This window comes from Sturnira hondurensis, unplaced genomic scaffold (genome assembly GCF_014824575.4).
Source record: "Sturnira hondurensis isolate 20B ecotype Veracruz unplaced genomic scaffold, ASM1482457v3 Scaffold0017746, whole genome shotgun sequence".
In the NCBI taxonomy this organism is placed as follows: Eukaryota; Metazoa; Chordata; class Mammalia; order Chiroptera; family Phyllostomidae; genus Sturnira; species Sturnira hondurensis.
Genome location: NW_028090377.1, coordinates 137,293 through 278,059, shown reverse-complemented (window position 1 = coordinate 278,059; position 140,767 = coordinate 137,293). Strand labels below are relative to the sequence as shown.

At 54.8% G+C, this 140,767-nt stretch overlaps 2 protein-coding genes across 9 annotated transcripts; both read right to left on the bottom strand.

Annotated features, from left to right (window-relative positions):
• Positions 1-31,365: 31,365 nt before the first annotated feature.
• ARAP1 (ArfGAP with RhoGAP domain, ankyrin repeat and PH domain 1) lies at positions 31,366-100,422 on the bottom strand. Of its 5 annotated transcripts, none has more exons than XM_037068594.1 (35): positions 100,317-100,422; positions 81,209-81,289; positions 75,351-75,902; positions 64,182-64,348; positions 63,525-63,595; positions 62,773-62,903; positions 62,502-62,657; positions 62,049-62,118; positions 61,659-61,779; positions 61,061-61,263; positions 60,540-60,646; positions 59,261-59,460; positions 56,801-56,886; positions 55,092-55,274; positions 53,817-53,991; positions 52,558-52,692; positions 44,982-45,117; positions 44,565-44,667; positions 43,549-43,744; positions 43,246-43,297; positions 42,974-43,137; positions 42,571-42,783; positions 41,952-42,057; positions 41,368-41,515; positions 41,193-41,279; positions 41,038-41,106; positions 40,619-40,736; positions 39,073-39,186; positions 38,544-38,689; positions 37,980-38,012; positions 34,467-34,549; positions 33,704-33,754; positions 33,456-33,519; positions 32,213-32,362; positions 31,366-31,975 (listed from the first exon to the last, which is right to left on the bottom strand). In XM_037068594.1, exons 3-35 carry the CDS (start codon positions 75,857-75,859, stop codon positions 31,958-31,960), a joined length of 4,365 nt encoding a protein of 1,454 aa, XP_036924489.1. In that variant the 5' UTR covers positions 75,860-75,902; positions 81,209-81,289; positions 100,317-100,422; the 3' UTR covers positions 31,366-31,957. The 5 variants fall into 5 exon arrangements, with proteins under 5 accessions (XP_036924489.1, XP_036924491.1, XP_036924490.1 ...); XM_037068596.1 differs by lacking the exon at positions 100,317-100,422 and adding an exon at positions 99,806-100,090; XM_037068595.1 differs by lacking the exon at positions 100,317-100,422 and adding an exon at positions 91,023-91,187.
• A 2,318-nt stretch (positions 100,423-102,740) lies between these two features.
• STARD10 (StAR related lipid transfer domain containing 10) lies at positions 102,741-132,443 on the bottom strand. Of its 4 annotated transcripts, none has more exons than XM_037068611.1 (7): positions 132,420-132,443; positions 128,165-128,475; positions 106,949-107,096; positions 106,217-106,320; positions 105,191-105,308; positions 103,417-103,469; positions 102,741-103,164 (listed from the first exon to the last, which is right to left on the bottom strand). In XM_037068611.1, the coding sequence occupies exons 2-7, from the start codon at positions 128,369-128,371 to the stop codon at positions 102,919-102,921; spliced, it is 876 nt and encodes a 291-aa protein (XP_036924506.1). In that variant the 5' UTR covers positions 128,372-128,475; positions 132,420-132,443; the 3' UTR covers positions 102,741-102,918. The 4 variants fall into 4 exon arrangements, with proteins under 4 accessions (XP_036924506.1, XP_036924503.1, XP_036924502.1 ...); XM_037068608.1 differs by lacking the exon at positions 132,420-132,443 and adding an exon at positions 129,632-129,736; XM_037068607.1 differs by lacking the exon at positions 132,420-132,443 and adding an exon at positions 128,863-129,101.
• Between the last annotated feature and the right edge of the window lie 8,324 nt (positions 132,444-140,767).

Sequence of the window (140,767 nt, the reverse complement as noted above, 5' to 3'; positions counted from 1 at the left end):
CAGGCAAGTGGGTTCAAGGTGCTTGACTTCTCTCAACCCCAACCACCATCTTCAGGAGCCTGGGGTAACGCAAAAAAGTGCAGTGTGAGAAACCTTCTGCAACATTCGCTGAGCCCCACCCCCTCACTGAGCCCCATCCCCCTCACTGAACTCCATCCCCCTCACTGAGCCCCACCCCCTCACTGAGCCCCACCCCCTCACTGAGCCCCATCCCCCTCACTGAACTCCATCCCCCTCACTGAACTCCATCCCCTCACTGAGTCCACTCCTCTCATCCCCCATGACCTTACCCAGCCCATCTCCCCTGCTCACTGGTGCCTCTTCAGTTCTGGTCTGCAGGATCTTGTGGGGTTGCTTTGATTTCAGCCCTAGGCTACTTCTTCCTGAGCCCTGGCTAACAGGCTAGGTGGACAGAGGAGGGCAGGCCTGACCTAGGCCAAGAGCTAATGCCCAGTTTAACTCAGCCCTGCCTGGACAGCTGAAACCCCTCTAGGGTGTGCCCAGCTTCCCCCACTAACCGTTCCTGGGCTGGCTCAGCCCCAGGAAGGGCCCCAGGCTGCAGTCACTGACCCCAGCCCTCCAATCACAGATACATGTGTATATATGCACACACACATTCGTGCACACACACACATCAGGGTTGCTCGGAGCTGAGCCTGTAAGGAGGGCTACTAAGGCACAAAAAAGTCTAAGAGGGAAGGAAGGAAGGAAGAAAGCGGGAGGGAGGGAGGGAGGAAAGAAGGAAGGAAAGAAGGGTCAATCTAAGCAACAGGGACCCAAGGCCCCATGCTCTGAAAACTCCTGTCATCTCAGAACCTGTCATATAGGGAGGCGCCAGCGTGTGGCTTTAAGGTTCCAAGAACTCACAGATCTTTGTGTTCTAAGAAAATTAGAGCCTCTATTATTCTGCCCCATTATTTGAAGAGTCTGTACCTCCTACACTCTGAAAATGAGAGCCTAGTGCTGAGGCTGTAGGCACCGAAGCTCCTAATACTCCATTATTCTAACTGCCTGAGGTGCCAGGGCTCAAGGACTGGAGCGCCAGGGTTTCCGCCCCCCAGAGCCTGGTGGTCTGTGGGCTGGAGTCTCTGTGAACCAGGTAGGAGCAGGCCCCAGAGAGCCGCTGCACACGGGAGGCGCTTCCCAGCCTCCACCCTCTTGCTTATACCCTGTGCATGCCTAGGGTTCCACCACCCTCCTCTCTGCTAATTACATGGTAACTTTAAAGGGGAAGGGAGGGTATTGCCATCAGTTACTACCTTCTGCGTGCCAGACCACAGCTGATTCTCTCACTTAATCCTCATGATACTACTTGCCTGGAGAACAGAGTAGTCCATCCGTCCCATCTCTCTTGCTGGCTGCCTCAGTAGCCCCTGACGATGCCCTCCGACCCACAACCTGCACCACACCCCGCCATGTTGCTAATTTACAGTTGATATCACTGAGTCCCAGGACACGAGGTCATTTGTCTCAAGTCACACGGCTGGAAATAGTAGAACCGCAACCTGAACCTGGCCCCTGGCAAACCCAGGTCTCCCAGTTGCAGGCTAGTTCTCCAAAGAACCTGGGGGCCTCCTTCCCAGCTTCTCCTCCACTTTAGGTCCACACTGAACTAGCTCCTCCCACCCTAGAGGCCCCCCAGCTCCAGAAGGCAGAGACTGTGGTCCCCTCTTCCCCGAGCTAGAGGCAGTTTAGAGCCTCTGCATTTCCCATCCTGATTGATCTAAAGGCGTGTGATCCACAAAGACCCCGTGGTGGGACTGGGGGATGTGGTGTTCAGTTTCTAAGCGCCGGTCGCTATGGAAGCCAGGTGCTGCCAGCCTAAAGCCTAGCAACAAGGCGTGGTGTGGTGCGGGTGCGGGTCGAAGGGCATCGTCAGGGGCTTCTGAGGCAGCCAGCAAGAGAGACGGGATGGATGGGCTTCTCTGTTCTCCAGGTTGGAGGACTGGATCTGCCACCTTGGCTGGGCTTGCGAGGGGGAGGAAGGAGGCAGAGGGAGCAGGGCCAGGCAGGTCCTGAGAGACTGGGATCCAAAGACAAGGGCAGAGAGAGACTTGCAGAGACAGACAGAGGGAGTCCAGAGACGGTGAAAGGCAGGAGGAACACCATCAGAGAGAGGGAGATGTGGGAAGGTAGACGACAAGAGCCGGTCAGAGTCAGAGACCACAGACGACAGACGACTAGCGGGGGGGCGGGGGGGACGACTGACTCCCAGACAGGCAGACTCCCGGGGAGGGAGAGCGTGTGCCTGAGAGCAGGAGGAAGCCACAGGGCAGTGACAGAGATGGATAGACTCATGACAGGAGGAGATAAGCCTGAGGCAGGAGGCAATATAGAAGCAGATAATAAAGGAAGAGAGGACTAGGAATGAAGTAGGCAGGCAGGCAACACAGACTGGAAGGCAGAGCCAATGGTAGCAGGGAGCCCCCCTCCCAGCAGCAGTTATGAGGACAAGGGCTCCAAGGTCATAGGAGTCCTGAGCTGGCTCCAGCGGCCTGCCCACCTGTGGCATGGGCATCACCAACCTTGTACAACCACCCCACCCCCACCCAGCCTCTCCCCCAGAACATAGAATCATCTAGGCAGTGACCCTCAGAAAAGAGACTGGCAGGAGGCCCCAGGTCTCTCCCCCACCCCCTCCCAGCCACAGGGGTTGCCTAAGATCGCACAGTAGGGCAGCCCTGAAGCGGCAGGCCTTGGGAATTCCAGTCTGGAGCTTCCTCCCCACCCTCGCCTGGGTCCGTCTGGCCACTCCCTGGGAATCCACGGAGGCACCCTCAGTACAGAGAGCACACTCGTCTCCCTACCAGAGTGATGGAGTCGAAGACACAACCCCCCTTTACTCCCTTTTCTTCAACAACAGGCCCATACCCAAGGATAGAGCAGACAGCCTGCAGAGGGGATGTGGCCCACACTGGTCCCTCTCGGGGCTGTGTCTAGGGCAGGCAGGCTCTGGGGAACCCACAGCAGTCTGACTCCTCAGGAGCAGGGAATTGGCAGGCACTTGACAGGTGGTATCTCAATCCTCAAAGCAACCTGTTACTGGTGAGAAGACCGAGGCCCCCAGAAGGAAGGTGACTTGCCCTAAGGTTCCTGAAGCAGAAATTGAGCCCCAGTCTCATGAGGGCCAGTGCAAGTTGCAGGGCCTGGTGGAGGCCCTCCTGCCGGGGTGGAGGCAGCCACCCCAGGAAGAGGGCCAATCCCAGCCTGCTCAGGGGCTCTTCCCGGAGGGAGAGTGGGCTTGGGTCCCAATTCCTGCTCTGGCCCCTGTTCCTCTCAACAGCAGACATATCCCGGCCCACCTAGTTCGGAGTGGCAGACAGGGCTTGGCTAGACTCTTTCAGGTGTCAAGTATTAATATCTCTCTTCTCTCTTTCTCTCTCCTCCCATCCTCCAATTAATAACACTGTCGGCTGCACCTGACAGTCGCTTTGGGCGCTCATGTGCCCTCAGAGGCACCTCATCTACCCCCAGAGCCTTGCTCTCTCCAGACTCCTCAGGGAGGAACAAGACAAAGGCTAATTAAGTGCCCACTACGTGCCCCTGGTGGTATGAAGCATTTGACCTTCATTATCTCATTAAACTGTCCATTGAGGGCTCTGAGGGTTCGCCCTGCCTCCTGCAGCTCCTGGTCCCTTGCCTGCCCCCCCACCCCCCCCCACCTCACAGCACTGGTAGATGCAGTGTTGTCTGGGAGCTGGGAGTGCAATTCTCAGCGGCAGTGCTCATGGTGAGGGGCGGGGGGAAAGCAGGGGAAAGTGTAGGGTAGACAGGTGAGAGGTGAGAGGAAGGTGAGAGGAAGAGGGAAGGAAGAGCAGGCTGCTGCACACCAGTCTCAGCCCACATACACACACCTTGCACACTGGGCCTGGGCCACAGCCCAGAAGATTGACCTGCAGCACCAGGCTCCCCGGAGCCTCAGCTCCTAGAAGGCAGCGCTGCAGCAACTATTGACTGGCTGCCTCCCAGCCTTGTCTTCTGGCTGCCTGGAGGCTGCCTCCTCCACGCAGCCCCCCAGCGGATTGGTGTCACTGCCAGGGTGAAAGTCTGGGAGCAGCCTGGGGACAATGAGCAGTGACCCCTCCTCTCTTCCTCAGGAACCTGGTTCAGGTAGATGGGTAGTAGAAAGGCCAACACAGGGGCTCATGTTCGAGCATGCTCATGTGTGTATGTGCACACATGTGTGAATGCATAAATAAGCCAGTGGGACAGATGAGTTGTAAATACAAGATGTGAGCCATATGACCTGGGTTCAAATCCCAGCTCCTTCAGTTCCTGGCTATGGAATATTATACAAATCACTGAACCTCTCTGAGCCTCAGTTTCCTTATCTCTACAGTGGGGCTACCAACAGTCACCAAGCAGCAGGATGAACAAGATTATAAATACAGAGCTCTGGCACGATGCTCGGCACACAGTGTTTTTCCCTACATGAAGGCTGGTATTACTGTTACTGTGAGCATATGTGCCTGTGTGTGCACGTGTAGGTGCCCTTGGAGGAATTTTTGGCACTCCAGCAGGGGGTGTAGGCTGTTCCCTACCCTCAACTCCTCTAGAATAGGGGCTGCAGCCCACTCTCAGCTCAGCCTCAGAAGAGGGGAACCTATGGCACCCTCCCAAAAAACCCACCTGTGCTGGGCGAGTCCGTGTGAGGGAGATGGATGGTTTGGTGGCCACCAGGCAGGACTGGTGATTAGGAGGCTAACAGCCCAGCATCCGGAAAGGAGTGGGAGGGAGGCTGAACTGTGGGGCCATCCATCAAAGCCGTCAGGCCCAGCGATGCTGTTCGGGAGATGGGGGCGAGGCCAGGGGACAGCTGTGAGGTGGGGGAAGTGTAGACAAGCCAGGGGCCAGGCAGCCAGGCTCAGCCCAGCAATGACCCGCTCAGTTACCCTGAGTGAGTCGCTGTAACATTGGGACCTCAGTTTCTTCATCAGAACAATGGGGTCAAATGTCTCTGCACAGAGAAGGTCCAGCCACAGTAGACACAATATCAGGCCCCAGAGACAAGAGGACACCTGGGGAGGCCGTGAGGGGTTCAGAGAGTTGCCTACTCCTACAGGTGCACAACTCAGCCAAAGACCCCCGGGGTGCGGAGTAAGGGAATATGGCACAGTGTCTGCGCTGGCAGCCGGGGGACCCAAGTTTGAATCAATTTATGGGGGATCCCAATTCCTGCTGACCTGAGCCGAGCTCCTGACTCTCCAGGCCCTTCCCTGAATGTCCCCCCACCCTGTCCACCATTATCACACATGCCCAGCCTGTCAGACCGAGGAGGGAAGGGCCAGAAGCACAGCCCCTGCCTGTGCAAACTTCACTCAACCTGCTACCCTTTGGAGGTAGCAGTTGCCTGGGAAAATCCTGGCCAGCAAATCCAGGGCAGCAGGGCCTGCCTGGGGCCTGGTGGGATCCTCACAGGGCCCACAGTCTCAGTCTGTCTCTAATGACCTCTGCGAGCTTGATCAAGTCACTTGCCTCTCTGGGCCTCAGTTTCTCCAGCCCTAAAATCAAACAAGGAATCACAAAAACATTCGGGGGCTCTTCTTTCCCTGTGAGACAAACTGCAGACTCACGGCAGCCTCTCCCTCCCAGTCCTTCCCCAGGCTCCCCACTTACACCCTGCACGCGGGCTGCTCCGGATTCTGTCAGTCCCCCATCCCTCTGTCTGTTTCCCTCCGGACTCAGTGAACCACATGGCTCACTGGTCCATCTCTGGACCTCTGCCCCTCCGCTGGAAAATCTCCTTCCCACCCAACAGAAACAGGAGTACCGCCATTCTGCAAAGCCATTGGCCCCTGACAGAGCTCAGACAGACCCCCTTGCAGAACCCCCAGTGACCCCCAGATGCCTTCTCTGGAGCGTCTGTGTCTCCATCTTGCTGAGAGCCGGGCCTGATTCCCAGGGCCCAGGACGAGGTAGGCAGCTCAGGGGACGGCACTTAGAGAAAACGAAAGGGAGGGAGGAAGAAGGGAGGAATGAAAGGAAAGACATAAGAAAGGAGGGAAGCCGAGAAACAACGGTCCCCAATGTTGGTTCGGTCTAACAACCTGAGTGGACTCAGTTCAGTCCAGGTGGAGCCCTCCATGCTTGGCCCCGCACCCCCTCACCTCACCACCACCTCCCCGCCCCCCCATTCCCCTTTGGGCCCGGCCCTCCTCACACACTCAGTACAAAGGCCCAGAGCCAAGGGGTCTCTGGCCTCTGCCTGCACCCTGACTGGAGGCTAAGAACAAGCCTGGTCGTCATAGCGACGCTGCGATGCTGTCATCACTAATTCATCGTCCTAGCCCTGGGAGGCCAGCGAGGTGTCAGGAGAGCTGGTCAGAGCGGATGAGAGCAGCCACTGGGAGCAGGAGTCTCGGGGCTATGGGCCTGGGGGGTGGCGAGGGACTAAATCCCACCCCCACCCACCTGCGTCCTCCCCTCAGTCTCCCCGATGCCCTGGGAGGAAGCAGCACAGTCCTCTCTTCAATCTGTCCTGCGCACCTACTGTGTGTCCAGCTCAGTCCAACCACAGAGCGGGGGTGGGGGAGTGAATGCCAGGATAGAACGCCTCCTACCCCCATGCTTATGAGCACCTGCCCGTGTCCTGCTGTCCTCAATAGGTCAGGGGGTGCCCCTCTGATGTCACAGGGGCTGAGGAGGGGTGGAGAGAAGGGGGAGGAAGTAAGCCCATATTGTGCCCCTTCCAGGCACGTAGGTACCAGACATTCCTAAAAACTAACACACTCAGTCCTCCCAGAAAACCTACAGGGGTGGCATTACTACTCCATTTTACAGATGCCTGGATGTTCTCTCTGCCTAAATCCTCCCAGCCAATCCCGTCTCCTCCTCCTCCTCCTGGAAGACTCTCAGGATTCGCCACCATGTGAACTCCCAGTGATGGTGTGTGAGGGTCCTGGCCTCCCCAGTCAGGGGGGGACTGTTGGCTGCTCCTTCTCCCACCCAGGCTTGTGAAGAGCACACAGCGTGGGCCCTCCCACCCCAGCTACATTCCTGGTGGGGGAGAAGACCAGCCATGCCTGGGAGCTCAGGCTGAAGCTGTGCTTGGCTCGGAATCTCCGGGGACTTCCCCAGGGGGTTCAGCTTTCCCCTGTGGGAAGTCACCTGCTCCTCAGCCTGGGAGAGAAAGGCCAGACTCCACCTGCGAGGCACCCCTGTCTTCCTCTCACCTACTTCCTTCATTCCTGGAACCTGAAACAAGGAGCCCATTTGGAGCAGAAGAACCAAGATGAAGCTAACACGCATTCACTCAACGAGCGTTTGTTGAAGACTTAACGGTGTGTGGCCTGTAGTGAGCCTTGAGATACAATAGTGAACAAAATGAAGCCAATTCCTGCCCTTTCGGAGGTTTTGGCCCTGTAAAGTCAGAACCGAGGTTTGCTTTACACACATTAACCTATTTGAGTCTCATGGTATGTATGAAGGTGGATACTGTTAACGCCTATTTTACGGCGAAGAACACTGAAGGTTAGAATGAAAGGAACCTGCCCAAGGCCATACACTAGTAGCCAGTCAAGGCAGAATTCAAACCACACATCTCATCTGAGAGAGGGAGGGAGAGAGAGAGAGAGAGAGAGAGAAACATAGGTCGGCTGGCTGCCTCCCATACGCACCAGAACCTGGGATCGAACTCGCAACCTTTTGGTGAATGGGACGACACTCCAACCACCTGAGCAACTCGGCCACGGCTCATTCTTGCTCCATTTCTGGGCAGGGCACAGGGGTCACAGACCTCCTCCTTGCCCTCAGAGAGTTCATGGTCTAGTTCGCCCCTCCCAGTTCTCCAACAAGCCCCATGGGAAAGTGCTCCTTGGGTCTGATCTGATCCCCTGATGCGCCCCAGCTTGGCCCCTCTTGGTTGGGACCTCAGTGGGGCGGAAGACCAGCTTTCCTCTCCTCGCAGAACCTGGGGTGCTCCCGCAAGCTCCCAGGCCTTTCTCCACCCCCACCTTGTACACAGGCCTCCCCCGCCAGGAGGGAGTGAGGTGTGCGTTCTAAAAATACCTTAATCCCTCCCTGCTTGTGCTCTAATTAAGCTGAGTGAGTCACTACTTTAAGTAATTTATTGCTAGTTACATAATTGCTTTAATATTTGGTTCTAGAACTGGGGAACAGAAGTGCCCCCTTTCTTTTCAGGGAATTTCTAACCCATAGAGGGGCATATGGCCCCCAGTGCGGGGAGGCCAGGAGGGGAGTGGAGTCATCTCGGACAGGCCCCAGTCTGGGCCAAAATATGGCCATGTCCCCCAGGGCCACAGGGTGTACCTGCCCCGAGGAGGGGCAGACTTGTGGGAGTACCAATTCTACTCCGGCACCCACTCCGCAGGTGCATGAGGTCCTCCCTCCCAGCTGAATGAGGCCTCAGGCCAAAAGCCCACCTTCAGGAGACCGTGTCCTGAGCATCCCTTCCCCTCCCTGCCTCGTTGCCTCTGCCGGGGCACAGGAACCAGGCCCAGAAAGGGCGAGCCGGCCCTTGGCATCTCCCAGCTGGTCAGAGGCAGCCCCACTCTATGTGCCCTGTTCTCAGCTGAAGGAGAGCCCAGCACCCCTCGTAACCCTGTGAAAAGTCCCGCCCAGAAGGGGACTGACTGCAAAGAGCACAGGGAAGTTGTGGGGGTGGGGGATGAGAAAATACTCCTTTCCTGATTGAAATGGTGGTTATATGACTATATATTTATCAGAACTCATCAAATCATACACTTTCAATTAGTAATTTTATTGTGTATAAATTATACCTCAATAAAATGGATACAAAAAAATAAATTTTCAGGAAGAAATCAGACCCCCACCTTCTGGGCTCCCATAACAACAGCTGGGCAGAAACTGAGGAAGGGAGGTGTGAAGAACCAGCTACGGAGGGCACATAGTAGGTGCCACATGGCAGATGTTTGTTTCACTCAGTTCCGATTAGCGAAAACTCACCAGGTACCTCCTGGGGGTACTCACACATCCTCAATCTCATTAGCTCACCCCCAGCTCTTGCGCAGCTTGGAGAGAGAGCTGAACTGCACACCAGGTGCGTTACCGACTGTCTCATTTAATCCTCATGGCAGCCCTAATAGGGTGGCCTCTACTATCACCCCCCTTTTACAGATGAGGGAATGAAAGTCCCCTAGCTAAGAAGTGGAGGAGCTGAGATTTGAACCAGGAGACATTCCCCAAGGCTTGCGTTCGTAATCACTCACCTCTACTACTAAATGGCGTAGGTTAGCAAGCCAGGCACGGAGGAGGTGCCTCTGACCCCAGGCCTTGAATAATGAGGTTTTGCAAGTAGAGGCAGGGTATGCCCGAGCAGAGAAGGCAGGTGAGTGAGCGTGAGCTCAGAGAGGTGGCGAGAGGCAGGGACAGCTTTGGGAAGGAGGGAACTGGGTCAGGCGGCAAGCCTGGAGGAAACACAAATGGATCCGGGCAGAGTCTGAGAAAATGAGGTGCAGGGCACCCATCTATGCCAGCCTGTGGTTTAAATGCCCGCTCGGCTCTGCTCCTGACTCGCTCCCCCAACTTTGTCTCTTCCCAGTTTCTTGGCCCTGATTGCCTGCTCACAACCACAGTCACCACTTTACCAAACGCAGGCACAAGCCTTCGTCCCCAAACGTGTCAATGACTGGTGCCATGTGGCAGGGGAATGCTCCAGGGTTGAGGGCAATGGAAGGGAAACCAAGACCTGAAGAATGATAGGAATTAGCCAGAAGGGAGGGGGCACTGAGAAAGGTGCCCTCTGGGCAAAGGGGGCAGCCTGTGCTTCAGCCCAGAGGTGAGAGGTGGGGAACCGAGGTGGCTGCGCCTGGCCCCCCGATGGGCAGCCTCTCTGTCGAGTGTGAGTGTGTCTGCGGCAGGCACCCTGCGTGTGCTGAATCACATCTATGTAGCATGTCTGGGTGTGTACGTCTGAGTTGTGTGCATGAGTGTTGCGGTCCATTCTGTTTCTGCCGTTTCTAGGTCAGTTTTCAGATTCATCGTGCCCTGTGTCTGCTTCTCAGTGGGTGTCGATTGTCTGTGTGTGGGCTTCTGTGTCTGTTGAGTTTTTCTCTCTCTAAGTATGTTTGTTTCCCAGTGCCTAGCCAGCACCCTTGGTCCCTTAGCTCAGGTTGGGGGGTGAGGAAGGCCAGAGGAGAAGCCCAGGGCAGGGGTGCCGCAGCTGGGCCCCGGCGGAACACCACAGCACCTAGTGACTGGCGAGCGCTTAGTGGGGCAGAAGGCTGCACCAGAAGCTGATCAACACTGATGCGGAGCCAGCGGCCTGGGGCTGAGCAGAGGCTGGAGGTGGGTCCCCACAGCACACAGCACTCAGAGGAGCTGGCAGGGCCACAGCCTCCAGCCGCTCTTCATGGGAGGGGACCGTCACACCAACTCGCCTCCCACAGGGAGGCCCAAGGCCCAGGCTCTAGAGAGCAAGAAGGATTGAGATCAAACTCCAGGATAAAGATCTTAAAAAGGAGCACTTTTATTAGACTCGGCAGAGGACTGGTCATAAGTGTTATCAAAAGACGAGGCAACAGTGACACTCTGCTCTTGGGGGCCGTGTCTGAGGGGTGACTTCCGGTGCCACGATGGTGCTCTGGAGTGTGGAAGCCACAGGCCTGATGAAGCATCTCGTCCCCCCATGGGGGGTGCTCCTGTAGGGGGTCTACGTTGCCACACATCCCTGCATCGCTGGGACACTGGGGAGCTAGGGTCCCAGCTCAGGTGGGTGGGAGGGTTGGGGACGGAGACTGTGCTCTTTCTCTGACCTATCCAACTCATGTCCCCAGCCACCCCCGACGTGGCCTTCTTGTTGCTGACCTGAGTCTGCACACCAGCCCCTGCTGGCCCCTCTAACTAACCCTTCACTTACAGCTGCCTACTCTCCAAGGTAACCATGGCCCAAAGGGCATCCTTCAGCAGCCCCAGGACTGCCCGGAGGGGAGCAGGGCGGTCGTGGCAGGAGGCGGCTCCAGTGCAACAGCAGACGACCGAGGGCATGTGGGGCGCTCAGGAAGCCCTGGTGGCGCCTGGGCACCCACCAGGACTCAGTGAATGTGTCAAAGTGGGTGCTCAGAGGCAGGGCCTGGCTTCGGGATTCTGCTCCGAGACCCACCCAGCTGTGTGACCTTGGGCAAGTTGGTGCCCTCTCTGGGCTTCAGTTTCACACCAAAATTGGTCCCTCCAGATCTTCCAGATAGCCACCCTTTTCACTGTGCTCTGAGCCCTGGAGGCTGACTTCTAGTGCTTCCTCACATCTCCCACCCCTTGCCCTCCGGCCTCCAGTGGGGTTCAGCCAATGGAAGTTGGGTGTTTGCTCCCTCACCCACCCCACCTCCTCTCACAGCCCCTCTCTGAGCTGGAGAACTCTTCTTGCCCCTCTGGCCTCTCGGACACTAGTCCTAAGTGCCTCGACATACCTTATCCTGCACCACCTCCTTAAGAGCTGCTTCATCAAATTGCCTTCAGTTAACCTTGAGAGTGTCATCCGTTTCCCCCCTACAAGACAGGGCCAGCTCCTCAAAGGACCATTGAAGGGCAGTCTGTAAGCCTTATCTTCTCTGTCTGGCCCCCAAACACCACCTCACATAAAGTTGTAAGATAACCGAATGTTCTGGCCCAGGAAGGGTGCTCTACCAAGCTGCCTGCTTCTCTCCCCGCCAGTTCCAGCCCAGCCCCCAGACCAGGAAGCTTCCACCCCTGCTCCATCCAGAGCCAATGTCCGCACCTCCAGCCATGGGCCTCCCACCCTAGATCCTCCCTCAACTCAGCACAAAGGAAGCTGTCTGTCTGTCTGCCTGTCTGCTCCAGCTGCACCAGTGCTGAACTAGCAGAGCTGCTGTGGAGATGCCCCATCCTACCCATCGTCACCCCTGCCATCTCCACCAGAGGGTCCTCACGTCCAGCTCCTGTCTCCAATCCTGAGCCTCCAGGAAGACACATTTCTCCCCAGTTTTTTCCCAGGAAGGGGAGTCTGCCTGCTTCTAGCTGCCAGTCTAAGGTACGATTATAGGGACAGCTTTGAATGTTAGGACTGTAGAAACCTATAAAGCATGCGATGCAAAGATGAGGAAATTGAGGCTTCAACAGGAGGCCTCTCGCCGCCCCACCCCACCACAGGGCTCCTCTCCAAGGAGCCTCCATGCCCCATGGCACAACAGACTTCACAGGTTCCCAGGAGGAGTCTCGCGGCAGGCAGACGCTCTGGTCAACACTTCAAAGGCAACATCTGAGGCCTGGGAGGAGTGGAAATGTCTTGTACAGGAGGTGGCCTCCTGCCAAAGACTTCGATCTCTACTCTGAGCTCCCCACCTCCTCCAGAGCTTGGAAGGAGAGAGGGAGGTGGGGAAGGCCAGACACACCCCCCTCTGTCCTCCAAGCCCTGCCATCTGGCCCTGGATCCTTCTGTGTGATGTTGAGTTAATCACTACCCCCTCTCTGAGCTTCAATATTTGCATCTGTACAACTAGGGATTCAGCTGGAGGACCCTGAAACTCTTTAGTGGGGTACAGGTGGGACTCTGAAGTGTTCCCAGGAGATCGGAACCATGTAATGGCCTCTCAGTCACGTCTAATATCTCGACCTAATGGCCCCAGGTCCTGGCTGACTCGACCTGAGCCTGAACACAAAGACAACCTGATCCTCCTTGGGTCCTCACTGACAGGGAGGTCCCCAGAGTCCCCCGAGGAAATCCCAGCCCCACACGTGACAACCCTTCAGCCCACACACATCATCTCATCTCTATCTTCAGGCAGATGAGGACCCAGGAGAGAAAGAGTTGATCAGCCAGACCTTGGGCATGGCCTTGCTGTGTCAGCAGGTGTCTGTGCCTTCACTCACATTCCCTCACCCATCCCCACCCCCCACTCAAACATGGCCACCCATATAACAGGGGTCCAAACCCACGCACAGTTTCACTAGAACAGGTGTACATAACGCTCTACCCACAGGTACACATGCACAAACCACATTTGCATGAGCATAACCTCTTACCAATAAATCAGGCATAAAAATGGACACTCACATTTTCACATATATGCATATGCCCACACTTTTATACAAACACTGATCCACAAGCTCTCACCCCCTCAGACCTATATACATACATGTACAACTGGAAGCTCACATTCAGGCACACACACACACACACACACACACTCAGGTACAAATTTCACCCCCAACTCAGTATCAGGCAATTCACAATGTAGTAGAAACCCAAACCCCAATGCCATGTTGTTCTAAATCCATGCCCAAATTTAAGCCTGTCCAAGAACTGTGAGGAGAAAATTTCTTGTTCACTGGCTTAAACCCTCAGTGTGTCTGTCCCTGCTGTGTGGGGTCCCGTCTTCCCTCAGCCTCCCTCCCTCCCTATCCCATTCCAGCAGGGCCCTCCCACTCCTGGCCCAGTGGAAGTGGACAACATGTGCTGTCCTCTCTCCGCCTTCCTCTCTCTGCCTTGTCCTTCTTCCCTCACCCTCTCTCTCTGCCTGTTCAAACATAAGGAAGATCCAGGCTGGAATGGACAGTATGCAACAGCAGCCCCTGCTGGAGACAAGTGGCATGACAGCACAGCTGGATGGTACTGTCTACTCCCTTCCCCAGGCTGGAGTGGAAGAGAATATAGTAGAAAGGGGAGGAAGAAGAGGAAGAAAAAGTTGGGAAGTGTGGAGGAGGAAAAGGAACAAAAGGCTGGGAGAACCAAGGATGGTTTCAAGCCTCAGGCTTTCTTGGGTTTCTCCAATCCATTCAGCCCGGGCTGCAAGATCAATCTTCCAAAGCCCAACTCTAATCAGGTCCTGCCCCTGCTCAGAACCCGTGGGCAGATCCTAGTGCGCCACATCAGGAAGTCCAAACTCTGAGCCTGGAATCAGGCCCCTGAGCTGGCTAGTCCACCTCTTAGCCCCAGCCCTTGCCTTCTGTCCCTGGAGCCAGGTCTTAGCTCAGCTGTTCCTCAGTTGGGATGTCTGGCTGTTTATATCTTGCCTGTCCATAACCATGGCTTATAGTTCCTTTGCCATCTGGAACTATAATCCATGGAAAGAGCAGGAGTTTGAGGAGCAAACAGACCTGTGCTCCAGGCCAGGCTCCATCCATTATTGGCTAAATACCTCTGGGCAAGTAATTTCCCCTCTCAGATCCTCTGTTTCTTCATCCAGAAAGCATCAGTCTCTTGTGTTTGGAAGGAGGATTAAAGGAGGTCATGGGTGTGAAAACAGTGCTCTGAAGCTGTAAACTTGTATGTGAATTTGTGATGAGTAATAATTATGGCTTAACTATTTAACTCGGTACATAGAGACCACCCCCAGTACATAGCAGACAGGAATTCCTGAGGGAAGGGATTGAGGCTGCTTCACCTTTGGGCCCTACACCCTGAAGCACCCACCAGGGCCTGCCCCCAGCCAGCCTCAGCAGCAGGGGGTGGATTTGGATCCCAGGAGGGGCAGTAAGTAGTAAGTGCACTTATTGCAGATTCACATTGGACTACAACTCCCAGAATGACTCACAGACCATCATGGGCGTGGCCACAGGTTTAAACCCTTTCTTACCCAAACTCTGTCCTCCATCGTATTTCCTGGGGACTAGTCTCAGACCAGACAGGGCAGCCTAGGGAGNGGATTGAGGCTGCTTCACCTTTGGGCCCTACACCCCGAAGCACCCACCAGGGCCTGCCCCCAGCCAGCCTCAGCAGCAGGGGGTGGATTTGGATCCGAGGAGGGGCAGTAAGTAGTAAGTGCACTTATTGCAGATTCACATTGGACTACAACTCCCAGAATGACTCACAGACCATCATGGGCGTGGCCACAGGTTTAAACCCTTTCTTACCCAAACTCTGTCCTCCATCGTATTTCCTGGGGACTAGTCTCAGACCAGACAGGGCAGCCTAGGGAGGTGGTCACATGCCTCTGAGTTCCCCAGGGTCCTCCCACAGAGCAGCCCCGTTTCTCACTGTGCCCACCACCACAGCTCCATTTCAGACTCCTTGTCTCCCACACAATGACAGCTTCTGGGCTCCCAGCTCCGGTCTCTCCAGCTCCGGGCCCCACTGAATCTTTCTAAAAGTGTAGGTGCTTGTGGGTGGTTCGTAATGGCAACAGCTAACCTTTATAAGCACCTGCTACATGCCTGGCAGGACGATCTCCACTTCCAGATTCTTCAGTCAGCCTGCCAGGAAAGCATCGTTATTCCCACTCGCTACTCACATGGGGTTCAGAGAAGTTAAGCGAGTTGCCCAGGACCATGTAACCACAAAGTAATTGCCGCTGAAAACCTGTGCCTGGCTGCCACCTTCTCGATCCTATTTTCCAAAGCCTGATCTGAACCCAGGGTAGCCATCCAAAGAGAGCCCACAAGCCCCAGCGTCCACACGTCTCAGCAACTACACTGTTGGGAAGTCCTCCCAGATATTTGATTTAAATTTCTGCTGCCGCACCAGGCTCCAGTTGCCTCCTGTTTTTTAGGGAGGGCAGTGAAAAGGGTGACTTCAGGGACTTCAAAAATTGGACCACGTCACTGGGGACCTGGCCTTTCCCAGGGAGCGGGCAGCTGAACAATAGGAGATAAATGTGTTGAAAACATCCCTGTTACTAAATATATCGACTTCCCAAAAGGATGGGGGTGCTGGCAGGGAGTCCATGGCCCCCCCCTGGAGGCCACAATCTTGTGGTCAGGCAAGCCGGGCACTCAGAGCAGCAGAGGGTGTTCCTGTTGTCCTGGGGGTGGGGCAGGGAGGGTGGGATGCCTGTACGAAGTGGGGGGATATCTCCTCCTCCAGGCCAAACCTGCCAAGCCAAAGCCGGCATATTTGCATATTACTTAGCATTCATTTGCATGCCACTTTCTGGAAGGGACCCACATTCTCCAGCCATTGCTTCTCAATTTTCAGGGTCTCTGTTTTCACTAAACACCCCACTCTCAAGCAAGTGGGGTCCCTCAGAAGAACTGCTGGGGGCACTAGAAGAGATCAAGAAGTTGCAGATCAAAGGCTGTGCCTGCACAGCAATTCCCTCACTCTCCCGCTCTTCCTGGCCCAGTCCCCGCCCCCCCCCCCACACACACTTCCTACTTTGATCACTCGGAACTGCCACCGCTCTCAGGAAGCAAAGCCATGCTTTCCGCGCACCTCAAGGCCTCTGCACGTGCCATTCTTTCTTCCTGGAGCTGGCCCTCAATTCTGCCTGGAGAAGTGATTCTTCGTTCAAAGGTCAGCCCCCAAGCCTCTCCTCTTAAATGCCTCCCCACACGNGGAAGGGACCCACATTCTCCAGCCATTGCTTCTCAATTTTCAGGGTCTCTGTTTTCACTAAACACCCCACTCTCAAGCAAGTGGGGGGCCCTCAGAAGAACTGCTGGGGGCACTAGAAGAGATCAAGAAGTTGCAGATCAAAGGCTGTGCCTGCACAGCAATTCCCTCACTCTCCCGCCTTCCTGGCCCAGTCCCCGCCCCCGCCCCCCCCTGCACTTCCTACTTTGATCACTCGGAACTGCCACCGCTCTCAGGAAGCAAAGCCATGCTTTCCACGCACCTCAAGGCCTCTGCACGTGCCATTCTTTCTTCCTGGAGCTGGCCCTCAATTCTGCCTGGAGAAGTGATTCTTCGTTCAAAGGTCAGCCCCCAAGCCTCTCCTCTTAAATGCCTCCCCACACAGGCAGAGGTAGAAAAGACCACGGTTTCCCTCCACATGGCCACTGGCTCAGTCCACTTCCTCACGGGGCTGCCATGTCTGGTTGAGGAGCAAGCCAGTGAATGGCTACTGCGTGAACCAAGGACCAGATGAATGCCCATCCCCCGCCCCTGCCTCTCTGGGCCCTTCTAGTCCCCCTCAGCCTAGATGACATCACTCACCTGCAGGAGGGCCAGGGAAGGAGAAGGCCTCTGCCTCTAACACCCCCTCCTGTCCTGGGAGACCTCCCCTCCTGAAGCCAGGAGGTCCCGCAGCCCCTCTGTGTAGGTAGGAAGTTCTTCCTGTTGTCTATGCTCACTCCCTTTTCCGGCCATGCCTGCTGCTTTTAATTTTTGCAGAGGGGTCAGAAACTGCCCCATCTCAGTTTTATGATGTGTTCTTGTCTCTCTCTGTCCAAGATACATTCATGGCACTCCTGAACCATATGCCTCAGCCTGCCCCTGCTTAGGAGGAAGGACAGTGACCAGGAGAGAGAAATGACATAGCTGGGCCAGAGAGTAGCCAGGACTTGTAGACAAGCCCAGGGCAGACATAATCACTATAAGGGAAGGGCTGCCCAAGAGGGAAGGGGTGAGCATCCTGTCCCTGGGGGTATGTAAGCTGGACTGGATAGATCTGTGAGCAAGCTGCACAGAGGAGTGGAACAACTTCTAGAAGGTGGCCCAGAAGCTCTTCACGCCCTCTCCCACTCTGAGGTTGCACTGAGCTCTGGTGCCCAGCCCTATGCTCGGTGAGTAGGGAAGCATGAGGAGTTGGCTACTGCTCTTGCGGAGCTTGGCTGGCTGGGTAAGGAGCTCAACACAGGGGGCATCACAGGGAAAAGCTGAATCTAGGCCACATTTTTGATCCTGTAGCATCAGAGAAAGAGACTCCAGGGAGGGTCATGGAGTCAGACAGTGAGAGAACAAAGGTGGGTTTCCTAGGGGAGGCTTCCTGTTCAAAGCCTTTTCCCAGCTCCCTCACCCCTACAAGGAAAAGTCCAAGCCCCTTAGCCTGGCACTTGAGACCCTACAGGATCTGGCCCCTTCAGCCCTCTCTTCTTCCCAACATCCTTCACACTCCCGCCAACCCAGACTCTTCCTGCCCCTTGAACCTGCCACACCTCCTCACACCTGCCCACCTTCACATGCTCTTTCTGCTGCTCGCTGCTGCTTGGGCAATTGCTATCCACCCTTCAAGATCCAGCTCAGATGCCTCTTGCCCCCAGAGTCCCTGGGGCTTCCCTCTGTGAGCACTGCTCACACAGCAGGGCTGTATTTACTCCTGCCTCCCTCATCCGACCGGGCACTCCCCAAGAGTGAGGGCTGGCTGGTGTTCTCCCTGGTCCCTTGTGACCAGTCCAGTTGGCACCAAGCAGGCACCGAGGAGTCTCTGTTGAGTAAGTGACTGACTGGATGAATGGATGCACGCAGCAATGGAAGCGTGCTCAGAGGGTAGACTGTATAGGCAGCAGCAGAACCTGAGGAGGGCAGGCTCGACCTAACAGCAGCATGGCTGAGGGTGAGACTCCCAGTCCATTAAGACTGAAGGGGGGACTGCCAGGAGTCCCATCTCCCCCATTTGGCTAGATCCCAGCCAAGCCATCAGTAGTCCCTGGGGACAGGAGGCTGGAGTGGGAAGCAGGAAGAGTGGCAGGAGCTGCTTGGTGGGCAGGGAGAACTGGGGGTGTGGGGAGCCTAAAGGCACTTAACTCTTCCTGAGCAGACCTGACTCAGGCAACCAAGAGGTCCTGTGCGGGGCCTGCAGGAGGAGACAAGCTTGGGCCTGATGAAGAGCTTCAGCCCCAGCCTTGCAGCCGCAGGAGTGTAACAAAGCCACAGCCTCAGTTTCCCAGTCTGGACAAAGGCAGCTCTGTGATCTCTGCCTCGCTGCACCCTGGCTAGAAACCCCGCAGGGCTCTCTGCACGACCTCACTTGCCTGAGCCTTCCAGGGGCTTTGTCTTCCCAACCTCCTGACCTCTGAGGTCCTGCCACTGCACGCCCTCATCTCAGTCCAAGCCTGTGCTCCTTCCCCATCCTCCTCCCAGGGCCCCCAATCTCTCCCTGCAGGAAGACCCTGGTCTCCTCCACCACTTGGCCCACTCGGACCCAGACCTCGCCAATGCCTGTGCTGGCTTCTCCCTCTTCCAGTTCAACCCTGACTGTGACACTGAGGTAGCTTTCTAAATCCCAATTTTGGTTATGCTGCTCTGCTGCGTATTATCTCCCTGGACTCCCCAGGTCCCTCAGGAAAAAGCTCCAGAGGCCTGGGGTTCAAAACTACAGCTTGTGGTTCCTGCCTACTCTCCAGTCTCCTTTCTGCATGTGCCCAATCCCAACCTGGGGCCTTTGCTCACGCTGTACCCACCCCACCCCCCACCTGTTAGCTGAATCCTGGCCTTCACTGCTTGATTATTCTCAAGCACTTTATGTCTAGGCAGTTTAGAAAGCCCCAGAGGGCAGAACCATTCTTGCCTGTTTCTTTTCTACCACCTCCCACAGGGTGTAGAATGAATTGTTCTGGACTCACTGAGGTGGCCACACATTCAGCAGCCCCCGCCCTGCCAGGGTGGGCCACAGCGTCCCAAGCTGTGTTCTTAACCACCAGGGAAGGAAAATAGCCACCCACACACATTTGGATGAGCAGACACACATGAACACACACACACACAGCAATACTAGTATTCATACACTAACAGATACACCTGCAAACACAAATGCACATGGAATCAAACGCTTCATATCAAGTCACTATATTTTGTAGACACAGCACACATATGAACATGCATCCCAACACGCAAATTCAAACTAACACACACACACACACAAACCTGTACTCAGGTATGTGCAGATAAACTCTCACCATCGCACTGGGATGCTCACACACCCTGAGAGGCTGCTGCATGGCCAACCACCAAGGGTTCCAGAGCTCTACAGGCTCCTGTACACCCCATTCACCCCGTTGCACCCCACACACGTACAGATATACACACACCCTTGGGTAGCCGGGCACAGACCTGCACCTCCACTGACTCGGAGACACACAGATTGCTTGCCTGCTACCTTGCAACCCTCAGATGGTGGAGGGGCACCTTCACGGAACCCCCTCCACTCACCTGCCTGTGCATTCCCCTGCACGTGGGCAAACACGAGGCTGGTGCACAGGGGCCTCATTCTAATGAACACGGTGGCTCTCCCTGGGACCGGTGCTTTGGGGTACAGTTGCTTAAACTGGCAGCTCTGAATCCCAATCCCCGTTCCATGGAGAGCAGACCCTCTCCTGCTCTGGGGCCACTTATTAATTTTTGTTCTCATTCTCTCTCTTTCTCTCTCTCTCTCTCTCACACACACACACACACACACACACACACACACACACAAGCCCTGGGTGGTCCAGACATCGCCCCTCTCCGAGGTCCTGAATCAATCAATATCAGCACCAGCGCTCTTTGGAATGCCCCAACCCCCGCCCACCGACCTCAGACCCCCCGAACCCCGCCCNGTACAGATATACACACACCCTTGGGTAGCCGGGCACAGACCTGCACCTCCACTGACTCGGAGACACACAGATTGCTTGCCTGCTACCTTGCAACCCTCAGATGGTGGAGGGGCACCTTCACGGAACCCCCTCCACTCACCTGCCTGTGCATTCCCCTGCACGTGGGCAAACACGAGGCTGGTGCACAGGGGCCTCATTCTAATGAACACGGTGGCTCTCCCTGGGACGGGTGCTTTGGGGTACAGTTGCTTAAACTGGCAGCTCTGAATCCCAATTCCCGTTCCATGGAGAGCAGACCCTCTCCTGCTCTGGGGCCACTTATTAATTTTTGTTCTCATTCTCTCTCTCTCTCTCTCTCTCTCTCACACAAACACACACACACACACACACAAGCCCTGGGTGGTCCAGACATCGCCCCTCTCCGAGGTCCTGAATCAATATCAGCCCCAGCGCTCTTTGGAATGCCCCAACCCCCGCCCACCGACCTCAGACCCCCCGAACCCCGCCCCTCAAGGAATGATTCAGGTTTATTACCAAACCCTCCTCCAACCACAGCCCCTTCTGTGGGACCCCAGCCACTGACATTGACACCTGGCATCCTCACCCTGTACAGAGCTCCCCGCCTTCTACCGTCCAGCAACCAGGTGACCAGTAACAGGATCGATCCTCCCACGTGGCTCAGCTCCACGCCAAACCCAGTTCCTTGGAGGGACTCTCAGGACCCTGCCTTAACACCTCTCACAGCCACTCCCCCGGACCCCAGCCCCCCAACAGTACTCACGGCTCAGCCGGTCGCGCTGCTGGGTACTGCTGACTCCTGCAGAGGATGGAGTGGCCGCACGCCTGCCCCATCACTCCTCATCGTCTGCCTCCCCAGCCAGACTAAGGTGGCACCTCGCCCTGCCCCTCTTCCCGGGGTCCCAGGCAGGGCCCCCGGCCCAGCAGGCACGGGGGGACCAAGAGCAGCAGCCTGTCCCCTGCTCAGACTGGACTCAACACCCCAACCCAGCCCTGCTGCCCCAGCTGCTCCCGGCTGCTCTCGCTCTCCTGCTGCCGCTGCCTCAGCCGCTAGGCTGGCTCTGGGAGGAGACTGGAGCAGTTCTGATAATGCAGGAGGGGGAGGGGGAGGGAGGAGGAGCAGAGAGGCCCAGGCAGAGAGGGAGAGAGGGAGAGAGGGAGGGGCAGAGAGACTCTGGCTGGAAGGGGAAAAGACTCACACACAGAGGGGGAGACTGAGGGAAACAGAGAGGAAAGGGGAGAGAGTCACATGAAGAGAGGAGCGAGGGATCGGAGTCCCACCGAGATCTAGATGAAACTACAAAGATCAGAGAGGCATAGGGAAACACACACACAGAGGAACAAAGACAGAAATGCAGAGAGGGAGGGACTGATACAGGAAGCAAGAGAGAGGCTAGGATGGGATCTTGGGTGAGGAGCAGGTGGAGGGGACCCAGACGCTCTGCACCGCCCCCCCCTCACAGAAGCCCTCGGGCAGGGGAACACTCCTGCAGCCCCAAGTATGGAAGGGCCAGGCCTCCGGGCAAAACTACTCTGGGCTCCCTTGTTGGGTCTGAATCACATCCCACGTGGATTCCCAGCGCGGAGGTGCATACAAAGAAGGCTCACGTGCTTTTGCTGATGGCCTCTGGACTCAGAGCCTTGTCGGAGGCCACTTCTTGGTGGCTCTGCTTATCTGGGAGCTGATTCTTAAGTATGGACTCCTGCTGGGAGCTGGGGCTACCGAAGCCACAGCACCCCTCCGTGGAATTCTCCATGGTGGCCTCCATCAGCATGGGGGAAGGTCTGCTGCACTCCTGCCCTGCCCCCAGGGAGGACCCTTCCGGAATGAAATGGGGGCAGTTTACACAATGGGACAGGTAGGGAGTTATCTCAGCAGAGCTCCTGTTGGACACAGGAAGAAAAGCTCCACACCTTGAGGCAGGAGACAGGGGGAGTCCTGGATGCACCCCTGACATATTCACTCACACACAAACATCCCTGACTGACCAACCTCATCTGATATGACTCAAACTGGGTGCCTTGGAGAAGCACCCAGGCAAGAGGAGGGGGACTTGCAGTGTGACAGAGGGAAGCATGTGGTCTGTTGTGCCCAGAGAAGGCCCCTGGCCCAGGGAGGGGTTGGTGAGCATTTCCGGAAGAGAGGGAATCAGCTGGGTCTTTAAGGGAGAAGGGGGTGTATTCCAGGCTCGAGAAGCTGCATGTCACCCTCAGCAGGCTCTAGACAGAGAAGCCCATGGACAGAAGGAAAACCTGACCCCTGCTGAAGGGGAGGTGGACAGGATGACCAAGCTTGTACAACAGGCCCGTCCAGGCCGAGTGCCACAGAAAACAGTAGGCTTAGGAAGTGTCAAGAAAGAAAATGTGAGGGAGCTTTTGCTTCCTGCTGTGGCCCCAGAAGGTAGATTTTTTTTTAATCTCTGAAAGCTTTGGGCAAACTGGTTTCTCAGCCTGCCCCCTCTCTAGGACCACGAGGCCCCACGCCTGCTGGCAGACAAGGCGTTCTGTGGTCTCAGAGCCAAAGCTCCGGGCCACCTCCAGTCTTGGCCCTCACAGCTCCCCTCCACGTGCTGAGGAGCCTGGCGGTAAGGAGCTGAGTCAGAGGAGTTTAAAGGAGGGCTCCTCCTGGGCACGGGTGATGGGGAGCAGGTGCATTGAGGCCTCACCTGGCCTTCATTCAGACTCCTCCTGCCCCACCCCCGCTCAGGAAGCCTTGTCCTTGGAAATTTGGGAATGTACTCAAGCAAGTCAGGTGGCAGTGAGGGTCTCCTTCGCATCCCACTGTCACACCAAACTCTACAGCAGCCCCAGAAGTAAGGCGTCCGCAGGAACCAGGTACAAGATTCAGGATTATTGGGTACTCCCAGGTAGAAGGCCAAATCCCAGCTTTGCCATGTGTCTTGGGCAAGTTATTTAACCCGTCTGAACTTTAATTTAGTTTTTGCATCTGAAGGATGGGGTCACCAATTCCAAGCTCAAAATGGTTTGGGGAATGTCTGCAGGGTTCCTAGTAAATGGTGTTTTCCTCTCACCCTTTCCCATCCCGAAGAGGTTGAATTGATTGAGCCCAGGGAGTAAGAGCCCCAAAAGTTGGGTAGGAGCTCCAGTAGGGTAGAGCTGGGAGAGGGAAGGCGCAGAAAGGGGAGAGTGCCGGAGACTAAACCGGCCCGTTCTTCCCTCCTCCACCTCGAAGTGGCCTGCAAGACCAGCCAGCGCAGGAACCGAGGGCCCTGAGCAGACACAGCGAAGCCCCGCCCCGCCAAAGGCCCCGCCCCACTGCGCTCTCCACGGTGCTGACCCAAGTGGGCCCCGTTCACAGGTCCTGCTAGCCCGGCGCTCTGCAGCCTGCCAGCAGACACCGTGCATGTTTGTTGCAGAGCTGGAGTGTGGTGGGAGGCAGCAGGATGCTCCTGGGAGGCGGATGGCTGCCCAGAGCGACAGGTGGATCCAGCCTCCGCCCGGGCTCCACAGGCTCCAGCTATTTCCTCCTGGCCAAAGGCGGCTTCTCAGCGCCCTCCCCCGCTCCGTCCTACGAGGCTGTTCCCCTCCCACCTTCCAGACGGCACCTACTCCGTCTTGCTCACTGCCTCATCCTACCTTCACCCCCTCAATCTGCACAGGAGCACCGGGACCTGTCTCTCCTCCAGGCTCCCACCCCCACGGAGCATGGACGGGACTTTCCACCAACATACCAACAGTCGTGAGTGCCCCTTCGGCCCAGCCCTCTGTGGAGCTCCAGATGTCTGGTACATGCCACCTCCTGGACATCTCCTTGGAAGACATCGACAGGCCCCTCACACTTAAATATTCAACATCCAACACAGCTTTGGTTTCTATCAAATGCATCAGCAAACTTCCAATCGCCAGTCTGGAATTTCCAAGTCACCTTGACTCTTGCCCTCCACCTCTTGTATCGTCTGTCACGAAGGCCTGTCAGTTCTCACTCTGTGCTTCTTACAACAGCCCACCCCCTTCATTCCCTGAGACCGAGTTTCCGTCCCCTCCCCTGGTCGTGCTCCAGACCCCATCCCAGTTCACACCCTCTCTCCCACCTCCACCCTGTGCCTATTGCCACCTTCTTAGGCATGTAGCTGGTCCTGTAACTCCTCCTCAAAACCCTTGCATGGCTTCCCAGCTCTAGGATGAAGCCCAGGCTCTTCAGCCTGGCATTTCAAGTCTCTCATGATCAACCCTGATTGACCCTCCACACGGGGCAGCCTCTGGTCCCCAAGTACACACCAGTGCTTCCTCCTCCTCCACTTGGTACACCCTGTGTCCTCTTCCAGGCTGACTTCCCTCTCCTCCTCTTCTCTGCCCATCCCAAATGCTGGCCCATTCTTCCTGGGCCAGTTCAGCACACACCCCGCCCCTGCCCACAGGGGACAGGCTAGGCAGGAGGGGTCACTGGATTCTGGACTGAGCAGCCTTTGGCAGCTTCTCTCTTCCCTAATTTGCCATCTGTCCCACCATCTCACTCCCCTGCTCAGGTTTCTCTCTTCAACTGGATCACGTTTTCCTCAAGGACAGGCCAAGGCCCCTTTCACCTCAGCCCCAGTTCCTAGCTTTTGGACAGCTTCACCAGGTGCAAGTGAGAAATGTCAACAGAGGAAAGTAGGAGACAGCTGAGTGTGGAGAAGAGATGGTGTACTTCAGAGCTCAACCCAGGACCACACTGGAGCAAGCAGCAGAGGCTGCAGTGGATGTGGGGACACAGGGGAGGTAGAGGGGGCAGCCTCAGTGACCTGTGGGAGTTCGCCCCCACCCCGGGCAGCCTGAGGACGTAAAGTGTGAAACAGCCCTCAGTTCTCCAGGGAAAGCTGATAATTGGCAGAACATGAATTTCACGGAGGGTTGGCCTGAAAAGCCCTGGGTGACTTCCTCTGGCTGGGGGCCAGGATGGGCCCACATCTGGGTCTTGGCAATGAGGTGGGAAGCTCGGGAAGACATTTCAGTGCTTCCCCACCTCCTCCTTGGTTAGGAAGCTGCTACCTGTAGCTCCAGGGACAATGGCTGGAAGAGTACTGTGTCCTTGGCATGGGCCTGGCATCATTCCCTGGGTTCCCACATCCACTGACCAAGTTTAAGCACACCCCATCACACCATGGGTGACAAGCCTTTGCTGACAGACAAAAGGCTCCCACAGCCTCCAGACTAAGGTGGAGCAGCCTCGACACTACAGGAGGGTGGCCCTGGGGACCCAGAACCCAGGGTTGAGTCTGCTTAAGGTTCCAGATCAGCCAGAGCTGCCACATGAGGGAAGGGATGGCCCCAGGTGGGAGTAGTGAGCTCCCTGTTCCTGCTGGGCGAGGGATGAAGCAGTGGAACAGACGGCAAGTTTAGGGAGAGAAGAGGCAGCTGAAGCCCAGCCCCTCAGCCCAGAACCCAGTGACCCTTCCTGTCTGCACTGCCCTGCAGGTGGGGAGGGGAGGCTGAACTAACTGTCCAGGGAGGGTGGGCAGAAAAAAAAAAAGACCAGGAGATGGAGTCATCCAGATACTAGAAAATGCCTTCTGGCTAAGGTCAAGGTTATCTCCAGGGATGTGAACCAGGCAGCATATGTTGCAGCAGACTCCAACCCCTCGTGCTCCAGATGGGAAAACGGAGGTGAGAGAGGCAGAGTAAAGGGCAGGGCTGGGCTTAGGACCAGGGGCTTTTAGCCATTGCCCCACCAGGCCACCTTCTCCTTTTTGTAATCTTCCACCCCTCTCTCCTCTTCCTCCTCACCTCCTCCAACTGGGCAAAGGCCCAGGAGAAAAGGCTGTGGATACAGCTTCTGACTCTGGGGAGGGATCTCTGGGAATGAGATTTCAGAAGGGATAGGTCAGGGCAAAAGAGGCCCCCGTGGCCACACACTCTGGGGAAAGTTTTACTCTCCTTCAAGCCCTGGGCCCTGCTCCCCGGCCTGCACCCCTCCAACCCAGAACACAGGATCCTCCCGGCCAGGAGACCCTGAGCCACCCACTCATCCCTAATTACCTCTTCCCCCTTAAGTCTCCGCACCTGGTTGGAGGGGAGAGAGGAGGTGTGACTCAGTGGGATAAAGGCAGCTGCTATATTTGAATAATTACATAAGCCAGGAAGGAGGCAGCTGACATGTGACTCTATCAGGACCAGGAGGCAAGTTGAGGCTGGCTGGAGGCAGGGCCCCTCGCTCCATCCCCAGGCTGCAGCCCGGGCTCAGACGTGACTCTAAAAGGTCCTGGAGATTACGAGCTGGTGTCTGCGTTGCCTGACTGCAAGGAGGTCTTCCTTAGGACTAACCACACGAGGTGAGGCGCTGTTCCCTCTCCATCTTCTATGAAAAATAACCTCCTGGCTTCTAGTAATCCCAAGGCCAGACCTAGACTAAACCCCAGATCTTCCCTGTGAATTCTCTGCAGAAGAAAAGACAGAACTGAAGAGACAATTTGCCACTAAAATAAAAAAACAGCACCTGCTGGGGAGGTAGGTAAAACCTGTGTTCCCATTCCAGCCACCCCGCTTATTAGTTACCTGACACTGTTCCCTTCACCTACAAAATGGGAACAGACAGAGCAGCTTCCTCACAGGATTGGTTTTAAGGGTGAAACAAGAGGACACATGCAAAGCCTGAGCCTGTAGGTGGTGGGTGCTTCCTAATGGCTTGTCACTATTATTGTTTCTATCATCATTATTGGAATGATGGGAACACCAGGGCAGGATCCCATGTTGGAACAACCTCTTGGACCCATGACTGCTCACCTGGCAGCTAGGCCAGACTTGCTGTGTGGCCCTGGGCAAGCCGCTGCCCTCTCTGGCCCGCAGTCTCTAACGGATCCTGCAGGTGTTTGAGAAAGGTTTCACCCCTTCTCCCCCGTTACTGACTTAAGGCATCAGAAGCTGCAGTGAAAGTAAACTTGGTCAGGGTGGGGGTGTCCTGGGGGTGACAGGAGCTGGAGGCTGGCCCACCTTCGCAGGGCCTCATGGCAGCTCCTCCTAGGAGACTCTGGGGCCCCTCCCAGAAGGAAGGCTGTGCCCACCCGGGCAGGGTTGCCATGGCACTGGTCTCCATGGTGCCAGGCACACAGCCCTCCCCTCACTCGGGAGGAGGTACAGAAAGTGACAGGAGCTGAGGAGGTTCGGGCCCTGAACCCCTTGGCCTGTTCCTCTGTCTCCATCAGCCCCTTCGAGGTGCCTGTCCTGAACCCCTCAGGAGGAGGAACGGGAAAGGGCAGTTTCCACCACAGAGGGTCCAGAGTGGCAACGAGAGGACTCAGAGGGACTGCGTGGAGGGGGGGGATAGACAGGGTGCAGAGAAGTGGCAGAGGGAAAGGGCAGGGAGAGCTAGGGAGACAGGCTGGAGGGGGAGGTGGGGGAGCACCCCGTAGTCAAGGAGCGGGAAGCGCCTCCCAGGCTGACAGGTGGTGGGAGGCACCATCCAGCCCCCCTCCTTGGTCCCAGTGTTTTGAGGTGGGTGGCAGTGGGAGGACAGAGTGGGGAGGAGCAGCAGGAGGGAGGGGGGCAGTTTTCCTAGAGAGCTTTGTGTGTGGGGGCGTTCACACACGTGCAGTATGTGTGTGAGTGCAGGCTGAGGTGTGCAGGCACATGTACGCTGGGCAAGTGTGTGTGGCACATGTGCGCCTGTGCTACTGTGTCTCCAGGGTGATAAATACAGCAGTAGGAGCTGTAACCAGGGCAGGGAAAGTGCGGAAATTTCCACAGGCTGGAAGTGGCAAGGGAGAGGGGACAAGCTAGGGATGGACCAGCTGGGGTGACCAGGAAGCCCTGTCCATAGGTGCAAGTGACCAGAGCACACATGCACACTTGCACACACACACATACACTCTAAATGCACTCAGTATAGTAGAAATAAAGGGCAATCCAGAAGAGCTTCCTGGAGGAGGTGTCATATTGGAGGAGCGATTGGGAGGTTCACATGAGCTGTACTTACACATATGAGACAGACAGACATTCCCCAAATTAGGGGCTGGGTCACTTAGGTCAGAGAGCTGGCTAAAAAAATTGGAACTGCTCATTTTTCTGGTGGGGGAAGACTCCAAAGTGCCCATTTGACTGCATTCTGGTCATATTTCAGAGGTGGGTGGTACAGGCAAAAATCCCAACACCAGAGGCATGAGGGATAGGCCCTGGAGGGCTCCTGGAGGACTAAGCTCCATCTCCAGCAGGCTGCTCACTGCAGTGACATCACTCTGCCTTAGGCTCATGCCATTCCCTATCCCGGAGATCTTTCCCTCCCAACTCCACCTTCAGCAATACACTTGTTTTTCTACCCTGTCCTCACCCATGGAGTCTTTCCTGACCAATACCCCCCACCCACCGGAAGGGCAACCTCCTTCCCCACACCATTAACTCACCTGCTCCTGCTCTGTATTCAGCAATGCTGTGCACACAGCAGGTGTTCAAGAAATGCTCATTGAATGAAAACATATTGGGCCTGGAGAGGATTCTGGATGCCATGATGTCCCCCCAGACATATTCGGGAGGTGACAGTGCTAGGTACTTCCACTTACTGGTTCATCTATCCTCCCATTAGTAGGTGCAGGCATACCTCGGAGACACCGTGAAAACGGTTCCAGACAAGTGCAATGAAACAAGTGTCGCAATAAACAGAGCTGTGATCTTTGCTGGTGGAGGGTCTTGCCTACAACTTGTAAAAAGCACCTCTGTGAAGCACAGTAAAACAAAGCACAATAAAGTGAGGCATGTATATCCCTGTATCAGTGTCTCTGCAGCACAGACGAGAACACAGAGGACCAGAAACCTTGGGAACCCAACCATATCTCCACAGCTTGTAGGCGACTGCATTGGCATCCACACCTACCTCTCCGAAACAGCCAGCTGTGGACAGGAGGCTTGGGAGCTACCAGAGCATGGGGGCAGGAAAGACCCCTTCCAATCTGGCTCAGGGGGAAGAGGGAGGGGGTAGGGTCCGTCTTCTCTCCTGCTCCAGATTTCCTGCAGAGCCCGGGAGTCTCCTGAGACCCACAGGCCCTTGATGGCCACTTTGCAGAATGGGCTGGTTGAGCAAGGAGATGAAAGACAGAAAGCCATCCTACACATCCTAGCCTCCTTTCCAACCACAGTGCCCTGACTCACCATAGCTTTCTATCTCAGGGCTCCCCCTGGTCCCTTGCAATTAGGTCCCGATTTGAGCCAACCCTTTAAGGCCAGTCCTCGCAAACACCCTATCCCACACCCTCTCCAAGTTCCCCTGCCGCATGTGCCCCAGTCTTCAAGGCCAGTTCAGTGGCACCTTCTCTTACAGAAAACCCCCTCCCTCTCCAAGAGCTGTTCCCCACACCTCAGCAGGTCCAGCTTTGGGCTCCTCAGCCGATTCCCACCACCCACCCAACCTCAAATAATACGTGAGCAAACTTCTCAAGAGGCCCCATCTCTAGGAATGGCAAAGCCAGCTGAGCCTCCTGCCCAAATCTGCCCGAAACTGCTGTCATTACCATAATTCATTAAAGTCAAGACCCTGAAAGCTCCTGATTTCAAACAAAAGCACCTTAAAGTCCTAACAGTTTAGATCCCCTTCCCCAGAGAACAACTGGGGCCACTTACAAGAGAGAGTTGGAATAAGGAGAGGAGCTGGAATAGGCAGGAGGGAGACCACCCCAAAGTGGGGCAGTGGAAATGGACCTCAGCCCAGATTCAGGAGAGCTGTGTGACCTTGGGCAAGTTGCCTCCCTTCTCTGGGCCTTACTTTCTCCCTCTTCCAGGAGGAGACAGTGTATAGCGCACAGGCGCTGGCCCACAGTAGGTGCTTCTAGATCCCAGGAGTCCGAAGCACATCCCTGCACTGTGGTGCTTCTCAGAATATCACCTTGGGACCAAAGAGAGGGACAGGTCCTACCCCACAGTCTGAAAGAGCAAGACTGAGCTAGGATGACCACACTGTCATCACACAGGATGACAACACATCCTGAGAGTCAGTGTTGAACTGTGGCTGCCCCCTGGTGGCTTGACAAAGTCACTGCAGCCAGCCCCTCAGGCAGGGCAGAGACACTGGCAACTTAGCAGAGGGGCGGATTCCAGTCTCACACACCTTCTCTCTGAGCCTCAGTCCAAGGTCAGATCCTGGGAAGAATCCCAGTCCCTGAGCATCTGGACAAGGGTCTGTCCTGCCTGTAGGTGGAAGGTCAGCCTGGCCTGGAGAAGCCCACCTAGGACAGGACAAGAGTCGGAGACTCGAGGGGCTTAGGTCCAGCCTGTGAACTGGCCAGGGGACCGGTTCAGGTCTCCTGGTGTTCACCTCGCCTTCTCAAGAAACAAGAAACCTTGCCCTGGCTGGTGTAGCTCAGTGGATTGAGCGCAGGCCTGCGAGCCAAAGGATCGTAGTTCGATTCCCAGTCAGGGCACATACCTGGGTTGCAGGCCAGTTCCCAGCAGGTGACACACAAAAGGCAACCATACATTGATATTTCTCTCCCTCTCTCCTTCCCTTTCCCTCTAAGATAAATAAAAAAAATCTTTAAAAAAAAAGAAACAAGAAACCTGGATCCCAGGTTCCCAGGATCTGCACCCAGGCCTCCCTACAGAGCTGAATCACAGGAGTCAGAGGTCACGTGACCCATCTTCCATCTCTTTGCCCAGCCCCACTGGCTGAGACTGAGGCTGAGAGGTCAGCCTGTCTGCCTGCTGGGCCCCTGGAGAGAGGCCGGTAATGAGACTAGACAGAGGCAGGAATGTGGTATCTGGCATCTTCCCAGGGAGTCCCAAATCCATCTCTGAATAGCTTTATTTGCCAGGGCCTTGTCTTCTTGGAGGAAACGACCAGGCAGGGCCTAGTGAGGGCAGCTTCCAGGTGGGAGGCAGGGCCCACCTCTGGAGGGGCAGGCACAAAGGGCCGAAAGTAACCTGAGGCCCTTCTTTCTAATTTAACAAAACTCCTGTGACCCTGTGACCTTGTGTCTCAGAGGAGCTAGTGAGGGGCTGCCCCAGTCACTGACACGCCACACTCAGGCTTCTGCTCAGGAACAGGGGGCTCAGTCCAGATGGGGGTCTGTCCTGGTGGGGGTCAGGACCAACACTCCCCACCTGGCCGCACAGGAGCACAGAGGGGACAGTGTGGAGTCAGGCTGTGGCTCCGTCTGGGGCAGGGGAGAGCGGCTGCGAAGCTCGGGGCATAAAGGCAGCAGAGCAGGTCCTGGGGCTTCAGGGCACCAGCACTCGCCTCTGGGCCTCCGGACCTCTGCCCACGCTGGAAACCCCCAACCAAACACAGGCCTCACAGCACCATAGAATAAAATATACAGATATATTTATATTATCAAAAGGTCCCCAAAGTGGGGAAGGGGCACCAGGCAAGCTGGGCCCTCCCAGTCAGCCCAGATTGGAAGGTGGGCTAAAGGCCCCGAAGTCCACCGCTGGCCTGTAGAAAATCACCCAGGAGCTCCCTCTCCACCCCAGCTGAGTGTTCCTTTAGCGTATTGGCTTTTTGCTGTTCTGGAGTTTGTGGCAAGGGGGTAGGCTCCCTTCCAGCGGGGGCCCCAGAGCCTTGATCCTCTGAAAGGCTGGTGTTTCCTCAGAGTTCCTGACCAACGCCCATCTCTCTCACCTCTCAAACTCAGGGTGGGTGACCCTGGTGGGGGGCAGGCCAGGCCAGCGGGGCCAACACCTGGACAGAGCAGGTGAGGGCTCCTCCTCAGGCAGACCCTGCCGCCCCCGTTTCCCAGCTGGGAACCCCAAGCTGCAGTCTGGATGTGGAATGTGGGGTGCCACTTCCTCATGTGCCCCTGTGGGCTCACAGCAGGCATGCAGGACATGAGGGTGTCTGAACACGAAGGCTTCCAGGCAGCAGAATCCCAGAGCCAGAGACTGGCTGCTGCATTCACGCGTTTCTGAGGAGCTGTAGGAAGACAAGCCCAGACTTCATAAGCACATTGTGAAGGCTCACAGGTGCCAGGCGGACAGGGGACTCCCATGACCATGTGAACCAAAGGGGCCGGTCAGGACTCCTATGAGGACGGAGGAAAGGGCCCAAGGGCATTCGGAGAAGCAGAGTGAGTAGGGAGTCAGGCGAAAGGCGGGCTCCAGCCCAGACCCCAGCCCCTGCCCGTACCCGTGGGGATGGAGAGCCACTCACAGAAAGGGGATCCGCAGCAAAAGCAGCCACGCTCCGGCGCATTTCATTCTCAGTGCCACGCAGGGGGATCAGCGACACGCTGCCCAGCCGGACCTCAGGCGCTGCCCGGGACACGCGTGAGGGCTCTGAGGGCCACACCAGGCCATCATGCTGGGGGAGGGGAGAAGAGGGGCGCCAGGACCGGGGCTGAGCTTTGGCCCAGACTGGGCTCCAGACCCACCCTCTCTTCCCAGAAATGACTCCGGCTGTGCTCCGAGGTGACACCCTCAGCTTTGATCCCAGCCGATAAGAGAAGCAGCTGTTAGGAGAAATGACTGTATTCCTGGCAAACCAGCCCGTGGCGTTACCCAACAACTGTCCTCTCGCGCACACAGACACACCGTGCTCCAGGAACGCAGCTGAGAAACAGCCTGCCTCCTCCTCTCTCGGAGGAAGCTGAGAAAACCGAGAAGCTGCTCTGTTTCCCTTTAGACCCTGACCACCGAAAGGGCCCCGCCCAGGCCTGGTGCACTTCTGCCTCCCTCGCCCTAAACAACTCTGAGCTCTCACAGAAAAACCTCTGTGTGAAGTCCAACCCCTCTGGCCCTGCTCCAAGTACCCGGGCTGCTTCTGTCTGGCTCGCTGTGCAGCCCCCTTGCTGGCCTGCTCATGTCCACGCTCGGCCCAGATGTCCACCCTCCTCCATTCACCACACCCAGAATGCACCCTCAAACTCAAACCTACACACCACTCTTTCTTGATTAACACTCTCCCTTAAAACTGCTGACAAGGTCAAGTTCTGCTTCCACAGCATGGCCTTCAAGGGTCTTTGAGATTGTGCTCCTGACTCCTTTTCCAGAGCCTGGCTCCTCCCTTTACGCCCCACTGGACAATCTGCAGTTCTCTTGCCATGCCTCTGCGTGAACTGTCCCCTCTGCCTAGAAGCCAGCCCCACCTTCTACCTTTGCTTGAACATCCCTCACCCCCCGTGACACCCTCTCCCTAATGCCTTCCCCATGCACCCAACCAAAGGCAGGGGTCTGCACCCTTTGTTTCTAGCATGCCTGGCTCTGGGATGGACCAGCGTGGGAACAGGGAAGGGTTTGATGAGTAAAAAAAACAAACAAAATGAATTAAAAGCAACTCAACATTTCCTTGAAGCAACTAGTAGCCTGAGCAGGGAAGCAGCAAACACTCCATTCACCACAAAGAGCGCCTCCTCGGGACCCCGCCCACAGCCCACCCTGTACTCTGCACCTGGTACCTGCACGAAGAGAAAGGTGGCGAACCACTCCCGGAGCTCCATCTGTGTCTCACAGCAGAGGTACCTGCAGAGCGAGGCTCAGGTCTGGATGCCGCCAGGGCCTGGCTACGCAGGGAACACCCTGCCCATCTCCCCAGCCCAGGGTCTCGGGGCAGGGCACAGATCTGGACAGTGAGGGGGACCCACTCAAGGGGGATGGGCTACATCTCTCCTTGGCCTGGGGTCTCAAGACGGGGGCCCTCGCTCACCACTGCTGCTTCTCGTGTTTCTCTGTCTCGTGCACCACAGTTAAGCCCCAGCTGCAGAGGAGGGGTGACAGGTCACTGGACAGACCCTGGAGGCCTCACAGCCCAGGCTCCCGGGACAGAGCCCAGAGGCATGGGGCAGAGCTGGGGGCAGAGCCCAGGGCCACTGCCTCTCTTCTCACAGCCCCTCCCTCCCTCCCAGCCTCCCAGGCCCAGGGCTCCCCCACCCCATCCTACCCCACACCTGCCCTAGTCGCTCAGGTAAAACCACGCACAGCCCACAGACGAGAAGAACATTAGAACACCAAGCCTGGCGGCTCCTTAAACTAATAGCAATAATAATGGCTATGTATCACTTTTCAACTTTTTTCAAACCTAAAACCACCCTTTGAAACAACTATGCCATTATTTCCCCCACTCTATAGACATGCAAAGTGAGGCAGGGAAAGGCGCCAGAGACAGTGAGTAACAGGGTGTCATCCCGGCCAGTGGTCCGCAAATAGGAGCAGGTGTCAGAGTTCCCTGCACTGCACGGTCGGCCCAGATGGCCAGCCCCACCCCCAATCCACAGGTCTGCAGGTCTGGGTGGTGCCCTGGAAGCCGAGTTTCTCCTGTGTTTCCAGGTGCTGCTGATGCTGCTGGTCTGGGAGACCACACCTTCAGAACCACTGAATCAACCCACCAAGGTCAAAGCCCCCAGTCGAGCCTTCCCCCAGTTGTCCACACAGGCCCCAGATGCAGACTCATCGCCCCAGGTCCAGCTCACCAGGTGGGCGGCCGGAGCTTCTTCTTCACTCCCAAGTAGACTCTGAGGCTCTTCACAGGCCACTCCTTCTCCGGGCGGTGACTCTGGGGGTGGAAGAGGTTGAGGGAGAAGGCACTGCAGTCAGTCAGGGTGGACTTGGGGCACTTTTCCGACGAGGCACTTGCCTCCCTCCTGCCTCACCCAGCCCCCTTTGCATCCCAGCACCAGGAAGCCTTCCTGACCAAGCCCTCCCCACTCACACTCTGGCCCAGTGAAGCCCCCCAGGCCTCTCCCCCTGCAGCAGCATCAGACAGTCAACCCTCAGTCCCCGAGGTGGCCGTGTGTCCCAGTCCCAGAGGCAGAAGTCTGCACGTCATCCTCTGGCAGCACACTGCACCAGTGTGACATCTGGGAACTTCAGCTGGCTGCCTGTGTCCATCTCAGGTTATTTATCCCTCGCCCGCTCCTGCCCCGTGGAGGCTCCAGGGTTGACTGTGTGAACAGAAAGCTGTGGGGCCAGCAGTCGCTAGCTCTTTGGTTCCATGAGGGGAAGGCTAACGACTCAAGCTGAAGCAGAACAGCCGTTCGGTAGACCAAAGGAAGAACTTCCCGATGGTCTAGGTCAGGAAGCAGGAGACCAGTGTACTGGGGAGGGGCACCAGATGGTTGACATACTCAACTCTGGCCCCCACCTCTGCACATGGGTTGGGCTTAGAAGGAGCAGGCTGGCTCAGAGGCAGGGGGAGGGGAGCAATGACCCCCCCCACCAAGGAAGAGGTTGCTTGGAGGTCAAGCTAATGAGCCTTCCTCCTGCTCTGGGAGCCACTTGCTTGAAGCCCTGCCCCCACCAGGCACCCCGGGGCCAGCAGTGGTGCTGGGGTGAATGGCAGGGTAGGGGGACTCACTTACAACCAGAACTGGGGGTCAAAGGTTGAGCCATCTCCACTATGTTCCCTACCATTGCTCCTGGCACCCCCGGGCATGGCTCCTCGGCAAGGACAGAAAGAGGGAGCTAGGCGACGGCCAGGGGAGGGGGAGAATTTGGGAACTGGCTGGCTCCCTGTGAGGTCATGAAAGGATGGGTTGCCTAGGAATCTATGGAGACTGCACCCTGCTGTCGCCCCAATCCCCCCTTAATGACCAAGGCACTGATAGAGATGCCCTGTCTCCTGCACATGGCAGCTGACCTGATGATGGTCATGTGCCCAAGAGGGCCTGGGACAGACCAGGCAGTAGGCAGGGAGCAAACCGGGGTGGGGGTGGGGTGGGGTGGGGGGAGAGGTATTAGGGCCGCAGACATGGGAGAAACAAGGTGTGGGGAGACTTGCTTCTTCACCAAGGAAGAAACCTAGGCGCAGAGCGCTGAAAAAACCAGACTGCGCGCTCGAAGAAAGCAGGCGGTGGGAACAGTGAGACTGAGATGGCTGTGAAAGGAACTGGCTGCGGCCCCAGGCTGTGGGCACTACGGAGAAGGTGGGGAAACGGCCGCAGGTGCGGAAGGCACCAGGGAAGGGGATGGAATGTGGGCTTCAGCTCAGGCTGTGGGTGCCAGGGGTAGTGAGGTAGAGGCGAGGAGTGAAGTCAACCAAGAGTGAAAGGAACAGGCCCGTGGGTGTGACGGGAATTATGGTTCCAGTCGGGGAGTGGAGAGAACTGTGGGAATTGAGGAATTCACCCGGGCTGTGGCTCCTCGAGAGTCTGAAAAACAATCCCAGGCCTCTGCTTCTGCCAGCTTCTGTGTGCATGGCACATGCGTGGCATGTGCATGGCTGAGACGGGAAGGTTGAGTGGGGGTTGTGGGGGGGCAAGGGGACCCTTAATCAATGCAATCTTCGTTGGTCCCCAAGGAGTTCTTTTCTAATCAACCAGCTCATGTTGCCAGCATCTCTGAGGTCTGAGGTCACTAGCAGAGAAGTTCACCCTCTGATGATCAAAGACATGTGCTGGCACCAAGATCTTTCTAGAATGTGCCTTTCCCAGGTGCCTGAGGGTCTTTAGGAATGGGAGACTCCCAGGACAAAGCGGAGGGTTCACGTACCCTGAATGGGTATTGTCCAAATTACTCTGTCCTGTTGCTCCATAAACCATCAAACACCAAAACTCCCAGCACCTCGGCAGCCAAACACCCCTTCCCGGGGCTTCTGTCAGGCCCGAGGCGCTGGCTGCCAGCGGGGAGGGCACCACTTTCCCCACACTTGTCAGCCCCTCACTGCGGAGTCCTTCACTCCTACACTTCAAGGAGCAAAAGGCTCAAGCTTTGACGTTCGGAAATCTGGGTCTGAATCCCAGCCTAACCTAGAGATGGCCTCAGGCACGCCACTCAAAGCCGGCTCTCTAGACTGTGAACAGTAACCGTACCCCTCCTCCCAGGGCAGTGGTGAGACTGCATGTCCCAGCAGGTGAAGGGTGGTTCCCCAAGCCTGGCTTGACAAACGTTAAATGTCCCCTTTCTGTAGCTCTCCTGCCTTCTCTCCCCCACACCAAGGGATCAGCTGTTGCTTCCCCAAGGGCCTCAGCCATCCTCCCTCCCCCTGTCCACACGCACAAAGCTTGGCTAGTGCCCCTAGAGGGAGGGGGCCAGGGAAATACCCCAGAACCAAGGGGGACTGATTGGAGGGGTGGACAGACCCAGAAGTAAGGGTGTGATCATAGAAGGAGGCATGGATGGAAGAGGAGACATTCCCCACATAAGTCAGCAGAGCCCCGGCTGCACTAAGGGAGGTATAATGTGTAAAGAAAGGAGGCGAGGGTCTGCTCTATCTGCTCTGCTTCCTCCAGGGAAGCCAGGCCTGTCCAGTCCTTCTCAGGAGATGAAAGGGCAGGAAGGGCTGGAAACCCTGGAGGGGTTAGCTGTGGGAGCTCAGGCTAGTCCTCCGGGCTTGGGAACATATTTCTGCTGTCTGTCTCCACAGGGCATCTGTGTCCTGTGTCCTATGACACCCCTGAGGCACAGCTGGGACCCACAGGGGTGTCATATTCTCAGCTGAATCTGAGTGAGGACCTTCTCCGGGGCAGAAGTACCCCTGTAGGTCAAAAGCAGCCCCGTGGGAGGAGTGGATGAGCTCCCTTCTCCCACAGGTATGCAGACAAGGGCTGGCCAGGGAGGGGAACAGGCTGTGAGACCAAAGCCTCTGCAGCCCCACCCTGGCATTTTAGGATCAGGACAGTGGAAAGGACATTCTGATAACCCTGAAATTCTCTCCAGGGTTAAAAAGAGGGTGGCCAGAACTCTAATTCAAACCTAGAAGCCTCTATTACTGGCCCCACAGCTGCCAAACTGAGTCCTTTGGAAAATTCTAGAGCATCATATTGATGGGGGTTCCCACCTTGGGGAAAGGACTGTGGGACAGGCTTGGGGATGAAGGGCAAGAGCCTAGGCCACAGCCCCAGGGTGGGGCCAGTGATGACAGGCAAGGGGGCAGGGAACCACGCCTGGAGAGGCCAGGAGCTCTGGCTACGTCCCTATGCTCCCACCAGGCTCCCTTGGCCCCCAGGAGGTGTAAGGCAGCTGGCAGTTGGCCCACAGCTACTCACGGTCTCAGGGGCCCCGTTCCATGTCCTCTGGCTCTGTTTGATAGAGGATCAGGGTTACAGAAGAAGGAGGCCCAGGTCCAGAGCCAGGACGGCGTGTGGTGTGGGGCGTGGCAGGATGTGGCACGTGTGTGTGAAAGGTGTTGGGGAAAGGTTGCCAGGACGGAGCCTGGTCTGGGAAGATGCCCGGCACGTGGACAGAGTGGGCCAAGAGGGGTACGGCCTGAGAGCAGCAAGACACGCACGGGCCACAGTGTGGGCTGCCACCATGTAGCATGTTCTTGTGCGTGCCATAAGGCACAGGCACAGGTGGGAAGGCATGGGCCTGATGTGATGGCATCCAGGTGCCAGCACCTACTGGGACTACAAAGCAGAGCAGGGTGGCCGCCCCTGGCCACAGCATGTACATCCCTGGGCATCTTCAACTCTCCCCACTGCTGCGTTGGCCCAAGACCCCCCACAGGGATGTCCCCACTGGCAAACCCAAGGGAGCTTCCGTGTGTGGGTGTCTGTACGCACTCAGGTGTCAGTGCCCATCGCAAGGCAGGGCCCAATGGCGCCACTTACCCGGATCTCCTTGTACAGCCGCAGGCAGCTACTGTTGAGGATGAAGTAGCGATCATGGAAGCCCCCTGAGGGCAGGCCCAGGCCCAGGAGGCTGCGGTCCTCTCGGAACTTCATCATGCCGTGCTTGGTGTCCCCCACGTGGCTGGCTGGGGGGAAACTGGAGTGGGCATGGACTACACCAACCCCCTACCCAAGGGCCCGACACCCAGGGTAGGGTCCCGAGATGGAGGAAAGTGCCCTATCCTGCCCCGAACTCTGAAGAAGCCTGCCCATCTGGCCTCCACTGCCTGAGCTGCTCTTCCCTGGCACCACCAGATTCTGCCCCGGCTCTGAATTAGGGACCCACCAGCCTGCCTGGCCCTGCAGGCACCACCCATTCCGGCACAGCACCCACCCTACACAGCACCCGCTCAGGCACAGCACCTGCCCAGGCACAGCACCTGCCCAGGCACAGCACCCACCCAGGCAGAGCACCCATCCAGGCACAGCACCCACCCAGGCACAGCACTCATCCAGGTACAGCACCTACCCAGGTACAGCAGCATGGCCTCCATGGACGGGTGCTTCTTCACCACCAGGTAGCTGTCTGTGCCCAGCCCATGCAGGATGGGCAGCACCTTCTCCGCAAAGTGCAGGGGGCGCTCTGGGGGGAGGTCACACCCCGTCACCAGGGCCACATAGCCTGCCTCTGGCAGAGGCTGGCACAGGGACACACACCACCTACATGCCCCCTCCCCCCACTCGCGCCACCTGCTAGGCACCACCGCACGTCATACCACGAGCACCTTCCCACGCCTGAGCCTCAGGCACCACGCGTCCTGCTGGAGCCAATGCTGCTCCAACCCAATGCATCTAACCTCAAGCTGGCGAGCTTTTCTGTTGTCCTCAGGGGGGGATTCAGCGCCCCCCATCAGGCCACCCCGCCCAACACCACCCACTCCCTTGAAGCCTCCCTCCATAGGTCAAATCTCTCTGCCATTGTCCATCTCCAGCACTGCCCCCAGCCATGTTGCCTCTTCTCCTCAGACAAGTACTGTGGCCTTTGAGGCAGCCCCCTGCCTGTGCTCTCAGCCCCCTCTTCCCATCTCTCTCCACTCAGGAGCAAGGAGCCACCTCTTCAAACTCCTGATCACTAACCCCGGCCCCCCTGGCCTTGCAGTGTTGTCAGGGCCCAGGCCTCCAAGTGGGCCACCTCTGCCCCTGCATCCCGGCGCCAGTGGGTGCCACAGCCCCCTCACTGCCCTGGCATCCGGTTCACCGAAAGGGCACGGCCTCTGGCCATCACGGGGCCTTTGCCCACGCTGTTCCCACTGCCTGGAAGTAACTTGCCGCCCCCTCTTCACCAAGTAACCCCTCTTCTTCCTTCACTTCCTAGTGCAGGGACCCCAAAGCCGGAGACTCGACGTTCTGGTGGTGTGGTGGCCCTGCCTGCACAGCAGCCGACACGGCTGTAGCTGTGCACTTCCCAATGCAAGAGCAGGATCGTGTGTCTGCTCTACACCACACTAACCCCAGGAGGAGAGGGGCTGTTGTCTGCCTCCACAGCCTTGGGCCTGGCACTCCTCAATAACACAGCAAAGGAACAGAGAGACCCTCCCTCTTCACTGTGGACAAGGCCACCCTAAAGGCCCTTATCCCCGCTCCCTTCACTACCATGCTCCCTTCACGACACCATCCCAACTATCCCTACCTGCACCAGCAGCCCAGCCGCCGCCCCTCTGGCATGGCCGTCACCGCCCTCTACCCCCTTCACCACCAAAAGGGTCATCTGCAATTCCAATACCAAATTCAGGGTCACTGCCCTTGCCAGCAACATCCTTGCCACACATCCGAGAAAACATCCTAGTAGCTGACACCATCTGCCCCCTTCACTGTCTCGCCAGCAGCACTAACAGCTGAGACCTCAGGCACCAGCGGGTCACTGTTACTACAATTGCTGAGGTCCCAGTGTGACAGCAGCATTCGTCATCCACAGACCCCTTCACCACCACTGTCCCCACCCTTCAGGGTAGGGGAACAGCCTGGACAAGGACAGCCTGGTGCCCTGTCCTGCACCGAAGCTGGTGACCACCAACCTGTCTCCTCCCGCTCATTGACCTCAAAGCAGGTCCAATAGTCCTTCTCCCTGACGCTCACGCTCCTGCGATCCAGGATCTCCAGGGTGAGCTCCTCAGCTGTCATGGATGCTGGGATCTGCAATGACCAAGGAGATCAAACTCCCCTGTCCCCTGCCCCCACCACTCTGCTGTGTGACCCAGGGGCTGAGCCCACCCCTTCCAGGGCCCTCTGGAGTCTTAGGGTGCAGGGGCATGTCTCTGAGTGGTCCTGATGAGATGGGTGGGCAGACAGGAAGAGACAGGCCAAGTGCCACTCAGGTGCCAGGCCCAAACCGGGCTCCCTTTGGGATGGAAGCTCTATTCCCCCAGCCATATGAGCTGTGCCTGGCCCAGCCTGACTCTTCTGGCCATCTGGCTTCTAGGTCCCCAGCCCCCACCTTGATATGCTGCTCAGCCTCTGCCTTCTTCTCCTCCAGGTACACTGTGCAGATGAAGTCACCGGCATGCTGTAAGGAGAGAGGGCTGGATGCCTGGGAATTGGGTGCAGGTGGATGGATAGCCTGAGCTCCCCACCCCCGGCCCTGTCCTTCACCTGGGTCCCACTGGCAGTGCCAGCCACACGCATCTTTACAATGGCAGTGATTTCCTCCCGCTGCTTCCTCAGCTCCTCCTCGTCCACCTGGGGAGGGGGAAGGACAGAGATAGACGGTCACTGCCTCCCAGGACGCTCAACACTGCCCTCTGCCTCCCACTGGCAGGGGACGCACACTGAACACCACCACATAGTGGCTGATGAGGTCTTCCACCACCCGGCCGGCCTTATAGTCCTGCCCGTCAGTCTGGAAGAGCGTGGGCCCAAACACAATGGCCAGGTTGTGTGTGTTCATCTGGTTCGTGTCTGAGAAGCACTGGACGCTGGAAAGAGAAGGAGTCTTTGAGTAAGGAGTCCAGCACAGAACTTCCCCACCTCATCTTTCCGATTCCTGACAGGTCTGTGACTAGAGTAAGCCCATGAAAGGTCCTGGTCGAAGCAGACTACTAATTAAGGGGAAATGGGGACAATCTTTGTGGTCATGTCTTGGGTCCTTGGAAAGAGTAGGGCCAGAAAACTGGAAGACCTGGCCAAGGTCCCCTGGCCCCTAACTAAAACCTTCCCTACTCTCCCAGGTGCAAAAGGTAAGTTGTCAGACACAATGTCCAGGATTAGGGCACATCTAAGTCAGCACTCGGTTCCCAGGCCTACCTGCTTCCCGGGGGAGGCAGTCAGCAGGGTCGGGCATAGAAGAATCTTCTCTATCTCTGCCCCCCGACACTGCCCCCCCAAGAGCCTCCCAATAGGATCACTCCTCACCAGTACAAGTGGCTGATAAGGGCCTTTACTGTGGCCCGGTTGACCGGGGGCAGGTGTGCCAGGAGCTCTTGGTACCTGGAGACCTTTTCTTCCTCATCCTCAATCTCTGGGTGGGGGGAGAGAGATCAGGTCAGGACTGCCCGCCACCCCTCCCCGTGCCCCCCACGCTGTAACCACCTCTCCATCCCAACCCTCTGGCTGTTCTGCCTGTCCTCCTAGGGAACAGTACTCCCTGATCCCTCCAGGTCAAGCCCTACCAGGCACTCGAGTGCTGCCAGCTATGTAAGGAATGGTAACAGGATGAGAAACAGGAGGGAGGGACAGGACTGGAGCCTGTCCACTGGGGCATGTTTAGCACCTATGGAGTGCAAGGCTCACATAGTCAAGGCAGGGCTCCTGACCTCCCCCTGGAGTGCTGCAGATTATGGTAGGCCCTTGGCCTGAGAGCCTGCACTGTGCCAACTGCCCTCCATTCTGGAGGAGCTGGGACACATGGGATCCACTAGGAAGTCCCACCGCACAAGTACATAATGGGAAGGGGCCAGAGTGCTGAGATGGGAACGGACAAGTCAGCGGCACTGGCCTGGATCTCAGGCTAGACAAGGGATGCAGGGCCCACCTGAGGCCTCCAGCCAAGATAGGCGCTGGGCTCGAGTGAAGAGCCCGTCAGGCAGGTCTCGCAGGAAGCGTTTGAGTGCAGAGGAGACATCGTCCACATGCTGCTCGCCCTCCTTGAGGTGCACAGAGCGAGCATCCTGCCGCAGGCTCTCCAGCAGCCGCTGTGTCTTAGAAGTCTGTCCACACTTCCGGTAGATACCCTCGGAAGTCAGGCCTGGAGAAGGGCGGGGCTGAGCTGGAGGCGTGGCAAAACTGCGGGGTGGGGGGGGGGGGCCTAAGGCATTGGCTATGGGGCGGGGCCTCGCAGCTACTTTCACAGGGATCCTGGGAGGTGAGGCTTGGCCTCTAGGGGAGGAGTTGAATGTCACCCTGGGCCCGCCAGAGCCTGTGTTGTGGGGGCTCACCACACTGTGTGATGTAGTCCACACAGCGGTACACAATCACTGGGATGTCCGAGTCCCCCAGCTGCTGCTCCGACAGCGTATCTCCGGAGCTGGCCGCTGCTTTCTGGATGGCTCCCAGCCAGCCCGTGAAGTCCAGCCGCCGCTCCCCCTGGATATACAGTGTCCTAGGCCCGGGACAGCCAGTTACTAGAAGGTCTCCCCTGCCACACCCCTCCCAGGCCAGTCAGACTGCCACAGGCCTCTCAGGGCCTCTCAGGGAGACCAGGGCTCACCTCCTCCGCTCCACCAGCACCAGCACCTGGTTCTCACTTTCCCCCTGGATGGCTGTGGAGGAGCCGGTAGAAAGAAGTGAGTCCTATGCCTTGTTCATAATCCCCAACCTGCTCCCTCCTGAGTCTCTCCGAACTCACACACCCGTGGACCCACCCACCAAGGGCAGGGCGGAACATGAGAGGGCAGGTCGGCTACTTCTGGCCAGGCCAGGGTAGCATTCAGACTTCCAGGGAGGTGCAGTGGGCATGGGAGCCCGGGATACAGTGCCCTGGAGATCAGGGCCCAGGTCTGGGTGCACGCACAAAGCTCTTGCAGTTTCCGCAGCTGCAGTGGCTCCTCGCAAGTCCCCTCTGGGAAGATGGCATGAAGCTCAGAGCCGGTGAGGGAGAACCAGCCCTCCTGGGCCCGCTGTAGGCTCAAACCAGCTTTGTAAGGTAGACGCCCAAGCCGCTCAAAATCCCGGGCCAGCAGATCCTCAGCTGGGGGAGGCACGAACGCCTGGTGGGGGAGGCCAGAGACTGTGTCAGTCACCAGCACTGCCAGCCTAGACACCTCAGTCCTTGGCTTGTGGGTATGTGCCCACTGCTGACCCAGCTGCCTCCTCTCTCCTACTCAGGGCAGAATGCAGCAGAGTGAATGAACTCAAGTATATCATGCCCCACATCATACCCACTCAGGTGTTCCCGTCTCGGGGAAACCTTCCCACACACCAGAGAAGGATGTTCCTTCTCTATATCCCCAAGGTGCCAAAGCATCCCCACTCTCTGTTGTAGCACTGATTATACTGTCACTGCTCTCTGGACCCCATCTGTCTCCCCCATCAGCACGGCAGCTCTCGAAGAGCCAGGGCCAAGACTGATTCATCTGGGTCCACAGGGCTCTGAGGAGCGACCGCCAGGAGCTGCACAATGAATGATCAACGAACAAGGGAAAGACAAAAGAGTCACAGGCCCTCAGAGCACAGAGGACCCCAGAGGGCACCTGGCTCTAGTCCCTAGGCCAGAGCTCTCCTCTGCAGGCTCCTTCTTCCAGGACAAGATCACTCCCCCTGAGAGCAGCTCTGTCCATCCTAAGATGCCTGTCATTCATTATCAAACATGTATTGAGCACCTATGGAGTGCAAGGCTCACATAGTCAAGGCAGGGCTCCTGACCTCCCCCTGGAGTGCTGCAGATTATGGTAGGCCCTTGGCCTGAGAGCCTGCACTGTGCCAACTGCCCTCCATTCTGGAGGAGCTGGGACACATGGGATCCACTAGGAAGTCCCACCACACGCCCTGTAGGACTCCCTCCATACCCTCCTACCAACCAAGGCCCACCTTAGCAATGCACTTGACCCACTCACGAGCCATATCCGCACTCTCCAGTCCAAACAGGTATAGTCGCTCTCCCTCTGTGTACACCTCAAAGGTGTGCTCAAAGCTGCAGATACACAGGCCGGGATTCAGGTCCACCCAATCCAGCCCTGCCCTCCACATCACTGGTTTTCTCTGTCCCACCACCCACGACTATCTTTGTAAGCATCCTCACCTGACCCCCTAAGAATTGATGGGAAAGCCCTAGGCTAGACCCTCAGGATACTGGTTCAGCCCCTGCAGAGCCCTAGTTTGCTGTGTGACCCTGGGGAGGTCCCACCCCTCTCTAGGCCTGTTTCCCTGTCTTCCCAATGCGGACAGGGGAGGAAGGGTTGGACCTTACATCAATAACAGTCTGTGACTGTGCCCAGGGGTGCTCACCCATGGAAGTCAGGAGGGGGCACTGCCAGGCACACAATCTCGCTGGCCCGAATCTCCCCGTTGGGGGTCACTGCCCGTTCATTCTCATAGTAGCTCAGGACCCCGTCGCTAAGGACACACCAGCGTCGGCTGAACTCTGGGGAGAAGTTGGTCAGGGGAATCATGACGGAGCCGCCCACCCTCACCTGAAATCCACCTCTGCATCCTCCCTGGGCTCCCACACCCACCTGACCCACATGCTCTTCACTCTGATTCACAAGCCCCCACCCCATTCCACCCTCCCCCTGCAGCCCCGCCAACCCACCCAGCCCACGCCTCTCCCCTGGATCACTGCAGCTGCCTCTTCATTGCTCTCACAGCTTTGCTTCTTCCAAGATTCAAAAGTGATCTGGCAAAACCCAATTCTGTCCTTCCTCTGCTCCAAACCTTCCCATTACCCACCCTCCTATCCTAAGGACAAAGTCTATGCCCCTCAGCCTGGTACTCGAGGTCCTGCTGGGTCTATCTGTTCCCACCCCTCCAGACCCTCTTTAACCACTCCTGGCCACATGCCCAACCTCCCTGCTTTTGCTCATCCTATTCCTTCCCCACACCCTTTATCCTTCAAGCCCTGTCCAAAGCAATTAGAGCCCTGACCAAGTAGGTCAGTTGGTTAGAGCATCATCCTGATACACCAAAGTTATAGGTTTGATGCCCAATCAGGGCACATACAAGAATCAACCAATGAGAATAGTTCGAAGACTTCCAGTTAAGATGGCAGCATAGGAGGCCAGACAACAACTTGCATCCTCACACAACCACATCAAAACTACAACTAAATTATATAACAACCATCACTCAGAACCACCAGAAATCAAGTTGAATGAAAGTCTGACAACTATGGAATTAAAGAAATGACATCCACATTCATTCAGACCTGTAACGGGGGTGGAGACATAGAATGGGCTGGTTCCACAACCACATGTGGTAAATAAAAATTTGAGAGGGATATCTTAGGACTGAAGAGTCGCAGCCCCACACCAAGGGTCCCCCAGTCAATGGTTCCAGTGCCAAGAAGATAAATCCCCACACCTTCTGGCTGAAGGGCCTGAGTCGGTGGAAGAAACTGCTGGAATCCCAAGTTATTCCTCTTAAAGACCCCACACAGAGACTTACTCAGATTTACTCCCTGTGAGCTCCAGCACTGGGTAATAGATCTTAAAAGGCAACAGAGGCATACAGAGAAGAACTGAAGTGTGTGGCATCAAGGCAAGAGCTTACGGACAGGTTTCTCTCAGACAGAAAGTCAGACAAAGGCCATTGTCCCTTTTCTGAACCTTCACCCCACAGAGCCACAAAGCTGGCAGGCTGGTGCCACATCTGAGACTCCATCAACCTCGCTCACATTGTTTGCCTCACCCTGGAGATCCCCCAGGACTCTATTCCACCCAACTTATGGGTCCACCCGAAAGTGTTAACCATGGCTTTTCTATATGAATGGTTGGTTTTGGTTCATGCTTCACAACTTCCTAAACACTATGAAAAAAGCAACAGCTGGCCTCAGTGAGCCCCGAGCCCCTGTACCTCTTGCTAAGAGGCCCCAGGCCCAGCACTAAGATCAGCCAGGCTAGATTCACAGCTTGGCTTTGCTTCAGAATCTCTAAGCCCACCATAAGTAGCAGCGTATCAGATGGCTTTATAGCTCAGGCAGGGTAGGCCCAAGCAGATCACAGGTGAGGGCTGACCTTGGCATAAACCACCTGGGAAACCCAGAGCCTGCGCACTCATGCACAGCTACAGACCATGTCCGAGCACCACCACCCTGCCCCTGCACAGCTGATCCTCCACAGAGGGTGGAAGTTAGTGATCAGTGGTCATAGCCAGTCCTTGCAGCTGATTGCCCTAAATAAATTCCTCTCATTCATCTGCCAATAGCAATCAAGCCTCAACACAAGAGAAGGGTGTCCTCAGGCACACAAAAAGCACACCTCGAGTACTCAACTTGGTGATAGTGGAGGCTGTGCCACTGGACCCTACAGGACACCTACTACATTAGGCCAACTACCAAGACACGGAGTCAGAGCACCTTACCTAATACTTAGAAATAAACACAGAGAGGCTGCCAAAATGATGACACAAAGAAACATGGCCCAAATGAAAGAACAGATCAAATCTCCAGAAAAAGAACTAAACAAAATGGAGATAGGCAATCTATCAGATGCAGAGTTAAAAACACTGGTTATAAGGATGTTCAAGGAACTTAGAGAGGACCTCAGCAGCATCAGTCAGAAACAAAGGATAACTAATTAACATAAAGAACAATTTATAGGGAGACTACAGTAGAGTAGATGAAGTCGAGAATCAAATCAATGATATGAAACACAAGGAAGCAAAAACAACCAATCAGAACAAGAAGAAAAATGAATCCAAAAAGCAAGGATAGTGTAAGCAGCCCCTGGGACAACTTCAAGCATTCCAACATTCACATCATAGTGGTGCCAGAAGGAGAAGAGAAAGAGCGAGAAATTGAAAATCTTTTTGAAAAAACGATGAAAGAAAATGTCCCTAATTTCATGAAGGAGATAGGCAACTACAGAAAGAACACAGAGTCCCAACAAGATGGATGCAAACAAGCCCACATCAAGCTATATCATAATTAAAGTCCCAAAGGTTAAAGAAAGTATTTTAGAAGCAGCAAAAGAAGTTAGTTATCTACAGGGGAGTTCCCATAAGACTTTCAGCCAATTTCTCAAAAGAAACTCTGCAGGCTAGAAGGGATTGGCAAGAAATATTTGAAGTCCTGAAAAGCAGGGACCTACAGCTAAGACTGCTCTACTGAGCAAAGATATCATTTTTTAAGAATTTTATTTATTTATTTATAGACAGAGGGGATGGGAAGGAGGAAGAGAGGGAGAGAAACATCAGTATGTGGTTGCCTTTCATGTGCCCCACACCAGGGACCTAGCCCGCAACCAAAGCATGTGCCCTGACTGCGAATCAAACTGACCACCTTTTCGTTCCCAGGCTAGTGCTCAAACCACTGAGCCACACCAGCTAGGGCAAAGATATCATTTAGAATCAAAGGGCAGATAAAGAACTTCCCAGACAAGAAATAACTAAAGAAGTTCATCATCACAAAACCATTTTTTTTAAAGATTTTATTTATTTCCTGCCTGGTGTAGCTCAGTAGATTGAGCACAGGCCTGTGAAGCAATGGGTTGCTGGTTCGGTTCAATTCCAGTCAGGGCACATGCCTAGGTTGCAGGCCAGGTCCCCAGTAGGGGACACATGAGAGGCAATCACACATTGATATTTCTCTGCCACTCTTTCTCCTTCCCTTCCCCTCTCTCTAAAAATAAATAAAATATTTTTTAAAAAGATTTTATTTATTTATCTCTAGAGGGTTTGAGATGCCAGGAAAGACTCCCAGCCTCACAGGAGAGTTCACTGGAGACCCACAGGGTCCTAGGACATACACAAGCCCACCCACATGGGAACCAGCACCGGAAGGGTCCAGTTTGCTTGTGGGAAGCAGCAGAAAGGACTGAAATCTGAGAGAGGAGCAAGCACCATTGTTTCCTCTCTGATCCTGCCCCCACATACAGTGTCACAACCTAGAGACTGGGTTGCCCAACCCTGGTGAATACCTAAGGCTCCACCCTTTACTATGTAACAGGCATAACCAGACTAAAAACAAACAAACAAACAAGCAAAAAAACCCCAAAATGGCTCAAATGGAAGAATAGATCAAAGCCCCAGCGCCAATATATCTAAGTGACCAAGAGATAGCCAATCTATCAGATGCACAGCTCAAAACACTGGTGATCAGGATGCTAACAGAATTGGTTAAATTTGGTCAAAAATTCGATGAAAAAATGAAGGCTACACTAAGTGAAATGAAGGAAAATGCACAGGGAACCAATTGTGATGGGAAGAAAACTGTGACTCAAATCAACGGAGTAGACCAGAAGGAAGAAGGAAACAACCAAACAGAAAAGAATGAGGAAACAAGAATTCAAAAAAAATTGAGGAGAGGCTTAGGAACCTCCAGGACACCTTTAAACGTTCCAACATCCAAATTATAGGGGTGCCAGAAGGGGAAGAGGAACAGCAACAAGTGAAAAACTTATTTGACCAAATAATAAAGGAGAACTTCCCCAAACTGGCAAAGGAAATAGACTTCCAGGAAGTCCAGGAAGCTCAGAGAGTTCAAAGAAGGTGGACCCAAGAAGGAACACACCAAGGCACATCATAATTACATTAGCCAAGATTAAAATGAAGGACAGAATTCTAGAAGCAGCAAGAGATAAGGGGACAGTCACCTGCAAAGGAGTTCCCATCAGACTGTCAGCTGATTTCTCAAAAGACACCTTACAGGCAAGAAGGGGCTGGAAAGAAGTATTCCAAGTCATGAAATCCAAAGACCTACATCCAAGGTTGCTCTATCCAGCAAAGCTTTCATTTAGAATGGAAGGACAGATAAAGTGCTTCTCAGGTAAGATCAAATTCAAGGAGTTCATCATCACCAAGCTCTTATTATATGAAATGTTAAAGGGACTTATCTAAGAAAAAGAAGATAAAAAATATTAACAGTGAAAAGACAGCAAACTCACAGTTATAAACAACCACACCTAAAACAAAAGCAAACCAAGAGGACAGCTAGATCAGGAGCAGAACCATAGAAATGAAGATCACATGGAGGGTTAGCAACAGGGGAGTGGGAGGGGGAGAAGGGGGGAGAAAGTACAGAAAATAGCATAGACAGTAGGTAGAAAATAGAGAGAGGAGAGGACAAGAATAGTATGGGAAATACAGAATCTACAGAACTTGAGACACGTGGTCATAAACTAAAGGGGGGGATGGTGGGGGAGGGGGTGTGCAGGGTGGAGGGGAATGAAGGGGGGGAATAGAACAATTGTAATGGCATAATTGATAAAATATATTAAAAATAAAATAAAATTAAAAAGCCATAGGAAGCCTCCTATGCACCCCTCCCGCACCCCACCCTCCTCTGCCAGAAGCACCCACTGCTCTAAACTCTGCCTCTGGAACAGACACCTCACCAAAGAAGACACACAGGTATCCAACAGACATATGAAAAGTTGCTCAACATCACTAATTATCACAGAAATGCAAGTTAAAATCACAATGAGATATCATCTCACACCAGTGAGAATAACTATCATCAGTAAATCAACAAACAAGTGCTGGCGAGGATGTGGAGAAAGGGGAACCCTAGTGATCTGTTGGTGGGAAGGCAGACTGGTGCAGCCACTGTGAAAGCAGTGTGGGGATACCTTAAAAATTAAAAATGGAACTGCCTATGACCCAGTGATCCCACTTCTGGGAGTATATGTGAAGAAACCCGAAACACTAATTCAAAAGAACATAAGCACTCCTATGTTCATTGCGGTGTTATTTACAACTGCCAATGTATGGAAGCAGCCCAAGTGTCCATCATTAGATGAGTGGATAAGACAACTATGGGACATTTACACAATGGAATACTACTCAATTGTAAAAAAGAAGATTTTACCCCTTGCTACAGTGTAGAAGGACCCGGAGAACATTATGCTAAAGGTAATAAGCCAGTCAAAGGAAGACAAACATCACGTTTTCACTCCTATGTGGAATCTAATGAACAAACTGAACTAACGAGGAATATTAGGACAGACTCATAGATGGAGTGCAGGATGACAGCTGGGGTGGGGAGGGAGTGGAGGGATCGAGCGAAAAGGAAAAAGGACTCACAGACATGGACTACAGAGTGGTGATTGTAGTGGGGAGGGAGGTATAAGGGGGCTAAATGGTAATGGGAAAAAATACAATAAAAAATACTAGAAAAAGCCCTGGCTGGCGTAGCTCAGTGGACTGAGCGTGGGCCTGTGAACCAGAGGGCTGTGCGCTGGGTCCCCAGTGAGGGGTGCAAGAGAGGCAACCACACATTGATGTTTCTCTTACTCCTTCCTTTCCCCTCTCTCTAAAAATAAATAAAATATTTTTTTAAAGATTTTATTTATTTATTTATTTATTTATTTATTTATCTTTAGAGGGGAAGGAGAGGGAGAGAAACATCAATGTATGGTTGCTTTTCGTGCAGCCCCTGCTGGGAGTTGGCCTGCAGGGAACCAGCCTGCAACCCAGGCATGTGCCCTGACTGGGAATCGAACCGCGATCCTCTGGTTCGCAGGCCCACGCTCAATCCACTGAGCTACACCAGCCAGGGCCAAATATTTTAAAAATACTAAAAAGAAATGCAAAATAAAAATAAAAACCTCCATCTCTTCTTATAAGGGCCCTAAAGAGTTTAATAAGATTCCATAAAGGAAGAGAAATAGGAATCCAGGCTGGGAAAGACAGGAGAAAAGAACAGAAGGCCGTGGCCATTCAGACTCCTTTAGTTCATAGCACTGAGCTTTGCATTGGCTCAGGGCTTCCTAGTACCCAGGACAAAAAGGATGACTCAGGGAGTCCCACAAATGACATCACCAGCCAGAGAGAGGTAGACTTGGACAGGGCCCTGGGGCAGCGAGGCGGGGCTGCGAGGCGATGCACTGCCGAGATCCAAAGATATCTCTCGTCCAGGAGTCAGAGGGCTTTGTCCAGGAACGCTGAGGGAAGCAGTGAGCATCGGTGTCCCCACAGCAGACACTGCCTCTCCACGCTGTCTACGGAAACCTGGCACTGCCCCCTGAGGGTGGCTGTCCCAGGACCAGCCCCCCAGGCAGGGCTCCTCGAAGAGACCCAGCCCTGCCACAGTCACCCTTCATCTGCAGACATCTGACAAGTGCCACTGTGTGCTAGGCACAGTTCCAGGCTCTGGGGGTGACAGTGGGGACTAAGAGGAGCTTATGTTTCAGCGGACTCAGAGAATCGCTACCAGCCGGACAAATGATTAATGTTAGACACCTGGCACAGAAGTAGGGTAAAAGCAGGGTGAGTAGGGAGTGCTAGTTCAGATACAGTGGCTGGGGATGAAGTCTCTAAGGAGTGACCTTTCAAACAGAGGCACAACTGAAGCAAGACTAACCATGCAGGTATTTGGGGAAAAGCATTTTGAGCACAGGGCCCAGGGACGCAAAGGCCCCGGTGGGAGTGAGTATGCATGTCTGAGAAACAGCAAGGAGGCTGCAAGGCTGGAGTAGAGTGAGTGAGGGGGTGGGGTCAGGAGGCAACGGGGTGGGGCAGTGATGAGGAGCCCTAGTGGGATTAAAGACTGGAAATACTCAAAGCTGGGGAGCAAATGGGAGGTGGAGATTACGAGAGGGGCGGTGCTTTAAACTTAGTCTTCAAACTTCCCTAGCGTCTACTGTCTACCGGCTCCAAATACCAGATGCCCACCCAGCACAGGGCCCACACCCAGTAGGTGCTCAATAAAGGCTTCTTAGTCTAAAGGAAACAGGCAGTACTGTGCCCCACTCATATCCTGACCATCCCATTTATTATGTACCAACTGTGTACCAGAGACCATATCCAGGAAGCCCTCCAGGGTGATGGCCAGAGTGTACATGGAACCCTTGTGAGCCCACCAGCCTGGCCAGCCCTGGCTTCTCTGGCCCTGCCGCCATGCCAGAATGCCACCTTCCCGGGCACCCACCTTCCCGGGCACGGCGGTCCTGCAGCAGCTTGCCAGCAGACGCGGTTTTGTAGAGGAAGCCGCTGTGGCTCACGGTTGGCAGGACAATTGAGTAGTGCTTTTCCAGGGGCTTCATCAAATCCAGCCGAGGCACCTCTTTTGGGAAGCGGGAGAGAATGGGTGGTCATGCTTGCCTCCAAGGGCGCCCCCTCACCCCCACCTAGGTTGGGCACCCAAGCCTGCATTTGAGTCACTGGCCCCCAGATCCCCCGACTAGCACCCTCAGCTCTCACTGCCACAGCCAGGATTTAGCCCCAGCCATTCTCCACCTCTCCCCACATACTCGAATTCCACCCTGCTGCCAAGGCCCAGGTCCAGTACCAGAAATCTCCTTGACTCCCCAGCCCCACAGCCCACTCTCCTCTCCCTGCTGTCTGTGGAGGCAGAGAGCCAGGACACTAGAATGACCGGGGCCCTGGGCAAACTCAATAGCAATCCCCAAAGGGAGGTTATCCCAGATGATGCAAAGCCTAAGGAAGTAGTCTGGCTTCAGCCTTGCTCCTAGCGGTCCCAAAGCCCAAGCCAGCTTGGGTGGTCTCCTGTGTCTCCCTGGACACCTGGGCTCTCTCCAGCCCAGCTTGCCCCACCCACCCATGGCCCGGAGCCCAGAGCCCTGAGCCCTGGCTGCGGAGCTCCACCCTCAGTCCTAGAACGTGTCCCCAGAGGCCAGTCCTGGGCCATGACCAGCAGAGCTCACCCCCACTACTCCTTCCTTATCTATCCCAAGAGTGGGAGCCAAACGTGACCCAAACTCAGTCTGTGTCGGACAGACCCGCACCCAGACAAGGCAGCAGCTGGGGCTGTTCTCATGGGTCGCCTGCACACAGAGAAATGCCATGCCTACCACCCGGCACACACAAAGCAACACAGACACACTCTACACACATTCCCCCAAAGCCCTCAGTACTGAAGGCCAACACTGCAGGTCAGGGAGGGATCCACAAATACACAGAGAGAAGCAGCAACAGAGACACAAAAGGCTACACATATGAAGGGGAAGCCAGATGCACCGCCAGACACTGACAGGCAAACCCAAACACCCTGAATCACACACATGTTGCTCCAGGACCCTCGAGGAAATGCGATTATAGCACTACAGCTCACATTATGGCAGGTAATCAAGCTCGGGGCCCCCGACCGGCATCCCCTGCAAAGGACCAGACCTCGGCACAGCAGGGAGGCCCCATCCCTCAGGGAGGACTGTCCCACCAGCTGCTCACCCGTGGTCCGGTTGTTCCGAAGGAATTCCATCTGCAGTGTCTGCCCCGCCTGCTCTGCAAGAGCCAGGGGTGTGGGGGCCTCAGGGTCCCCTGAGAAGCAGTTGACCCCAGCACCACAGCCCAGGAGTGCCTGGGTCTCGGCCAGGTCTGTGGTGGTGACTGCAGCACACAGGGCCTGGGAGGGGAAAGGAGGGAGGAAGGGTCAGTCCCAGCAGGAGTGAGGCCAGTGGGGGAAAGGGTAGTGAGGGGAGAGGTAGGAAGAGGAAGGAGGCACCCAGGTCTGGGGGCCCATCTCACACTGAAAGAAAGAAGAGGGATGAAGGAAAACAGAAGAGGAGAGGAGGAAGAGAAAAGCCAAGGGGAGAAAGGGTGGGCAGGGGTTGCCCAGCAGGAGCCAGGCTCTCACCAGCGCAGGTCTCACCCCTGCTGGCAGCCCCCAGGACCCTGTGAGCTGCCAAGCCTGCTCTCTAGAGGATCTCAAGCTCCCTCTGCCTTGTGGAAGGGCAGAGGGGGATGCTTTGTAACTAATTCCTCCCACATTTGAATTCCTCACCGCCTGCCCAGCCCTCCTGACCAATGGGAGTTGCCGCCCCTCCTAGCTGGCAAGTCAAACTGGGCTGGACTGGGGGCTGGACGCCTGGGGGTTCCTGGGAGGTGCAGGCCTGGCTCCCACTGGGCTTCTAGCTGGACTGAGACTGCCTGGGCGGGGCTGCTTGGGGGGAGGGGCTGAAGGCCGCCCAGAGATCAGAAGTGGCATCCCCCTGCCTGGGAGCAGGCTACCTCCTGCTCAGGCAGAGCCAGCCAAGCCCTGGGGCTTGGTTCCCAGCCTGTCAGGGTCTGGGTCCCAAACAGGGCCTCATCTTGAGTGGGGTGTGGATGGCGGGGGGGGGGGGCGGGATGTCAGAGCAGCCAGCTGTTTTTCATGAGCCTGACAGGAAATAGCATCCCCATCAAGTTCACTCCTTTTGGCAGGATACAGAAGAAGCAGGACAGGGTGTGGAGACAGAGGAATCAGCTGGGGAGGGAGGCAGACAGATGCTGGGGACATGGTCTTTGTCCAAGGTTCAGGCTTGGCTTCTCCTTGCTTTGCCCCAACTTCCCTTGTGGCTTAGGTAGGGCCCTTCTGTCTGGGCCAGCCCATCACTCGGAGCTGGTGGAAAGATGGGCTGTGGTGGCGAGGAATGTGGGGACTGGAAGAAAGGAAGTGGTCTCAAAGGGCACAGTGTAGGGAAAATGGGGTGATTTTAAGGGGACCCAGAGGCCCAATGGGCTGACCTTATCCAGTTCCTCCTGGTTGCCAAAGAGTGGGTGGTAGCGTCGGTACTTGCCCTCGAGGTATTTGGCCTCCAGGTGGCTCCGCCGGGCACCAGGGCTACTGCTGGGTTGCAGGGCCTCACTGGGGGGCACACTGGCTGCCCAGAAGCGGTTCCCAGCGCCATTGCCCAGCTGTAAGAAGAGCTGTGGATGTGAGCAAGAGGTTAGAGGCAGCCTATGACCATGGGCCCCATGCACCGCAAAACTTTATGGCTGGGAAGCCAGGCCACTAGTCCCCTTTCCCGTCAGAGAAGCTGAGGGGCAGCCTGCTTGTCAGTGGCCTTGGGTGCTCCCTCATCAACTCCAGACCTGAGCCCAGTTCCTCAGCTCACTGACAGGACAGGAGGCAGACAGTCTGACAGGTGAACACCCTGGGTCAGGCACCTGGTCAGGCACCTTGCTGTTTCCCCACCCAGTCCCACATCTGGAACTCTGTATTCCTGAGGCTACCACATCTTGGGGGTGGTGACTAACCTGTCAGCCAATGAGGTGGGCAGGGATTTGGGAATCAGCTCCCCGCCCTGATATTCCTCTAGGACATTCCATGGGGCTGGGCCTGCAGCTCCACCCCAACATGCCCCAGAATCCGGCCACATACCCCTGCTGCTGGCGCTACAAGACTGAGCCCTATGATCATCCGCTGGGCCCCTGCAGGGGAAGAGGGGCAGGAGCAGACTCCGGAGGCGTGCGGGGGTCTAGCATTCAGAATACTAGTTTATTCGTTCTTTCACTCTGCTGGTGATCTGTTCCACCGCCATTTCCTGCCCCCGCCCCCAACCGCTGCCTCTTTGTCAGGTCTGTGTGGGGTGCTCGGGGTCACAGCAGAGAAAAGCAGAAACAGCCCCTGCCGCTACTGACTCACTCTGTAACTTCAGCCAAGTCATTTTCTCTCCCTGGAGTTCAGTGTCCACATCTGTAAACTGCGAACTCCAAACCTAACTCACAGGCAACATGACACTCAAATTGCTCTGAGCCTGCAGCTTCGCTGGGACTGTCAGGAAGGCCCTGGGTCCAGCTGCCTGTTGCAGGTCCTCCCCTGTAACCGCTCCACATAGCAGTACCTGGGGACCCCAGTACGAACGTGTGTATGTGAGTGCGTGCCCCTAAACGTACACATTCATGTACTAAAGATACTGCACACATGAGTAGGGAGGAAATGAAGTAAATATTTTAGGTTTTGCAGGACACAAAGTTTCTGTTGAGTGGTCTTTTTACCCTTTTTTAAAACAACCCTTCAAAACTGTAAAAACAGCCCTGGCTGGTGTAGCTCAGTGGACTGAGCGCGGGCCTGCAAACCAGAGGATCGCGGTGCTATTCCCAGTCAGGGCACATGCCTGGGTTGCAGGCCAGTTCCCAGCAGGGGACTCACGAGAAGCAACCATACATTGATATTTCTCTCCTTCTCTCCTTCCCTTCCCCTCTAAAGATAAATAAATAAAATCTTTTAAAAAAAAACTGTAAAATATCCTTAGCTCACTGGCCAAAATATCCTTAGCTCACTGGCCAGTTCGCTCCCTGACTTTGCCAAAAATCGGCTTTTCCAAAATCCACACCCACTAGATGATCCCAAAGGCCTCTTCTAGTTCTAGGGTGCTAGTCTCTGTGAGATGGGGGAGAGGGGCCAGACAGCAACTGGACCCCAAACGCAGGTGCCAAGTGGGGGCTCCCACCTCGATGAGTGTCTCCGTCCACACCTTCCTGTCCATCTTCAGACTCCGCACCTTGGAAATGCCGGAGCCCATGCCACGGTGCTCCCCTGTGGGCAAAGGCTGGACTGGGTCCTCGGGCATCTCCCTCAGGCAGCCTCAGGCAGCACTGCCGTCCTCCTGCACCCGACCCCCAGTGCTCATCCAGGGGCAGGCAGGCAGAGGCCACAGGCAGGACCCAGGGGCTAGGCCTTCGGCTCCACCCCCACAGCTCCAGAAACCAGCTACATGTCACTGCTCCCTGCACCACAAGGCTGAGTCCAGCAATCAGCCCCTGGGCTCCTGCAGCAGCACCCCCGCTCCCCCACTCCCCAACCTCCTACATCCAGTCTCAGCTCCCTGCAGGCCACTCTCCACACAGCCTAGCCACAGTGATCTCTTTAAAATGCAAATTCCCGCCAAATTCCCGCCCTGGTAGTTGGAGCGTCTTCCTGCCCTGATATTAAAAGGTTGCTAGCTGGTCTGTAGATCCGGTCAGGGCACATCCGAGTATCAACCAACGAATGCGTGGGTGGAATGACGATCTCCCCCCCATTCTATCTCTAAAATCAATTTTTAAAAATGCAAATCCCATGCGTGTGCTCTTCTGGGGAGTAGCCGGCAGCACTTTCCTTTTCCTCCCCTCACCCCGACTTTTTTCTCCACAGGCACGCATCTCCTAAATTCAAAGGCAATGGGCATCTGGCAGCTTGCACCAGGCTGGTCCCCTGAAACTTTCCCTAAAGCCCCCTTTTCTCTGACCTCCCAGTGAGCTACAGCAGCCCAGCCTGGGCTCTCCTGTTGCTTCCTCTATGCTAGGCCCTTCCTTGTTTTACTGTCCCCAGCTTCAGTAAATGTATCCCCCCCTCAAAAACCAAATTCCCTTGCTTCAAATCCCTTCAAACCCCTCCAATGGCTCCCCCAAATTGGGTCTAAATTTCTTATCTGCTTTTCTTCCAACTTCATCTCATGTGAGGAATCACATCCCACTCGCCACACTCTTCTAATCTATGCTCATTCCCACCTCAGGGCCTTTGCACTCACTGTTCTCCTGCCTGGACTCTGTTCCCCCATCTCACCAGGGCCCCCTTCTGACATTCAAATCTCAGTTCACACAGTCACCTCCTGAGAGGGCTTACCACGAACATATTTGCTGCCTAGCACTTGCTGTGACCTGATCCCTCTATTGGTTTGTGTTTTTCAGCTTCTCCCTTCTAGAATGGAAGCTGCCTGAGAGCAGGAGCCTTGACTGTCTGCTTTAGGGTCTAACCTCAGAGCTCAGGACAAAGCCTGGCATGTGGTGAGCTCTTAATAATAAATCTCTACAAAGTGAAAGGGGCAGAGGAGTCAGGGCTGAGCAGAATGCAGCCTTAGTCAGCTACAAAACCCATGCAGGATGCATAGAGAAGGGAGGGGGGCCCGGGGTACTAGGTGCCTAACAGCCTGGCTCTGGCTTTGGCCTTACCTCCTCTGTGGCCCATCCACCCCAGTCACCCTCACCCTCTGTGTGCTGGTCTCTGATCCAGTCATTGCTTTTCTGCACCCAGACCTCATAGCCCAAGGCCTTTGGGACATCTGCCCACCCAAGAGGCTTCAGGGTTTTTCAGTAAACTCATAAAGTTCCCCAAAGTATTTCTCTTCCTGGATCCCCATCTCCAACCGCCCAAAACTGCCTCCAGGACACTGTATCTGCTAAGGGTGCCAAATTCCCAGCACCTGACACAGTGCCTGACATGGCACAGACCCAGTAAGTGCTGACTGAATAGATACATGAATCTCGATTCCAACTCTCTTTTTTTCTCCTCCTCCTCACCTATCTATCAACAGGAGTTTTACACCATAGATCCTAAACATCTCCTGGATTCTCTCCATTGCTTCCTCAGACCAGGCCTTCTCTTTTCTCTTTCTCTTTCTCTCTCTCTCATTCTCTCTCTCTCCCCCGCCCCCCCTCAGCTCCAGCAGCGCCTCCTTACTAGTCTCCCTCAAACTCAGCTTCCAAACAGCCAGAGCCCCAGCCCCCACCCGCTCCGGATGAAATACCAGCTCCTCCCTCCTCCTACCCCCTGCCAGCCCCTCCTGCCTGGCTTCCTTCCACCCTTCTGATGGAAGAGGGATGCTGGACCCCAAGAGGTCTGGGCTAAAACTAAGACTCACTTACTTGCCAAATGACCCTGAACCAGCCATTTTCCGTGTGTCTGTCTGTGCCTCAGTGCCCCACCCATGATGTGAGAAGTTAAACCCCTGCCCTGCAATGTAGGGATGGAGCTTAAATCCCGGTGGGGGAGGCTCAGCACACCAAGTGCAACCTCATAAACAATCTCTACTATCTTCACTCCAGACCCTGCAGCCAGATAAGACCACCTACTACCAGACATGCTGGCACACCAGACCTGTCATGCCTTGGCCCAGATGTTCCCTACTCCCCACTCCCTGCCCCCCACAGACCTGCACAGCGCTTGCAGATGACGACACAGAGGTTGATGGAGGCCCAGTCAGGCTGGGCAGCCCCGCAGTCAGCACAGAACCTGTTGGGGGCCACAGCCCAGATGCGCTCGGCCACCTCAGAGGTAGACAGGGCCTCGGCAATGGCTCCCTGCATGGCCTCCAGCCACTGCTCCTTCTCTAGTTCTGATTCGGCTGAGAAGCTGGAGACACAGGAATGGGGGAAGGAGGCCAGTGGACAAGGGCTCAGAGGGATCTGGGGGCAGCATAAAGGGGCAGAGCATGAGTGGTGGGGGACAAGTGTTGAGTGCTCATAGTCAGAAAAGGGAGGCATCCTGGGTCTGTGAGGAGGTGGGAGTGGACAAAAGCAAGGACAGCAAGAACCTGAAAGACGTGTGAGGGCCGGGGGAGTCCCACAGGGACTCTGGTCCACCCAGGGAGTAGAACAGGCTGCTGGAAAGCATGATACCTGGGCTGAGACTTGACATATGGCAAAGGTCTGGCCAGGTAAAGAGGTGAAAGGGCATCCTAGACAGAGGGAACGGCATGTGCAAAGAGGCAGGATGGCACATGGGAGAGTCCAGGACCTGTGGGCAGGATGGGCAGATTGGCAGAGAGGGGCTGGGAGAGAGGCAGGGACAAGCCTGTGCTAGGCAGACAAGCTCAAAAGGCACCCAGCGGACAATGGAGAAGTAGTGAAGGGTTTCAGCGGGAAGGACAGAAGACGTGTTCCCCTCTGGCTCTTTCTCTCCCTGTTACCCTGGAGTTGGGTGTATGCATTGAAGATCTGACTCCATCTGTGGCCCCCCCACCATGTCCCAAGAAGACACTACTGGTACAGATACAATGGATGTTCACACTGCTTTATGAGGGGTGGCAAAGGCGACCCTCATCTACGAAGGCCTAGCAGTGGAACCTGTAAACCTGCTAAGGCCTTAGCCAGGCACTAAGTCCGTTTGCATGTGCTTACATCCAGCTGCATGAGCAGACTAGAGGGGACAGCAGGGTGAGTGGGTTGTGCAGGAAGCCAGTATGGGCAACTCTGGGAGCAATGCAGCTGGTAAGGGAGGACAGTGATCGCCTGTGAGGCAGGGCAGGGGGCAAAAGCGAGATTTCTTAGAAGGAAAGGGTCAGAGAAGATTAGTGAGTAAAAGTAAATGATCAGCAGGGGTGGGCAGGGCTAGGAAGGGAGGAGAAGTCCATCGTAGAAGGGGCAGCTTCCCACATGTGGGAGAAGCAAACAGTGGAGGAAGTGCAAACGGAGACAGGGACAGGGACTCACCTGAAGATGCGGTAGGGGGTGGTGAGATCGAAGCTACGCCGGTCCACTTCCTTCACATTGCCCACGCTCATGTCTATGAAGGTGATGCCGATGCCCAGGTGGTACTCCTGGCAGGCAGGTGGGAAGGAGTAAGGACATGGCCTACAGAATGGAGCTCAAGGCCCAGGAAGGGGAAGACGAGAGGGGGAGGTGGACCTGTATGGACTAGAAAGTGGCTGAGAAGATTAGGGAGAGTTCAGGAATCTGGGCACGGGCAAGTGGATCCAGGCTCAGAGGCCACGTAGCAACACGAGAGGGTAATGCTCAGGGAGCAGGCGGGGGGTGGGATCAGAACTAAGAGGTGAAAGGGGGCAGGCAAAGGTGTGGGCTTGGTCAGAGGAGGGAAAGAAAAAGGACAGGGCTAAGGGGCCAGGTAGACAAGGGAGAGGCTGAGGGACCAGGTGAGCATGGGGCCGGACTAAGGGGCCAGGGTGGGCAGGGGGCAGGGGAGAGGTTTAGCAGCCCAGCCCACCGAATCGCACCTCCAGGTTCTTGTAAAGCTGCACTTTGTCCCCAACCACTGCCACATACAGTTTACTCTTGAAGCCACGCAGCTCCAGGCTGCCAGCACGGTCAGGCGGCTCTGAGCCTTGAATACCCGACAGAGAAGCACTAGGCAGCCGGGCGCGGGCACGCTGCTCGATCACTGCCTGCTGCAGGGCCTGCATCCACTCCTTCCGCTCCGCTGTGGGCAAAGGGGGAGGAGTAAGCCAGAGCTCAGCTTGGCAGGAGGCCCCCGAAGAACCAGAAAGCCTGCCCATGCCGGCACACCTATCTGTCTATCTCTGAGATCTCTGACTTGAACAACCTCAGGCTCCAGTCCTAGCTGTGATGCTTAAAACTGGGCAAGCCACTCCGCTTCGCCCATAGGAGCCTGTCTCCCCCTGGAAGCGGAATGTGGTTCTGAGGACTCATTGGGCGCTTCAAGCACAGAGCCAGACAGAGGGTACCCCCTTTCATCCCCCACCTCACAGAGGGCTGCCTCCTCTCTGGGTTTCATGCAGGGGAAGCAGAAGTACCCTGGTTCTCCCAGCCCTTATCCAGCCAAACTGCCAGCCTTCTTCCTGCCCCGCTCCCCACCATCACTCTCTGCCCGGAAGGCAAAGGTCCGGTTGTTCGTGATCACTTCAAACTTCTGGTCCCCAATGGCAGTCACACGGGAAATGCAGGCCACAGAGATAAAGCGCTTAGAGTAGGCATCCTGGGGAAGAGAGAGGAGCTGTACTGCCAATCTCCCTTGAGTCCCTCAACCTCCATTGAAATGAAGGCTACAGCCCCATCTCCCACAAGGACAACCCCTATGCTGACCGCGACCACAGTCCATAGCTGGCCGATGGGCCAGAAGAATACAGTTTAAGGAGTCAGAGTAGAGCGCTGGTGAGGACTCATCTGGGGAGGAACTCTGCCTGGGTTCAATGTCGGGCCAGGCTAGAATAGGAGGTTTGCATCAGGGACCAATATAGGCCTTACCTTGTTACTATCAAAGTATTGCAGGTAATTGGCATCCAGTCTCACCCATCGCTTCTGATATATATACGATCTGGAGAGGCAGAGGCAGAGGGACAACAGAGCAAAGGACCAGGCATTAGGGGAGAGACTCCAGGATTCCCCAGCCTGCTCTGGCAGCCACACACAAAGTTAGGAACAGCCAAGTCCAAGAGAGGAAGGATCCCAAATGCTCACTGGGAAGATGGACTTTGCCTACAGCAAGACTGACTGAAGTTAGACTCAAAGTAGGACTTCCCATTATTAAGGGTAATAAAACATAGGTCTTGTGGCAATTATTAATGGTTATAGTTGGCATGGAGGGAGTCCTGCTTAAATAGCTTTGGCCCCTCTGGTTTTTGGATCCAGGACACCAGTATACTAGAACAATGCACATGCCATTCAGAGCGCTAGCAAGACTCAACAGGCCTCACTCACCCCTGTGGTGGGTTCTTGTCCAGCCAGCCAGCCTTGATGACCTGTGTGGTAGGGGTGGGACCCCCAGGCAATCGATCCATGGGGTGGGGTGGAAGCTGGGGGATCAGGAGGCTGCCGGGCAAGGATATGCTCAGGTTGCTGGTGTGCCATCCACCACTGGAAGACAAAGAAAGGGAATGAGGGGGGGACCACGGTGAGGGCTCTGGGGAGTGGGGACTGAGGAGATGGGGATGTTGGTTGGGATAGCCACCCAAGAGAGGCAGACACTCACTTGGGGACGCCCTCGTAGGCATGGTCATCCTCTTCTTCATCTCCTTGGTCATCCCCCGACAGTTCCTCCCCCTCGCTCAGCAGACTGGCCACACGCACGGCACGTGGGACTGGGTTCACTGGAGGCTCCTCCTGCCCCCCCAGACCCACTCAGCGTCATGCTTCCCTTCAAGCCCCAGATAATACCCACTCAGGGGTTGCCACGCCCCCTCCTGTCCACTCCACTGTGGACCCGCACGACTTAGCACTTTCACTTCCGTTTCCTCACACTTCCCGCTTCCCACTGGTAGGCTGCACTGGGGCCCAGGGAGACAGGGCCACACCAGCCCAGATCTGAGACAAAGACCCAAACAAACAAACAAACAGAAAGATTCAGGATGAAGAGTGAAGACACTCAGAGAGGGGGTGCCATGGGAACACAGAAAGTGAAACGAAGACAGTGGAACAGATACCTTAAACAGCTATGCTCCGAACATTAAGGGAGAGAAGAGGCCACACACGACCACCCAGATGCAGCTGAAGACTCAGGCTGGAGCCACAAGCCAGACCCCCCAGGTTTCTGGCCCAGCACTGGGACTTGGGACCCTGTGCCTGACCCCTGGCCTTTGCATGGCAAATGAAGGGGGAAGGGAACTCTTCTAGGACGGTTGCCCATTCCCTATCAGGTGGTCCCCAGAGCCTGAAAGGCAGTGAGGCAGCCCTCCCTCCACACTGGCAGCAGACAGCCCAAACCCTCGCCATGGCCGGCCCCACCTTCTTGGTCATCACGCAGCCAGCTGGGGCTCCCGGCCCCTCCCCTGGGGCCTCATCGTAGTCAGAGTCATCTGGGGAGAGAGCGGTTGAGGAGGCTCAGAAGCAAGGAACTTGGCCTTCCCCCCCACCAAGGCACCCGGGACTGGCATCACAAAAGCCACCCTCAGCCCAAGAGAGACACTCCACGGCCTGGCCTGCTTTAAAAAAAAGGCACAGGGGACAGCAAGTGCTATTTATACTCTTGGCTTCATAGGACAGCACTGGAGGCGTCTGAACACCACAGGGAGGTCTGAAGAGGTGGCAACCTTGGGGGTCAGGGGTGGGGACTGTCTGAAAAAGGCTGCAAAAGGCAACATGAATGTCTGAAGATCTGAGGGGCAGCAAACCAACCATGAGCACGGAAAATACCCCGACTATAAACCATGGGCAACTCAGAAAGTCTGCCACGTGCCCACAACAGACAGTCTGTAGGCCAGATGAGTGCCTGCTGTCTCTCTTTGAGAAGGAAGAGAGGGATGCTTGCCTGTGCAGGGCCACACGGCGGGTCGTTGGCAGGCCCGACAGAAAGGGGAACGCACACCCTGCGTCCTCTTAGACTCCTCGGGGCCAGGGCCCAGGCCACCCACCCAGGGCCCTGGGCCTGGCTGTGGCACTCACCGAACTCTGGGAGCAGGCGAGGAGGCTTTGGGGGGACTTCTGGGGGACTGGGAGAAGGGGGCTGGGGGGGCTCCCAAGGGAAGCTGTCCAGGGGCTCCTTGGGTTCTGGCTGGGGAGAAGGTGATGGTGGCGATGACAGTAACTCCTCTTCCTCCTTGCAGGGAAGGCTGGGAACAGACCAAATGTTGGGCAATGAGGAATCAGCTCAGCACCGCTGAGTCACTGAGGGCCCTGAGTGAGGCAGGGCCTGGCTCAAACCCACGCCCCAGCTCACCTGAGCTGGGCAAAACTCACCTACCCCCGAAAACTCAGACAGGGCTGCCTCCATCCAGCCCTCCTCCACTCATCACCACCCCCAACCCTGCCCCAAACTCTGCAAGCCCCCCAAGGCCTAAAGCTTGGCTGCATCACTGTGACATGGTCACCTGCCCCCAGAGCTCTAGCTTTTAGCCACACGCGCCCACTGGGTCTGCACTCTAGAAGAGGAAGGCAGACTAGAACGGGGCGTGGGTGATTTACATCCTAGCCTGGGGAGACAGGGAAAGCCGGAAGACATGAAGCTTGAGCTGAGCTTTTAAAGGTAAGAAGTCATTTGTTGGCAAACAGCAGGGGCAGGGGTTGGGGAATGAAATGGGCATTGAGGCCAAGGAGCAGATCAAAGCCTCAGAAACTAGGTCCTGAGACCCTGAGTTGCAGGTCTCTCCCCCCCACCCCACCCCCCCGCCTTCAAGACCACCTTCTCTCCTCCTGGACACAAATGCTCACCACCCCCAGATGCCCTTGGACCTCTCAAGGTCACCTGATCCCACCACACTGCTCCTGCACACCTCTGCTATCACCCCCCCTGCAGCCCTTCCCTGACTCCCAAGGCCAGGTTCGAGGTCCCCCCAGCTCCCACAGGCACAGTGCTCCTGTCTGCCTGCCTCAGTGCAGATCACACTACTCCCTGAAGGCTGAACGCATCTCTCTTTGGCATCAAGAGAGGTGGCTTTGAACCTCGCCTCCCTCCTAAATTCTGTATGTCGTAAGCCCCTAACTTCTATGAACCTCATTGTCCTCTTCTGTAGAGTGGGGACTGTATCCCCAATCTGGCAGGACGATTGGAGGATCAACCAAGTCAGGGAGTGTCAGGGTGCACAGGGCCCGCCAGCTGGAACCAGCCGTCTGAGCCCTGCAGCCCTGGCCCCACCCACCATCTCTTCCAACTTCCGGGCCCAGGAGGAGCACCACGGTGCATGGGCAGTTTTCCCCTCCCATTATGTTCAGCCTGGTCGATTGCCCAATGTTCCTGGCAGTGACTGACAGTGTGACTACTACAAAAGCAAGGAAGGGCTGGGGTGTGACCATGACGTTGGCCTTTCCTCCTGCTGCTGCCTCTTCCGGGAATACCCTTCTCCCTGGTCTCCAACTAGGGGACGCCTACTCTCCTTTAACTCCAAACTCAGGTGCCCCTTCTCTGAAAGTCTTTCCTGACACCTCCTGCATGCTCCAACAGTCCCCACCCATGTTCGAATAAAAATTTTAAGTGTTTCCCTCCTTTGTGCCAGGTTGTGCTGGCATCTAAGCCAGAACCTGGACCCTGAACCCACAGCCCATGTGCTTCTCAGTACGCGTGACTAGTGTCGCCCTGTACTCGAATCGTCTCTTCTCCACGTGCAGGCAAAGAATGAAGGAAACTTCCTTTCTGTGTGAGAATCTGACCTTCCGCTAGCTTCCTCACTCCGTTTCCCTAGAAACCTGCTAAAGGTGGCACGTCAGCCATGTTCCGGGCCAACACTGCCTTTGGCAGGGGTGGCCTGAGTGAGGAACCGCACTGGGCTGGGAGAACCTGTTAAGTGGTCCCCCCCCACCCCCCCTGGTGAAGAACAGGAGCTCCGGGCCTCGCTGAGTGTGGTGGCTGGTGGCTGGGCACAGCCCACCCCAGGGCCTGATGCCACACCTGTGGGGGGTTTAGAAGACACACTGGCCCTTTGGGGCAAGGATTTTTAAGTCAGGGTGGCTCCAACATCTGTCCACTGTGAGTCTCAGTCCTTCACCCCTGAGCTGTCCCCTGGAAGGCCACAGAGAATGGCTCCTGGATGGCCATGTGGACAGTGGCAGTGACTGCTAAGAGGACCCCACAGCAGAGGAAAGCCTGTCAGTGGCCTGGTGGCCAGCTGATCCTTCCCTATAAGCTTCTCAGGGAATCTGATGCCAAGTGGGTGTATGGTGGTCTTGAGGGTAAGAATGTTCAGCTGGACCTAAGGAGACCTGCTGGCGGGTACTGCCCAGGCTGTCTCCCCACTTGACCCTGAGTCTCTTTAAGGCGGAGCCTGCACTGGACTTGATTCTTTATCCCCACAGTTCAGTACAGGGCCTGGCTGAGTCATCAATAAGAGTAAGTTGAATGTACAATTGGTGGACAGACAGATGGACGAATAGATGGATGGAACAAGTGGATGCAAGGATGAATGGGCGGATAGGTAGGTGGATACGATGTCCACAAGGAAGAGGGGGAAGCAAAGGAAAGGAAATGATGAATGATGATGGAGAGACTGAGTGAGTCCCTGCAGGCACGACCTGGGTGTGGCCCCAGCTGGTCGGGTACAATGCACTGGGAGACCCCTGGACAGGCAAAGCAACCCATCATACGCAGCTGCCCAGACTCCAAGAGAAGGCCCCTCGAGGGCAGGGCTCCAAGCTGTGGGGCCAGGACTGGTCAGGCTGGTGCAGGGGAGATGGGGACAGATTCTGCCACTTCCAACCAGGCAGAGCTGAGTGGGCCTGGCTCCCTGACCGCCCCCAGGACTGAGGGCCAGCACTGAGGGGAAACAGTGGCAACAAAGCATCCTTTGAGCCCAGTGGCCTCAGGCCTCCCGCCTCTGGCTCCCAGTCCTCCCCTTTCACTGTCCTGATTATCTTCAAAGGATCTGACCATCCTGGGGCCTCCCCAGCATGTGGGTCCTGAGGCAAATGCCACACTACCTTATTCACTAAGGTGGGCCAAGCACTCAGCAGGGATTAGTACACAAGTGAAGACCTACACTAATTTATTTGTATTAACATATGTATGTACACCTAGCCATCTTCAAAATACTTCACATGAGTTCATTCATTTACTCATCGCCAGAACTCTATAAGGTAAGGCTTATTGTTCTCCCCACTTTACAGATGAGGAAATTGAGGCACAGAGACACAAAGTAATTTGCCCTGCGTCCCACAGTCGGGACTAGATACCCAGGTAGCACCACAGCCTGTGAGCTCAACCACAGCCAGGATCTGAGGGCTCCTCTGAGGCCGGCTCCTCACGCCCAACCCTGACGCAGGATCCAAGCCGCTCTGGGGCTGACGTTTGGTCCAAGAGGGGATGTGATCACAGCTCTGATGACTGCTGTAACCATGGAAAGAAGGGAGAGGGGGACAGATACAAAGGGATCTTCTTCCAGCCGAGCTTTTACAGGAAAAAGACTGTGTGTCAAGAAGGTGGGAGCAAGGGGACCTTTCATGAACCTCCATACTTCACTGTAGCCACCTCCTCCAGGAAGCTGCCTGGCTGACCCCTGCTTGCCTACCACAGGGAACCAGGCCATGCTGAGTCAGGACTGAGCCCAGAAAAGGAGAAGTGGAGTTCGGAAGGTACGGCATGTGGGAAAACCCCAGGGGAAGGGGCAGAGGCCACAGAGTGCTCTCTCCCCAGCTGGAGTCCTGGCCATGCAGTGCCTGCATCTGATCCCTCGGCCCCAGGCCCAGCTCCAATCTGCAGCTGAGGCCCAGATGGGATGTTTCTCACTAACCTATGACCAACTATATGAAGACATCAGCTCCAACCCTAAGCATGTGCTCAGTAGCCCTATCGCCAAGCTTTTGCTAGAACAGCTTCCTCTTCCTCACTGCCCTCTCCCTACCATCTCAGTCCATGGAAAGCCCATCTGTACCTCAAAATACAGCTCAAGGGACCTGGCCTCTAGGCAGCTCTGAGATACCAATCCAGAGCTGCTCTCCCCTGGCCCCCACCCTTGGTTCCCCTGCTCCTTCAGCCTCTTTCTCCTCTATCCAAGTGACACGCGGACCCACCCACTCTCCCCACTATGTCCACAGCAAGACTGGGCACTCATGGACAGAGGTTGACCCACCCCAGCCTGGGCCCTCAGCCTAAGGTTTGTCTTACCGGATTAGGGCAAATTACACAGAGCCACCCTTACACCTCAGGGTTGGGGCACATGTGAGGGACCCAAACCAGAATGGGTAAGAGCAGGGGGACCACATAACTGATCGCATAAACCAGAGCATGTCTGAGAGTTAAAGGAGACACTGTTCATAACTATGTCAGGGAAGAGGTGTAAACTGGGCTGTCCCGGGCAAAAATGAGATGTGCGGCCACTCCTGCTAACAGAGCGTTGGAGCCAGGCAGACCTGGCTTGAGTTCTGCCTTGACCGCTCAGCAGTCCGTGACCTCACAAAGCAGGTCACTTCATCCCTGAGTTTCAGTTTCCTGTCTGGTCTGCTTCCAGGGTTATTTACCACTCAGTAAGGAGAGCCACTCCCATTTGTCATCAGCACAGATTTCTCCCCTGGCTGTGGCTGAAGGAGGCTCGGGCCCCACGTGCTGGGCCAGGAACCCACCTGCTTCAGAGCCTCCTCTTCCAGGGCAGCCCTTGGTTCTCCCTTCACATCTTTCTGTCTACATCAATCTCTAGCAAAAGGAACTAGGCCTCACCACAAGCGCAGGTGGGCCACAGAGCAGGGCGATCTGACTACCTCAGGCTGGCCTTGCATTCTCCACCTACTCACATTCCAGCCATCCAAAAGACTGAGCTGCACTGCACAAATGCATACCTCCAGGTCTTTGTATGTGCTGTTCCTTCCACCTAGAATACCCTTCCCTGTCCAGCCAGCTCCTACTGCTCCTTTAAGGAATCCAAATCATCCTCCACTTTGTGCCTCTTCTCATGCCCCAGGCTGGGTTGGTGCCCCCTTGGGGCTCTTCTAGCCTCCACACTTCTGGTCTTTCAGTATAGTTGTGTCTGTCCATATTTGCTTCACTGAACCGACCAAGGACCAAGAACCCAGGCCTGCACCCTGTCCTGGCATTGGGACCTTCCCCCTAGAGCCTGACACAGGCCTCAGAGAGACCCAGGCCAATCCCAGCCCCTGGACTCTCACCAGCAGGGCCAAGAAATGGGGTCAGGCCCAGTGATCTGGGCACCCCTGTCTCCTACCCTGACCTCCCCTTCCTACAAGGAAGACTTCCCAGCTGCCTGCTTCCTCATTTGGTCCCTGGCTGCACAAGGCCCAGGCCTTAGTCCTTTACTTCTTACTTCCTCTGCAGCTACCCTTGTCCTTCTTTCTTCATAATGAGGCCCAAAGGCCACTGCCTCCAGCATGGTTATGCTCTGTTAACTTCTGCTCAGGCCATAGCACAGAAAACTCTTCCTGGTGCTCCACTTGCTTAGATGTGGTATCTGCAGCTTTTGCACATGCCATGAGCCTCCTCAGACCGAGCCCTCTCTATGCTGCAGTGCCACCCAACGCTGAGGGGGCTTCAGCAAGTGTGCTGAGTGACTGAATGGTCACCATCCCCTCACGTCCAAATCATCTGAGGTTAGCAGTTCCTCAGTTTCCTCACTGTTCCACAGAGCAATGCCCAACTAACCTGGCATCTATCCTCGCCCAAGTAAGGTTTCACCCAGCTTTTAGCACTCTCCCCACAACAAGAGCTACCACTTGCTAAGTACCCGCTATGTGCCAGGCATTCTGCTGGGGACCTGTTTTCATTTGATCCCCACAATGACCCAGATCATCAATTCTGCTGTGCTCAGATACGCCTCCTCCTCCAGGAAGTCCACCCAATTGCTCCCCTCTCTAGCTTCACATAGCCTGTTGAGCCCTTCACGGCTCATCTACCACCAGGGCTACCACTGAGCTTCCTCTCAGGCCAGCCCTGCTGTCTGGGCAGGAGGAGGCAGAGGCCTGGATCTCCCACAGCAGCTCTACGTGTTTCTCAGGCCTGGCCCTGTGCTGACTCCAGAGGGTAGCAGGGGAGGAAACTCAGCCCTCAAGGAGCTCACACTCTACTGAACCCCTTCCCCCATCCAAACTGCCCAGCCCAGGGCTGGCCTGACAGGAGAAAGTGCAGACACCCACTGAGCCCTATGGAAGATGAGCCAACGGGGCAGGGAAGGGCTGGGAGTACCGACAGGACCTGGTTAGAGGCATCTCTATGTCCCCAGTGACCCAAGTACAGGGCTCTTGAGTGCATTAGAGAACCACAGCAACTGGGGGTGGAGGTGCCAGGGGAGGCCAGCCCTGCCCCCCAAAACACAGGCACTCACCACACTACCAGTCCTGGGGAGGAGAGGTAAGGACCAGGCCAACCAAATGGCAGCCCTCTGCAGGTTTTCCTGTCATCCTGGACTGGGGCAGAAGGTGAGGGGTGGGAAGGGCAAGGGTGTTCAGGCGGGAGCTGCCCAGAGCCACAGCACTCTTGAACTTGACTTTGAGAGAAGCCCATTTCTCTCAAAGAGAAGCCTCCTGAGAGAATCCTCAGTGGCATGTTGGGAGCTAGAACTGAGGAGATCAGCATCAAGTCCCTAAAGGGCAGAAACCCCACGGGGGAGCCATCTGTGTGGCCTGGCAAGCAGGTTCCGCGGGCTCCCTGTGGACCCAGGAGGCAGGCTTATGCAGAGATGGAAAACTGGAATGCCCAAGGCATTGGGAAGGAAGAGGAAAGGGGAGAAAAGGAAAGAGCAAGAGAAAAACAGAAAATGTGGAAAAAGTGAGAGAAAAGAGAAAATCTGAAGAGGAAAAGAGGGAATGGGGAGAAGAGCACCACAGAAAACAGCAGAGAGGAGACGGGCAGACAAAGAGGGGCTCCTGCCCCTCCTGCCCTCCGTGAGGCCTCCCCTCCCCCCAGCGGCCCCTTGCTCACCCTCAGATGCCTGCCGGGTCCTGAGGACTCCCACAGCTTTGGCCAGGTGGGGCCAGCATGTGCCCAAGTATGTTGTGTGCCTGCCCCGGCAGCTCACGGCCAACCTGGGTTGGTCTCGCAGAAAGCTTGGCACCTGCTCCCTGGGTGTGTTTGAGACTAAATCTGGGTCCAAGTATGGCTCTGTGTGCCTCTGTCACTGAGTGCCTCTGATCACTTGTGTGAGTGTTTCTGTGTATAACTGTGGATCTGTCTCAGAGGAGTGAGTGTGCATGTGTGTGTGTGTCTCTGCATCCAGCCCTAGCTTCCCTTGGCTTCCTGCTCTCCGCCTCCCCCAACCCCGGCAGCCCTGGTCAAAACACACTTCCTGAAAACACTGACTGAGAAAGAGAGAAAAGTCACCCAGAATCCCCTGGGCCAGACACTTCCTCCCGATCCGGGGACACCCCCCTCCAATCCCCACCCCAGGCTGGAATGGAACAGACCACCCCAGTGCCATCAAGCAGGGACTTACTGACTGGATGTCCAGGAAGCTCTGGCCCTGGCTGGCCCCTACCCACCCCCAACAAAGAAGCCTAGAGAGGCTGGGAAAGAGGTTCTTTGAAGGGAGCAAGTTCTGCCACAGCAACAAGTGATCAGCCTTCAGGAAGATCAGGGATTGGCTGGGCTGTGGGCAGTCAAAGGCACAGGTAGGAGGCCCTGCAGTGTGACTCCAGATGACAGCTGCCCCCTCCAGGCAAATACTCCATCTTCCCCAGGTATCTCCAGGCATCCAGTGTCAGGGGAGGAAACTGAGACCCAGATCAGTACAGGAAGGCCTCTATGAAGTGACCCTGGAACCCTGGATCAGAATTGATCCCTGTCCCACTCTCAGGGAAGAAGGCTCAAGGGTTCACATAAACAAGACTCAGAGCTGGGCAGACTGGGCCCCAGGCCGGGAGCAGAGTCTGAACCTCAGCTTCCATCTTCGGGGCTACATAACTGAGCAAATTTCTCAGCATCTCTGGACCCATTAGTAAGTTCCCTACTACAGTCTTAAATAAGACTGTGGGGACCTCCCAGGCCAGACAGAATGGTGAGCCCAATTCTAAGAGTCCTGCCCCAGCCGAAGCAAGGTGAAAAGGACCCGCCACCGCTGGTTTTCTGCCTCCTTCCTTTGAGGGCCTCTCCTTTCTGAGACATCTGGATCGACGCAGGTTGGGTGGTGAGACGGGACCTGCGTGGTGAGCTCAGGGCCCTCTAACCCTCTCACTCAGTGCCCCACGGGCACTGAGGGCAGCAGTACAGAGGCTCACACAGGCTCCGTCCACCCACTCACACAACAGACACTTTCTCAGTGCCTGTTAGGCACCTGGCGCTGTTTTGGATGGTAAGGATTCGTCAGCACAGAAAACCAAAAAGGCTCTCAGCCCTAACGGAGCTGACATTCCAGGGGATTCCTCTTGACCTCACCTGCGTGCACACACACATATACACACTCGTTCATACCTGACAATACATAAATACCACACTGGCCACTTCACCACCGGCCCAGAAATTAGCATTCAAAAATAGACTCACGTTGATGGAGTCCCCACTCCATGAGCCCGCGTGGGCACATACATGTGCATGGGGCCCTGGGGAACTCATAAGGCACCACTGAAATGGCATATCAGGATCACACACCACCTCCCTTAGAACCTGTCAGATATGTAAATGCAGACACACAACTACCCTGACAGCGTGCACAAACATGCACAAACTGGCCAGGCATGCCCTCATATGGAGTTACTATCTCAAGAATATACACATGCACACACAGCATACGATCCCCAATTCCGCTGGGGGCCTGGTGATAGGCTGCAGTTAGGCAGAAGGGTTCGCTTAGCCACCACATAATCTGGTGTAAGAGGCCCTAAGATAGAGTGAGGTTCCCATCACCAGAGGGTGCGAGCATGAACAGGAAGGTCATACCAGGAAGTAGGACTCCTGCAAGTGGGGCAGGTCAGGCCAGGCTGAGCAGTCTCCCGCCATGTACCGTGAAGCCCGGGGTTACTACAGGAACAGGGTGTGAGGGGATGGAGTAGCCAGTCGGGCTCCATCCTGGCTCCTACCGTGCCCAGCTTTCGCCTGGTACACATACATGAGGCTCCATCTGCCGTGAATTTTTCTACCACTTTAAAGCCTCTGTACACCCTGGGAACGCTAGGAGTACACGTGCCCACAGTTCCCAATTCCAGAGGCCCCAGAAGCCAGGAAGCCTGGCTTGGCAGCCCACCACAATCTGCCCTAAGGAATAGTCCCAAACTGTGCGGAGTAATTATCTACAGATTCTCTCAGCACGGAATGAACTTCAGGAATGACCCTCTCACTACAAGGAGCCAGATTCCTAACCATGGGCACGTGGCCTCCCCCGCAGCTTGGCTACGTGGCTAAGTTCAAACAGGCCCTGAGAGTAGGGGCTGGCACCCTGTGGAGTACACAGACTTTTACTGTACCAGAGAGTCTTCCGAACTCAGCGGTCAGCACCAGAAGGACCGTGACAGGCCAAGGGGGGAACCTGATGGGGAAATAAGCCCAGAGGGGCAGCTCCTAATAGGAGTCACAAAGCTAGCTGGGCCTGCCCCAGGTATCCTGCCTCCTAAGCAGGAATCCAGACCCCCACCACTCCACTGGGGGTTTGCCTCCTCAGCCTTCGTGAAGTCCCCGTGAACAGGGCCCTACCTCCTTCCCTTGTTTACCCATTCTTATACCCCCAGAGACAGACACACAGACACCACCCCGCCAATCCTGATGATGGAGTTGAAGGAAAGTACTCCTGCATGCAGGACAATAGCCACTAGAGGGCGGAGTAGCACCAAGAAACTCCCACCTAGGCTGGGAGTCAGGCTCCTCCTGGGGGACCCCAGCACCATCCCCAGTTGCATGAACCCAGGAAAGCCACAAACCCTTTCTGTGCTTCCACTAATCAAACTTCAAAACACCACAGCCCTGGCTGGCCTTCAAGGCCCCTTACTCAATGCCTCTCTCTGGGTGAGGAAAACCTCCCAGGCCCTCCCCACAGGGGTGGGATCCCTAAGCATGTACTTGGCATAGATCTAGTCAGTGCCCCCCTCCCTTCTCTGAGTCTGTTTCTCTGCTTGAAAACAGGACATGAATCCCCCAGAGAGTCTGCTGCAGGGATCAAATGAGATCATATAAGCAAAGCACTCATCACAGCCCAACAATAATATAGGGGCCAGGAGACCTCTCACTGCACATCTCTTCCTCCTCCAAGAAGTCTTCCCAGATTAGGCTGACTAGGTCTGAGCGCTGCAATGAATCTCCATTACACCCCTGAGCACATATCCAACCCCATCTGGGAATGCTCCCTTCCTGGCTGGGCACCCCAGCAAAGGAAGAAAGGGAGGGCATATGTGAAAAAATTTTAAGTGACATGTCCACAGAAATAAGAGGAAACTCAGAAAAAAAAAAACACAAAGAATTCCAGGAGCCAGGAGGCGAGAAAACAATTCTGAGGAGAGAAGTAGGCTGAGGCCAGAGAAGCGTCCCTAGGATTTGGCAGCCTGTGGCAGGAGCAGTAAAAAGAGGAAAGACGGGGCATGAGCACAAGACCCTGGGCAGGCCCTGCTCCCCGACAAGCTCATCACCCGAGACTCCCCGCTTCCCCCACATGCTACCCGCTGACTCCAGAACACACCCGATCACCCACAGCAGGCCCCAACCTGAACTCTAGACTCCCTCCCGCACTAACTTCTGTCCCTGGGTCCCCAGATCAGTGATGGCACCCGTGTCCACCTAAGACGCAAACCTGCACACCCCTATGGCTCCCCAGGACCTCTCCACTCATACCCTGGCTGGCCTCAAGTCCTGTCCACTCCAGAAACAACATCTCACTGCAGTCCGTCTACTTTTCTCACACAGCCTGCGTGGGGGGCCCTCCCTTGGCCCCGTGTCTTACTGGTCTCCTAGGTCCTCTCCCATCAACCTCAGCAGCAGCCGGAGTCATCCTTTCGGCACTCAGCTTTCATCAGATCACTCTGCTTTAAACCTTCGAAGCACATCCCACGAGCACCATTGACAAGCCTTACCCTCACTCGCCCGCCAGTTCAGCACAGGGTCTGCCCAGAGTAACCCAGAAAGTGCCCCCTACCTCTGAGCTTTGCACACGTTGTTCCCTCCACTGCAGTGCCTTTGTTATTACAGTGCCCAAAGCCACAAATTCCCCTTCCACCCTCCAGGATCCTCTGCTTGTGCACCTCCCATCCTGGATGGTATCCACTCACCTCACAGGTGGACGGGGGGACCCAGTGCGAGGAGGCACAGGTGGAAGACTTAGCTCTGCCAAGTGCCGCTTGGCAGGCAGCGGGGGCAGCACCGGATTTGGGACGGCTGTGGATGGGGCAGAGAAGCAGGCAGGAGGAAGGCAGCTCCTCCGTGGCGGGATGGGTGGGACAGTGGGTAGTCCCTCATCTTCACCAGCTGTGGGCAGTGGCTCAGGTGGAGTGGTGGGTGCAGGGGGTGGGCGGAAGATATGACGCTTCATGGGCACGGGCCGTGGGGTGGGGCGGGGGGCCGGGGTTGGGGGCGCATGGGCACGGAGCAGGCCAGCCAGGATGCGGCGGCGGTGGCCTGGCAGCAGCACGCCCATGGCCACCAGGCGAGCATCACTGAGGCCTTGGCAATCTGTGGCCCGCACCAGTCCGTAATGCTCAAAGAGCCCAGTGTACTGCTCCAGGTGCAGGGCCTGCAGCCACTCAGCCACCGACAAGGCTGCATCTACCGCCTCTGTCATGGTTCCTGGCAACGGAGGCCAGCCAGCAGGGCTCTGCTCAGACCTGGAACAGATAGACGGGCATGGGTCAGAGGAAGTGGCATGGCTGCCCGGGTGCAGCTCCCCAACCAGCCTCCTTCTGTGGTTCTCCCATACCATGGGGTCAAGCTCTGTCCTTGAGCTTTCTCCCCTGTGCCCCATGTGCCAGGCAAGGCCAGGTACTGCCAGGACTCTGGACACACAGGCTTTTTCCTCTGCCTGAAACAGCCACCCCCACCCCACCCCACCCCTGTGGGTGCCTAGCATTCAGTTCATGTCTCCTCTAGGAGGCCCTCCAGGACCTCCTGAGTACCACCCTTCACCCCCAACCACAGCCTCAGCCATGCTGTGAGGCTGGCCAGTGTCTGTGTCTTGCACGCACACACACACACACCCTTCTGCCCCCTGCAAGACCGAGGCAAGGTCTCACTTCCTTCTGAGGGCCAGGTACCAGCTAAGGGCCAGGCAGAGTGGCTCAGTGAGTACAGTTGGGATTGAGAAAGATCAATGCTGGCCCAGGCTGGGGGTTGAGCCTCATCCCACCTCATGGCCTTGGAGGAAGTAGGATGCTCCAGGAGGTGAGTCAACCCGGCATCACACAGGCTGATGTGTGATGGCCCAACGAGTGAGCAACCCCTCTCACCACCAAGGAGGAAAGGAGTAACGTATGGGAAAGGCCATTCATTCGTTTGTTCATCCAAAACGGCCTTGCACTGGGCAGTGGGGACTCAGGTCCCACCCCTTGGCAAGAGCCAAGAAACAGACAACGTAAAGAGGTGATGATTAACAGACCAAAAGAAAGAAGTCATCCAATCGCCTCCACAGGCACAAAAGAGGCATATAATACAAAACTCAACACCCAGTGTACTTAACAAGTAAGAATAGAACGATACTTGCTTAACCAGCATCCTGCTTAACGAAAAAGCAGTAGAAAAACTTCCATTAAAGTCAAGAATGAGACAATGATATCCATTTCACTACTACTGCTATTATCATTGCTCTCCACATCGCTCTGGAAGTTCTAAAGGCTAAAAATAAATAAGAGATGGGGGTAAATGCAGACAACTGTACTTGAACAACAATAAAAAATTCTTATTAAAAAGTTTAATTCTTTATTTATTGTGAAATAAATAAGAAGTTATAAAGACTAGGAAGAGATAAGTGATCTATTAGTTACCAATAACATAAATTTTGAATTGGAAAACCCAAGAAACTCAACTGAGAAACTATTAAAACCAATAAAAGAATTTAGTAAAATTAGTTGGGTTCAAAAGTAATGCAACAGAAATCAATACTTTTAAGCAATAACCAGGTAAAAACCAGGATGAAAGGCCCCGTTTACAATAGCATTGTAAAATCTAAATCTCCAATCAACTTAACGAGAAGCACACGAGACCTGCAGGGAGAGATCACTGGGGAGTGGAGGATGACCTGGAGCAGTGGAAGCACACAATATGCACCGGGACAGAGGACAACAAAAAGATAGCGATTCCTTCTCATTTACAAATCTGCACAATCCTATTAAATACACACAGAATTTTTTGGTTTTAGTTTGACAAGCTGGCTTGAAAGTCAACATGGAAAAATAAACAAGCCAGAATATCCTGGAAAACTGTGGAAGTGGAGGGGTGAGAGAAAGAAAGCGTGACGAGTAAGAATCAGCCTCACTACCTATTAAAGTGTATAAAGCCTCGGTCATTAAAACAGTCCCAGCAGCCCTCTGTATTTTCCATCCGCCATTGGGAGTCTGCAGATGCAGAGGGCTGACTGTGTGCACTGATCTACGCTGTTTTAATGAGAGACTTGAGCACCCCTGTACTATGGTGTCACAGAGGGCTTTGGAACCCATTCCTCAGGGGTACCCAGGGATGATTATGACTGTACATGTTACCAGCACCTGGACAGAAAGATTAAACAGAACAGATAATTTCAAAATAAACCCAAATGCATAGAAGAATGTAGCATACAACAAAACAAATTTGAACCAAACGGATTATCAAGTGGTTGGGATACCTGTAGAACAATCTAGAAACAAACAAAGTTGGATCCTTCCCTACCTCACAACTTAACTTACAACAGGACAAATTACAGAAGAATCCAAGATTTGGTTATAAAAAGGGCCATAAAAGGATTTTAAGACTCATCTCAGAAAGCAAAAAGGCTTTTGGAAATGACACAGACCTGGAAGGGTAAAGAAAGAAATGAAAAATTCAACTACATAAACATCAAACATTCCCGCATGATAAAAAGCACTGTAAGCAAAGGCAAAAGATAAATGACAAACTAGGGGCAATCTGCCATTCATTTCCCAAACACCGTTTCCCAAAAACTGAAAATCACCTAAAAATAGGAAACAGATCAATAACCTGAAAGAAAAACAAGCAAAGGATATGAACAGAGAAATTCACCAAAAGGAAACTATAAATGGCTCTGAAACACATGAAAAGAGCCACACTGCCCACACTCAGCGGTGACAGGCAGGCTAGACGCCTCCGGGAAGGGCAAGGTCACAGCAGGTGTGAAACCCCGGAACTCCGTCCCTCGCGCCCGGCCGTCCCTGGACGCTCACCCTGCAGTGGTGCTGGCACACGCCCAAAATGGCACTTACCGACTGTGTGGCTATAACGCTGTGCAGAATAACAAAAGGATGGAGACAATCAGAACCTCCATAAGACAGAGGACAGTTAACTAAATTACAGTGCAGTCATACAGAATACTGAGCTGATACACAGAATGAGGAAACTCCTCCAAAATACGCTGTTTATGAGTGACTAAAGAAAGGCACAAAACACTATGTATAACATTCTGCCTTTCATGGGTGGAAAGGAAAAACCAAGGGAGAGGATGGAACAGTGCGCATCTACTGGCAGATGCACACGGTATCTCTGAAAGATACACAGGAGACAAGGTGATGCTGGCTGCCCGGAGGGAGATGAGGGCCAGCGGACAGGAGGGAGCAAGCACAGAGCCAGGCTTCCCTGGGCCTGAAGCTGATACAACTCGGAGGTTCCCTTTAAGAAAAAGAATACCAAATATTTTAACTTACCACTTCACAATATATATGTCAAATCATTATTATAATGCCTGAACCTAATATAATGTTATGTGTCAGTGAAATCTTCGTTAACATTTTTTAATTAAAAAAAAAGAATACCTTACTTTTGCACAGATTTACAAAAACACATGACTGCAGACACACACTGGCAGGCCCCGCCCTGGGAGCCCGCCCTGGACTGGTGGGGGTGGGCCTTTCCACTCCACAGATTTTTCCATCACCTAAATTTTGAACTATGTGAATATTTTTTAAAAGGTTAATGAGAGACCCAAAGGAAGACACAAACAGAAACACACTGGATGTCTTAGATAGGCCAGCTCTCAACATAAAGCCACTGGTTCTTCCGGAGTTAGACTAACTCTGGAAGGATAAGAGTGGAAGGAAGGGGAAGGGACTAGTCTAGGAATATGTATGAATGACTCATGGACATGGACATGGACATGGACATGGACATGCACCGGGCGGGGACTAACTGTAGGAGCAGGGGTGGGGTGGGCAGAGGACAGCGAAGGGGAAAAATTGTGACAACTGTAACAGAACAACAATAAAGTACATATTATGAGTGAGTGAATGAATAAATAAATGAATAAAATGACCCGGTAGCAAAGTCTAAAGTACAGGTAGCCCTGACTGGTGTGGCTCAGTGGCTTGGGTGTCCTGCAAACCAAGAGGTTGAAAGGTCACCAGTAGGATTCCCGGTCAGGGCTGGTTGTGGGCCAGGTCCCTGGCTCGGGGTATGTGAGAGGCAACCAATGAATATTTCTCTCCCTTTCTTTCCCTCTCTCTAAAAATAACCAAATAAAATCTTTTTTTAAGTTTAAAAAATAAAGTGCATGTAAAATGATACTAAAGATAAGTGAAAAAGCAAGATCCAGAAGAACGTTTTATGATGTAAACATCTGGGTAAAAAAAAGAAAACACGTATGAAAAAATGCTCATCGTCACTAGTTATCAGGGAAATGCAAATCAAAACCATAATGAGATGTCACCTCACACCTGTTAGAAAGGCCACCATCAAAAAGACAAGCAACAGCAGGTTTGGGAGAACACACGAGGAGGGGGAAGCCTCGCGCACGCGCACGCTGGCAGGGGTGTGAACTGGCGCAGCCGCTACGGAGACCAGCATGAAGGATCCTCAGAAAATTAAAAACAAGACTCTACCACACGACCCAGCAATTCTGCTTCTGGGTATTTACCCCAAAACATGGAAACGGTTATTCATAAAGACAGAAGTACCCCTGTGCTCACTGCAGCCTTATTTACAACAGCCAAGACATGGAAACAACCTATAGTCCATCGATGGATGAAAGGGCAAGGAAGACTCGGTCTTTCTACAATGGGATGTTACCCAGCCACGAAAACTACAAAATACTGCGATTCATGACAACATGGACGGATCCTGAGAGTGTTATACTGAGTGCAAAATGTCAGACACAAAAGGGCAAAAACTGTACAATTTCACTCACATGGGAAATACAAAACAAGTAACAAATAAGCTAACAAAACACACAGAAACAAACTCATCAATAAAAACAGCAGAACGGTGGCCACAGAGAAGGGGGGTGGTGGAGGGTGAATCGGGTAAAGGGGGCAAATATAAGGTGACGGGGAAAAAACTAGGCCTGGGTGATGCACATGCAACAGAGTACACAGACATCAAAACAATGCTGTACACCTGAAATTTATGTAAGTATAGATGAGTTATACAGTTAACCAATGTCACCTCAATATCTCTAACTCTGGAAGGAAAAGAAGTCACAGGTATAGAAAACACAGACACAGCAGGCCTCCGATGGGTTCGGAAGAGGCTGCCTTTGTGGAGGAGTGGGCACTGGCAGCTGGGAAGGCAAGAGAGGGAAGGTTACCTTCACTACATCCTGTCTCTTTTTAATTTTGTGCCATTTTCCAAAACCAGAAATACCGTTTAAGAGAAAATGTGATCATCTGGAATGAGAAAGAGACGGTAATTCACCAGGCACAGAAGGAAATCAAATAAACAGATACACACACACACACACACACACACACAGACTCACCCCCCACCCCGCCCCAGCCTGCTGGTCCCCCACCCCCACCTCGCCCACCTTGCAAAGCCCACCTGGGAGGCTCTTCTCAAAGTCTCTGGGCCTTACCCCTCTCTCTCTGCCTCTCAACCTGTTCTCAAAGTGGGAAATGGGCCCTCAGGTCTTGCCTCCAGGAAGCCTCCTCCCCGCACCTGGTGTTGGGGCTCAGCCTGCCACACCCAGCCCCTCCCTCTTCCCCATCTCCCAACTCACCTGCTGGGCTGCCCAGGGCACTGGTCCTCCCAAAGGGTGCAGCTACTCTGAACAGCGGCTCATTTTGGCCTGAGGCGGAAGCTGCAAAGACAGTAAAGTTTCGAGAAAGTCCATGCGGCAAGGCCATTTGGAGCAGAGAGATGCCAGGAGGAAGAGGAGGGAGAAGGGGATGGGAAAGGAGAGTGGAGGGAAGAAGGCAGAGGAGGAAGGGAGAGAGGGATGGGGAAAAGGAAAGAGGGGGGAGAAAGTGAGAAATGGGGAAGAGGGCAGAGGAAGGAAGAGGAGGGAAGGGTGCAGGGAGCCTAGTGAAAGCCAGGGCCTTCCAGTGGGGGCTGAGGAGCCAGGCAGATGGGCCTGCCCAGAGGTGCAGGCCTGTCTTAAAGGAGAGTCAAGACTCCTCACTCTGGCCCTCCCCCAGGACCAATGGTAGGGAGTGGGTTGTGGTAGAAATTACTGGCCTGGCCAGGAGGCTGGACACTCCTGAGGGAAAGACCCCAGGGAGGAGGTGCACACAGCCCCATAGCTGAGGCAGTTTCCCCAAAACACAGAGCCTGTCAGAGAGGCGGGGGACCCTGGGGAGATCCAGGGAGGCAGAACCCTCTCCACTAAGCCTGGAGGCCAGTGGGTGGGACAGGAAAAGAGGGGCTGCAACTGAGGCAGGGGTATGAGACCACAGAGGCCCATTCCTGAACATGGATAGGGGTCAAAAGAAGTGTTCCCAGCCAAGAGAAGAGAACAAGCCATCCCTGCAGGCACACCACCAGCCAGCTCAGACGGCCCGGGCTCTGTTCGGGATGGGGTGGAATGGGCAGGTCCTGGTCAGAGCCAATGGCAAACTGCTAGGCTCTGCACGAGGGCTTTTTGATGTACTAGTCAGGTATTTATCTCAAGTGGACTCAACAATTATTTCTCAGGACACAGCTAAAATAGAGGTATGTTTCAAAAGTGAGTATTTTAAAAATAAATTTTAAGTAATTAGTACTTCAGGAAGAATTGGCAAAAAATGGCAATCCTACTCACATGAAAATTTAAAAAATAGACAACATAAATAGTCCTTACTGTATGCCAAGTACCTATGCACTCTTTATCAATTTATTTAATCCTCACAGCAACTGTACGAGGTACATACCTCATCCCATCAAGAAAAAGAAACTGAGGCACAGAGAGTTTAAATAACTTGCCTAAAATCGCACAGCTAGGAAAGGGGCAGTCTGAATATAGTACAGACCCACAGAATAAAGTGTGCTGTATGAGATACACCCTGGGGACTACCAGTCAAGACGGAGGCGTAGGGAAATATGCCTCGCCCCCTCACACAACTACAGCCAATAATACAACTAGACTAGAAAACAAGCATCACCCAGAACTGTCAGAAAATCAAGCTGTGTGGAAGTCCAACAACCAAGGATTTTAAAAAGCTACATTCACACAGACGGGTAGGAGGGGCGAAAACATGGAGACATGCGGAGGGGTGTGGAGAGGTGTGGAGAGGCATGGAGTGGAATGGAAAGGAGCAGAAATGGGAAGAGGTAGTCCCACACCCACATGCGGTGGATAAAAATTAGGAGGGACACCTCACGAGTGAGGGAGCCCAGCCCCAGACCAGCCCAGGGTTCCAGTGCCAGGAAGAAAAGTCCCACAACTTCTGGCTGCAAAAACCAGTGGGGGTTGGGAGGCCGGAAGAAACTGTGGGATTCTCAAGAGACTCCTCTTTTTTTTTGTATAAATATTTTATTTATTAATTTTTAGACAGAGGAGAAGGGAGGGAGAAAGAGAGGAAGAGAAACATTAATGCATGGTTGCCTCTCGCACACCCCCTACCGGGGGCCTGGCCTGCAACCCAGGTATGTGCCCTGACTGGGAATCAAACCAGTAACCCTTTGGTTCACAGGCCTGTGCTCAATCCATCGAGCTACACCAGCCAGGAAAAGACTCTTCCTAAAGGGCCCACAACAGACCTGGACTCATGCAGACCGACTCCCTCTGGCATTCAGCACCAGGACAACATCTGAAAGGGCACCTCTGGCATGTGGGGAGAAAGTGAAGTGACTGACAACAGGGGGAATGCCAGGAGATGGCTTCCTCCTGGGCAAAACTCCAGAGACCAGGCGGCGGCACTGTCTTCTCTCCAAGCCCTCCCTCACACAGAGCCACAGAGCAGTGAGACAGGTTGCACCACCCCGGTGATTACCTAAGGCTCCACCTCATACAACTTACAGGTAGGTGCCTTTTGTACAATAGGCCACGCTACTAAGACAGGGAGTCAAAGCAGCTCTACCTAATACACAGAAACAAACACAGGGGAGATGCCAAAAGGAGGAGACAAAGAAACATGGCCCAAATGAAAGAACAGAACAAACTCCAGAAAAAGAACTAAATGAAATGAATATAAACAACCTATCAGATGCAGAGTTCAAAACACGGGTTATCAGGATGTTCCAGGAACTCAATGGCTACTTCAACAGCATAAAAAAGATCCAGGCAGAAATGAAGTTTGTATTAAGTGAAATGATGAAGAATCTATAGGGAACCAACAGTGGAGGGGAAGAAGCCGAGAATCAAATCAATGATTTGGACCACAATGAAAAAAAAAACCATTCAATCAGAACAGCAGGAAGAAAAAATAATTTTAAGAAAAGGAAAAAGAGGACAGGGTTAGGAACCTCTGGGACATCTTTAAAACATACCAACGTCTGAATCATAGGGGCATCAGGAAGAGGAAGAGCAAGAAATTGAAAACTTATTTGAAAAAAATAATGAAAGAAAACTTCCCTAATTTGGTGAAGGAAATAGACCAACAAGTCCAGGAAACACAGAGAGTCTCAAACAGAATAGACCCAAAGAGGAACACACCAAGTCATATCATAATTAAAATGCAAATGATTAAAGACAAAGAGAATCTTGACACCATGCCCCTTTCCTTTCTTGGAGAGTGAATAAAAACTTTACTTTCTACAAAAAAAAAAAAAAAGAGAGAGAGAGAGAGAATCTTAAAAGCAGCAAGAGAAAAAGCAGACAGTTACTTACAAAGGAGTTCCCATAAGACTGTAACTTATTTCTCAAAAGAAACTTTGCAGGCCAGAAGGGACTGGCAAGAAGTCTTCAAAGTGATAAAAAGCAAGGACCTACAACCTAGTTCACTCTATCCATCAAAGCTATCATTTAGAATGAAACGGCAGGAAAAGTGCTTTCCAGACAACATAAAATTAAAGGAGTTCTCATCGTCACCAAGCCATCATTATATGAAATGCTAAAGGGAATTACGGTATATAAGAAAAAGAAGATGATCAGCCCTGGCTGCTGTGGCTCAGTGGACTGAGTGCTGGCCTGTGGACCAAAGGGCCACCAGCACAATTCCCAGAGTCAGGGCGCAGGCCCGGGTTGCAGGCCAGGTCCCCAGCAGGGGACACTCAAGAGACAACCACACATCGATGTTTCTCTCTCTCTCTCTCCCCCCCTCCTTTCCCTACTCTCTAAGAAATAAATAAGTAATTCTTAAAAGCAAACACTTTAAAAAGAAAAAGAAGATCAAAAGGATGAACATTAAAACAGCAATAAATTCACAACTATCAATCACTGAATCCAAATAACAAACTAAGCAAACACGCAGAACAGGGACAGGATCATAGATACGGAGAAGGGGGAGGGGGCAGGGGCCATGGAGGAAAAGGTGCAGGGATTAAGAAGTACAAATTGGTGGGTACAAAATAGACGGGGCATGTTAAGAATAGCATAGGAAATGGAGAAGCCAAAGAACTTATATGCACGACCCTAGAAATGAACTAAGGCAGAAGATTGCTGGAGTTAATGGGGGTACCAGGTGGATGGGGGCAAAAGGGGAAAAATTAAAACTGTGATAGAACAATCAATAAAATACATTTTAAAAAAATACACACTGGAGCCCTGACTGATGTGGCTCAGTGGGTTGGGCAGCATCCTGCAAACCAAAAGGTTGCCGATTTGATTCCCATCCAGGCACGTGCCTGTGTTGCAGGCCACGTCCCTGGCTGGGGACCTGCAAGAGGCAACCAATCAATGTTTCTCTCACCCATCGGTGTTTTTCTTAGTACCAAAAAAACCCCCCAAAAACAAAAAAACCACACACACACAAGAATATAAACAATCTCAATACTTTTTCTATTTATTACATAATGGAACAATATTTTGGCTATTTGAATAAAATATATTATTAATATTAATTTCATGTTTCTTTTCATGTGTACTAGAAAATTTTAAATTGCACTTGCCTTGAATTATATTTCTGTTGCACAGCGCAGCTCTAGACTCTTAACTACTCTGCTCACTGCCTCCCAAAAGTGGCAATTAACACTAACTGACCAACTGACCTGCTATGCAGGCTGGGCCCTGTTCTAATGGTTCGACATGGACTGCCTGATGATGACCCCAACCTCACTATGGGAATGACCAGGGCTGGAAAACAGGAAACCACTTCTGATCTGCAGAGGGCCCAGCCCCATCCTGGGCCTCTCTCAAGTTCCTACTCCCGCACTAGAGGCTTCAGGCCAAGGTCAGACTCAGCGACTCCACACCTACAACCCTCTAGGATAGCTCCATTCCAAACACTGGAAGCAGGAGCCAGACCTCAGACTTGCCCTCCAGGAACCTCAGGAGCTGGGGGGTGGGGTCAGATATCACCCAGCAAGCAGAAACAGCCCACGTGGCCCTCACCAGGCCAGGGGTCAGGGAAGGCTTCCTGGAGGAGGCAGCTCCTTAAAAAAAAGAAGTTTGGAGCAGTGCCCTGCTGAGCCATGCCAGAGCTTGAGGCAAAGAAAGAATCAGCAATACTGAACTTCTTTATTTAAAATTTGGATATTTTGTTTATCTTGGACTTTTTTCATTTAATATCGACTTTTTAAAATATATTATTTATCTTGACCACTGAGTTTTTGTGCTCCCCCCTGCCAAGTGTTTAAGTCCTTCAGCTGCTGCGGCACATCACTGAGTTTCCACCCCCAAGAGGCAGGGACCCAGTCAGAGGGGAGCGCCATCCTGTTGCAAGAGCACGGTCACAGGTGGGGGGCTCTCCTCCGGACCCACCCCAGAGGCCCAGCTTGGGACTCAACATCCCCCCATCCCACCCTGCCCCTGCCTCTCCCCCGCCTCTCCCCCATCTCCCTCCAGTCCTCTCTGCTGTGCCAACCCATCCCATCCTGCCACTGCTCAGGACCTCCCACAGTTCCCCGTGCCCTCAAGTCCAGCCACTGGGACTGTCATTTGACCTGCTCCAGCCTTGACATTTACAGATGCAGAAACAAACACCCACAGAGAGGAAGTGACTTGCCTAAGTTGCCTGTGACATCCCCCAAGCCCCAGCCAGGCTGAGCTGGCCCACAACTCCCTCCATTTCAGGTTTTTTGTTTTTGTTTTGTTTTTTTTCTGCATCAGGCACCAGCTTGGCACACAGGAGCCCCCAAAAGTTTCCTCACCTTCAAGTACTAATTACATACTGCCTCCTCCAGAAAGTTCTCCTTGACTGCCCTTGGGTTCTTAGGCCTCAGAAACTGGGCAATGCAGCTCAGAATTGCTTCTGTTCTATCTCTGGTTGTTCCATCTGTGGGGGTCCATCTCCATCCAACCCCTAACCTGGCCTGGGGTGCCCAGAGAGCCTTCACCCCTTTATGTGCCCCTGCCCTCCACAGGAGAGCCCAGGACCTGAGTAGGCTCACAGGGCACTCCATCCAGAGGTAAGTAAAGGTCCTCTGGAGTCTCTAACCTTTTTCCAGGTCTGCCCTGAGTCCCTCTTGCTGGAGCCACAGCTGTTATCCTTCTGTCCTCTAACCACCATTGTAACCCCCAAGGGCAGAGTTTAAACCATGTCGCCCCTTCTCTGCCCCAGCGCGGCATGTCCCCCACGCCATCCCCACCCACTACTGATGAGACACACCAATTCCGACGGGCCGGTAGGCCGGTGGCCCTTCCTCAGGGACAGGCACACACCCGTGTCCTTCATCTAGGTGCTTACCTCTTGCCCAACTGCTGCCAATTTCCACTTTCATCTTGGTCACCCCCACAACAAGCCCAAGGCCTGGTATTTTTATCCCATTTCATGGAGGTTGTGTGAGATGAAAACCCACCCAGGGCCCGTAGAGGATGTGACTACGGCTGTCGGGGGTGGGAAGGCTCCCAGAGGGCACTCCTGAATGGGGGCCCTTGAAGGGTACAGAGGAGCTTGCCCTTCCAGCAAAGGAAACTGCGTGCTCGAGGCCCAGGGATGGGTTAGGACCTGACAATGTGGCGACGGGGGGGTTTCAGTGGGCAGGAACAGAAAATGTGCAGAGACAGTAGTGATGTGCAGAGAGGTTTGGAGACCCTCCCTTGGGTGTCCACGCAGCCTGCTGACCACGTGGATGACAGCATCCACTGCATTCTGACTCACGTGAGTGGGTCTGGCCTAAGCCAGGGCAGCCTTGCCGGTCCCTGGTCCTTCCACACTCAGGGCTGGAGTCCCCGAAGTCAAGACCCTTCCTCAGCTGCATCTTCAGATCTCCCCTCTACACTGAGCTGGGCTCTGGGTTCCAGGGAAGGCCCACAGTGTGGGGACGAGGAGGGGAAAAGGCAGGCTCAGGGGTCTAGACCTGAGACCTGAGCTTACCCACCCCCACCATTCTCTCCCCTGCACAGCCCCCCACCCCAGGCAGGCTGAGCAGGGACCCCAGCGTCCAGACCTCAGGAAACCCCTCAGAGCTCCCCACACAGGAACCGAGGGCTCCACCCATTCAGCTTTGGCCAGGCCACACCCTACCCGTACCACAAATGCACACCTCACACCACCAACAGGGACACACACCTCCCACTGGACCCGGCAGTCACACAGATCTGTACACACACACACACACACACACACACACACACAGGCTTCATTCCCCACTCTCCCCACCAACAGCTGGACTTCATACAACTGCATCAGAACTCCCCCACCCATGTCCAATACCCCCCTCCCTCCAGCCCAGTCACCAGGGGATACCTATGGGCAGGGCCACCCTCAGTCTGCAGAGTGCTCTCAGGACTCCACTAACAGAGGCAAAGCGCTTTAGAGACACTTCCCTTCCAGATGAGGAACTAGGTGGGGGCTGGGCTCCCAGCCCGGAGGGTGCAGAAGTGGCTCCCACTGCTCTGCAGAAGCCAGCTCCCCGCAGCACCAGGCGAGGCAGCAAGCAGGTGCACAGTTGACCAACCCCTGGGCCGAGAAGCCTATTTTCTGTCTCTCAGGGACTGGCAGCCACTGCAAACTAGTCCCAGGGAGGCACACTGGAGGCTCCTGCCCTGCCCCCACCCTGAATCTCTGCCCTGTACCAATTTTCTCCCCCATCTCATCTGTGCTGTGGCCTGTCTTCTGGTATCCCAGGAGCAGTAGGGGAGGTCAAGAAGCAGCCCTCAGGCCAGTGAGGACTGAGTTGGGGGCCCCAGGGTCTAGGCACATAAAGAGCCACATCAGTCACCTGGTAGCACCACTAGCAACTCCTGGGCTCCAGGCCAGGGCCCCCACCCTGCAGAACACAGGGCAAGTCCCCGTTCCAGTCCTGGCTCCACCTCCTCTTACCTGAAGCCCTGCGCAAGTCAGGTCACATTCTGAGCCCCAGCTTCCCCTCCACAAAGCAGAGCTGCCATCCACATGACTGTGAAACGTCACCAGGTGTGTACCAGCGGAGACATGGGTCATCTGCTCTCTCCTATGCTGCTAAGACAGACACTTCCGGTTCCTAGCCCCAAGAGGCCCTTGGTGTTGGTCTTGTAGCCAGGCTCCAGTCTGGACCCCCTCAGCGCCCTGGAGCTCTCGGTTACCCCAGACGCCAGTGACCACCACACTCTGCCTCCAGCCATGTTCCCCCACCGGGGTCCAGGACCGGATACCCCACCATCCCCTGGAGCTCCTCCTGGGTGGGCCTGGGCACCGCCCAGTCCCCATCCCACACTGAATTGACCAGCTCCCCTCTCCAGATAAAGCATGGCTGCCTCCAACCTACAAGGGGCCGCTGAGCAAATCAAAACATGACTCTTCCCTCAGGAGCTTCCCCACACCAGGGCTCCCAGCAGGCGCCCTGGGCAGCCCGGGTGTGGGGAGCTCACTGGTGGGCTCTAACAACCTCCTTGGGGCGGTAAACAGAGTTTTATTAATGACCAAAGGACATCGACGACTAAGTGCCTCCCTGGCTGGTGTGGCTCAGTGGACTGAGTGCCAGCCTGGGCCTGGAAACCCAAGGGTGACCAGCTGGATTTCCCACCAGGGTACATGCCTGGGTTGCGGGCCTGGCCCGTAAGAGGCACCCCATGCGTGTTCCTTTCAAACACTGCTCTTCTCCCTCACTTTCTCTCTCCATTCCCCTCTAAAAGTAAATAAATAGGTAAATCTTAAAAAAAAATAAGACTAAGTGACCACGGACATCCCTGACCTCAGTCTCAGGCCTGGCCTTAACTCTCACCCTAATCCTGAAAGACTATCACTTTTTATATTGTTTAAAGTCTTTACTGTTGGGAATCACTTTTATAATTAGAAGGGAAAATGATAAAAGTATTTAAGTCTATTAGAATTGAGTTTGTTCCTCGCACTGTCATCACGAAGCAGCTTTATTACTTTAGAGACGACACGAGCACACTGCCAAGAGAACTACTGTAAACAAAACCACTGATTTCCCGGGCGAGAGGAGACACTGAGACCCGAAGCTTGCTCCCTTCCCTGATCGGCTCACCTTCCCAAAGGTCTAAGATGTAGTTTATCAGGTCCCCTCACGGGGACCCAGAGGGCAGTGACAAAGTGCAGCTCCCAGACGTTCAAATGGGAAATGGGCTGAGATCCATCAGTAAACACGGGAGCCTCCAGGGTCCCTGCGGTTTGTCCTTTAACAGCTCCTGACCCCACCCTGGCCCTGACCCTCAGCCCACATTCCCCCAAATCTCACCCAGGTGTCCCCGGTGCCCAAGCCCCACCCCGGAGAGGGTCAGATAGGGAGTAAGGCGTAAGGATGCAGCGTGAATGTCTGAAGCATCTTGCCTGCAAATAAACAACACTGAAAGCCAAATGGTTGGGCTTCTAGGCCTTGTCAAAGAGTCTGCGACATCTGAATCCCCCTCAGCCCTACCATGTACCCCTCACCCCCAGGTGGATCACTCCGGACCATGCCCTGGACCTTCCCCTAACTGCCCTCTCATTACCAGGATGCTGACACATCACCTTCCTCTCCATCCCCATGGCCCCCACCCACCGCAGGCCTCCCCACTCTGCCTGGACCCCTCCGCTCTCCTCCCTTCCTCCTGCCCTTCCCCCACCCGCAGCCAGGGCACCCTCTAACCTACACCTCTAACCTGCCACAAGGCAGAGTCCTAACTGGAACCCTAAACCCACACCCCTGATGCACATCCACCTTCCCTATGCCCACCCCTCACCCCCGACCATTCCCTCTTCAGGCTTCACTCAGGCCCTCCCACCTTAAACGGTGACCTAGCCAGCCCCACAGCGCCTGTGGAGACCTGGGGCACTCCCACCAGGAGAACCGGGACTCTGGACTGGCCCTCTGACCTTGGTCACAGACACACCCTACCTGGTTGGGGACTTCCCTGGCAGGGCAGGGAGTGCCTCCCCAACCAAAACTGCTGGCCCAGGGGAAGCCTGAAGTGTTCCAGGTAATTGCGGGAAGATCCTCCTCTGTGACCACTGCCCCCCTTAACACTAAATAAGATAGAAACAGGAAGAAAGAGGCTAACCACAATGGGGGTGGGAGTGCACAGCTGACAATGGACTCCCAGGCAGCAAGAGTGGACAGGACCAGAGCCACATGCCGGGCCCCCCACCACTCACCAGAGGAGTTGAGGGCCATCCCTGGCCCTGAAAGGGAAGGGGAAGAGAGGGCTGCGGGTTCCACCCTGAGTGACCAGGAACCTGACAGGCACCCGCCTGGGACAGGGACTTGGAGGTGCAGCCCAGGAGAAGAGAGACCTGAACTTGTCCTCTCTCTAGGTGGCCCCTGAAATGGAGAAGCCGGAAGAGAAGCGGCCCCATGCTGCTGGCACCTGAAAGGGGAAGCTGCCTGTGCTGGTGGGTGGAGGTGACCAGATGGGCGGGGTAGGGGCCAGAAGGGAGAGCGGGAGAGGGGACCAGCCCCACGGGCCCTGGCCTACACAATCAGACGTGTGACCACAGCCCCCTCCACCACATAATCAGACAACAGACAGGAAGGTTCCTGAAAAGGCCCCTCCTCTCCCACTCGGAGAGAGCATTCTAGCCCATTTATCATCCAGCCATACCTGCTTAAAGATCACGGTTATGGAGTGCTTACCACCTACCGGGCATGTGCTAAACACGTTACATAGATTATTTCATGTAATTCTCCCAGGGGTGTCCAACCTTGTGGCGTCTCTGGCCCGCACTGGAAGAAGAGTTGTCTTGGGCCACATATTAAATACACAAACACTAACGAAAACTGATGAGCACGAAAAAGGTTTTAAGTAAATTTATGATTTTGTGTTGGACCACATTCATAGCCACCCCGGGCTGCCTGCGGCCCACGGGTGGCGGGTTGGACACCCCTGCCCAGACAATTTGGAAAGCGGACGGCTTGCCCAAATGACACAGGAGCCAGAATCAGACCCACGGGCTGCCTGGGCCCTGCTTCCACTCCATCTCCCCAGAGGGCACCAGACAGGCAGGGAGCAGGGCGGTCAGGCAGGAGTGGAGGGTGCGTGCAGGCTGAGAAGGGCCTGGAAGGCCATGGAAGACACTCGCCCTTGCTGACCAGGTAACAGGAAGTCATGAAGGGCAGCAGGGTGCCCTGCGACCAAGCATGGGGTGACAGACAGGCGGGTGGGCGGGGGTTCCTCCTGCTGTGAGACTTGGAAATCCACAGCTTTTCTGAGTCTGTTTCATCATCTGCACCATGGGGATTATAGCAACTCCACTTTGCAGACTTGTGAGGAATAAATGTAGGCCCGTGAAAGAGATCCCCAGTCTGGCCGGTTCTCACTCCCGGGGACTTCCCACCTCCCTCAGAGAGAAAGCCAGAGCCAGCACATGCATGGCCCACCAGGGCGGCTGCTCGGCCCGGCTGCTGCCCGCCTCCCTGCTGTTACTCCTCACGCTCCATCTTGGGGGTGGGCACTAGAGCTCCCTCTGCCTGGAAGGCTCTTGTGGACACAGATGTGACTCACTGCCATTCTTGCCCAGCACCTGCCCAAACACAAGGCCTGCCTTCCATGGCCATTCTACCTAAAAAGTGCCCCGATCAGTCCTCACCTCCTGACCCTGTGCCATTTCTCAGCATCCCACTTACCAGTACTGGAACACAGTATTCTATATTTATTGTTCAGTGTCAGTCTCAGCTGGAGGGCCGGGACACTGTCTCATTCACAGTTCTATCCCCTGTGGCTAGAAACGCCCAGCCACAAGGAGAAGGGATGAATGGAAATCTACAAAGGCCTGGCTCACTGAGGTCAGGAGCTTGGGATGGGACTCGGGCCTGTGACATGGGTAGGGAGAGAAATGGATGGCTGAGTCAGGTGACAAACATTCAATTCTGAGAACCCTTGGCACCCTCCATGACTAAGCCTGACAGGTCCTTCTGCCTCTGAGGCCAACCCAGCCACTTCCTACTGTGCTGGCCCATAAATACTGCTGGGTTGGGGGCCGCTTGTTCACAGGAGAAAGTGCTGATTCTCAGACCCCCAGAACTGCCCACCCCTACCCTGCCCCCCCCAGAACAGGTCGGAACCACCTGGACTTCCACAAGTGTCCGAGACCAACAACCCCCGGCCCCAAGTCAAAGCTCCTCCCTCGCCAACCTGCTCTTTCCATAGCCGCCCACCACCCAGTGGGGTCCAAAGGCCTCCACCCTCTAGTTTCTGCAGGTTACTCCTCCTCTCCTGCTCACTACCCTTGGCCCCACTGCCTGACAATTTACCTCCAAGACTTGACTTGGTTTATACTGTTCTCTCTGTCAGGAACTCTCCACCCCCACAACCACCTGCTCTGTAGGCATTTAGAGACCCACCTAGTTTAACCTTTCCCACTTCCAGAAGGGGAATGTGAGCCCCAGAGAGAGGCAAGAACCTAAGCAAGGCCACCCAATAAGTCAAGACCAAGGCCCTCCTGCCCCCACCCCAGCCTGAGCACCCATCCCCTTCCACATGCCTGTTCCTTGAAAGAACTGAGAGGGGGAGTTTCTCCCAGGTGACTTCGCAGATACTGAAGCAACCCCCCTCCTCCCAGTGTGCCGGCTAGGCTGGCCCTGCACTGATAAATGTGGGTTTTCAGGCCACAGGCTGTAGAGGCTGGTAAGTGTCCTAGTTCATGTCCTGGAACAGAACCACCAGACAACCCCTGGATCTTCAGCCTCCCTGAGCTTGGTGGGTCCATCTTTAAAGCTGAGAAGACAGAGGGAGAAGGAACGGCCCTAGTCCGAGGGGAGAGGTAGGCGACCAAACAAGAGAGGCCGCAACCCAGAACTGTTCTGTGGTTCTCGGACTTCTCCCAGTCTCCGGCCCTGCACTCAGGGTGGCCCTTTCCCCCGCCAGGCTTGGGAGGCCTTTGGGAACAAACTGTTGCATTTTAACTGCAGACACACAAAGCGGCCCATCTGGAGGTAAGGCCCCACTCCAGTGGGTGAAAGCTTCACCCACCTCATCTACCAAGGGCTGCAGAGCCAAGCTCTTCCTCCCCCAACCCAGCAGGACATCGACTGCTGGGCACACCCATACACAGGGAAAAGCACGGGACCTTCAAGGGCGAGTGTGGACCCAAGAGTGCACAGGTGCACCCACAAGCACACTCATAGTGGCCCCAGAGGGTTGTGGAGCAGGAAGGGGATCCCTGGGCCAGAAAAATCTTCCAGGATGGGGTGCATCTCCTTCACAGGAGGTAACAGGCCTTCCCACCAGGGACAGCTCCGCTCTCTGCCCAGCACTCTTTTGGGGCAGCTGCTGTGCCCACAGGCCCAGTGGGCACCAGAAGCAGCTGGGGCAGGAGCTGTGAGATACTCAAAGGCTCCAGGGCTCCAGGCTCTGATCACTACTCCAACCCCCAAGACTGACCCTGGGCCTGCTGAACCACATCCTGCCCCCAGAGGACTGGTTTTTGCCCAGCAGCATGGCCCAGACCTTGCTCTGTGACCCAGCCAATCACCAGCCTTCCTGGGCATCCCCTCAGACCTACCCCAGTATTCAGGAAGACAGTTCCACCACTATCGCATGAAAAGGAGGCCTGGCCCCTGTCTGCCCCCTCCGCACTCCCCACCGAGTCCCTTGCAGGGCCTGGTTCTCAGATTTCTTGAGAGAGGGCAATTGGGCATGTATGCTGGGTTGGTGGGTGCAGAGAGTGCACAGAGCCTGGCGACCAGCATGCCCCCCAAGCGGCCCTGGGAACTCTACAGTCCTCATCTGCGTGGCGCCAGCTGGCCAAGATGTGGCAGAGACCACCTAGCTCTTAACTCAGGGTCCACCCTACCCAATTTGGGGGTTTGAGAGTCCTATCATAGACTCACAGAACCTAGAATTTTGGAAATTTGGAAGCTGGGAATCAAAGGTGCATAAAACCTTAGAATCCTTGAACCCCTAACACCTAGGATCTCAGACTCGGAATCCTAAAACTGCAACTGCTCCATATAAGGAGAGGGAGGGTGAGAGTGGAGAGGCATGGAGAAGCCCCCACCTCAACCTGCCTCACCTCTCACCTGCCCGTTTGGTCAGTGGCTGTCCACATCTGGGGGTGATAGACCTCGGAGGTTCCAGGGGCTGCTGCTCCCTGCTCCCTCCCTGAAGCTCCAGGGGAGCTGAGTCCATTGAAAATAAGTGACCCAAGGCCTCTCACTGAGCCGAAGGTCAGGGGTGTACCATGGGCTCCTGATTGCAGGCCTGACTGTAGGCAGAGCCCTGGCTTTGCATTATGGAAGGAGGGGAAGAGAGAGTGGGGTGCCCAGGGGCAGGGCAGTGCCCTCTGGAGAGTGCCCTCTGGCAGTGCTCTAGGGAAGGGGGCAGAGTGGACCCAGACACCTGGGGAAGAAATGTGCAGTGGTAGCTCAGCCCTGCCGCTGCCCACCCAACGACCACCACCGCCGCCGCCCCCCCCCACCCCCCGCTCCTGGACACTGACCCACCCCAGGGTGGCCAGGAGGAGCTAGGCCGGGCTGCCCCGGGGGCTTGCGCAGCTGAGATTCCGGGCTGACCTCTGGCTCCCAGTCCTGAGAACAGGGACAAGAAGTGGCTGTGAGAAGTCCTGATCCTCCTCTCCCTACCCCCTTGGGCTCACGATCTTTACCCCCACAACAAAGATAACCAAGATAAGGAAAGGTGGAAGATTTCACCACAGCCCTCCCCCCTGGGGCGGGCTCTCTGAGCCCTGACTCCTCCTCTGGACCCCTGGGCACCACACTCCTGACCACAGCTGGTCTCTGCTTCTTGCTCTCTTAGCTCCGGAACCATTTTTTCCAGGTTTGTTCAATTAGTCACTGACACCCTGTTAATCCCAGGCACTTGAGCAGAGTCAGGCTCAGGAAGAAAGGCCTGGGCCTTACAATAAGGAAGGCAGGCAGTGACTGAGGGCACCTCGGGGTGTCAGAGTCTCAGGAGGACCCTATCAGGCCTTGGGCAGGGAGGTGGGATGCAGGCCGAGGTGCCCCCTGCCCAGCTGCCAGCCCCAGCTCTCCCCTTTCCTGGGCTGAATGACCATATAAGGCAAGTCACTGAGTCCTACCGATGTCAGTTCCCTCATGAACAAGATGAGGTCTGAAAGAACCACTGCATTCTCAAAGCCAAGCGGACAGGATGAGAGCAGGGAGCAGACCTCCAGGGGAGCTCATCCTAGGGCTGGGCCCACAGGAGCTGAGCAGTTGACAGCCACCAGTTCAGTCAACAAGCAGGGGGCCCATGCAGGCATCCCATCACACAGCTGGTCACCAGCAATGTCACCCGAGCAGGTGGCCCTCCAGTCCCTGCCTGTCACCCTGACTGGGAGTTCCCAGGGTAGGACAGGGTTTGGATCCCCTCTGGGCTGCAGTGTCTCCCAGAGCTCAGGGTTCTCACTATGAAACAAGAAATTCAGGCTCACGGCTCTACTACGGAGTAGATAATCCTGAGCAAATCACTTAACCTCTGCAGGCCTTAGCTTCCTCAACTGTGCAGTGGAAAGGGTGCCTACTGTTGAGGATGAAATGAAACCAAGATATAAAATGCTTAGCTCAGTGGTCCTAGCACAGAGAAAGCTTCCAAGAAACAGTAGCTACCACTACTACCATTACTACTAATTTTTTAAAGATTTTATGTATCTATTTTGAGAGAGAGAAGAAGGAAGGGAGAGAGGGAGAGAAGCATCAGTGTGCAAGAGAAACATGGATTGCTTGCCTCTCTCACACACACCCAACTGGGGACCTGGCTTGCAACGGAGGGGATGTGCCCCAGCTGGGAATCGAACCGGCGACACTTCGATTTGCAGGCCGGCGCTCAATCCTCTAAGCCACACCAGCCAGGACTCATTACTACTATTTAATAATGTGGTTATAAAATTGGTCATTTAACTCCACATGCCCTTCCAGCCACTCTGATTGTCCCAATGATTTAGGACGGATGTCCTGATTATGGAACAGACTTTTCCCTTCTAGACATACTCCAAATGAGGGGCCAGAGAGAGATGCCACAGGAAGGTCATGTGGAAGGCCAACCATGCACTGCCCCCACCCCCAGGCTGTCCCTGACACCTGGGGTCAACTGCCTCTTTGGGCTATGATTGTCCACTCCGGAGCCCTGGGTGGAATGCATAGGTCTGGGGGCCTGACAGGGGTGAGGTCAGGTGGACAAGATGTCCTCTCTGGTCAGGGCTGGGGGGTCTCAGGAGTCAGCAGCAAGCCCTGAGCTTTACTAGGGGTGCACTTGTAGGGGATCTCTGAGGACCCCCATATCCTTTTGCTGTTCAGTTGGAGTGGCCACCCTGAGTGCAGAACCCCTTCCTAAAACATCAAAGACCCCTCTGCACAGGGCTGTGGAAGGGATGAGTCTGGTCTGACTGAAACCAGAGGAGGCATGATAGGGGCTGCCCAAGGGAGTGGACTCTGCTTCTGATGGAGTGCCCAGTCTGCTGGGCTGATGTCACACCCTGCTGCCTTGGCCACCACCAAGGGAAAGCCCCTTACTGAGACCTTGGACTGAGCTCACGGGGTGAGGTCAGACTAGGGAAGGGGAATTCAGGACAAAGGGGTAAACAAAAGCTTGGATCCGGACCCTGCCTCTATCACTTCTTTGCTGTGATCTTGGGTAGGTAACTTCGCCACTCTGTGCCTCAGTTTCCTTCTCTGTAGATTGAAACCTAACTTCCAAAGTTGTTTGGAGAATGAAACTGGTTAACATACATAAAGGTGCCTGTGGTCTGGCTGGTGTGGCTCAGTGGACCAAGCACCGAAAAGTCAAGGGTTCGATTCTCAGTCAGGGCACATGCCTGGGTTGCAGGCCAGGTCTCCAGCTGTGAGTGTGCGAGAGGCAACTGGTAGATGTTTCTCTCACACATCCATGTTTGTCTCCCTCTCCTTCTCCCTCCCCCCACCCCATCTCTAAAAGATAAATAAAATTGTAAAATAAAGTGCAGCAGTGCTGTGTGCATGGTCACTGTCGCTGTCATTCCAGCTGAAGTCATTACTCAGCTCTGAGTGTCTTCCCCTTTTACTGGAGGTCCCGAGTAAAAGGGCCAGACTGGGAGTCGGGGTCAGTCCGGGCTCCCACCAGGGCTCTCTGTGTGACCCTGGTCCAATCTCTGGCCTTGGCCTCAGTCTCCCCATCTGTGAAAAAAGCTGGGCAAAGCGGTCACTGACTGTCCATGGCTATATCTGCTCCAGCCTCCCTCCCACCTCCGTTTCCTCCTTCCTTCTCCATTTCCAGCTCCTGTCCTATTGCACCGCCCCCCTGCTGCAACAGAAACCTTGGAAGCCTAAAGTGGGCTAAAAGGCACAGCTGGTGGGCAAGGGGTACCACCCCTCAAACAGCCCAGGGCCCACCCCAGGCCTCCAAGGGTTAAGATCCAGAGTGAAGGGGGGGTGGGGGGAGGAAGAGGCAGGGTCAGGGCTAGAGCCCAGGGCCTGCCTCCCCTCCCCCTACCTTGGGAACAGAAGCTACTTGTTTGGGCATCAGCCGGCTGGCTTTGAGCTTCGCCAAAGGGAGAATGGGGTGGAGAGGGGAGAGCCCTTCGCCCCTCCCCCCCACCCTGGGGAGAGTAGAGGGGACTCCCTTCTTCCAGCTGATGCCCTAGTACTGGGCTAGTCCATCACTAGCCCAGTACTAGGGCAGTACTAGGAGGCCCCTTACTGCTCTGAGCTGACCCCTTCCCCCAAGTTCTGCCTTTTTCTTCATCAAATACTCACTGCTGGGGGCAGGATTAGACTCAGTCCCAGCTCCAGCCCCAGACCAGGCTCTTTTTTGGAGCATGGGCTTACCAGTACATTCTGCAGATGGGGAAATGGAGGCTCTGAGGAACTGAGATGTCTGGGGGTATGCAATCACATGGGGTGTGGTAGCAGCACAGACACTGCCCCAGGTCCCAGACACTCCCTTAGCACTGCAGGCCCCTTCCCCACAGCCCTCCAAGGAGGCCCTTGCTAAGCTGAGCCACTACACAGCACTGAAAAGCTAGGCAGCAGTAGGGCAGCCCACTTCTGAAGCTCCAAAGGATCTAGGGCATTTGGAGGTGAGAAAACTTTGGGGGTGGGACCTGCACAAAGGGCTGACTGAGGCTTGCTGTACAGACAAGCATGACTGGATCCTGACAGGTGACGGGGGTGAGGCTGGGACCAAGCGGGGAATGCCCCAAAGCAGCCGTGGTACAGTCTGGGCCCCTGGTGGCCTCTGCCAATTTTCCCCTCCCCAGTTGCCAGGACTCTGCCTGGGACAGCCCCCTCTTGCCCTACTCCAGTAAGCAAGTGGCAAATGGGGAGGCAGAGTCCCCAGGCCAAGGTCTGGACAATCCCAAGCCAGCCATGGGACAGGGGGATGAGTTCTCTCTACACCTAGCCACTGCTACCCTTTCACGCCATACCCGTGCCATTCCTCAAATATGCCTTGCAAGTTCCCACCCTTGCACAAGCTATGCCCTCCTCGGGAGGGTCCTTATCATTGCTGAGGACCACTGAAGTCATCTCCTCCCTGGGCCTCCAAGAGCTCCAGTCCCTGATTCTATCCCAGTGCTTATCTGCATCTGTCTTTGTGACTCTTCTGGTATATTTCTACCCTGTAATGAGCTTACTGGGAGGTCTCCCCTAGCCCAGGCACTATCTGCTGTCTGAGGACAGGCATCCTGGGTGCCTCTGTCTGGACCTAAGTGCTCACACAGTAACCTGAGTACCTCTGCACATCTGCCTGACCCTGCAGTCATCCCTGCCCCCCAAGCCTGAGGATCGGGGAAGGCTCCCAGGGCAGCAGCTTTGGGGGATGGTGTGCATGCGCCAGAAGCCATACAGTGATGGCTTTTAACCCAAGCTCCCCCAGCACCAAAAACACCTCTGGCGATCTGGGACTAAACACCCATCCCATTCTCCGCAGGCTGAACTCAAGTCTGCTCTCTCCAGTCCCCAAAACCCACTGCTGCCTTGACCCCATTCAGTGTGAACACAAACAAACCTCCTTTTTCCAGCAATTGGGCCAGGTAGGGGCTCTTGGGAGTCCATGCCACCATTTACTGGTGGGGAATTGGGGCGCGGAGACAGGAAATAGTCTTCCCAAGGTCACTGCCCAGGTCCTGGGCAGAGGGTCATTGCCGTGTGCAGAGCTGTAGGGGTCCCCGCGGTCAATGAGGTGGGAGCCTTCATTTCACAAATGAGAAAAGCAAGGCGTCCGAAGGACTGGGTCCAGATCCCGAAAGTCTTCCTGCCAAAGGGCTGAGGGCTGGACGCCCCGGGTCCCGCCGGTTCGCCCTCCTGCCTACAATCTGACCGGACAGCGCACCTTGAGGAAGCGATCCCCATCCCCACCACCGAATAGCAGAACTGAAAACACAACCCGAAACATCCGCGGAAGTAGGTGCCGGCACGGAATCATCGCGGGGCCTCGGCGTTCCCTTCTGCGGAATGGGAAACTCCGGGCCACGCTTGGGGAAGGAGCGCAACGGGGAGGTCCCGGCAACCACACTGACCTGTTCTGAGCGAAGACTCTACGCGAGGACCCGGTGTTCCGGAGCAGTCGCAGACTCACCAACGTCGGCTAACTCGCGGCCTCAGGCCGGGCGCGCCCACCCCCCCGGGTGCTTCCGTCCGCCCCACGTGACACCCTAGGGAGGGGAGGGCGGGGCAGGGGTATGGACACGCCCCCTCCCTGACCTAGCTCATTAGAGTCCCAGTTCGCCGAGCACAAGACCAGTGTGCATGTCTCGCTTGTTCCTTTTGCTGCCACTCGGAGGTCTGTTTTGTCTCCTGAGGCTCAGGTTCTATCCCCATCCCCACCCCCACCCCCCGCTGAATCTCCATCTCTTCCAGAGTCTCCGGGCCTCTTGCTACTCTTCTTCTGGTGATGGTGCCCCAGCGGAATTAGCCATACACCCCTCCCAGGAGCCCCCACCCTCAAGGTGTGAAAGACCTTAGGCCCTAGGTCTCTGACCTCCTTTCTAAAGGAGTCCTTCCCCACCGTGTTCTCTGAGGCTACCTCACTTCTCTCCCTGGGCCACGCCCCCAGAGGCCGGCTGGTGGGGAACAGTCCCGCCCAGAGTGCCTAAAGATCCCATGGCTGAAGGCTGCTGCCTAAGGCTCTGACACCCAAGCACCTTCGCTGGCCTAAAGAACGGGATATTCTCTACCATTCTGCAAGCATACACACAGATGACGGTCCAGGGCACCTTTGGGGCCAGCCAAGCCAGAGATCTTACTCTATTTCTCTGAAAGCCCCGTGGACACATTTGGAAGAACAGCTCTCACTGGAGTGGGACCTGAGGAATTACTCTTCAAGACTGGGAGTCATTAATTTGAGTACCTACACCTACTGCATGCCAGGCCCAGTGCTGAACAATTCAATCCTTTTATCTCAGGCCTCCTCTGTTTGAAGGCAAAAATTATCACTGCAAGTTATGGATTAGAAAATGAGGCTCCAAAAATTCCCCCAACTTGCCCCAAGTTACAAAGCCAGTATTGGGCAAACCCGGGATTGGAACCCAAGTCTTGGTGAGTTATAGAATCTCCTGCCTACTGTTGGACCTCTACTCTGCCCCTCTAGGAAAGCCCACTACTGCGTCTTCCTGACAAGGCTAAGGCAAGTCGCTTCCCGGGAGGGAGGACAGAGCCACGCCTGAGAAAGAACTTCCTGGCCCCAAATTCATATCAGGTGCAAAAATTCTGGGGAGGGCAGAGCACAGGGCCCTTCCCCCAACCTCACAGCAAGGGTATCCCTCAGGCAGCAGAGGGAACCTGAGGGCCACAGAGAACAGGGGAGACCCAGACATCCTTCTAGACTTCAAAGCATCAAGGTAGAACACAGGGACAAGGGCCTGGCATCCGACCACTGGCAAGGGGCTAGGGACCCCATCCTTTTTGTTAACACAGGCTGGAGATCTTTTTTTTTTTGTAATTGATTTGAGAGAGAGAGAGAGAGAGATGGGGAGAGAGAGGGCAAAATGGCCACCAATTTGTTTTCCACTTATTTATGCATTCATTGGTTGATTTTTTTTTATGAGTAGTGACCAAGGATCAAACCCAAAACTTTAGGATATCAGGACACTGCTCTAACCTAATGAGCTAGGTGGCATGGCCAGTCCAGAGGTCTTCAAAATGACTAAGGAGGGCTCAAAATAACAGGGCCTGGTCCCTTCAATGCACTGGAGTCTGATGACTCTCACCTTAACTCTAACCTCCCTCCTCCAGAACATGCCGCCCCAACTTCAGCCCTGTGGCGTGAGACCCAGGGACCTCTCCACCTCCCTTCCCTGATGCCTGGAGAGTGTCAGGCCCCCAGCCCATAGACTGAATCCTAGGAGGCTGAAGGTCACAAAGTAGAACCTCCCTCCCCATGGAGCTCAAGGTCACATGGAAGAAGCCCACCCTCTGACCCCTGACACAGGGCCTCTAGCCAGATCTGCTCCTTCTCTTAGAGCAGTGAAAGACAGTCAAATAGCCTGGAGAGAATGGCAGAATGAACACACAAGCAGGACAAGTGGATAGATAACAAGTGAAATAATGGCCCAGCCAGTGTGGCTCAATTGGTTGGAGCACCGCACTGTGTACCAAAGGGCCGCAGTTTCCATTCCTGGTCAGGGCACACGTTTAGTTTGCAGTTCAGTCCCTGGTTGGGGCATATGCAGAAGGCCACCCATTGATGTTTCTCTCTCTCTGGAATCAATAAATACATATTTTAAAAATCATAAAAACTGCAGTGATCTAATGAATAGAAACAAAGGGAACAGAACAACTCAGCCCCCCAGTTACACCCGGGGAGAGGAGGGGATGCCTAAAGGAGCAAAGGTCGGAGGATCATTGATAACATTAACAAAATGAACTGTAGAACAAGGGGGCCAAGGGCGGCAGGCGTGCCCAGGCAGGTGGGCAGGTGGGGTGCAGGTACTGCGATGAGGCGGTTGAGGCTGTGGGATTGTTTATTAGGGCTGTGTCCAGCCAGTCTGCAGCGCCAACCTAGGCCTGAGCCCAACGTCCTCAGGAGGCGTAAGGGATGTGGGAAGGGGGAAAGCGCGGGAAGAAGGTCTGTCACCCCCAGGCTCTGCCCGTCTTGTCTCAGTCCCTGGTGTGGTTCCGTGCTCAGGTGAGCGAGGTGTCATCGTCGCTGCCCTCACCGCCGGCGCCACCCATCCGCTCCTCCCGACTCTCAGCCACTGCGCTCTCATCAATGTTCTCCAGTGAGTCCGCGTGCTGCACCGACAGCTCCGATAGCGCCAGGCTTGGCAACGGGCTTTGCTCCGGGTGCAGCCATGGCTTGAAGTGCGGCTGATGCTTCTGCTTCCACTCGGGGTACTTGACGCACGCCTTGTACATCTTCTTCATGGCCTGTGGACCCGCAGCAGTGCTGAGTCAGGTGAATAGGCACAGGACAAGCTATGCCCATACCCCCTCCTGCGCTCTTCTGCTTGCTCCTCAGCCCCAGCTCTGAGCATCCAGAGTTCTTGCCACAGTTTCATAACTCTGCCCCCAGCCCTAACTGCACCCCCTAACTCCCAGTCTCCATCCCTGACTCTACCTCTGTAGCCCCAAACCCTCTCCACCAGCCTCCATACCCTACAAAGTCCCAAGGCCACTCACCTTGGGAGCCAAGAACTGAGAAGATTTATTCACCACCCACTTGGGTAAGGAGCCTATGAGAGCAGAAAAGGGTAGTTAGAAGAGAGGGGGAGAAGCAGCCCCTAGGTCAGGGACCTAGCCCCTGCCTCCAGTCTGGGGTTTCCAAGGAGGCCACCCTCTTCTCCATAGGGGTGGGGGGTGAGATAAGTCCTGTAAGACTTCATCATCCTCACTCCCTCTTTCCACCTCAGACCTAGGCCCTCAGGCTCAACTCTATGTCCTGTCCCCTTCTGCTGAGCCCAGAGGGCTGCAGGGAAGAAAACCACAGGGTCTTAAGTAACCACAGGCTACACGTGGGTTGAAATCCTGACCCATCAAGCTCCTGTCACCCATCAAGCTGCCTCCACTCATGCTAACATCCTTCTCATACCCAGCCCCTCTATGGTGAATGGTCCGGATGCTTAGCTCCTCCTCTGCCTGTCCTTCCATGTCCCCTACACAGGAGGCTGGGTGCTACACAGGCCTCATGGCTCAGCACCCCAGTGTGGCCTGACTTGGAATCCACAGCCCAGCTCTCCACCCTGTCTCATTCCCAAGTGTCTGCTCTGCCTCTGACACCCAACACACTCACTCAATGAGACACTGGTGAGCCCAGGGCCTGGGCCACTTGGTCCTCGGTGGGGTTTAGGGCACATCCAGGCAATGGTGCTCAGGGCCGACCCATCCTCCAGTCACTCATCCATTCACTCACTCCACGTTCACTCCGTGATACCCACCCTGGACCAGCCCTGGGGACCCAGAGAGGAACAGACTATATGGGAGGCCCAACCGTATGCCAACTGCTCCACTAGTGGGGCACGGGCCCACAGAGCAGGGAGCCATGATGCCTCTGGGTATCAGGACAGAGGAGGGGACACCGAAGCAGCCCTAAAGGGATGAGAAAGGAGGACAGGTGTGTCTAGGCTGAGGGATAGGTTTGACAGGGAGATGGGAATGTGTACAAAGGCATGAGGAGCCAGGAAACCTGGGAGGGGACTTAAGACTCTGAGGGCAATGGAAAGTCACAGGAGAATTTTAAAAAGAAGAGAATCATGAGGAAATAAGTATTTTTGGAAAAATGCCTCTGGTAGCTGTATGGACAGATGAGGTAGATGAGTATGGAGAGGAATGCCAGATTCAGAAGCTATTTAGGGATAGAATCAATAGGAATAGGTTTAGGAGCTGAGAAGAGGGAGCCTCACACAACCCCAAGTTCTTGGCATACGTGACTGCAGGGGAGACTGAGGAGAAGGGGCCAGTTAGGAGGGGAGATGGTGAGTTCAGCAATGGACAGTCAGTCTCAGGTCCTGGAAGACAACCTGAGGGGCATGTCTTGGAGATCAGTGGCCACAGGCATCTGAGCCATATGCTTAGCTGGCCGCAGAAGCCTTGGGAGTGGCTGAGCCTTCCCAAGGGAAAGAGACCTGAGGCTGGAAAATCTAGGCCTCTGGGAAGGACAGAGGATGGGAACCAGCAAGACAGCAGCCAGTGAGCAGGGAGCAGGTCAGAGTACAGGGGTGTGGGCACCCAGAAAGACAGCTCTAAGCTTCATCACAGGACAGTGGCAACCACCTTGGCCCTGGATTTTCAAACCACTGTAAAGTCTCCAACCCTGGTTCCAATGGTGTTTTGGAGGTATGCCCCCAAACACAAAACAGCTCCTAACAGAGGCCTTTCTGGATCCGAGGAGCTCAAGTCCCATGTCCTGAGGTATAGGGGAGAGTCCTGTGGTAGTCTGCCAGGGCCAAGCCCTCACCTTTGGGGTCCACCTGGGCCAGGTAGGTGATGACGCAGCTCTTGGGCCCCGTGCTCTGGATGAGGTAGCCCGTCTGGATGGACACAGCCCGGACCAAGTCTTTTCGAGGTGGGTATTTCTGGGGATGGAAGGCACAGGGTGGTGAGACTCAGAGTCGGGGCAAAGGAGGCGCCTTTGTGAGTACACACACACACACAGTTAGTTCACACCCCGGCATCCACTGCAGGCCTGGCCTATTGCTGGGGTGAGGAGAAAGGGAAGAGTCAGACTAGGCCATTCTTACTCCTCTTAAGCTTTCCCTATTGCCTTTTGGGAAGACCCCAGCCTGGGGTCAGGGTTTATGAGCACACAGACAAGCACACACATGCACGTGCACATGCACAGGCACACACACACTCTCTCATCCTTGCCCAGACCGGCTGCACCTGCCCATCCTGGAGAACGTATGCCTGTCATGGAGATCGAGGCAGCCCAGCCCCAAGGAAGGCCAGGGAACCCTGCCCCTACCTCTTGCTTCCACTTTCCCAGCCAGGCCAGGCCAAACTCCATCCCACAAAATCCAGCCCATCCCACCCAGTCACCCACAGTGATGGCCCACACTGCCCTCTCCTCATCTGCTTGAGAGCCCCAGCAGGGCGACAAGAACCATTATTGTCACTATATTAGAAGGAAATAAGCCCTGGCTGGGTAGCTCAGTTGTTTGGAGCATTGTCCTGATATGCCAAGGTTGCGGGTTTGATCCCCAGTCAAGGCACGCACTAGAATCAAACAATGAATACATAAATAAGTGGAACAACAAATCAGTGTGTCTCTCTCCCTCCCTTCTCTCTTTCTCTTTATCGCTCTCTAAAAATCAAATAAAATAAAAAAAAAAAAGATAAAAAAAAGAAGGAATCTGAGGGCCCGTAGGAAGTCTCAGGGAAGCCATGGCAGCAACGGGGGTCCTCTCCCTGTGCTAGGCCTGCTGGGTCAGCCCTGCCTGGTACCTGCCCCTGCCCACCCAGCAAGGAAGGCACATCGACTCACTGGATGTTTGACTGAGTAGTTCATAATGATGTAATCAGTGCCCATGGGGAGCCAGGAGCGGAGGGTGATGACGTCACGGTTCTTCAGGGGCTTTGGACACCTCCCTGTGGAAGGCAAGGGACAAGTCAGCCAGACCACTGGCCTGCCTGCCTGCTAGGGAGGGCATGGCAGAGGCCACAGCCACAGGGATGCCTTGTTGACTGCCAGCTCCCCCTGGACCGAAGAGGTTACCCCCGACAGCAGACCACAGTCCCAGAACTAGGACTAGGAAAGAGACAGAGTACAGCCTTCTCCCCGCTCGTCTCCAGCCATCCCTGCTCCGCTCCCCACAACCTCACACAGTCCTCACCTTGCTGGCCTGGCCTGCTTCTATATGTGAGTGGATGAAACGACAAACAGGACTACTGTGATGTGTGTACATGAAAACGTAGGGCTGCGGACATGTGGCAGATGGTTGTGGGTTGTATGCGTGTGTACCAATGTATTTGTGTGGAATGTGTACACACGCACATGGGAGTACACATGCGTTGTAAGTGTAAGTGTGTGTGGTGTGTACCCAACCGTCTGGGAGTGGACAGAGATGTCGAGGAGGGCAGCCCCACATCCCAGCACCCAGGTCTCTGGGCAGCCTGGCCCTGGGAGCGATCACCAGGAGGGAGATGGGAGGAGGAGGCTGGGTGTGGGCCGGGGGAGGCCTGAGGGAGACGGGGCAGTGTGCCGGGGCCTGCTCACAAGAGTAATAGCCCACGTCGGCATTGACTGTCAGGCGAGCGATGTCGAACGTCTCGATGACGTTGCTGTCCCACTTCTTTCGGTATTCAATGTCATGTAGGACATCATAGAGTGTCTCGGCTGGCACATCACGGCACTCCATCCGGCACTGCAAGACAGACACATGGGTTGTCAGGATCACACAAGGCTCAAAGCCCTGGTACCAGGGGACCAGAGGAGAGATGGGCAAAGAGGAGAGGAAAAGAAAAACAGGAAGCAACAGTGACCTCTGACGCCAGCATGGGCTCACAACTGGCATGGGTCCTGTCCAACCCTCCCAGAAGCCACCTGTGCAAGAAGACAGCAGCCCCTGTATCCAGAGTCTATCTCCCCCATTCTAGCTCCCACCAAACCTCCCCATTTGTCTTAGTTTCCTCCTCCAGGAAGCCTTCCTGAATTACCCAGCCAGACTTTCTAGACTGCCATACACTGAGTCTCTATATATCTGTGCCCTCTTGGACCCTTGACCTTCATGGTTGGAGACTCACAGCTGATTTAGCACAGAGGCTCATATGGACACACGTTAAATGAAATGAAAGCATGAAGAAACAAAGGAATGCCTAAATGGCTGATTTCCTTCCTCCACGGTACTCATCACAAGGCCGTACCATTTGTCCTCCCTTCTTTTTTAATCCAATAAACATCTTTGGATATCTTTCTTTTTTAAAAAATTATTTTATTGTTGTTCAAGTACAGCTTTCTGCATTTTAAAAAATTATTTGGATTTCTTATGACTTACTAAACCTGTCTTCAAAGAACTTTCCATCTAGGGGAGAAAGGAGCCAAGGGTACCTTTTTTAAATTTAACCTGCACAACAACTCTGCCAGACAAGAAACCCCAGGGGGAAACTGAGGCTCAGAGGGTTTAAGAGAAGTAACCTGTCCGGGGGCGGCCAGCAGGTAAGTGGCAGAGATGGGACTCACTCCAGGTCACGTGCCTGGAAAGCGAGTGAAGACAGAAACACCTCAGGGTTCCCCACCAGCGCTGCAGACAGAGGCAGGGACTGTCGGGGGCACGCCGGGCTCAGAGTCCTCCTGCCTGGGGACCAGGTTTGGGCTCAGCAGGAGGAAACTCAGTCCACAGCCTTGTTCTGTAATTCCTCTACCCGAAAGCCCAACCCCTGGAATCAAGTTCCCCTCAGCAAGGGAACAGGTTTTCTGCAGTTTAAAAAGGTCTCTGGGAACTGCATGTCCGGATGGCATCAGGGGAAGCCCACACCCTGCTTTCTCCTAAAACTGGCTTACTCGCAGCCACCTGAGGGAGGGTCGCAGTGCCCTGCCCCTAATCTCGGGTTAGGCCTTGGCACCACGCACTGTATGAGAGGCCAGGAACTGTATGAAGGACACATCACCACCTACAGGGGGTCCCGGGCACCAATGAACTCATCAAGCCCTGGACAGACTTCGCTTCACAGAAGACGCAGAGGAGCGAGGAACACACTAAGTGTCACCGTGAGAACAACACCAGGTGGTGAGACGTTCCGCAGGGTCACTGGCCCAGTCTTTTCTACAGATCGACGTAGGGAACTAGGCTAGACTAAGAGACTCAGAGGACACGACAGCGAGATAGGAAGTGTGGTCCTGGACGACGTGCTGGCTGGGACCCAACAGCTGGAAAGGACAGAACTGGGACAACTGGAGAGATATGAACATGACCCGAGTATTAGATGTGCCCCAAACTGCTGAATCAAAATGCTGGAGCCGGCTGCCTGAAAAAAACAAACACGCAAATCACGACTGGACCGCACGGTGTGATCTCATCGGGGTGGAGGGTGACACGTGCACAGAAAGCTCAGGCATCACAGTCGTCACTAAGATGCTACGCTGTGATCTCTAAATGGTGAGACTATGGTGGGGTTTTGTTAGGTTTTTTCTGTTTGTATTTCTAATTTTCTAAACTGTATAGCACTGCTTCTGGAATAATGGAGAATTTTTAAATGAAAAGTTCCCCCGGGGGTTCTCTCTGGAACACACCCACATCCTTCTTTCTCAGGCATGTATCTTTACTTTTCTCCCCTAAACTCTGAGGGTCCCCACGAGACTTGCAAGGGAAGCAGCGGGCGGCGGCAGCTTGTCCTGGGCTCACCCTCTGACCCCATCTCCGAGGCCCCTTTTCTCTGACCTTTTAGTGAGCCCACAGCAGCCCCACCTCAGCTCACTCCTTTCCTATAACGTTTCTTGGGATTTGAAGCACAGCCCTGCTGCCCAGACTATCCCATTGCTTCTTCTGCCCTAAGCCCTTCCTTTATTCCACTGCCTCCAGCTTTAATAAATGTACTCTCAGAAAAAAAAGTTCCCTCGGAGATACTGAGAGGTGCACTCACCACCTGCCAGGTACCACCCTAATAGGTGCTTTATACACATTATGGCATTTTACTCTTACAGCAACACTCTAAGGTATTAGCCCCATTTTAGAATGAAGAAAACCAGAGTTCAAGGACAGACTTCAGCCTGAAAACTCCCTCCCTCTCTGTTTGCTCTCCTGCTCCATGAAGGAGCATGACTAGATCCAATCATTTAACAGCCTGGTTCCCACCCTGTGTGGAGCGCAGAAGAGCCAGAGATGAAACTGTCCTCAAAAGGCTGCCAGTGGAAAAAGAAGACCTACTTGAAAATGAGGAGGTTCCCTAAACTGCCCAGTGCGGGCACAAAGGAGGTCAGCTCTGTGGGGTGGGTGAGGGGTCAAGCTTCATGGAGAAGCTTAGTCTGGACGGCAGGTGTCTGCCAAGTGGCCCCGGCACAGCGAACAGCCAGGGAACAGGTGCAGAGGCAGATGAGGGGGGCCTGCAGGGGGCCGAATGGGCTCCATTTGCTCCAGTCCCCATGGTGTGGTATAGCCCAACACTCAAAAGGCCCTGGTTCCAGGTCTCCTTGGGGAAATAGGTGATTCTGGGGCTGGGTCAGAGTAAGTATAAGATGAGCCTGGAACATCTTATGGTGCAAAAAAGGACCTACCCACAGAATGCCAGAGACCTCACCTGGAGGACACGGAGCCAGCAGGACGAGCTTCCACTGGTTTGGTGGCCAGCTCATCAGTGCATGCCTGGTGCTTCCCTGGTGTTCGCACTGAAAGTGCACATCCTGGGAAACCCTTCAGACCTGGGCAGACGAGGACAGCCGGCCACCTCCCATGGGCTAAAGGCGGGACACCCAGATATTAAAATAAATAATAATGATAGTAACAAATCGTATTCCACTGAATAAAACAGGAAACCAAAGTATACACGGGTGTGAAAAAATAAATTGAATGCTCAATAGGGTATTTACATAGTTTCAAGGTACCTTCCCATCAAACACTAATTACAAAGAGAAAATGCGTAACTTCATGACAGAGAAGCCTGGCAGATCCCACCTTAACAAGCGATCCAAGTGAATGTCATAGTCATGAGCGTCATTGAGAATGATCAGTAAGTGAGCATCATTGGTGCAACTGGGTGCTGCCAGATAGGACACAGCGAAAAGAGTACAGGCACCAATGGGGGGGCATTTCTGCCAAAGATGGATAACCTAAATCTAATCCTAAGGCAAGTCAGACAAAGCCAAAATGAGGAACTTGCACGAAATAACTGGCCTTTAAGTCAGGTCATAAAAGTCAAGGAAAGACTCAAGAGCTGTATCAGACTGACTCATGAAACTAATGAGACTAATGGAACCTGAGTGCATGAGTGAGTGAGTGAGTGCGTGTGTCTGTGTGTGTGCATGTGTGAACAGCCCCAAGGGAGGGGTGTGAGGGGAGAGGGGCGTGGGAGGAGCCGGCAGAGGCTGACCTGGCACCACCAGGAGATTCCAGACAACCTTCTAGTCAGCAGCCACGTGGTGGTCCGGGTGCTGCACCAGACACCCAACACACACTCACCCTCCAAATGTGTGAGCGGTGTCGTGCCTGTGCTGCGAAATAAAAAAACTGAGGCACAGGAGCATGAGCGACCTGCCCATGTCAGGCAGCCGGAAAGCGGCCTAGCAGGGATTCCAGACAAAACCAGACCTCCCTGTACTCCTGACCCTCAAGGAGCACTCAGGTGTGGCTCCTAAGGAAACCAGAACTACTCTGAATCCAAGTGGGGAAGCTGGTTTGGCTTTGCAAGTCCTCAGATGTGTTATGCTGGACGGTGCATGCATGGAGGGGCCATAACAGCAGGATGAGGCTCTGTGGGAACGCCTCTTCCCTGAGGCCAGCCCCAGGGCCCAGGGCCCAGCTGCGGCCACTGCTGAGTGCACACTGAGCAGGGGCCCACACTGCTGGGGTTTTGCCCATTCTCGATCCGACCTCTGGATCAGAACTGTTGTGGCTTCGGGACCATAGGCCTCCCTCTGGCACAGCAGGCCATGGGCGGAGCACGCAGAGCCCTAAGACAGATGGGGCACCTGTGGAGAGTGAACTCTGCATAACATTTTATCTTTGAGATACAGATGGAAACTTCAAAGGTTTCCCAGCTGGTGGCAGACTCTCAATAAGGATGGCCCTGCTAGGGGGCGGGGCACTGGGAAGGTAAGAGCCCTGGCTCTGGTGGCCCTCCAGGTGAGGACACTAGGTCTGGGTGGTGGTCTACGGAACAGTGAGTGTCCATGGGCTCCCACAATCCCCAGCGACTGGCCTGGCTCCTAACCCAGCTCTTTCCACAGCCCCAGGAGGCCAGAGCGGTTGTGCCAAGACCGGTAAATTACATCTAGCATTGTTCTTGCCTGCAGGGCCGACTGCCACATCAGCAAAGACAAGGTGTAATTCTAAGAAGCTTTGGGATGCGTGCGTGGGGGAAGGAGTGAGTTATTGGAGAGCACCTAGTGGATGGGCCCCATGCATGGAAAGCACATCCATTGGGCCCTAGGCAAGTCAGTCACTTCAGGCGAATACCTGGGAGCTCCCCCTGGAATCCAGAACTAAACAGGAGGAGCCGCACTGTTAAAGCCTGGTTATAGCAGGGAGACTGACAAGCAGCCATTTCACAGCTGAGAAACTAAGGCCCAGGGTAAATACAGACTGTGACTCCTGCACTCCATTCTCTCCAGACCCCTCGAGGGGGAGAACTGTTACTGCCCGGAACCCCTGGCCCCACCCCACACCCCCAGCACCCTGAGTCACACAGAGCAGTGAACAAAAGCACTGCACAATCAAGGAGAGGCCATCAGGGAGATTCCTGCAGACTTTGGGTCTGGCAATCCCAGTTCCAATCCTCTCCTTGGGCACAAGATTTAACTCTCCTGAGTCTCAGTTTCCCCATATGAAAAATGGGGATACCTGCCCTGGCTGGTGCAGCTCAGTGGACTGAGCACAGGCCTACGAACCAAAGGATTGCCAGTTCGATTCCCAGGCAGGGCTCATGCCTGAGTTGTGGGGTAGGTCTCCTCCAGTAGGGGGCATTCCAGAGGCAACCACACATTGATGTTTCCCTCTCTTTCCCCCTCCCTTCCCCTGTCTAAAAATAAAATAAAATCTGTTTTAAAAAACGAAAGAAAAATAGGGATACTAATAGTACCTATGGCATGGGGATGTTAAGATTACATTAAATGAGATAATGTGCATAAATACTAAAATATACTCAAATATACACAACAAATACTCAAGACACAGTAGCTGTTATTACTCCTGCGGGCTTCCTCCAGCAGCTATTCACCTTCCCACAGGCCAGGACTAGGTCACACGTGCATCCTTTATTTTGTGCCCTAAGCATCTCTCTTGCCTCGCCCCAGCCCTGCCCTTCCTTCCATCCATCCGCTCACCACTTTTGGGAGTCCGCTGTGTTCCAGTCACTGGAACTGAACTGCATGGACCCAGAGGCAAACCGGACCTGGGCCCTGCCCCGAAGGAGCCCGAGAGCTCGGTGGTAAGAAAGACACGGACACAAAATCCTGGTAGAGAAAGTGCAGTGTTGGGGGATGGCGGGCGGAGGTGAGGGAACCATGGGAGCAGAGGGTGAGGAAGTGTCCAAGGAGAAGCAGCTGAACTGCCACAAGGGGAGAAAGGACATTTTGAGCAGGGACTGGTGGGTTCAAAGGCCTGGAGGCTTCACTAAATATGTACAGAGCAGGGCCCAGTGTCTAAGCTGCGTCTCACTCTCCCCTCCCCCTCCCCCACCCCTTGCCTGTGCTTCTCTGGGAGACTTCCTAACGTTCAGCCTTAGAGAGTCTCAATGGGAGGAAGGGAGGGTGGGCAGCAGTACCTCCCAGGACCCAGGGAGATGGATGACCTGAGAGACGGAGAAAGAAGTCAGTCAGGTCACCCCCATGGGGCTGTGGTACGGCCTTGAGGGCCAAAGGCCAGGGCAGCAACAAGCAAACTGAGATGGACAGATGAACTTCAGTTTGGCTCCCACTCCAAGACCTCACACAGTAGGTCTCCAGTATCCCTGCCCACAGGCTCTGTGGGGCACACAGCATATCCCAAAGTCCCTCCTCCACCACGACTCTTTGGGTTCCACTGGGGAAACTGAGGCCAGAGAAGGGTAATGGGCCCATTTGGGTTCAACCCCTCAGGCTGTGTGGACTTCTTCCCATGGTACATTTCAGCAGTTTGGTAAAAGGAGTAATAGGCAATTGCCCTTTCCCAGCAGAACCATTTCAAATCAGAGGAAGTCCTCCTAGGCACTAAGTATCAACTCAATCACAGGCCCAAGCAACAGCCACAGCCCCGATATCTACTACCATGTGCTCAAGTCACTAATTTACTGTCCCACAAAGGAGACAGCAGCATCTGGACCACGGACCCCGCAGGGGCTGAAATTTAGGCCAGACCACCTCTGCCAACTGTTACGGACACCAAACTGCATCCTGTGGAGAAACCATCTCTTACCGTCCCAGCATGCCCGGCGGGTGTCATCATTTCCATTTTATAGACGCAGACAGTGAGGCTAGAGGGTCGTAATGATCGACCAAGGCCGCATGGCTAAACAGTGGTGAGGCAGAGAACCAGAGCCTGAGTGTGCCTGACCCCTAAGTGTCAGGACATTCTGCTACTTTCATCAGGAAGCAGGACTGGCCCGGCTGCAACTGGAGACTGGCTGAGCTAATTGATGGTTATTATGCAGTGCTCATTGAATTCAGAGGGCTTGCTCACCAGGGAGGCGAAGCCCAGAGGTTCTTCATCTGAATGAGGTCACTGACTCCATGCTCAGACTTCACTGGATTCAAAGGCAGGGCCACGCTTTCCCAATCCCCAGCATTCCCGGCACTGCAGCTCTGTGCCTGGAAGCCCCTCTGAGAACCTTTTGGCCAGGCGCTGCCCCGTCAAGCCCAGCCAGGCCCCACGGGCTTACAGTCTACTCAGTAGTTGCAGGGGCTGTCTGGGTCAGACAGGCCTCTGCCCTGGCCACATCCTGCCTGGGGGCCCTAGGCTTGGGGAAAGACTCTAGCTCTGAGTCCCAGTATCTCCATCTCTCACACAGGGATAATCCTCCCCTCAGAGTAGAGCTGTGAGGATTAAATGAGGCTTGGACATAAAGCCTCAGCAGCTGCCCTTCCTCCTGCCCTGGCTCAGGCAGCCTTCCTGACTTCTCAGGCCCTGCTCAGGGGACCACGTTCCTTATGGTCCCCGAAGGGCAGCCAAGACATACAGGGACAAGGAACAACATTAAAAACAACAAAAAAGCCCCCTCTCTCTCCACAAAGCAGACTGACAAGAAAGGGGTGGGTGGCCGTTTGACACCAGGGCCCAGCACAGACCCCCCCAACACACACACCACCCTCACAACCACGGCCAAACACCACCCTCCCCCTGCCCGACCAGGGCTGAGAGACACTGAGACCAGCTCCAGGGACTCCTCCTCCCTGCCTGCTCCGGGTTCTCCACCCAGGGCCCACTCACCACCGCCTGCTTGCTTGGCTTCAGGGCCCTCCACTCTGCCCTTCCCGAAGCCCACAGGGCCAGCACTGAGACAGGCTGATAGAGCCCCTGCCCTTGCATCTGGGTTTCTGGGGCCCCTAGGAGGGAGACCCGCTAAGACCTTCTTCCATGCCCTACGACGTCTCGACGTCTCGACAGCAGCACAAAGGCACCTACACCAGGGTTGGGGGAAGCAGTGGTGGGGCAGGGGCAGGAGGAGAGCAGCCTGACTGACCCTCCCAGGACCTTCCTTCGCTGGCTCCTGTCCTATTTTGTCTTCAAACTTTGGCTCGGCTGACCCCTGTCCAGACAGCCTGCCCTGTCCCTAAACTATGCAGGTTGGGCTGGGGCCCACCCCTCCAGACCCCCTGCCTTGCTCTGTCAGCACACACTGGGATGCATGGATGCACCTGCAGTGCTGCGGCCCCTTGTTCACCTGGCACCCCCGGGCCCGCACAGCTTAGCCGAGACCTGTTGCCTGAACAGCAGACTGGACAGGTGAGCCAACAAAGAGGCTGTGCCCCTGGGAGCTTCTCTTGACCTCCAGCGTGCTGCGGCTGGAAATCGGGGAAGCGTCAGCGAGACTCCTGGATGCTTGTGAAAACCCCTAGGGCACTTGAAGCTGATGACCACTGCTGCCGTCACCCTCAGAAAATGGGGTGTAGGGCTAAGGCACGTCCGAGACAGACTCAGGGGCCACCCCAGGACTTTGTTGTAAGATTTTCAATGGTTCTGATAGTTAAAGAAAAGTAAACTAAAACTGTACTCAGGTACCAATTTTACTATGCTTAGTAAATTAGCAAAAATATATTAATACCCACTGCTTGTGAAGGTGTGGTAAAACTGGTAAGGTGAGGGACAGCGCACCTGAGTTTCACTATCCTGAAAAACACTCTGGTGAATACGTTTTAAATCACAAAAATGTATCTTTCAACTTAGTTCCTGGGACCAGAACCAAAAATTTATACTCACAGGAAAAAAAAAACAAAATAAGAAAAAGTTCTGTTACAATATTCATGAAAACATTATTGCTCTTGTAATGAGCAAAATACCTCATGTATCAGATAACAACCCTGCCCACCCCCCCCAGCAGGGCCCGGCTGAGTTAGGCTTGACACATCAAACCCACATCTCCGTGGTCAGTTAATATTGGACAAAGGGGACAGGAGAATAAAATGGAGTATAAATAGCCTCTTCAATAAATCGTGTTGGGAGATCTGGTCAGGTATGTGCACAACTATGAACTAGACCACCAACTTACCCCACACACCAAAATAAACTCAAGATGGATAAAAGACAAATGTAGGTTGTGACACCATGAAAGTCCAAGAGAGAAGCACAGGCAGGAGAACCTCAGACATCCCTCACTGCAGTATTTTCACTGATACATCCCCTGGGGCAAGGGAAATAAAGGAAAGAAGAAACAAATGAGGCCTCATCAAAATAAAAAGCTTCTGCACGGCTAAAGAAAACCATCAAAATGAAAAGAGAACCAACCGTATGGGAAAACATATTTGCCAATGATACTTCAGACCAGGGTTTGATCTCCAAAAGACAGGATCTGGCCGAAGCAATGGCTGCTTGGGTGTGGTTGAAAAGAGTAATAATATGGGTATAATAATTTATAGTTTTAAGTTGAACATTTTGCCTAAAATGTCATATGGTGTGCTTGGATGTGATATTGTTACGTTACAGAATTACGTGCTTGTGATTTTGTAATGAAAAAGGATCATTATTTGTGCTGGACTCTGTATATAAAGAACTCATATGGCTCAACACTGGGAAGACAATCCAATTTAAAAAAGGGCAAAGGACCTGAACAGACACTTCTCCAAGGAGGACATACAAGGGCCCAGAGACATATGAAAGGATGCTCAGCATCATGAGTCATCAGAGAGGTGCAAATTAAAACCTTAATGATACCACTTCACACTGGTCAGAATGGCCATCATAAATCAAAAAACAAATGTTGGAGAGGTTGTGGAGAAAATGGGACCCTAGTGCACTGTTGGTGGGAATGCAGACTGGTGCAGCCACTGTGGGAAACAGTATGGAGTTTCCTCAGAAAACTAAAAATGGAACTGCCTTTTGGGACCTGGCAATTCCACTGCTGGAATTATACCCTAAGAATCCTGAAACAGCAGTCCAAAAGGACCTATGCATCCCTATGTTCATAGCAGCATTATTTACAATAGCAAGTGCTGGAAACAGCCTAAATGCCCATCAGTAAATGAGTGGATCAAAAAACGTGGTACATTTACACAATGGAATACTACACAGCAGAAAGAAAGAAGGAGCTCCTGCCCTTTGAGACAACATGGATGGAACTGGAGAGCATTATGTTAAGTGAAATAAGCCTGGCAGTGAGGACAAACACCATATGGTCTCGCCTTTAACAGGAATCTAATGAACAAAACAAATGAGCAAAACAGAACCAGAAGCATGGAAACAATGAGCAGACTGACAGTGACCTGAGAGGAGGGGAAGGGGGACAGGGGGAAAGAAGGGGAAGGGTCTAGTCAGGGAACATGTATGGATGACCCATGTCATGGACAGCAGGGTGAGGACGACCATGGGAATGGGGGGGGAGGGGGGAGGGGAGAGCCATGGAGGAAACATTGGGACAACTGTAATAAAACAACAGTAAGATTAAAAAAAAACAACAAACCTAAACCAAAAGTTAAAGAAAAGAATGACACATCCCCTTGATAACTGCTGCCAGCTTCGGAGTACTGCGGGCTCCCCCCTTGCGGAGGCAGGGGCAGGGGCTGAGCCGGCTCTGAAGCCTCAAAACCCAGGACAGGCCCAGCAAGGGCGGCTGCTGGAAAAGTTCGCGAATTAACGACGCTTTTGCGTTGTGAGGGACTTTCACAGATGCAAAGTTGAATGAGAAAAGGAGGGTATAAACCCCTACCGGTGCCACAGTCTAAACCAGCAATCTTCAACCTTTTCATCTCATGGCGCGCACACACGCTAATTACTACAATTCTGCGGCACACCAAGACATATATTTTTTGCTGATCTGACAAAAAAATTTGGTTTATTCACAGCAGACAGCTATTGTGCTGGCTGCTGTCATTGTTTTATCTGACAATCTAAGGGAAAAGAGGGCAGTGCCCCTAACTAAATAGTCAGATATTTATTCATATTTCAAAAATTCTTGTGGCACACCAGTGTACCACCGCACACTGGTTGAAAATTGCTGGTCTAAACTATGTATAAATTATCTACACCCTTGAATAAGAGCTAGAAGGAACAGAGAAAAAGTTTTACACAGAAATTAAGACTCTGGGTGACTTATTTTTCATTTTTGGATTCTTGTTACTGTTGATACAATGTAGTTTATACAAGATATAGAAACTATATATGAATTTTTCTAAGTTTGGAATGTTGTCCAGTTGCCCTGGACAGGTGGCTCAGTTGACTGGGCATTGTCCCACATGCCAAAATGTCACAGGGGTGATTCCTGGTCAAGGTGCATGCCTAGGTTGCAGGGCTGATCCCTAGTCAGGGTCAGGGCGTATACAAGAGGCAATCGATCGATCAATGTTTCTCTCTCACATCCATGTCTCTCTGTCTCTCACTCCCCGCCTGCTCTGTCCCTCCCTTCCTCTCTCTCTCTAAATCAATAAGCATGTCCTCAGGGGAGGTTAAAAATAAAAATAAAAAAGAATGTCCAGAATCCCAAGGTCCTTGTTCCCTGGACATGGAAGCCGGGACTCGGCTAAGATGGGGCCTGAGGCTGCCCATGCTGACACTCAGTCACTTTGGAAATGCTCTGCATCTCACGGCAGGGCTGGAAGTGGAGCCAGAGGGAGTCAGGGCCCTTCTACCCTCCGGCCAGGGCACAGGCATGACAACCCTGGGCAGTCGGGGCAAGGACAGAGGGCAGCTGGGGGAGAAGGTTCAGGGAGGGGCACCTAAGTGGAGTCCTAAGGGATGAAGAGAAAGCAGATGGCACCCACACGTAAGAAGGAGGAAGAGACTCCCGGCAGAGGCGCTGTCACGAGCCCAGGGCCTGGAAACGGCCTCGAGGGCTCACACAGTTCCATGCAGTAACCTGAGTGAATGAGGATAGAGCTGGAGGAAATGGAGCTGTCCCTTGGGTGCCTCAGGCTGTTCATCCTCTCATCCATTCAGCAAATGTGAATGATGTGCCAGCTTGGCCCCCTGCTCCGTGCTAGGGGCTTTGCAAATTCACTGAGTCCTATCCTCTCAATTACCTAGGAGGGAAGATTAGGCCCATTTACAAACAGTGGCTCAGAAAGGTGAAGTGGAGGAACAACCTGGAACCCACTGTGACCCAAAGTCCGTCCCCAAAGCTGTTCTCCAAGAACCAGGCTCTGCTCTCTGGAGGACCAGGGGATCCCAGGGGGCCAGCCCCTGGCCAGAGGAGGACTGTCCCTAGGGGTTCCACTCTAGGGGTGTGGCTGTCAGGGCTGGCTCTGCCTGCAGTGGGGGCAGCCGGAAGGACACGGAGAGCAGGTGTGGTGTGGTGGGCCCAATGCAGGGTCCACCTTCAGGCTCAGTATTCCCCCACCTTCGGGCTCAGTATTCCCATTTGAAAAATGACCAGACGGATCATGCAGCCCACTCTTCTGAAAAGAAGGAGGTCTAAAATCAGATACCCCCTGCCCTGGCCACTGTGGCTCAGTTGGTTAAAGCATCATCCTGCAACTGAAAGGTTGCTGGTTTGATTGCTGGTCAGGCCACTTGCCTAAGTTGCAGGTTCAATACCCAACTGGGGCGCATGTGAGTGGCAACTGATCCATGTTTCTCTCACATCAGTGTTTCTATCTCTCTTCTCCTCTCTCTCTCCAACGAGAATAAAATATACTTTTAAAAATAAAATAATATACCCATAACCCATCTTCTCCCTAAAAGTGGGGCCCATCTGAGTGAGACTCTGGTAGGGCATGGAGATGCTGCTACATCGCCCTGAGACAGAGCTCCCTGCCTCTGCTCCTGGGTCTGCTCAGGCAGACCAAGCTGGGCCCTCTGTGGCTCTCCATCCAGGGCTAAATGACTCACGGCTGCTGGGCCTCCCTCCTCCTCCCTCCCCCTCATCTCCAGCAGCCTACCTGGACCCCCATCCCCCAGGCTCATGAGCAGCAGGCCCCAGCTCTGCAGCAGTGAGGAACATCCTGCTGACAGCTCAGAAGCTGACCTCCTGGTCTACAGCCCCGCTCCAGCCCTGGGGGAGGTGGGGAAACCAGACAGAGGAGGGAGAGCTGAGAAGAAGCAGACAGTGGGTGGGCCTGGAAGAAAAGGGAGGGGGTGACAAGAGACCAGAGAGATAAGACAAGGCCAGGCCTGACCCACAGACATCAAGACAAAGACAAACTGGATAAATGTCCCCCTGGGCTTCAGGGACCGCCAGTGGCCTAATGCCCCCAACCCTCTCTAATAAACTCCAGAATGCATCTTCAACAGCCTCCTGGGGATCAGCCCCCAGACAGCGCACAGGCCTGTCATATGCACATGTCCACCACTGTTGTCATGTCTACCCCAATGCCTGCTCCACTCTGCTTCCCTCCTGTGCCTGGAACCCAGGCAAGGCTCTGGACTCGTCCCTCACTGCCATCCCTGGGACTCCACTCAGCCAGGGCCTTCCCAGCAGCTCCTCCTCCCCCAAACCATCCTTGCTTGGAATACTGCAGCCACATCCTCATCTCCTGGCTCCCAGGACTATCTGTCCCCTGCAGCCAGGGAGCTTTCTGAAACCCAGAGCTAATGATGGCACTGAGCAGCTTGAAAGACTCTGCTGCCTCTCTCTCTGCCTTCAGCAAACCCTAACTGCAAAGCATCCTTCTCGCTCTGGCTCTGGCTCCACTCTTTCCTTACCCTCAGCCCATGCCTCTGCCCCTGGGAGTCTATCTCCCTGAGGGACTCACCAAGACCCTCTCAACTTGCTGCCTGGCTCCTGCTGGCCTCCGTGTCCCTCCCCCCAGACTCCTGCTGCCCCTGGCCTCCCTTGGCCTGAGCTCTCACAGAGGGCTATCACACCAGTCTCCCTCTAGGACTTGAGAGCAGGGCCTTGGCCCAATCCGTGTCTGGTCCCCAGCAACAGCATAGTAGCTGACAGGGTATGTGGGAGGCATAAAAAGTTTGTTGAATGAATAAACAACTGAGACAGAAAAAAATGGGGGAAAGGGATAAGGGATTATGGCAAAGGCAGTAACCATCAGAGACAGGAATAGGAAACATACTCTTGGGGACATTCTGAGACCCAGAGGAGGCCCAGGGCCAGGCCAGGAGGCTGGATGGGGACAGGGAGGGAAACCTCCACAGAGTCAGAGCTGCACAGAGCAGTGGGCAGGAGCCACCAGGAGACAGCCGAGGAGACAAAACCAGATCAAAGACAGCTCTGCTGCCGTGGGGGGGGGGGGGTGTGTGTGTGAAACACATANGGGGGGGGGGGTGACTCACACGCAGAGTAACACCAGACACAGAAACACAGTTTCACACTCAGAGGCACACACACAACCTCACAGGGGCATGTGTTCAATAAGGACACATAGTCACCCACAATCCAGTTCCACACGGAACGCCCACATGTAGAAGGCAGGACAACCCCCATCACACCGTCCTGTCGTCCTCAAAGCACACAACTACCATCTGGTGTCTTGTTTACTTATTGCCTGCTTCTGTTTTGCTTATCTTGCCTTCAAGATGTAAACCCATGACAGCAGGGCCTAATCTGTCTGGTTTGCCACTAAGTTCCTGGATATAACACAAAACTTGGCATATAGTATGTGCTCAATAAATATGTGTTGAATGACTGAATGTTGGAAACACACAAGGGAATACCATCCCCTCTGGTTGTCAGGCTCCACTTCAGCACCTCCCTGGCCCAATACCTGGTCCCACGCAATCTGAGAGAGTCCAGAGACTGAGAAGGGGGGGTCTTGGAGATGGTAGAGGGGATCTCAGGGAACCAAGGGAAGATGGAGGATGTGCAACAAAAGGATGAAATTAAATGGCCTGGGCCCTGCATGGGTACTCACCTCCTCACTCCCTGTATGTCAGGGGGAATGCAGGGTGTACATGTGCAAGCATTGTTCTCCTGCCCCAGGACACGAAGATTCTAGAGACACCACAGGTAGCAAGTACCTGCCTGCAGGGAGCCCAGGCCAAGAGGCAGGGAGGCAAGAGTTAAGCTAAAGCCCTAGAGAACTGCTCCAGCTGCCCTGTGCCACGTGCCACGTGCCACATGCCACCTGCCCCAGGCTCTCTTTAATGACAGGTGAGAGGAGCCCGCATTTGGTGTGGGACCCACCACTAAATTCTGGACCTGCTACTTTCTTCCACTGCCTGTGTTTCTGAAGCTCCAGGGGCTCCAGCGTGTCAACGCCAGCCCCAGCACTGCCAGAGGAGACAACGGGAGGCACCTCAAGCCTGCCACCTGGTCTGAGCAGCTTTCCTCCCACCTGTTGCTGGAGCATGCGCATCTGCCCAGGTCAGGGGTCATGGCTAGAAGAGGGTTTCCATCCCTGTCTCTGTCGGTGGCAACCTGGCACCCAGGCCTGTGGCCACCGGTCCCTCAGGAACAGGCTAGAGTGGCCCAGGGAGGTCCCAGATCCCCAAAGAGTGCCCTATGCGTGGAGTCATGGAGCCTCAACTCTGGCTCCAGGTGGCCCAGCCAGGCGTGGGGACAGGGGGAAGAAATTAGACCCGTCTGTCTCTTGGACTCCCTCCTTTCTCTTATCTCCTGAAACTTTAAAGACTTTCAACTGGAAACTGAGCTGAGGCTCGTTAAAATTTAAAAGCCAGAGCCTGGGGAGCTGGGCACAGAGCCAGCCTGGACGCTGGGGGCTCTTCTGGCCCCAGGGGACACTGACTAGAGGCACCCACCCCACCCCTTGCCCTACTCCCATTCACAGGGTTCTTTGTCCCCCAAAAGGCACCAAGGGGGCTGCACATCCACACCTCAACCTGAATAACACTCCCTAGTTGGCACATTGCAAAGAGTTGTCCTGTGACCGGCATGTCCCATCCTTTGTCTCTCCCAACTCTCTCTGGATGCAATCCCGCCACTCCATTCCAGCAGCGTCTCCTTTAGTGCAGGCCTCAGGCCCTCTGTCCAGACAATACAGCAGTAGCCTCCTCCTCCCACTGCATTATGTAAAACCCTCCCCTGAAACGCCAAGGGCTCCAGGATCCAAGTCCTAGGGGCCTTACTCTAGCTCTCTCAACACCTCCAGCGCCGAGATCCAAGCCCCACACCAATCACCTGCAGTTCTCCTAATGCACTTCCCTGTTTCCTGCCTCCTTTGCATAGCTGTTCTTCTGCATGGCCAGCTCCCAGCACTATCAAACTGATGTGCCTCATCCTCCACACAGTTCAAAAGGGATCACCCGAGCATTCCCTCTCTGTGACGTCTTCCCAGGCCCCCAAGGCTGATTCACAGCCCCGCTCTGGGTCTCCATAGCTCCCATGGCAAGTGGCTGCCTCAGCACCCAAACAGGGAGCTCCCTGAGCGCAAGGCTCAAGTCTGATTCCCCTCTCTGTTCCCAACTTCCAGCACAAGGCCAGGCAGAGGTGCCATAAATGAATGCCCACTAAATTTGTGAGTGAATGAATGAAAATGCCTGGGACAAGCAGGGCAGCACTACCATCCACATTTGACAGATGAGGAAGCGAAAGCCCAGGCAGGGGCAGCAACCTGCCTATGGCCATGTGGCTGGCACTTTGGACCCAGTATTCTCTCACCTACAGCCTCTAACGGACCCAGATACCTCCTCCAGGAAGCCTTCTCTAAAGCCTCCAGCCATTCCTGACCTTTCCCTTTCTGAGCCCCCCGCCCCCACACACACACCTAAAGGCTGGCAAGGCCTTAGCTATCTCTGTGTCCAGAGCCCCCTACCATGGCCTAAGGCCAGGATGGCCTCTACAAACCACCTTCCCAGCAACTTCCTGTAGAAATGGAGAAACTGAGGCCCAGAGGGGACAGAGGCCCACCATGCACCTAAACTCACCCAATGCAAAGCCCTAAAACCACACTGACTCCCACCTCTGCCACCACAGATAAGAAAACTAACTCTAAAGGTGAAATAACCCCCAAGATCACACAGCAAAGACTGGGCTTGTGCCCAGCTGGGTCCCCTCCAGGATGCCCTCCCAGAGTGACACAGCACAGCAAGACTCAAGTCGGCAGAGAGAAAATTATGAGCCATGAGGTCTTGGAGACAGAAAGGCCCAAGGGAGCAGAGCGATCCCAGCCTCAGAGGTCTCAGCCTTGAACTCAAGGACCTGGGTTCTGATCCTGCTTCAGCCACTCTCTATTTGGCCTTGCCCAAGTAAATTCCTGCTGAGTCTCAGTTTCCACATCTGTCTGATGGGCTTAGTAAGACCTATGCCACAGGACAGTTGTGAAGACCCAGTAGAAAGACCAAACACCCCGCCCTGCCCCTGCCCACCCCTTCCCCATGACCCTCTGAGTCTCACAGACTTGTACGAGCGAAGAGGGCCCTTGGAGATCCCTGAGATGATTCCCTGACCCCTCATTTCAAAGGCAGAGAGAATAGGGTGCTGAGAGCTGACAGGACTGAGCACTGGCTTGAGTGGGGGGTGGGGAGCAGGTGGATAGTGAGACAGGGCAGTGAGGACTGGAGCTTTCTCCAAGGAAAAGGGGAGGAGCCATAGGACAGGAAGTCAGAGAAGACAGGTGCCTGCCACACAGCTTCCTACAGCAACAGGAGCCTCAGGTTCTTAGCCACACTCCCCCAAGAGATCACCCACCCTACTCCAGCCACCAAGCCCCTCAAGCCCCTTCCCACGGGGCCCACTCCTGCCTTGGGGTCTGCCTGCTCTATGAGTAGACAGGGGTCACCTGGAATTGTCACTCCTCTCCCCACTTGGGTCTGAAAACCTATGAGGACAAGGGCCAGGTCTCTTTCTCTGCCTCCCTCTCAGACGTGCAGCCAAGCACTGGGTGAGGCACACAGCAGCACTGGAGAACCTGAGCACAGCAGCATCCAGGGCAGGGCTGGGCAGGCCATGCCCTCTCCTGCTTTCTGTTCCCCATTCCTCCTTCCATTCCCACAGGCCCCAGCACAAACACTGAGTCCAGAGGCTCTTGGGGCCAAGAGAGCCCCATGACACAGAAAGACAGACAGTTCAGAGAGGGGCAGGGATGTGCCCACTGTCACACACACAGAAGAGGACAGCACAGCCAGGAAGCCGCCAACCTCTTGCTCAGCTGGCCCTGACTGACTGACAAGCCCTCTGGATTCCCATCTCTTGCAGCACTGCCGGAGTCACAGGGAGCCTGGCCTGGATACTGAGAGACCTGGGTTCAGGTTCCAGGCTGCCCTCTGCCTCGGACCAGGATGCATGTTCAACATCTGCCTCTGGGACAGGGCCTGACCTCCCAGGAGGTGGTGTCTGCCTCCTCTCCGGTGCCCAGAGAACAGCACGGGCCTTGGGCCAGGCCGGGCTGGAGGCCAAAGGGAGGGAAAGGGCCTCCAGCAACCCCTTCCCGTTGTCCTGGCACCGAATGCCGGGCCCAGCGCCACAGTGGCATCCAGGGACCTCTGGACATAGAGGTAGGAGAAGATAAGTCTGGGGGGAGGGAGATAAGATGGAGAAAATCAATCAGGTAAATAGATAGGCAGATCCGGATCCATACCCCACCCTGTGATTACCAGTACAGGGCCCGTCCAGGGGGCAGATGGCTTTCCCAGCTCAGGGGGTGGGCCTAGAAGGCTGGGGAAGTGGGGAGCGGGTACAAGTTCAACAAACACTTTGACTGAGTTCCAGCCTCCAGGAGTGACCCAATCAGCTCTGGGACTTTGGCTTCAGACCTGCTTGTGTGACCTTGACAAGCCATGCCCCTTTCTGTGCCTCAGCGTTCTCATTTATCAAGAGAATGGGATGAGAACACAGTGTCCTTCACAGGGTTATTGATGGGGTCAAACGCCATAACGTTGACTAAGATGTGAGCCCAGGCAGAGAGGGGTTGAGGCTCTGGAGCCAGTCTGGCCTGGGTTCTACCCAGCTGCCCTGCAGCCTCAGGTCACAGTTCTTAGCCTCAGTTTCTTTGTGGCATGGAAACGAGCCTACTACTGCCTAAGACTAGACTGAGGGTACATTAGATGCTGGAGAAAAATGCTTGGCTCAAAACAGGAACTCTTAGAAAGGGTTAGGGGTGAAATTTTAGGGGTGAGCAGGTCAGAGACTTCTGCCCATCTCCCAGAGCTCCATCTGACTGTGCTAGGGGATCGGGAGTGGGGTACATGACATCCCAGTTCTGCTCAACCTACAGTCCCAACCCTCACCCCACTGGAGGGAGCAGATCTGGAGGGCAGCAACTGGGAGAGAAATAAGACAGAAAGGGCTAGGCTGAGAGGCTGGATATCTGGGTTCCAGGCCCAGCTATGCTAGAACTTGGATATGACCCTGGGCTGGCCCCTGTCCCTCTCTGGGCCTCAGCGTCCTCGCTTGCACCCCATGAGGGGGGAGTATGAAACAGGGGATTGCCAAGGGCCCTCAGCACCTCCAGTCTCTGCTCTGTCTGAGAGGGAAGAAGCGTCAGGGTCCTGGCTGCCAGAGTGGGTGACTGCCCCAACCACAAGCCTGCAACACCCTGATTTTTCCAGGTCCCCTCCACCCCCAAGGAAGGCTATCGGGCAAGCCTGATCTGTAGTGGTGGTCTCGCCCCCAGACCATCAACTCCAGTCCTGAACTGGGCTGGTTTATTCATTAACCAAGCCAGATGGAGGAGGAAGCTCCACCCTGTTGACACAGGGTGGGAGTACTGGACTCAGTTCAGATCTTCCCCTTCCCCCTGTGGAGAGCCAGTGCGGTGGGGAAACTATACTCCCCACCCCGCCATGCAGCCATCCTTGAGCCTTTCCCAGGTCAGGGTCAGGAAAACAACCTTGTTCTCATAACAACCTCGTTCACCTTTTGTTCAGTTGTTCAGTTTGTTCCCTTCTTCATCCCATCCTTCATTCAACCACCATCCCTGCTCTGTCTGTGTTGGGTGCAGGAGACACAAACTGGGGTAGGACCTATTCCTTGTTTTCAGTGAGCACCAAGCCGGCACAGACCAGCTGCCCTCCCCTTCCCTGCGCCTCAGGCTCAGACACAGGTCAGGCTCCCGGGGAAGGTCCTTGAGCCACGGTCCTCAGGCCTGGGCAGAGAGTCTCGGGGAAAACCAGATCTCAGAGTCATAGAGGAGAGAAGGGAAACCAGACAGGGTGAGCCAGAGGGCCACATGGGAACAGATGGACGAAGCTGTAAATGACTAAGACAGAAGGGATCAGAAAGGCACAAGGTCAGAGACAACAGAGGGTCAGACATCTCCGGGGATGAGACCAAGATGCCTGAGCTAAGTCTGAGAGAAGGGCCCAGACAAGAGGGGCTGGAGTGCCGGAAGGGCGGGAGGTCTGAGTCCAAGGCCCTGACCCACCATCCCTTGCAACAGGAATACACACCTTCACAGTTCCAGAAGGACATACAAAGGAAGAGGCAAGGGAATAGGGCAGCCTACTGCCAGGAGCCCACTTCAGGGAGACCAACCCCCCTCAACATGTGGCACTCACACAAAGCCAGATGTGCTAGGGGCAGCGACTGATGCCTCTGGACCAGAGCCTTCACCAGCCTGTGCCCTGTCTAGTGCCCCAGGAGAGGTGGGCTCATGGGGTTCCACACCCTAAGCCTGTCCTGATGAGGCAAAGAGAAAAATCATGGGGCTATGAGGAATGGGGTTGATGGCTATGAAGGGGCTTGTGTGCCCTGACTCTTCTTTCCTCACCCTCACCCCCCAGCTCACCCCCAAGGCTGGCCCTGAGTAAAGCAGGCACATCCAAGCCCTGCCTTCAGGACCTGCCAGCCTCAATCCTGAGTCCCTACAGGAGACTCAGGAAGCAGACAGGGAGGGAAGGGGGAAGAGCAGGGTACCAGACAGGAAGGAATCAGGTCCCTGGCAGCCAAGTGTGCAGAGAGTAGGGAAAGAGACACAGCTCAGAATGAGAGAACCAGGGGAGACAGGCTCAGTCTCCCACCTTGAATGACTCAGATCAGGTACCAGGTGAAGGCTAGTGGGGGCAGAGGGGTCCCTGAGGGAGTCACTCTCCTAGACGGGCCTGGCAGCGGTCCACTTCTCTGGATGAGGCAGGGGCATGCAGAAGCCTGGATTCAGTTTGTTGAACTACAAGCCTAGTCACACCCCCTCTCCGGGCCTCAGTTGGCCCATCTGTGTGATGGGGGCTTGTAGAACAAACTGTGTCTCTTCCAGATTCCTGGCAAGAGGCTTGTTCTGAAATGTACAAGCAGGTGTCTGAGGCTCTGAGGGAGGGCCAGGAGAGTCCCTGTCGGAGGTGGTGAGGCTGCACGTGCAGGAGCGCAACCCTACCTTGATCTTGTGCAGGGTCCGATCCATCTCCACAGCCTGCACCCACACAGACACACCGGCCTTGCTGTAGGTCAGGTTCCAGCCCGCCTCGGCCTCACACTCTGACCGGAAGCTGCGGAAGTCCTGGTCGTCGGGCACCTGGACGCTGTCCCGGCCCAGGACCGGCCGAGGCCCCTGCGGCTCTGTTGAGGCCGCCGACTTCTCCATGGAGAAACCCAGGGCCCTGGTCCTAGTCCGGCTCTCCTGGGTTCTCCGCGGAGGTTCCAACTATGTCGACGCGGCTGCAGATGCTGACGCCACCTTCCTGGGACCTGCAAGACCGGTTTGGGGACCGGAGTCAGTGCGCTGGGGGTTCGGGTGGGGCTGTCCGGGGTCCTGGGCGGTGGAGAGTTCAAGATGAGTAGGGGCTGGTCCCTGGGGAGGGCGAACCGGCGAAGAGCAGTCACTGGGGGCATCCCCAAGGAGTGAGCCCCGACCTCCCTGGGGCCGGAGTGGGGGCTGCGTGTCGAGTGTGGGGGGGAGGGGCTGCGAGAGCCCGTCGGGTCCCGGGGGAGGCCAGGACCGAGGTGACGGACGGTCCGGAGGTGTCCGCGCGGTGCTGGCCGGGGCTGCTCAACTCACTCTGGCAGCAGCGCCGGCGCGGAAAGTGCACGGGGCGGGGTGCCGGCGGGGTGAACGCTCGCCGGCCCGCAGCTCACCTGTGCCCGCTGCTCCGCCGGGGCCGAGGTGCGAGTACCGCCGCAGCCGCTGCGCTGCCGCTGCCCCGGCGACCGGGACAACGCAAGGGGTCGGGGGGAGGAGCAGTGGGTCCTGCCGCTCGGCCCTCCCCGCGCCCCGCGCCCCCCGCCCCGCGCGCCCCTCCCTCCGGGCAAGGCTCGGGGGCTTGGGGCCACCGCTCGCTGGAGCTCGGTATTTTCCAGGCTGCGGAGGTATAGCGGACGGAGCTCGGAGCCCCGCCCCGCCCCGCCCCGCAGGGTCCTAGCGCCCTCCCCGCCCTCCCGGAGGGGACCTGACCCGACCAAGACCCGTGCACAGGCACTGTTTGGAAACAGGGCTGGGAGGGGCTAAGTTAGAGCGGGCTCTGAGAAGAGGAGAAATGAGGTGCTAGAATAGAGAGTCTGGAAGGTAATTGTGAACCTCTTCCCTCCACCCGCCTCCCATACTCACAGGTGCACAACTCTGCAACAACCTACTTACACACAGGCATGCTGACTCCAGAACACGGAGAACCCCCGGCCAAACGACACCCCAGAGACCCAAAGATGGGCACACACACCCCACCACAATCAAGAGCAGCTCAGAGATGCCCACAGCTTGCGTTCCTGACCAACCACTATCCTCAAGGTTGACAGGCTGGCAAAATCTCCATTCCTGTCTGGGAGCTTTAACCAGGCTCCCCTCCAGCCTGAGACTCTGGCCCTTGTCCACCACCACCCCTCCTGAGCACCCGTGTGCGTGTCCACACACCTCGCATGGACTAGGCTAGGCTCTCAAAAGCCTCTGGCTCCTGAGCACTGGGGCTCCATGTCCCTTGCTAGGCAAAGCTGTCCATGCTCCATAGCCATAGGGAGATAACGTCCACCAGCCCTCTAGCCACCCCTTTCAGCCTGGGAGGCTGCTATCTGCCCTCTGGGTCCTAGTGCCAGCTCGGCCGCCACCTGCTCTGTGTGAACTGAAGTCAATAATTCAACTTCTCTGAGGCCTGTCCCGTGTGGCAGAGGGCCCAAGGCTGAACATTCACTGACCCCAGGGACTGTCCCTTGACCACAGAGTGATGGGCAACTAACAGTGCCCAACAAGTGCCCACCATTTGCCCAGTGTCACACAGTATGTCCTACTTCCCCATCCTGTCCAGAACCCAGGTCTCGGACTCCTCCCATCACAAGGTTCTCTGCTCTGCTCTGGTTGCCAATCTGCTCTGGTCCTTAGTTTCCCACCTGTAAAATGAGGCAATCAGAACGGGTATCCTCCTAGCCTCACCATCCTAGAGCTCTGGGACAGAACAGCTTCTCCTGAAGTCGCTAGAGGAAGATGAGGAGCTATCACAGTGGGTTCAATGGGTTTGCAAATACAGGTGTTTCTTCCTGAGGAGCTTCAGGCTTTGAGATGTTTCAAAAGTGGTAGTGGTGAGCAGGGACGTGATGGCAAGTGACTCCTTGCCATCAAGTCCCTTTATAGATGGTATTCTATAGAGGAAATCCTGTAAAGTGAGTTTCAGGCCCCTGGTGAGACTTTAGATCTGCAGTATGGATGGCAGATAATCACCCCTCCCCTCCTAAACCACAGACTTTAAGTGCTAGGGAGCCGGTGGCAGGCGGGCTGGCTCTGGGCTCAGGAGACCTCTGCCTCCACCCCAGCTCTAGGCAGGTCACTGCCCCTCCCCTGGCCTCAGTGGTTTTGTCTGAAAGCTTCACACTCAGGCTTGTGGGAGACACAAAGACAAGTAAGCAGAGCCAGCTTTGTGAGCAGTAGCCTCTAGGATCTGCCACAAGGAAAAGAGAGGGAAGCACAGACCTGGTGGCTGCTGCCTTCTGAGGGCCCCAAAACACACATTTTAGCTGTCCCCAGGCACCAGGGCAGTAAACCTTTCATGCCTATCACCCAGTCCAGGGTAACTGATAAGGCTGGGATGATAAACAGCAAGAGGGAATAATGAGGGCAGACTGATAAAAGGATTTCCCACACCCAGAGAGTTGCCATTCTTAGGCAGACAGGGAAATGCAGATGGAAATACCAAACCATCACTCAAATCCTAATGTTAGGATTAACCAAGAATGAAGCTTTTCAGTCTTAGGTCAGAAATGGTGGGTGACCTGGTATCCCTGGGCTTGGATGGCCATGCTCTGGGCTCAACCCTGGGTGATGGGCTCAGGCCATGCTAACTGGCCAGTGGGTGGACAGAGGAGCATCTCTCCCCATCCTACTCATCAATAATTTGCTTTTGCAAGCACCTCCGCCCAGGAACTTGGATGTCTCTGGCTCAGGGGTTTATGACAGCTTCCCAAACATGCCAGGATCAAAGCAGATTCATATCCTGTCTCAAATACTCCCAAGCAGCTAAAAGGATCTGCACAAGAACTGAAGAGTGAACCCAGGAAGGCTGGGAGGGGACCTGGAGAAGGAGCCTGAGAAGGAGTCCTAGGCCTCAGCCAACCCCGCTTCCTGCCATCTGGCAGTCAGGAGGCCTGTGGACCTGGATTCGAATCCTGACTATGTGCCCACCATTTCCTACCTGTGTGACCAAGGGCAGGTGGCATGTCCTCTCCGAGCTTCTAGAACAGTAATACCTACTTCTTTGAGAATCATTGCAAAGAGTGGTAGTGTGTCAGTTTCATCCCCAAATAAGTAATTAAAAATATATAACAGGGGGTGGGAGGGAGGAATAAACTATCCTACAATGGCAAGTTTTCAACAGGAAGTGTTCAGATAACAACGTCTAGATATGATGGTTAATACTCTCATGAAAGGTTAAATCAACTGTGGAAAAAGCTGACAAAGTGTGAGCCTGCTTTGCCCCTCAGCCCCATTCCCAGCCACTGGCCCCTCCACAGGAAGTGGATGGAGGTGCCCCTTGGGCCGCCAGGTCAGGGCCCGGGTCTCTCTCTTGTCCGGGTCCCGCCCCAGAATGGGCATCACCAGGCAGGAGTCAGAGTGGGTGTGGAAGGCAGGAGTGTGTTCCCGAGGAGAAGGTGTTTAGAAAACTGAGAGGTGACTAGGGAATGTGAGGAACTGTTACCCAGGGTGCTGAGCAGGCACTGGGTCTTACGCATGCCCCTCACAGAGAGAGTAACTGAGTCCCCTGGAGGCACAGGACGCTCCTGAATCACACAGCAAGTCAGAGCCCATATGGGGACCTTTGGTGCCCCAGGTCTATGACTCCTGGAATGGGATCGGGGGCTCACTTGGAGAAATTCTCAAGAGACTTTGTGCATTGCTTCCTGAAAGCCAGTGGAGCAGGGGCAGGCAGCTGCTGGAGCCAACCACAGCCTAGTCCCTAGCATTCCCTTCAACCCCCCCCCCCCAACTGGGTCCCCATCAGAACTAAAACCTTCAGACCACTGTCCTTCAGCCCCAGCCCCTCACTGCCCAGACAGAGAAACAAAGGCCCAGCCAGCAGGGACAAAGTAGAGGCAAGACTTCAGGTCTCCTAGCTCTTACACTACCCTGGGGGCAACCTTGACATAGTCACCACCCTCGCTTTGCCTCAAGATTCAGCCCCAAGGCCCCCACTCTGGCTAGCGTCCTTCCTACTTACCATCTAGTTGGATGGCTGGCTGGCTGCCTTCATGTCCCTCTGGAGACGAGGAGAAGGCCCTCACTGATGTCCCTTCTCCCCTTACCCCCTCCTCTGGGGGAGCCCCTGCTGGTTTGGGTGGAGAAAATTTCCAGGTTGCCTAGAGCAACAGGGCAGTAACCTGGGAGGCACTGTTCTAGAAGGCTGGGCAGTGACCTGTGTGATGTCACCAGGAAGTAGCAGAGTGGAGAGCAGTTTCCATAGGACCCCAGGAAAGGCCCAGGGCAGAGCACTCTGAGGCCCCCAGGGCTGGCTTGGCCTTGAGAAGGACAGGTCCTTTACAATCTGATGGCCGGTGGCAATAGGCTCTGCATCCTAGTCCCTTCCTGAGCCGGATCTAAGTGTTTGCCCAGGGCAGGTCTCCTGCCCCTGCTGGGCCTCCCTCAGCAAACAGCTCAAACCCTGGATGGAGGCAGCTGTGAGAGCCCGAGGGAGTTATAGAGAGGCGCACAGTCAGTCACCCACATCCTCGGTCTTCCTGGTGACTCTGTCACAGCCAACACACCATCACACCGATGTCCTGTCACAGTCCCACACAGCCACACACTGTCTCAGTCTCTCTCTTAGCCATCCAGCCACAGGCAGGTGCGCTTGGGCCCGCTGGGTCAGGAAGCAGAGTCACCAGATAAAACATCGGAAGCGTAATGAAATTTGATTTCCAGATAAGCAGAGAATCCTTTTTTACTGTAAGTATGTCCCAAGTGTTCACTAAATCTGTCAGCCCTACACCTGAGGCACTGCCATAATCACATCAAAGCCTTGACGTGCAAGCATGCTCAGGTGCTCACCGGTCCCCTCATCGGCCTCTGTGGCTTGTGGACGGAAAAAATGGGGGTTCTTCTATGGACAGTAACCTCACAGGGTGATCAGATTATATGTTTCTAACTGGACAAGTCATGGTGGGCAGTCATGCGCCATAAATTCTTTAGTGAAAAGTTTTGAGCCAGCCCTGTCCATTGTTCCTGTGCATCTAGGCAAACACGCTTTTGAAATGCCAGATGTAACTCCCTGGAAGGGGGTGTTGACCCTCAAGAGAGCACGTGGTCTGTTAGCTGTTCTGTAACCCCATCCCTGCCTTGCTTTTGCTAATCTTCCTTATATTCCCACCTAATTTCAAGTGCATAAGAGAAGCTGCAAAACTGTTATTCTCCAGAGCGTTTGAGATCTCGGCATATGTCATCCGTTTGGCACAAACAAATTCATAAAAGCTCCCCCTGGGCTTGGAGCGTGTGCACGCAGCAACAGCAGTGACTGTGTGCATCCCCAGGGCAGGGGAGGTTTCTGACCTTGATGCCTCGCCTGCCCTGGGGATACAGGTACAGTGACAGCTGTGGAATGCACCTGCTGGCAAGCAGTCTGCACATCCTTTCTGCAGAGGCACAGGGCCAGAGCAAGAGGCTCCACACTCATCTGTCCGACCTCCACAGCAACCTCAGGTGGAAGGTCAGGCAGGGACCATTAGGACCATTTGACAGAGAGGCCAAATAAGGCTCAGCAAGAAATAACCTCTCCAAGGCCCTGGCTGGTGTAGCTCAGTGGGTTGAGCGTGGGCCTATGAACCAAAAGATCTCGGTTCGATTCCCAGTCAGGGCACATTCTTGGGCTGCAGGTCAGTTCCCAGCAGGGGACGTTTGAGAGGCAACCATATATTGATATTTCTCTCCCTCTCTCCTTCCCTTCCCATCTAGAGATAAATAAATTAAATTTAAAAAAAGAAAGAAAGAAATAACCCCTGCTTGTGGCCCTTGGGGCAGAAGGGGTGTGTGGGAAATCACGGTATACCTTTGTGGACGAAAAGGGGGTTCTATGCAAGGTAACCTCACAGGGTGATGCCATCATAAATTCCTAGTGGGGTAGGTCTGGGTGGGTGGTCTCCCTGGGGTCTGTAACCTCTTTAGTAAAAGGATTATCTTTGCCTTATGCAAGCCTGACCATTGTTTCCCTGCATCTAGTTAACGCCCCTTGGGAAGGCCTCTCTTCAGGCCCCTCCTCCTAAAGCCGACCACCCCACAAGACAGGGGGTAATGAACTGTCCTGTAACCCTGTCCCCACCCTGCTTTCTCCCACCTTCCTTTAGTCTTCCTTGCGTTACCGCCTTAATTTCAAATGCACAAAAGAAACTGCAAATCTGTCCTTCTCAGAGCATTTCAGATCTTGTGTCCTGGCAACTGTCATGTCTTGGCTCAGATAAACTCTTATAAAAATTCTCTCTGTGTGTGTTCACACGCTTCTTATGCTGACACCTGGGCCATGCTGCATCCCTGGGAAGGTCCGAGCTCCCCAAAAGGGACTCTCAGAGGAGCTTCCCACGTCAGGAACAAATGGCCTCCAGGCTTTGGAAGCGGACCCTCCACCCCTCCTGCCATCCAAAGGTTGATCCTGAATGCTCCCCCCCGAGGCTCCTCCTGACCCAGAAGGTAGAAAATGTCCTGAGCCAGGGTGCTGAGGGCCCAGCCTTGAGATTGAAAAAATAAGAAACCGTAAGAAGGAAGTTGTGTGGGCTGCCAGAAAAGGGGCCTGGACCCAGGCTGGAGTCCTGGTCCTGGTAGAAAGCCCGGACCACCCTGTCCTCCTGAGGGGAGGGCCTGGAGGGCCTGGAGGGCCGGCAGATGGGTCAGGAACATCTGACAGGAAACTCAAGGGGTTTTGGAAGGCTGCGCTGACCCAGCAGCAGCACTGGGTTCCTGCAGGCAGCAGTGCCCAGTAGACGTCATCAGCAGGGACACCCAGTGCTGGGGGGGAGGGAGTGTGGGTGTCCAGCTGGGCGTGGGGCCTTCCCAAAGCGGAAGTCTCCATGGCTTGGCTCTGGGCCTTGCCTACCTTGCGCAAGGTCCTGCACCTCTCTAGGCGTGTTCTTCTGTCAGATGGCGATGCTTACGATGCCTCCCCACTGGGGCAGGTGGGAGGGCTCTGTAAATGGGGAAGTCCTGCAAGATGGTGGGGTTATTAGTAGACTCCTCCCCCTTTTGAGCCAGGTTGCCCTGCAGGGCAGGAGAGCAGCTCCCAGGGCTCTGTCCTGCAGGGACTGGAGGCCAGTGGGTCGGGGGAGGACGGTGGAGGAGGCAGGACGAATTTGGTGAAACCCCTTCTCCGCAGTCCAGCGTGATGGCTAAGAGCTTGGGCCGGGGAGATAAACTGTCTGGGCGGGAACCTCTCGCTGTGCGATGTAGGGCACCTTACTGATCTCTCTGTGTCTGACTTTCCCGTTTCTAAAGTGAGTGGACTAGTGTGGATTCACACCCTTGCAATGGGGACGAAGCGAGCTCGTGCACACAGGGGCTCAGCTCTGTGCTGGCACGCACCGAGTGCTCCACAAACGCCATGGCTGCCGTCAGCTCCTGTCTCCTGAGTCCCTGACCCCCCAGGCCTGGCGCTGCTGTCAGGCTGTGCTGCCATATTAGTCATCTTTAAGCTGCTGTTACTTTTCTTGTATTCTCCCCAACATATCCTCTGACATACGCGGGTTGAACTTGGCAAGAGAAGACAGAAATCCCAGGCAGAATACCTAAACCTGCCCGCTGGAACCAGAAAATCCGAGGACCACAACCGAGAAACCAGTTTGCTCCAGAACAACCCAAGATGGCACCTGAAACCCCTTCCCAGGGGACCCTCTAATGAACGTTCCTTCGTCAGCACACTAAACATCAGGGGGGGATCTAACATACAACGAGACTTGAGGGGTCTGTCCAGGCCTGCTCCATGGGTGCAACACATGCTCCCTCGGAAATCCGAGACTCTCCACCCCTTCCTGGGAAATCTCTGCCCCCGAGCCCTCCTAAATGCCCCCCAAACCCCTTCAGTTTTAGATTGTCCTAACTCCACAGCATCAGGAAAAGCACAAGATCATTCTTCTCCATTCCTTGCTCAAATGATACAGTTTCTGATCTGTTTTACTGAACATAGTTTTGTTCTATCAGCGCAAGCGACAATGGGCAGAATGACCATGATTTTGAGTCCCTGAGCTGCAGGGGCTGGTGACAGCCTCTGTGACCAAGGTCTGGCCTCTTTTGACCTGGAAACAGTACCTCCCCCTTCTGACTTGGAGGAAACAAGACAGCATGGGTTCACTTGGTTGAGCATGAAGCAGATGGGGACACTGTGAGATCTTGTCCCCCTCCCTTACCCCCAATTCCCAACAGATGTCAAAAGACCTGGATGGGTCCCCCCTGAGAGGTCTTCCCTCAGTGGCTCCTTGCATCCCCAGAGCCCCCTCAGCGTTCAACAGCTGGATGCTGGGGCAGCAGCAGGACACATGGAGCTCGGCCATGCCGGGCAGTGGGCAGGACAGCACTGAGGTGTCCACTCTCCAGGGACTGGCTCCCAGGCTCTGCAAACAGCTGACGTGGGGAAGACTCGACAGGGGCTCTGAGAGTGGGACTGCAGCCTCTGCTCTGTGCCAGGAATCCTTCCGGAGCCAAATCCACACAGGAGTGGGCCTGGGACAGGCTCTGCTTTCCCATGGGGCGCGTGTTGGAAAACTCAGAGAAGATGCGGACGACGACCTGCTGAATGACGAGCAGAAGCCGCCCACGCTGGGTTGGCAGAATGCTCTCTCAGCACCAGAGCTCCCGACTTTGGAGAAGTGAAAACCCCATGGTTCTTTTGATTTGAAGGCACAGTTTCAATCCATTAACACAAAGGAAGTAGTCACAAGATTTATTACTTACAGATCCCAGAAGTGAGGGAGCACAAGAGGGGAAGAAGGGCAGTCCCCTGCCCCAGGTTACCAGGGAGCAGGAGATCAAGAACCCGGTAGCAACGAGCATCCAGCAGAGGCACTAATTTTTTTCATGGGTTCAACTCTGAGTGGTCATTTAAAAATGTGCCCGGAAAAAGCAAGGCAGGAACTTGTGGCAGGATCCTAAGCTGAGGTCCTTATTTAAATGTCCAGATTCTGGGTATGAGCAGGGCTGACATACTGTAAAATGCCTACGTAGCAACCCGAAATGACTGTTTCCTCTTCACAGAGCACTAACGTGCAGGCAGCACCTGCCAACCACTGCCCTCAGCCCTGAGGCCCTGGGTCAGCAGCATTTCCACAGGGCTCCCTGGGGGAGGATGCCTCCTTCAGCATCATCTAAATTTAGGGCTTGGGCTCTGTGACTCATTCTTGAATCCGTTTTGCTGCCCTCCTCCAGGATTGTGCTCCCACGGTATTTTCAGCCTCTGCTGTCTCAGACTTATTAATAAGGCCCGAGAATCCCGCAGCGGCCGCCACACCAGGGAGAGTTCCCTGTCCACTCACCCCAGGTCAGCTCTGGGCTTCTCTCTGACCAGGTCTGTACTCTGCCACCCCTTACCTTTCCAAACGCTGCCTCTACCCCACCACTCCCCAAACAGAACCCACCAAGGTGGCCATACTGAGGGCTGGCACCAAGCGGAACTGTGGGGGCAGCAGGGAAGGAGAGATGAAACAAAGCCCTACCCCCTCCAAATGAGTTGCCAGGCGAAGTATCACTCCCACCTTACTGTGGGGCTCTTGGTGAGTTCTTGGCCTCTCTGGACTTCTCTTGCCCCCTGTATAAATAAGGGGTTTGACCCAAACCTCCATTACAGAGGCTTGGAGCACAGTTGAAATCAGCACTGAGCCAGACCTCCGCCTTCAAACGGGGTGGGGGTGGGGGTGGGGGTGAGGGTTGGGGGAAGTCAGGGGCAGGATATCTGACCACATTTAGCTCACATCCCACCTAGGCTCCTCCCCAGCTCCCTCTTTCCTTGCGCTCTATTCAGGGGACACACAGGCCAAGCCCCTGCTGGCAGCCTTTTTTTGGCTTCTGCCCTGTGGGGAGGAAGGGGATGACCCCACAACCTGAAGCGGCTGGAAAGAGCCCAGGGTCTGGTTCTGGTCTGCCTGTCCAGGGCTGTGATGCGCAGCTTAACGCTGAGCCTCCCGCTGCAGGGAAGGGGATCGTGTTGCATGTGGAGGTGTGAACAGTTCAAACACTGGAGGTGCCTGTTCCCTGCCAGTTTCCCAGTGTCAGAGGGAAAAATGGGGACGTTGGTTTCCGCTTGACTCCCAGAAATATAGACTCTCAGGGCATGAGTGTAGGTGTCTGAGAGGTGAGCAGACCTGGGGCTGCAGCATCCCCACCCGCCTTGGGCTCTGGAAGAGCCCTGTCTGCAGCCAGCCTCCACCCTGTTCCCCAGTCACCGTAGTTGCTAGTGTTTACTGAGTTTGTACCACATGCCTGGTGCTGTTCTATGCACTTTACAAGCCTTAACTTCTTTAATTCATAGTTATACATCAAGGCAGCCCTGGATAAGGTTTCCTACCCACCCACACACACATGCTTTACAGAGAGGGGTAGTGACTCACAGCAGGTAGCAGCGTGAAGTCACTGGGAAGGCTGGTTAAAAGCTGGATTCAACTACAATCCTGGCTTCTGTCTGCTGCCCCAAGGAAGCGCTTCCCTGAGTATACATTAGAGACTCGATAAATGTTTGATGAAGATGTTCGATCACTGCCATGTAATGGAAAGATCCCTATCCTAGTGCGCTTCTACCCCAACTCCCGAGTGTCCCTGACAGAGACCTTTCCTCCTTTAGCCTTGGTTTACCCCGCTGACAAGTGAAGACCCAGAGAATTAGATACTGGGTGTGGGGAGGATCTTGGGTTTCCATTTCTACACTCCTTTGCCTTTCATGACTTGCCTGAGGAGGCCCCATCTGCAATCAGACCTCGGGAGCTCCCAGCCCCTCCCCCTGCTATCTCCAGAAACTCTAAGTGCACCCCAGAGAGAAACACCTGGGTACAGCCCAGCTCCCCTACTTCAGGGACAGAGAAAAGTTCGTTTTTCTGGTGGACAGCTGCCTGATGCTGGAGGTGGCACGGTGCGCCCACGGTGCAGACTGAGGAGGGTAGCTTCTACAGCCTCAGCTCAGTGTGCACTACTTCCTCTCCCCATTGCTCAAACCAGCCCAGGCATCAACTCCAGCTGCTGCCAGCCCCAGCTGGAGCCACTCGAGTGTCTAGTTGCTCCCATATCCAGAAACAGAGCACAGCTCTGGCCCGTGTGCCTCGGTTGGTTGGGCAACTTTGCACAAACCAAAAAGTCGTGGGTTCAACTCCCTGTGAGGGCACATGCCTGGCTTGCAGGTTCAGTCTGGGCATGTGCAGGAGGTAACTGATCCATGTTTCTCTCTCACATTAGTGTTTCTCTTCCTCTCTCCCTACCTCCTCCTTTCTCTGGAATCAATAAAAGAAAAAAACATTTAATAAACACAGCCCAATGCCTTCCTATTCCTTTCCACTCAGAGTCCGTCTGCTAAGAACTACCCCTACATATGTCCCACCTGGGCTCCTCTCCTTCCCTTCCCTGGGCCACTGTCCTGAGAAGCAGGGTCTGTACAGCTCCAGCTACGCTGTTCTCATTCTCCAGGATTCTCTGGATCTTCCTTAGCTTCCTGCTTCTTGGTAGCCATCTCAACAGAGCAAGGCCCTCCTCCATTAGTTCCAGGTTGGGTAGAAGGATTGGAACTAGGGCCTCCCTAGATTCCACCCAACAAAATCACCGGGTGGAAGGAAAGGCTCCGGGACTGAAGGCATGAGAGCTGAGCTTAGCCTTTGCTCACGGACTGTTGAGACCTGAGCAAGCTCCTGCCCCTTTTGGGGCCCTCAGTTTTGTAATTTGTAGAATGAGAAAATGGGCCCCTCAATCTACAGTCACCTCTCTATAATATTTTGCCTTTAGACAGCTTGGGAATTAAGTGTCACTCGTGCATCCGATTTGATCCTCCCAATAAACTTTTTCCATTTACAAATGAGAACGCTTAGATCCCCAAGGAACCAGAATTACCCACGGTCACAAAGGGAGTCAGAGGCCAAGCCTGGGCTAGAGTCTGTGAACATCTGGTCCTTCTAATTCCATGATACTAGAACTTTGGCTGTGGGACTTTCTCTAACCTGTTATCAAATCTGTAACAGGGCTGCCCTGAGGATCAAATTAAGAGGGACCACGAAGGGGGCTGTGCTTTGCAAACCATAAAAGACAGGACAACGGAAATTAGACAAGAACACTGTTACTATTTCTGTTATCTTGGCTAAGGCGCCCCCTAGAGTCCATCCCAGTTCCTCCTCTAGCGCAGGCGCTCTTTGGTGTTTACAGAGGACGCCAAGTTCTGCATTTGCGCCTGCGCTTCCAGACGAGATCCGTCCAATGGCCCTAAAGCTGCATGCTGTCCTGTGGAACCCCGCTACCCCAAGTACTCTAGTGAGCCCCCCCACCCCGGGGGCCCTATTGGCTGCGGGTCGGCTGACCGGTCCCCACAGCCTCCAAGCAGCGGGGATCTGAGGAGTGGCAGGAAAAAGC

What these genes read in the sequence shown, in the direction of transcription:
- ARAP1 (XM_037068594.1), bottom strand. Translation starts at nt 75,859, where the DNA reads ATGACAGAGGCGGTAGATGCAGCCTTGTCGGTGGCTGAGTGGCTGCAG. An exon ending in GGCTGTACAAGGAGATCCGG is followed by an intron (nt 38,013 to 38,543) that starts GTAAGTGGCGCC and finishes TCTATCAAACAG; the next exon opens with AGCCAGAGGACATGGAACGG. An exon ending in CCACCTTTCTCTTCGTGCAG is followed by an intron (nt 32,363 to 33,455) that starts GTACCAGGTGCA and finishes CCCCTCCCCCAG; the next exon opens with CATGATGGCCTGGTGTGGCC.
- STARD10 (XM_037068611.1), bottom strand. Translation starts at nt 128,371, where the DNA reads ATGGAGAAGTCGGCGGCCTCAACAGAGCCGCAGGGGCCTCGGCCGGTC. An exon ending in GGCCCAGGTGGACCCCAAAG is followed by an intron (nt 103,470 to 105,190) that starts GTGAGGGCTTGG and finishes CTGCTCTCATAG; the next exon opens with GCTCCTTACCCAAGTGGGTG. An exon ending in CTCAGTTCTTGGCTCCCAAG is followed by an intron (nt 103,165 to 103,416) that starts GTGAGTGGCCTT and finishes GCGGGTCCACAG; the next exon opens with GCCATGAAGAAGATGTACAA.